Source organism: Saccoglossus kowalevskii, chromosome 15, assembly GCF_978046115.1.
Source record: "Saccoglossus kowalevskii chromosome 15, keSacKowa6.1, whole genome shotgun sequence".
Taxonomy (NCBI): Eukaryota; Metazoa; Hemichordata; class Enteropneusta; family Harrimaniidae; genus Saccoglossus; species Saccoglossus kowalevskii.
Window position 1 is genome coordinate 15,757,256 of NC_140655.1, and position 144,179 is coordinate 15,901,434.

The 144,179-nt window shown below is 36.1% G+C and overlaps 7 protein-coding genes across 8 annotated transcripts; 3 read left to right on the forward strand and 4 right to left on the reverse strand.

Annotated features, from left to right (window-relative positions):
- The first annotated feature begins 3,717 nt into the window (after positions 1–3,717).
- On the forward strand, positions 3,718–28,711 carry LOC144351982 (type-1 angiotensin II receptor-associated protein-like). Its single transcript, XM_085508305.1, has 4 exons — positions 3,718–3,841; positions 4,697–4,731; positions 25,584–25,707; positions 26,441–28,711. Exons 1-4 carry the CDS (start codon positions 3,812–3,814, stop codon positions 26,687–26,689), a joined length of 438 nt encoding a protein of 145 aa, XP_085364431.1. The 5' UTR covers positions 3,718–3,811; the 3' UTR covers positions 26,690–28,711.
- Positions 28,712–29,284: 573 nt separating this feature from the next.
- LOC100377472 (beta-lactamase domain-containing protein 2-like) lies at positions 29,285–40,786 on the reverse strand. The gene is made up of 7 exons (XM_002734762.4): positions 40,505–40,786; positions 37,947–38,238; positions 36,914–37,139; positions 36,639–36,829; positions 34,645–34,893; positions 32,963–33,155; positions 29,285–32,013 (listed from the first exon to the last, which is right to left on the reverse strand). The coding sequence occupies exons 1-6, from the start codon at positions 40,642–40,644 to the stop codon at positions 32,967–32,969; spliced, it is 1,287 nt and encodes a 428-aa protein (XP_002734808.1). The 5' UTR covers positions 40,645–40,786; the 3' UTR covers positions 29,285–32,013; positions 32,963–32,966.
- A 4,594-nt stretch (positions 40,787–45,380) lies between these two features.
- On the reverse strand, positions 45,381–50,562 carry LOC102805894 (beta-lactamase domain-containing protein 2-like). Its single transcript, XM_085508472.1, has 6 exons — positions 50,327–50,562; positions 49,713–50,004; positions 48,393–48,618; positions 46,923–47,110; positions 46,037–46,276; positions 45,381–45,739 (listed from the first exon to the last, which is right to left on the reverse strand). The coding sequence occupies exons 1-6, from the start codon at positions 50,560–50,562 to the stop codon at positions 45,539–45,541; spliced, it is 1,383 nt and encodes a 460-aa protein (XP_085364598.1). The 3' UTR covers positions 45,381–45,538.
- A 632-nt stretch (positions 50,563–51,194) lies between these two features.
- LOC102805763 (beta-lactamase domain-containing protein 2-like) lies at positions 51,195–54,440 on the forward strand. The gene is made up of 3 exons (XM_085508473.1): positions 51,195–51,337; positions 52,935–53,226; positions 54,192–54,440. The coding sequence occupies exons 1-3, from the start codon at positions 51,195–51,197 to the stop codon at positions 54,438–54,440; spliced, it is 684 nt and encodes a 227-aa protein (XP_085364599.1).
- A 3,608-nt stretch (positions 54,441–58,048) lies between these two features.
- Positions 58,049–96,722, reverse strand: LOC100377321 (phospholipid scramblase 2-like). 2 transcript variants are annotated; one of them, XM_002734761.4, is made up of 10 exons: positions 96,587–96,722; positions 93,134–93,396; positions 90,310–90,466; positions 80,956–81,033; positions 78,333–78,409; positions 76,677–76,807; positions 75,651–75,771; positions 73,848–73,950; positions 72,295–72,353; positions 58,049–59,483 (listed from the first exon to the last, which is right to left on the reverse strand). In XM_002734761.4, the coding sequence occupies exons 2-10, from the start codon at positions 93,332–93,334 to the stop codon at positions 59,433–59,435; spliced, it is 978 nt and encodes a 325-aa protein (XP_002734807.3). In that variant the 5' UTR covers positions 93,335–93,396; positions 96,587–96,722; the 3' UTR covers positions 58,049–59,432. The 2 variants fall into 2 exon arrangements, with proteins under 2 accessions (XP_002734807.3, XP_085346620.1); XM_085490494.1 differs by having other exon boundaries at positions 58,049–60,916.
- A 10,934-nt stretch (positions 96,723–107,656) lies between these two features.
- LOC102805651 (uncharacterized) lies at positions 107,657–113,456 on the forward strand. The gene is made up of 5 exons (XM_006816491.2): positions 107,657–108,464; positions 111,528–111,596; positions 112,578–112,630; positions 112,872–112,946; positions 113,118–113,456. Exons 1-5 carry the CDS (start codon positions 107,657–107,659, stop codon positions 113,454–113,456), a joined length of 1,344 nt encoding a protein of 447 aa, XP_006816554.2.
- Positions 113,457–120,305: 6,849 nt separating this feature from the next.
- Positions 120,306–124,916, reverse strand: LOC100377175 (sulfotransferase 1B1-like). Its single transcript, XM_085508474.1, has 7 exons — positions 124,649–124,916; positions 123,444–123,567; positions 122,179–122,389; positions 121,806–121,935; positions 121,422–121,522; positions 120,989–121,166; positions 120,306–120,556 (listed from the first exon to the last, which is right to left on the reverse strand). Exons 1-7 carry the CDS (start codon positions 124,794–124,796, stop codon positions 120,438–120,440), a joined length of 1,011 nt encoding a protein of 336 aa, XP_085364600.1. The 5' UTR covers positions 124,797–124,916; the 3' UTR covers positions 120,306–120,437.
- Positions 124,917–144,179: the final 19,263 nt, after the last annotated feature.

Consider the following 144,179-nt stretch of genomic DNA (forward strand, 5'->3'; position numbering starts at 1 on the left):
CAGTTTAAAGTTGCGGCTTTTCATTGTTGGGATGTAGACCCTAGAGCTCCAGTTCCGGTAATCAATTTTTGCCAAAAGAATCAAGGGAGTTTTGAGTTTTCTTTGTTATTTTTACTGGCGGTGCTGAATGCCAGTGATCAACTATTCAAATATGCTTCATTCTGAATCTGACTACCATTGCCATCATGTATGCTATCATAAAGTTGTGTTTATATCATTATAATTAGGCATGCAGCTGTTGGTTGATGCCCTTATCTGCAGTGGAATCTTACTTATGGCATGTACTTCATATATTAAACAACATTTCTGTATTCTGTAATACCTTTAAGTGAAGTTTAAATGAAATTGGCCAATGGCCAATGCATTGCCAAGAATAGGCAAAAAATTGTTTCCACCTTATTTTACTTTTAACCCAACAAAAAAAACATATTTTGACCCCAAAAGACACTCTCATTACTTCCAAAAAACAAGTTATAGGTCTCGTTTAGGATGTTTTCCTTAGTATTCGTTGACTTGAGCCAGGTCACGTTGGTTTATATGTGTCCTGAATGTCAGTTGACGTCGTTATATTAAATGATGGCGCTTTCAACTGATTGGAATAAATTTAAAATAAAAATTTCTATTACATGCTTTGTAATTCTATTACGGTTATCGAATTCGTTGCCGTAAATGTGTGAAACCTCTTAGAATATTTTCTGTATGTAACATTTCAACGAGTACATATATTTCGGCAGTTATGGGGGCCATACTATATGACTTGTATGTATTATTTCCCGGAAACACATATTTCAACTATTATGAGGCCACACTATGTGACTTACATGTGTCATGTCCAAATATTTTGTAATTATTAAACAAACATGTAATGAACTGTAATACGATTTAACATGTAGTCATACTCTGTTTGTAAATCTAATACTATCCCAATATTAATATTATTTTTTTATGGTTATACCTATCATCACATACCACATCTCGTTACTATACTCATCTGTGTGAGTCATCTTCGCCAAACCCTGGCATGAAGGTGAGTTCGGTGAGAATTTAAAATAATACTTTCGTATTGAAAACATAACATGTGTGACACAATCTGTTAAATTGGATATCACATAAACTACATGCTCCAATAGCCGTAAATGGTCAATGACGTCACCATTTAAAATGAGGACGTGATCTGAATTTGTCCAGTCTATAAATTATTGTGAAAAATCTGTTCACGTACCGTTCAGACATAGTTATACTAATCGGAAGAGGGTGTTATATTTGTGTCGCTGGTGACGTTATTGGTCACATGATATATTGGCATTTTTAGAAAAACGTACAGGATAGTCATTATGATTATAATCAGGATAATCAAATTCAAAATACGCTGAGAAAAATGAAAATTATAAAGTTTTTCATAGCATATGGTCCGTCTGAATTTGTTTGAATAATATAATTTGTATTCGTCACCGTGAGTTAAAACATTTGTGAAATTATATATACATTCTCGCTATATTGTTTTTTTTTTGTGTGCTTAATAATCGAAATACAGGAAGAAGATAAACTACCATAGAAACAATATAAAGAAAGCTGAGGTATGTGGCATGATCGTGTTGCCAAGCAGCGCGGTGTAAACACAACATTGAGATTTAACGACACACACGGATTGTCGCTTATGTATGCTTGGCAGAATATGAAAGATTTAAACTGCCATCCCAATTCCGTATTGTTCCGGAGTCTAGGGGTCATTCTAGTTCAACCCCTCTTACTGTATATTGGATTTTGTAACAACTGAAGCAAATTTTCTTTATTTAATTAAATAAAATAAAATAAAACTTTGACACTGCTACCTACAAGAAACTAGTTTCACTGTAGTATTTTATAGCAATGTCTGACAGTAATAAACTTCACAATTTCTTTGTGTAAGTTATTTGTTTGTAGTAACCATGGCAACATATATATGTATATAGATATATATAAATATATATATATACACCCAAACAACTTACGCGCATAATACCATGATTCAAACGGACAAAGCGTTAAATGATCTTTTCATGACCTTTCATCGTCTCAAGACTATGTTTATGGATAGAGCTTATGCTTGATTGGAGACCTGATTTTTTGTCTAACATTAACGCAACTAGTGTTGGGATATTGATGTAAATAAAATTAAACACACAAAGAGAAATTATTAAAGTTAGTGTGATTTACATCTGCCTTGAACACATGCACTTACAAACATTCTTCATAAACAATATTCAGTTTTGTACCAGTAACCCGGCAACGAGTGAATTAAGTAACTATCAGTCGATTTTGCCAAAGGGATCCGGCACGTAAATACATAATCATTGTCTTGGGTTGAATACAGAGTGTAGTGAATAACAGACCTGTTGTAACCAACAGCGGGCCAGGGAAAGTGAGATAATATCATGGTCATAAATAATCATGGTTATTTTTCATAGCGACGATTATTAGTTATCAGCAAGGAAATAAACTGGTAGAATTGCCCGATGTATGTTACACACGTGCACTTTCAATTTATAGTACGTACAGATAAATCAATGCGCATGTGTACATATTCAATTCGCTATTTCATCAAATAAACAGCCCCCCGTTTTCGATTCATAACCCATTTTGTACAGATTATGTCGAACAAAAAGTTCACAGTCGTATTTATTATTATTATTTTCAAAGTTGCATTCCTACATTGTTTCGTCTCCAGAAAACCCCTCAATAACCCATGAACACCATGACCCTAATGGTTTTAGATTTTGTACAGTTCATGGCAAAAGTGAAAACACCTGTTTAAATAAGTGAAATTGAGTGATTACACAAAATTAAACTTGTGTTTGATTTGATTTGAGCATTGAACACCGCCACATTCATATATTTGCTTCAGTTCTCCAATATTTGCCAAACGAACTGATTATATAATTTCTCATAGTAAACACAATAACAATGGGCGGTGTTCTGTTAATAACACAAAGAAGGACTACAAGTCTAAGGCAGTGACAGGGAGAGGAATAGTTAATTGCAATTAGGGCATTTCCACTAGTTACAAAGCTTGTAACAATGGTATATGTAGCGCTAGCCCTGCGTGCAGTGATGTGTGTACGGGAACGCGTTCGGTTGATAGTGGAGACATCTATCTACCGAACGCGTCCCCGTACACACAGCACTATACGCAGGGCTAATGTAGCGCATGCTTAGTATCGAATACCAAGGGTCAATTATGTGGAGTATATCCTCATTCATACACAGGCCACTTTTGTTATGTTTGAAGTCAATAAAACCAATTGTGCGATCTTGTGACTGATACGACAGCAAATTTTCATTAAGAAAGATGTTGCCATTTCATGTTATTTATGGGAGACAAAAGTGTGCAGTGTTTACGTAATTAAAAATTTGAATACTGTGTCTCAATAATGTTGCTGAATTTATACAGATAATATTAAATTGAATATTCCTGGTTGTCAGCTAAAATGTGCCCGTGTTATAAAGTTACGTTATGTTATACACTAGACGCAATTTCTAATTCTTCCAAATCAATTGTGTCATTATCTTGTGCATTCACTTGGTTATTTTCAATACCGACTGGGCATATAAGTGGAACAGTCAGTCACGATGTGTCCGGTACGTGGTGTTTCCATGGAAAGTCTTACATCATACCCAAACTAGTTGTGTCATGTTTGTTTTTATGTTGCCATGCCAAAATATACCATATAAAAAAGGCACGGGCCGCTGTGTTTACCACCTCTCATGGGCTTTGCGTTTCCAGAGACTTTCCATCCAACTTTTGCATATTACTGAATATATCATCATAAGCATGGCATGTGGGGGAAATATTCCACTTTGGGTAAGTTACTTCATCAATTCATTTAGTTGGTGAGCGAGCAACGCTATTTTAAATTCTTTTTGTCTTAACACGAACCAAAAAGTTACACAAAACTATTGGTGGATTTGGGATACAAAGTATCAAGAATATAGACACGTTTTGCAAAAACAAGTTTGTCTAATCATTCAATGGGATTTAGGTCGCTTGGGGAAACAATCATAGTATTGGAATCTCGCATACGATCTTTTCATTTTTTCAAGAGACATCCGAATGGAGAATGTAAGGGAACGACGGTAAGACAGCGCTACCGACTGATGACGTGGCAGTGTTTATATATATATATATATACCACTCTTCATTATTTCAGTTAACAAAAGTTGGGTCAAATTTGGACAAACATTCACGAAAATGCCGTTTTCTCCCTAAAAACAGCGCTTTCGTATTTCTTACACCAATATTCTCATTCAATGACGTACACTCGATTTTCAAGTTTTCGGAAATCAATCATGCATCCGGATAGTGCTGATAATATCTGTAATATAATCTAAAATTTTAACTATGACTCGTCATTAATTTTTAATAGCCGCCACTGCCGAAATTAACCGTTTCCCCATTAAATGAAAGCGAGTTATTCAATCGACAATTACGTTTGCAAAATAAAACGGAAGGACAAACGCACTTGAAGCGATTGATAGTAATCAGCAGACAATGCCTGCCGTATTGGGAGAATCCAGTTGTTGATTTGGTAAACAAGTAAAATCTTAAGCTAATAAGGGAACATACATCGACGTAGGATAATGCAACTACTGTCACTTTCTATTTGTACTATTTCTAATTATACTGCTGACAAAGTATAATATTCTTGTTGTGTTTCAGCCTTTCATCCTGGTTCATATATGGCTGTCAGTATGGTAAGTTTCAAACCTCACTCGTCTCAATTTTACGTCTGACATTTAAGATGTTGCACATAGCTACAGTGTAAGTCGCACATCAGCCCCCTCAGTTTAATAGAGATCGGTAAATATTTTCAATACATTGTCCCAAATCCCACGGTTACGTGCAGTCGACCTATCGACCTCCCTACCAGACCGTACGTCATAGGTCGCTGGTTCCCGGCGTCTCTTGCGAATGGCAAGTAGGACACAGGGTAACTAGTAATCGCTATACTGTTCCACTGAGCCAGGGTTCCGGCCCAAAGGCACGTGACCAAGTGACGTAATTTGAAAACATTCTAATATTCGCTTTCCGTAAATTACTTCATTACTGCAATAACGCCCTGCCCGTACAGTCAGTCTGCCAGCATGAACATAATATTGTTCTGGCATTTCTCACTTTTTCTGTATGATGAATTAATAACAAAATAAACGTTTTTTTTTTATTCGCCCAACTTTCGAAAGTAAAAGGAAAACCCTGAACGGTCACGAGCGTTAGTGCTAACGTCAGGTAACCAAGGGAAATAAAACAAGCAACTAAAAAGTAATGGACCAATCATAATGCTGGAACCATTACTAGTTACTTGGTGCGCCATGACACTTGAGGCGGGAACCAGCCAAACGTGATAGTATAGTTAAACGGGTGTTTATTAGAAACAATCTGATTGGAGCCACCTCCCCGAGACAAGACCAATCATGTTTCGAGTTTCAAATTTAGAGCTGCGTTTCGAAAATTACAGTTCTTACTATTCGGCACTTCCACGCTTGTGTTTAGAGTTGTGGTGGGGTTACATAACCCCAATATATTATTGAAAATTTGAAGAAAAAAAAAATGGAATTCAACTTCCGTATAGTGGATCGCAGTATACATATGGCTGGGTTCCGAATACAATCACGCAATTCACGCACCAAAACATCAACTAACTCGATTATTGGAGGTTTTTTGGTGATATTCTGCCGCTTTAGTGCCGAAAAATCAAATGTTATCGCTATCGAGCGACTTCGTCAATCGAAAGATCATTGGTGGCAGCGCTCTGATCTATGGATCAGCCTGAAACTTTATCGGTGAAATACCATTCTACAGTTCTTATAAGGGATTTAAACGACCTTTTCTTCAGTGTCTGGCTCTCATTATAGCGAGTCATGACGACCGCAGTGATAAATACAATCAGTATGACCCCTCGACCCCAGCCTTTTCATTCGGTGGGCGAACTTTGTCTGTCGGGGTGCATGTGCGTTTATCACAAGCGAGCAAACGCATGTTTTCTTTTAGAAGAAGAACCCGACATTGGAGACGGGTTGCTGGTGATGGTGTATTGAAGCCAAAATAGAACGAACAAAGTTACACACTTGCTATAACAGTTAACACTGAATATTTAGATAAAATTGACCCACATGTCAATATATTTGAGTGTTGCCTTTCCTGCCATTTCTTTGGCAATTTGTGTTACGTTGCAGCCCCAGAGCATTAATAATGTACATACTTTGTACATACTTACTCAGTGTTTGCCAGTCCTGTAATGATTTGGCATGTAAAATAAAAATCAGTGCATATGAGTATTCGTGTTTTTTTTTCATTTTCAACTAACAAATTGCACATATTAACCACATGTGTTTAAACGCCGCTGACAATAGCCCGTATTTGTTGGCAACTCGGCCCAATAATTGTCAGTTTTGCTTAGTGTACGAACAAAGAAAACACCTTTATAAGTTGGTAAAATAGACTTATAAAAATAAAATTAAAGGAAAAGGAATAACATATGTTTTCTCAATATATATTAGAGTAAATTAGGGAAAAATAAACGAACAGCTGGCCAATAACCACCGGGCGTGGACACATGGTCAAAGAGTATATCAAAGCACCCACACACACATAAAACATGTGTAGACGGGCGCAATAGACAAACAAATCAAAGAGTGTAGCAGTTTTAGAGAAATACTGGGCAGATTGTTAAATAATAAACCGGACGATGAAAATCAATACAAACTAATTATCTCAATTTATATAATATAATTACAAATAACATGTACTTAAATATAATACATTTAATTCGGCAACGTATACTACGCGAATGTGTCCACATGGCTGTAGCATAGGATCATCGACCTCTCCCAGAAAATCTCTGGAAAACGTGTGCAGAACAGGTCACGCGTTAGAAGTATTTATTCATTTATACCGACGGCTACAAAAAAGACAATTCATAAGCTGACTTAAATATGCAAATTGGGGTTTGTAACGCGACATCTGATTGAATTACATGTTACATTACAGAATTACACAGTTGCCCACTGATGGCGCTGTCGAAATATGTGGAGCTGTACATCGTTTACGTCATGAACGGTAGACTGCCGAGATCTCGTTGATAATGGGAGAGGCACGAGACTTGTGTTTGCCTTTCAAACAATGTTCTATTCTCTGACGTTTTAACGTCTATTTTTCTAAAGATCATTGTTACATAGGTCAAGGCAACAGTAAACGTAGACTGGCACAATCTGGGCGATTTCTTTCTTTTTAAGTTGAGGTTGAATAAAAATATCGCAAAACTATTTTTTACTATTTTTTTATTATTATGATTTAACTGAAAAAAAAAATCACTACAGCTGGGTCAGTCTACGGTTAACACGATGACGGAAAAACTGGAACACTATTCAAGATAGATACACACCTTGGCTCTTAAAAAATAGTTATCGTTCGATTATTGATGATTTTTGCCGTACTTACGTACATTTACGACTCTTTTCAAACCCATAAATAAATTAGATATTCAAAGATAAAAGGTCTGTAAACATGTATTGCCCAGTTATCAGTGGAATTCCGCACGAAGTTACGTGATCTACTGCTTAATTAAACCATAACTACCTTATGAAAGTGCAAAACATTGAAAAGACGTTTAAGCTCCTCAGCTCCTGTCGTATAAATAATTGATTACGAGCCTGTCGTTTACTAAGGCTGGTTTGAAAAACAAATTTGAAAGTATATATGGAATAAAATACGAAATTGAAATAGATTGAAAAAAAGGGTGTAATGAAATTAAGACATAAACTACGGTAGATGTATTTATTTGCATAAACCCAATAATTTCTATTGAAATATTACGTAACGCTGATTGTATATACTAGTATTCATAGTGTTTCCGCATAGTAAGGGGTTACACTGAGATAGCAATAGTTCGAACTTGGGTTGGCTAACCTTTTAACAACGCGGTTTCATGTCAATACCCCAAATCTTTATACCAATGTTGTTTAATCTTCCAAGCACCCGGCCAATCACTAATCCAAATGTGAATACCAAACTTAGTGGTTTATTAATCTAATATGTACATAATTTAAAACTGCGAGGTTTACTAGCATGAAAACCTAAACGGTCGTGGCGGTTTCTAAACTGCGTAAGATAATTAATGAAATAAAACCTCAGCCAAAATGACGCATTATCAACGGTGTGAGGTTAGACAATATGCGATGACAAATATGTCGCTTACGTAATCATTTCAATAAATTGCGCCCTCTAGTGACTGAGAGCTCATGTGTCATAAAAATGATGAGCATTCAAATCGACTGTTGTTGGATGTGTGGTCGTTTGTAGTCCACATTATAATTTTTTTTTCAAAAGCGACATCGACGCTTTGGACGGCTTTCGTGTTTCCCAGAGACCACTTTCCCCGAAGTCAAAGATACGCCGATTTGCATGCTTATGACTGTGTTCTGATTGTACTAATCGACTAGTCAGTGTCAAAAATCGAAAATTACCTTCTATCGACTCCTATCGGCTGTTTGAGTGTACGTCAAATAACATGTTTCCGCCATGGCACTGAAGGAGTACTTCTGTACCCCAGTCTCGCTACTTCCGGGAAAGTGATAGAGCGTCAATAAATTGCTTTGTTCATAGGGGGCGCTATTTATAGGAAAGATGAGTGACGCATTTCGAGAAGGGTTATGCGCACGCCACATTGGGTCGTATCTGGGAGCTCTCAAATATTAAATAGGACCTCACGAATACGACCTACTTTACATACTAGCCATATTGCATTATACAAAATGGCTGGTAGGTTAGTTGTTAGTTTTTTTCGGTTTCTTCGCAGTGTGTACTCGATGTTTTGCGTTTACCAGTAATCGTACGTTTTCCTGACGCAGTATTTGAACCAATATCGCCTCGCAAGATAGCGATTCAGTTTGCATGTTTATTCATGTTTATGAACGTAGGATTTATTGACATTTATTGGAATATTTATTGGCATCGGACTCGTTGCGTTGACCCGAATCTTCGACAGCTTGTTAAACGGAAGAATAACAAATAGATTTCCATACTCTTCAGGAGTAAAACAGAGCTGTAACTTAAGCCCAAAATTATTTAATCGTTTTTATTTTATAAATGCTCCCCAGACATTTTTGCTATGAACACTTGTGACCCTCCAACCAGTCGGAGCCCAGGAACTTTGATCAACTGTACGCAATCCCTATGAGCGGGGGGGGGGGGGTTATCGGCTGGTATCTAGTTTAAGAAATAAGGGATGAAGGCTCCAGCCAGCTCATATTTTTTAAACTCGAAAAAACAGTCAAACGGAATGAAAAAATAAAATCTAAAAAAAAATACCAGCTTGAAGAATATTGGTTGCTGTTTAAAATTTCAAATTTGATCATAGTTCCTGTGCTCCAACACGGGGGGGGGGGGCTCCTTTTACCAAAACCACCACCCCATACCACTCCTAGCCCAATTTAATTGCGTATGTCCCTTCTAAGAACGCCTATAGTTATCTAGAGGGGGTATAGGGAAGAAGGCTTATTACTGAAACAAACGTACACTAGTACAAGTTCGTACTAAAACAAACACTCAATTCTGTCTCAAACCTCAAAATAAGCATAGCTCTAAACCTATTTGATAAATTGATAGCACCCATCATTAGCTATGGGTGTGAAGTATGGGGAGAGGAAGTCACTAAAAATAGCGATATTATTGAAACTGTTAACTATTCTTTCTTCTGATTACTCCTGAGGGTTAAAAAGAATGCTACTAAGCTTGCAATCTTAGGGGAATTGGGAAGATACCCTCTTGCCATAAAAATTATCACACAAATAATTAAATTCTGGCTCAGATCAAAACTTCCATAGATGCCCAAGTTAATAAAAAGCACCTTTGATGAGGTCAATACAGTAAAAACTAGGTGGACAAGAAATGTCGACAAAATAATCAGTGACAACAATCTTGATAAGGCAATAAAACAACAAATAAAAAAATAAAAAAACCACACCAAACCAAGACTATCTCTGCTTTACTGAAAGAAAATTATAAAATAAAATGGAAAGAAGCTCTATTTGATGACAACAGAGCAAATGGTGGAACAAACAAATTGGCAAATTATAGAACATTCAAAACACAGTTTAAAATGGAAAAATGTTTAATAACAATGAGTAATATTAAACTGAGACACTCCCTATGCCAGTTCAGAATCTCTGATCACAAACTTCATATTGAAACTGGCAGGCATTGCAGAACTCCAAGAAATGAAAGGGTCTGTAAACACTGTGCTAAAAAGCAGATTGAAGATGAGATACATTTCCTTATGGACTGCAGTCTGTACAATACACACAGAATTGAATTATTCAAGTACTGTAAGGAAATTATACAAAATTTTAGGAAGTTAAATGAACTAGAAAAATTCAATGCAATCATGAAATATTGTTCAGGAATAAGAACTGCACAATACATACAAAAATGTATGCAAATGAGATGTGAGCAGCTCCACCAAAATTAAAAATATTCTTTCCACCATAATTATGACTCTAATGTGATTTTAATGTGATTTTGTTACCTCTTAATAATATTAGCTAGTGTATTGTATTGTACCGTATAAGTTTATTATGATCTTTTGTGTGTTTGTAATATTATTTAGCTTTATTTAGCATTCTGTGTAGTTGATTAACATTACTGTATCTTAGTGTAGTTTATTTTATTTTATCTTATCTATTTTTATTGTTATATGATCATAGAACAACTCACTGTAGTTCGTTTTAGTGTTGAATAAATAAATTATTTGACAAATTAATTTATTTTTTAATTCAGCTAATCCTTGTTTGAGGTAGTGATGTCTGGGGGCATTGAAGCATGTACTGTTCCAATGTACTATTTAACATCTAGTATGTTAGCTTGTAGCATTTAACTGGTACAATTGTATAAAACCAGTTTAATTCCTCTCCAGGAATTTGACATGTTTCAATAAATGTAAGGTTATCCTGATATTACTTGTTCTAGACCTGAGTGTTTTGGGGTAAATTTTTTTTCTAAGATTGGGGAACACAGCATTAAAGAACTGGGTAATATTCTTTCCACATTAGACGTAAACAAATTTCACTGGCTAACTCAGGTGACTGTGTATTATTGTTGTTGTTAAAACAACACTTCATACCTTTGTAATTTTTAAACATTATTATCTTGGTATAGTAGTGGTTTATACCCCGGTATAAGGAGCAGTATAAATTTGATATCTTAGAACATAACATGTTTCTGTTTTAGCATGTTTGGTCTTATATTGCTTCAGTGATCAAAACATTCAATCCCATTCCTATACACAGACAGAACCTATATTTCAAAACTGTGATTGGAATAAACATCTTTCATGATGTTGAATAGTTCCTTAAAATAAAAGAAAGACAGTGATTGGTGTGCTTACTACAGGCTAATTACTGCAATGTATTTTACAACAACTTTCTTTTGGTAACCATCAGGTGCTACAATTTTTTTCTCAATAATGATCAATGTATGTTTCTAATTTGTGTTTATTGAAAATCAAATTATTTTACTAATAGATGTCATCTCTATTACTTATAATAAATAAAATGTGGCTAATGATTTTTATCAAATTAACCGCTGCATGTACATAAATCAGATTAAATTATTACCAGTAGCTGATTTGGATGGCTGATAGACAGTATGAACCTAATAAAAAGGTCTATGATTTAACAGTAGAATGTATAGTTTCCTTTCTCAAACAAGTGAATTTTTAACCTAATGAATATTTCTATTTAGTATCCACTGGAATTCAAACCAGTGAATGTTTTTTAAATACACAGTGCCCTCTATGGGTTGCTTGGAGAAAGATACAAAATAATTTGAACTACCCCCGGTAATTGAAATTGAAGATTGCATAGCAATTATTAGTTTTATAGAAGTTCAAGAAAGATTAATGTCTGATAATTGTAAATGTAGTTCCACCTTGTTCAAATTCTACCATTTAAAATCATGAAGTGAAGAATATCATTTTTCAGGCATGCCTTAATATATTGTGTGCACCATAGTTTTGGAATCAGCTGTCCTGAAAATTCATTTATTTAATATTTTAATCATTCATATTGTGCAGCATTTGAATATTGCATATATAAATACAATACTGTATCTTATTGTTCACATTTGTCCAGCCATCCCTTTGTGCTAGGCAGCATTATTCAATTTTTGAGACTAATTGAATCCCACATCCCAAATGCCTGGGTTGAGATTTCTCATGGAAGGAATATTGTTTAGAAATAGAAAAGTGATTGTGTTTACAAATCATTAACATACCATTGTAGCTATATAAGGGGATTATTAGGTTTGGGCCAATTGATATTTAAGGTAGAGATGCAGTTTACCAGACAGGTATTTTAATTAGTTAATTAGGCAACCAAGATGACCTCCCTTGTCCACATAACTATATATTTTTAGAAAGCTTATTGTATGAATTTTAAAATTTTGTAAGTATTTTTTTTTATGGACATTGTAGTTTGAAATATGCACAAAAATGTTTTTTTTTTGGTCAAAAGTGATTTAAAACAAATTCGCTTCTAAACCATGTCTCTGTTTCCTGTCAAAATTGGTTTACGGGTACATCTGTTTACTATGAAGAAAGTTTCGTCTTGAAAACTGTCTACCTGGGCAGCAGCTCAAATTTCACTAATTCAAGTTTATGCATAAATTAACACCCAGGCTAGTTGTCTGTATGATTGTTGTAACACTGTTCAACCAAAAACAATGCCCCTGCGGTGTTTTGAAGATAAACACATTGTCAATCATTTGTGAAAATTTCAAAACAAAAGGTCAAAGCGTAAAGTTTATAAGAGACAATTGCTAATTTGTATATTTTATAGTTAAGTAAAAATATATGCTGATTTACATTGCTATTGGATTTAACAGAGTTCCACTAAAAAATGCTCGGCACCATCTAAAAAAAAATTGTTATATATATATATATATCTGTCAGATTTGTTAAATTCGTGTAAAAATATGGAAATTTAGATTTTAAGTGAATATTTTTGTCATTTTTGGTAAAAAATGTTCTTTTCGACAACTAGTTCGAAATCGTAAGTCCAAATGCTTTCATATTTCCAGCAATGATACGTTGGATGGTCAGATTTGTTAAACTGGTGTCAAAATAAGCAAATTTGGATTTTAAGTGAACATTTTTCTCATTTTTGGTAAAAAATGTTATTTTTGACAACTGGTTCAAAACCGTAAGCCCTATTTACAGAGAGCTTTCAACTAAATATAAAACATAATACAGCTTTAAAGTATACTTTGAATATGTAATAGCACAAGTGAGTTAAGTAACTGGTATTTTTGATGAAAAATGCGATGATTATTCTGCTTATATCAGGTCCCTTAAATTGCACACATAATAATTTGGACGGTCATTATAAATAGAACATTGATACAGTCATTAGAAACAACTTTTAGATCTTCTCAGCTTATTTCAGAAGCCACCACATATATGGCACAACAATTGATCTTGCATTCAGCAATGTCTTATGTAAAACTGGAGTACATTTGTAATTGACTCTTTTATACCTGATCATAAGATTATTACTGCACAGATTTATTGAACATTTGTTCTTGGGTGTAACAAAACAATTACATATATGTACAACGTATCAGGAAAGATAACATTTCAAAAACATGACCACAATTTTCAAACAAAAACATATTTTTTTTTCTCGACTATTTCTCAGGTTTTTGCACATCCATGATTTCTTAAGTTTAGCCTCAATGATGTTTGTCCAATGAAATGCACTATCCTTATGAACACTATAAAAGTTCATAATTGCAACTGCAAGAAACTGCAACTGCAATGTTTTCTAAATGACTGACTATGAATATTACAACCACAATGCCACGTCACTGATTCTTGTTCCATGATAATGAAGACAGCGGACCTATTTCGACCGTCAGGTCGCTTGGTTTTCAGTAGATTAATGATTTATTTCACAGCACAAATCATCACTGTGTACATGGTATGCTATCAAATCACATATGCAATCTATAAACGACAACCATTACAAGTTCTGAATATTAGGGTAACATCCATGTGAAATATAGGAATCTGAGTCTTTGATTTGCACAGAAGATCTGAAGTTTGTGGACTCCTAGTGATACGTCACTCAAAATAGGGAATACTATATAATAGCTTGTGTTGCATGCTCGTTGAATTATGTTTCTTTATTATTTTACCTTTTGATCTTAAAATTTACATTATGTTGTTCCTGATAATAAAATCAACGAAGATCCCATAAATTTGCATGCACAAAGTTTCTTAAAAGTGGGAATAAATATAACCACAGTTTGGCAGTGCCATATTTACAATTAAATAATTGTATTTAATGTATTCATGGTCATTAAAGCGTTGCTGCGCATTCCCTGTAAACAAATGTGTATTTTACACGTATTGTGTATGTCATGAGTTCCATATTGATTAGGACAAGTAGTAGTTTGACCAATCATTTTCATAAACAGATTAAACAGCAAATACAGTGTTTATGTTAGCAACATATTTCTTAAGAACATTTCCCATCATTTCCAATGCTACTACCAGTACTGCAGAATTTACAGTTGATGGAAAATGTTACTGATATTAAAATATACAATCAATACAGTTTTTTTCTATTGGTGCATTAAAATTGTTGTTCTCTATTTCTTTTCTCTAATTTTTTTGGTATTTTTTTTTTACAAAATTTACCATCACATTAAATGTTTGCAGTTTTCCCCATAGACCACCATGTAAACTGAAAAAGGGTGTATAGTAATGAAACATTTTATTTAGCCATTTCTGAATAGTCTTGAAAATGTATTGGTCACCCTTAATTTCTGTGCAAATGAATTTATTCACTGATTTCACCTCAAATTTGGTTGTTTTCCAGACTTTTACAAAATTGTTATATAGGCTTGTACATATGACTTACATATGAACATCCATTTGTGATACAGACTTATTTAACATGGACAAACAGTGGCAATTTTAGTGCTAAAAATACATCAAAATTCCCTGTTTTGGCCATTTCAGAAACAGATCTTGGTAATGCATAGACTGATTACATTCAAACTTGGTACAATGAAAACGAATGGGACCTTGATGCACGAGACATGCAGATATAATTAAAAATGGCTTACTGGTGGCCATTTTGTTTTACCAAATACAGTTCCAGGTCTCTATATTGGAAACACTGGAATGGTCAAGTTCAAACTTTATACAAACACCATACAACATGTGCTACTTCTTGATTCAAGATTTAGTACTAAAAATGCATTAAACTTATTTAAATTGGCCTTTCTGAACTAATATTGAACCTTGATGCGCGTCTTTTCCTTTTGATTTAACAAATATAATTCTGGTTCCATATCTTGAAAGTACTTGGATAGTTAACCTGAAACTTTAAACATGCACACAACTTGGGATACATATTTTTTATTCATATTTGTTTTTGATTTGTTTTTTATTTTTAGAATAGTGTGTTTTCTTTTTTGTTTTGTTTTTAAATTATAGTTTTTAAATTTCTTTTTGTAAGACCCTTTTTATTCTTCCCTGAGGATTTTATGCATCTAATAAATATTATTAAGATGACTGCAGAAGGCCCCATCTTGGATGGATTTTGTTTTTTATGCAATGACTTAAACTTCATAACCAATGAGGACTGTATAACTTGTTAATAGTATTTTTGGGCAGGCAATACAGTAAAACTTGGGTTTTATCTATTTATAGCAGTTTAATTGTACCACAATAAGTCAAAGGTGACATTGTACACTCTTTGCCCAAAAACAATGTTTCTGGCCAAATTATTTTTTCAAAATTGATGCATTTCTTTACTACCATGGCCAACTACAAAAAAAACATTTGACATGTAATCTTTGAGTGATGTGCATGGTGATCTGAAACATTATTTTGTTTTGTTGAGCTTAAACTATATATAAATCTTAAAAAACATGGCTAAGAAAACAGAAATTCTGTGGAACCACAGATAAATCATCCTTGTATATATCATGTGTGTTTGACATTCTGAGTGCATGCTTTTCTAGTTTGTATGTTACATTAGTATAGGAAAATGCAGAAAGTATTTGGTGTCCCTTGATGCCCTATTTTCACAGGTTCGTACAGAGTCCTGTCAGGAGCACTAGTGCATATAGAGATAGTCACACAGTGTTATAATGAAGACATTGCATACTAGACCTGATTAACCTATTTAACAAGTTTATAATTCCATAGTTTGTAATAAAATGTTGAGATGACGATGACATAAGTATCCACCACATTCCAGTATATTACTTACACGCACTGTAGGCAACTTTAATACAATTATGAGGGTATTAGTGACAACTGATTTTCATTGATGTCAGTTCAAATTTAAATAGCTAATTATTGCTACTGCAGAACTGACACTTGCCATATTAGTCATCTAGAAGGCAGCACATTTACAGTTTTCAATTTTTTTGGAAAATTATCTTTACCTACTTAAGATACTTGATGAAATTTGTGGTGCAAATTTTCACTGGCCCTTTAAATTAGTTGCTCATAATTGTGGATGTACAGTTATTTATATTTTGTGGACACAAATCTCAATTGTCAGTTTTGCGCCTAAAATGTCACACAAATCATATGGACATTCAGAACCAAGTTTATTTAGTATGGAATAACACTGCAACCATTTACAATTATTATAAAACAAATTGTGTTTTATTAGAGAACCTATATAATATAACTGAGGATGCTGATAAGAATGCCATATTTTTTCCTTTATATTCTTTAGAACAAGCTGTATGGAAACCAACATTACTGCACTGTATACTGGATATAATATAAATTAATGCTGGCTAACCTGGAATTATCAACATTGTATAGATGTGGGTGCAACGTCAGGACAGACATTTTGCCAGATTATTTCAGTTTATAATGAACATATTTTTTTGATAATCATCTTATAAGCTATTTTCATTTGTTAACTTGAGTCTCGAGTCCAGGAAATAATTCCCTTTCCTCGATGGGTTAAATAAAGTGACACTGAAACATTACAATGAAAAGAAATTGTTTCAGATGATATTTAAATGTTTTTCATATTAAAAGTGCTGATAATACCATGAACTAACAAACATTCATTGTCAGCTGGCTACACATGAAGCTCCATGCAATACATAACCCCCAAAATAGCTTACTGCGGAAGCACCCAACACTGTTCTGTACACTGTTCTAATACATTTGGAGTTATTGCTATATACCGGTACTGATAGAAAATTGCGTATTTCTAAATATGCAATACAGTACAATTTATTAACTCATAACAACCTACTGAAGGAGGTTAAAGGTTACAACAACAACAACAAAAATTACAGAAAAAAAATAATCAAATTACAATGGCTAATAGTTTAAAGACAACCAAAAACAGACTAAAAACAGAATAAAAGTTAGTAACGGAAATATATAATAAAGTAAAATAAAACACAAAAAAAAAACTATAAACTGAATATAAAAACAAAAACCCAATGAATAGGTGTAAAAAAAAAAGAAAAGAAAAAGTCAATGACTAAGTACCAGGGGTAGGTGCTGCTGTCTAATAGCAAAGCTGTATTTCAGATATTGTGCCAGAGGAATTGCTAAGTTATTATTTGACATTATTTTTATGAATTTATTTTCAGGTGTGAGATTAGTAAAGTCAGGAATAATCTTTTCAGCTTCATTGTATAAAACGACCCTCTCTTTACTATATACTGGGCATATTATGAGGAAGTGATGTTCATCCAGAATATCATTTTTATTACACAATTTGCAGATTCTGTCGCTACTTTTGATTCTGTTGTGTCTTTCTTTTTCAATTTCTAAACTGTGATTGCTCAGTCTGAATTTAGTTAGGGTACTTTTCAGTTCTTTATTTTTTAGCTTAATTAAGTAGTTTTCCAAAATGAAGTTTGTTTTAAATTTTTTGTAAGTCCTCAGTTTGTTTTTTGTATTAGTGTTTTGTCTGTTATCATCATTAATTGAGTTAATCCAATGCTTTATAAATACATTTTTTATTTTATCGTATATCCGTGACATTTGTGACGATTTTAGCTCATTATTGTCAATATCTGATAGTGTTGTATTTGTAGATTTAAATACAGTTATTATTATTATGCGTCTTATATCTACTTCAAACAAAAGTAGCCGCTATTCATGATGAGAACTGGAAAACCAACTGTAACTTGGGTAGCTGGTAAACTGACCTAGCTGATGACAAACCACTATCAAAAAAACGTTTCGACCCCATGTAGCCACGTACGGCCGTCAGCTATATGAACTGTACTCCGTCTACAAATGTTCATCTGCCGACACGTTATTGGACTTTCCCACCCACGATGACAACCAATAAATCATGTTTGTGACGTCTGGTCTGATTACACCCAGCAGCACAAGCTCTAAATCAGGGTAATATATTGCAGATTTGTATTTGAACAAATAATCGTGCATGGGCATCCTGTCTTCTAAGCTTTGTGAAAGCATAAGGTTTTGAAAGCATTGTGCATATTTACAACTTTCTAGCATTTCACACGTAATGCGCCATATACTGTAAAAGGATCAATTGTTCACCGGGTTTTAATTTGGCTTATTTCGCTGAATGAAAAATACGCTAAATTAAAACCCAGTGAATATGTAAAATTTAGCATAGAATACATTATCTAAATGACAAAACCGTGAATTTAAAACCCACTTAATATACCTGAAATGGTAAATCAGCGAAATTTAAACCAAGTGAAAATTAGTCATTTTACAGTATGTGTATCGATGTCGCCATGCCAACGTTTCGTTTCGTCCTAGTTGTGATATTTATCTGTAAATGTCAGACCATTGGTCTGAGGTTCATCGCAGACTCTATTTGAAAGGCTGCGGTTGAGGTTTCATGTTGATCCGTCGAAAATAGCAGTTACTTATCACACAACAAAAACTTATTAGTTACGACAATATTTTCTTAACATTTTATGGAAACAATTCGTAGTGTGCATAAACCTTAAAGAAACATAATAGACAAAACAGTAAATTTTAATATTACTTGTTCGTGCTGTTTTGCAGCACTGCGAAGGAAAATGAAAGATTACAACAATTAGCACATATGGCTGGAAGTTACATTTGCTCCGTTGTGTAGACAGGTTTCAACATTTCATCAGATAATACAATTTATATCCAATCATCTAGAACAAACTTTTCTAGAGAACACACGCGCACAAAGATTTTGTGGTCTCGTATTGGGGGGGGGGGTCACAGTAATATAAACAAGGATACATTTTGCCGAGATATCCAAATCAGTCGCTATTATGATTTACAGAGGCGGCGGCACGAAATATCCCATGGAGGGGCGAGATCTGCTCATCACCCCTCGCTTACTAGGAGGACCCAGGGGCATACTCCGCCTTGAATTTTGAAATCTAGACCCTCTACAACCTAAGCTATTTCCTTCATTTTGAGGGGCAAATTGTGCTGACACAAAAGGTTTCAGCTTGATTTTCGATTGGCGGCATATTTTACGTCCCCCTGAAGTGGTTCTCGTTTTTAGAATATTAGAAATAAGTATCGGTCTTATTTCTGATCAAGATAGGTATGAATATCGGTAGTATTTTCCCAATTTGGTGTATTTATGGTTCCGTATATGAGCGAATATCTCCACCTCAGATTCCGGCCTCATATCCCTAGGTAACTGTTTTATTCGAAATAAACAGTGAGGACAGAAATGGTACTTTGGTATAAATATGGGTATAGATTTTGCCACTATCCAGTTAAAAAATTGGCCACACTTTTGAGCACTCAGGGGCACTTCCCTACCCAGCTATGTATCAACTGCCCCCCCCCCCCGCGTGCATGCCCGTGAATGTGGTTATGCAATAGAAAGTAATGTCTACACGTAGGTAGGGTTATTAAAATCGAGAAAACAAAATACGGGTATATTTTTTCCGACATATAAGATAAACGGAAAAGAGGTTACTAATCAATCTTCAAGTTTTACATTTTTGTAATTTCTTCTGTGAATCTCTCCGGCGAACCTACCAGCGAATCTCCGGTAAGGTATACTTAGTAGTACGTGACGTTCAGAATTCCCCCGCCCCTGAATAATCGCGAAGAACAGACTGGCGTGTTAACTGCATAAATATGTATAATTTCCTTCCTGAATACAGAACTTAGTTGATCTAATCGTTAAGGCGTATGATACATTTTGATGTGAGTTAATTTGTAATGAATAGTTCAGCCAAACACTGTATTATATCATGATGGTGGTATGATGAATTATATTTTTTTCAAAATGATATTTCTGGATTTCATAGAAGTATATTTTCATTTTTTTGGCCGGCTAATGTTGGATGTGCAAACCTCATTCGGGAACATGTATATTCGGTGTTTAGAATAAAGATGGGCAAAATGCTAACAGGGCAATCGTTTTTATTGATGTGTTGAAATTACGCCAATAGGGTATGCTTTTGATGTTTTTGTTAATTGAATGTTTTTGTTGTTGTTGTTGTTGTTGTTTTTAAAAAAATTGTGTACGTATTTGAAATTTATTTAAAAAGCTGAAGAACCCTTGTATCATCAGAGGGACTGTGCATCATCATAAGAATAGCGGATTTTGCAAGGAATAATGTTTACTTGCTCTCTTGACTGAACACTTAAATCCCAGAGTAAAGAATTAACTTTATAAAATAGTCGGATGGTTGAGGTGATCTACTAGTATCACATGGATATGTGTAGTGTAGTCAGATGGTTGAGATCATATACTAGTATCACATGGATATGTGTAGTTGTAGTTGGATGGTTGAGATCATATACTAGTATCACATGTATATGTGTAGTTGTAGTTGGATGGTTGAGGTTATATACTAGTATCACATGGATATGTATAGTTGTAGTTGGATGGTTGAGATCATATACTAGTATCACATGGATATGTGTAGTTGTAGTCGGATGGTTGAGATCATATACTAGTATCACATGGATATGTGTAGTTGTAGTCGGATGGTTGGGTGATATACTAGTATCACATGGATATGTGTAGTATAGTCAGATGGTTGAGGTTATATACTAGTATCACATGGATATGTGTAGTTGTAGTCAGATGGTTGAGGTTATATACTAGTATCACATGGATATGTGTAGTTGTAGTCGGATGGTTGAGATCATATACTAGTATCACATGGATATGTGTAGTTGTAGTCGGATGGTTGAGATCATATACTAGTATCACATGGATATGTGTAGTATAGTCAGATGGTTGAGGTTATATACTAGTATCACATGGATATGTATAGTTGTAGTTGGATGGTTGAGATCATATACTAGTATCACATGGATATGTGTAGTTGTAGTCGGATGGTTGAGATCATATACTAGTATCACATGGATATGTGTAGTTGTAGTCGGATGGTTGGGTGATATACTAGTATCACATGGATATGTGTAGTATAGTCAGATGGTTGAGGTTATATACTAGTATCACATGGATATGTGTAGTTGTAGTCAGATGGTTGAGGTTATATACTAGTATCACATGGATATGTGTAGTTGTAGTCGGATGGTTGAGATCATATACTAGTATCACATGGATATGTGTAGTTGTAGTCGGATGGTTGAGATCATATACTAGTATCACATGGATATGTGTAGTATAGTCAGATGGTTGAGGTTATATACTAGTATCACATGGATATGTATAGTTGTAGTTGGATGGTTGAGATCATATACTAGTATCACATGGATATGTGTAGTTGTAGTCGGATGGTTGAGATCATATACTAGTATCACATGGATATGTGTAGTATAGTCAGATGGTTGAGGTTATATACTAGTATCACATGGATATGTGTAGTTGTAGTTGGATGGTTGAGGTTATATACTAGTATCACATGGATATGTGTAGTTGTAGTTGGATGGTTGAGGTTATATACTAGTATCACATGGATATGTGTAGTTGTAGTTGGATGGTTGAGGTTATATACTAGTATCACATGGATATGTATAGTTGTAGTTGGATGGTTGAGATCATATACTAGTATCACATGGATATGTGTAGTATAGTCAGATGGTTGAGGTGATATACTAGTATCACATGGATATGTGTAGTTGTAGTTGGATGGTTGAGATCATATACTAGTATCACATGGATATGTGTAGTTGTAGTCGGATGGTTGAGATCATATACTAGTATCACATGGATATGTGTAGTATAGTCAGATGGTTGAGGTTATATACTAGTATCACATGGATATGTGTAGTTGTAGTTGGATGGTTGAGATCATATACTAGTATCACATGGATATGTGTAGTTGTAGTTGGATGGTTGAGATCATATACTAGTATCACATGGATATGTGTAGTTGTAGTTGGATGGTTGGGTGATATACTAGTATCACATGGATATGTGTAGTTGGATGGTTGAGATCATATACTAGTATCACATGGATATGTGTAGTATAGTCAGATGGTTGAGGTGATATACTAGTATCACATGGATATGTGTAGTTGTAGTCGGGTGGTTGAGATGATATACTAGTATCACATAGATATGTGTAGTTGTAGTCGGATGGTTGAGATGATATACTAGTATCACATGGATGTATGTAGTTGTAGTCGGATGGTTGGTGATATACTATACTAGTATCACATGGATATGTGTAGTTGTAGTCGGATGGTTGAGATCATATACTAGTATCACATGGATATATGTAGTTGTAGTCGGAAGGTTGAGACGATATACTAGTATCACATGGATATGTGTAGTCGTAGTCGGATGGTTGAGGTGATATACTAGTATCACGTGGATATGTGTAGTTGTAGTCGGATGGTTGAGGTGATATACTGGTATCACATGATATGTGTAGTTGTAGTCGGATGGTTGAGGTGAAATACTAGTATCACGTGGATATGTGTAGTTGTAGTCGGATGGTTGAGGTGATATACTGGTATCACATGATATGTGTAGTTGTAGTCGGATGGTTGAGGTGAAATACTAGTATCACGTGGATATGTGTAGTTGTAGTCGGATGGTTGAGGTGATATACTGGTATCACATGAATATGTGTAGTTGTAGTCGAATGGTTGAGGTGATATACTGGTATCACATGAATATGTGTAGTTGTAGTCGAATGGTTGAGGTGAAATACTAGTATCACGTGGATATGTGTAGTTGTAGTCGGATGGTTGGGTGATATACTAGTATCACATGGATATGTGTAGTTGTAGTCGAATGGTTGAGGTTATATACTAGTATCACATGAATATGTGTAGTTGTAGTCGGATGGTTGGGTCATATACTAGTATCACATGGATATGTGTAGTTGTAGTCGGATGGTTGGGTCATATACTAGTATCACATGGATATGTATAGTGTAGTCGGATGGTTGGGTCATATACTAGTATCACATGGATATGTATAGTGTAGTCGGATGGTTGAGGTGATATACTAGTATCACATGGATATGTATAGTTGTAGTTGGATGGTTGAGATCATATACTAGTATCACATGGATATGTGTAGTTGTAGTCGGATGGTTGGGTCATATACTAGTATCACATGGATATGTATAGTGTAGTCGGATGGTTGGGTCATATACTAGTATCACATGGATATGTATAGTGTAGTCGGATGGTTGGGTCATATACTAGTATCACATGGATATGTGTATTATATGTACATGTCGGATATTTTGTCTTTTACGCCTTGATGAGTCTGTCACAGGGTTCACAAAGAATCACGTGTAACTGCCCCTTAAAAGAAAAATAACATTGCATACTCCGAGGTTAGTATTAAAGCCAATCGGCGAATTTTGCAGGGACTTATTGCCAGTAGCCCATATTCTCGAAACCGTGGCGAAATGAAACATTAAGCTCAGTGGTTAGTTTACGCATCTTTTAAATGTGTTTTGATTCACAGTGCATTCGGCAATCAACTGCAAGTCAGTTATGTGAATATGAATTGCATTCACTGGCAGCCGTACTAATGAACAAGTTGAAATCGCATTTAACGGTAGAAATATGATAATTCTTAAAACATCTACATTTCTATGAAAGGCCTCAGTACTCTATATTGTTTTAATTTGTATGTAGCTGTTGTTGTATTTTCTGATTTAGTAGTAAGTGCAATGTATATTTCATTAAATGAGTGAAACAAAGACGTGGAATTCATCACCTAAACTGAGTATAATAATTTGTCAAAATAGCAATAGAAAATAATATTTCTTTGGCATTACCCAATCTCATTTAATATACTTAGTAGACAACAGAAAGACAGACAATATGCAGGGTTACATCCTTAAATGACGATTCACCGTGAATGGAAGGGGTTCACTGCCAAGTTGAAGCTCTTTGTGTTGGAGAGTTATAGGTACATTCTGCGCTACGGAGTTCTCATTTCAAACTGTTTAAGCCCTCTTTTCAGTGTAATGTAGAACTATGTCTTATTATGACAACACATCTTCTTCAAAATGTCGAAATTTGAATATCCATTTTAGTACAATTTACCCAAAATGGAGCCTGAGTTTTCAGACCTTTCCTAATTTAAATAAGAAGTGGAGTTTAGAACACCTATTAAAACATACCATCTTACATATTTCGACATTGATTTTGCAAATAAAACATTCGCTTGAATGGTATCATCACACTGCTGTCATTTGAAATAAAATTTGCACTCTGAGAGAATTTATAAAGCGTTATTAGTGTACTGGAAAATGCCATTCTCTGTAATAGCACGGACTGTGACAAAACGTGAAACCGTGAGTTCTATATAAGTTTGTTGAACGTAAATAATTCCATTACAGCATTAAAACATGAAACTTAGTGCTGATGGTCAATTCAAATAATGGGTCAAATATTTTTTTAGTCTATGAAGACGAATCATGTATATTTTATGTAATAGATTGAGAGTTTCCTGTCACCCAGATTATTTGAAAATCTGTTTTTCAAAGCTAAATTTAGATAGCACCGCAGTTCTATTCAACCCACACATTTATAATTATAAGCAAACGCTGTTTTATTTTAGAATTATCTTGCGAGCATCATTGTTTGTTGTCATCAGAGTACTTCGCTAGGACCTACAGGACTCTATAGTAAACGTGTCGCTCTCCATGACCAACTTCTACAAAGTACCGAAAAATCTAATTGTTGAAAACATCACTACCGGTAAGTTGAAGATTATGAACTGGAACTCGAAGGCCTCAAAACACATTCTGTGCCCAGGAATATAACGGCACACGGCGTTTGAATCAGTCACAGTACCGACCGTTACATCGCGAGTCATCGAATAGTAGCACCGCAAACCAAGGGTCATTCAATAACCAAACACTCCCTTGCTCCCTTGCTCTGTCCGACTGTGTGCGACCCGAGTCCACGTCGCGAGCTCAGTTTCTATTTACGAAATACCAAATATATTGATACTAATGGGCCCGGCAACGTTAAATTATAATGTGCCACAACGCCATTGAACAATCAATACGTCACTTCCTGAGTCCTATTCGTGAGGTCGTATCTGTGAGGTTCTATTCGTGAGGTATATAGCGTGCGCATACATCAATTGCGCATTTCTTTCTTCTGCAGGGGATTCGAGGCAACAGTCGCATACACTCAGTGGGTAAGCCAATCATACGCCTGGATGAATTTCAGCATATGTGCTCTAGGATGTTGGACAATCGGACAGCAGAAAAAGGAGAATTGTCTGATGGTGAGAGCTCTACAATTGATTACTAGTATTCTTTTAATGAATTCATAATGTAAATCGTTTAATACCGGTAATAGAAATTCGCGCCTTAACGATGAAGCTCGTCCGCAACGTAAGCATGTGAAAATTCAAGTTCGCTCACAGCATTGTCAGTATTTAAAATTTAGATCTGTAGCAGTCCATGAATACAAATGTTTTAAATATGTTTACTGTATTATAATTGGCGATCGACTAGTACACAACTTAAAACGCGATAGTCGTCGCGCTGCGCATGTGCGACATTTGTGTTGATAAACATTGATTTTCCAACAATCCAATGCGCTCTTCAAATGGAAATCAAAAGTATGAGGTTCGACCTTGGCGCGACTTGCACTGATTGCCGCTGGCGACTCCTTCGATACCTTCCAATAACATGAAAATTACTCAATTAAAGCTTGGAAACACCTAAATTCGTACTCGTTGATCTGCTCAACAGTCAAAGTCGCCATCTTTGTTTATATGAGACTCATATATCTCGCACATGCCCAGCGCGACGACTACCGCGCTTTAACAACGTTGTCGCTTTAAAACGACACTGCTCGCAACCGTCATTTCGACGTCACAGAAAGAGGGCGCCATCATTCCACATCGTATAACGATTTTACCGTGCATTTGTTCTACGGTTCTTCCGTTATTCTGTAATGATTGTGTTTCACCCACACTGAGATATTAACTCGGATTTCTTTTTTTTTCACAGCTTATTATTTCACTCATTATTGGGTTCATTTTTGATATCGTCTTCTTATCACTCTACAAGGGCAACTTATACTGCGTCGACTTGTACGAGTCATGTAGCTCACCTGAGCGCAGTCATTTTTTTTGGAGTTACGTGACGGCCATCATTAATTGCCTCTTTAAGCTGGTTACGGTGGTTTTCGCTATCTGCGAATACAAGAGACGTGGAGGAAAAACTCCCAACATTGAAGCATCCGTGTCCGTTTCTTAAAGCGGGAGGATTGTCACCTGCGCACGCGCGGGAGTTTAGTCCCAAGCGACTATAACCACACACGCTAAAACGCAAAGGTTCATGGGTAGACTTGATGCTTGTTTGTAAACAATGACACGCTATGTCCATCTGACGCATGCGCAGGTGACGACTCCCCCCTGCTTTAAACCACTTGTTGTACATTTCCTCTCGCGACTAAGCGCAATTGTGGAGTGACAACGATTCAGATGGGAGTAAACTCAGTTTTATTGTCTCGTTGATTAGAATATAATATATCCCTCAAATAAAAATATTTTCATTGACGAACGACAATATAGATCGAAGAATTATCACTTGTATGACACATATGCGCTTCGTCTCTAGAGTGGTGGTGAAGCCCCGGCGCCAGTCTTTTGTTTTAGTGTAAATGATTATTGTCCAATTTTTAGTTCTAACATTTTTCATTTTGTTTATCGCACGATAATCCCGGGCACTGTGACACCATGATCCTCATTTCGGCGTACAATCAGTAATAGTGTACCAACTTTAGACGATGCTTTAGGATGAGACCCATGTTTTTTTACATTTATATTCAAATCTTTGATTTTGCTTACCTCCAATATGTTATTTTTTTTTTGAATTCTTTTCGAATGAAACCATGTTTTTGTTTGGTATATATATAAAAGAATTTCTGAATATAAAGCGGGTGCTTTCTATCAAAACGAACACTTCGGTAAAACTGTTTCTCAGAATATTTTGATTTTTCTTCGTTTTACAGTAATATTCATAAAAGTATATAAATTTTAGAAATGATGAATAAATTGTCGATGTTGTAATTAAAATTGCAATATCTTCATAACAGAATGATACTCAATAGTGAAGACACATTAGCTTATGTATAAAAGAAAATGTTGGACAAATCAGTCAATTTTCTTTATTAGTGGAAAATGTTAATTTACAGAACAAAACTTTCAGTGGATTGATATTCTGTGAAAATTTATATGTACAGACTGATGTTGAGTATTCCAAAAAGTGTGTGTACATTAATTGAATGACGTCATTAATTATGGAAAATGTATGCAACTGCATAGATTAGGTCATCAAAGAAATACCATAAGAGTATTACAAATTGTACACAATACTAAAAAAGACTGAATGTTGAGTCGACAAGGTGTAAAATGTAAATTCTGATCAAAAATGTCATACGAACATGCATCTCATCCTTTGTAGTGCAGATACAATTTAACAGAAGTGTCAGGTAGAAAAAATTGCAATTATGTTTAAAACTAACTTTAATCATCTCGTTGCTCTCCGTGTAGTCTTACTCGCGGTTCCACTTTGATCTCGTAACGCGAAGGCGATGTTGAACGAGCGAAAAGAGAACCCGAGTTTTAAATATTGGCGAGTACTTTGGCAATCTACATCTCCCAAATGTAGTCTTCCGAAATGCCGACCCTTATCTTTTTTGGTGACACATTAGTCGGTCGGTATTCAAATCTCGATTTCCTGCTGTCCTAACATTTATAAAAAACTGTATGTACAGTTCTGAGATAGAGTCCCGTGTGCTGGAAGATTGAAGGGAGAGTATTATATAACAGTGTTTATTTCACTTTCCATACGATAGCGTAGTGTGTAGTGTATACCAGGACGTGCAAGTCATAAGATGTAGGGGCTGACAACCAGCGAAGTCAATTTATATTATTTGATTGTAATTAGAGCGTGTGAAACTATGATATGTATTTTATATTTCCAAGCTTCTTGTTACATTTCTTATTTTTCTACTTTATTCAATTTATCACACATTTCTTTGAAATTATAGTTATACGCCATGGCATCGTTTTTTCACATGTTTTGATATAAAAGTTACTTGCTTATTTTGTGCTTAATTATTGAATGAGATTATGTATGCGATTATGTAATGAGAAAGTTTTAAAGCACGGCGAATATATGTACCTACCATGTTTCATTTCATGTTTATGTTAAATGATACTTGAAAAACAAGTGAAAATGCTAATCAATAAAATGTGCTAATCAATATGCAAATTAGGTCATTAATATGCGTAGATTTTAACCAAAAAACAATCAGGTCTACACAAGTTTTATTGAAATCTGTAGAATGGTACATATCAAGTCTTAATATGCAAATCAGTCTGCGCATTATCCTGTCTGCATCATCTACGTACCAAGTTTCATTGAAACATGAGAAACAGGTAAAAATGCTGGCTAATTAATACGCAAATTAGGTGATTATATGCACAGATGTTTACCCAAATTCAATTAGGTCTGCTCATTGTCCTATTGCATCTATGAAAAAGTGTCATTGTAGTGAGATATCAGTGAAAAGTCAAAAACTGACTAATCATTATGCAAAATAGATAATTAATATACACGGATTTTTACCAAAACCTAATCAGGTCTGTGCATTGTCCCAGAGCATCTATGCATCAGGTTTCATTAAAAACGTTACCAACATATGCTTCTTGAGATATCCGTGGACAGACAGACAGACAGACAGACAGACAGACAGACAGACAGACAGACAGACAGACAGACAGACAGACAGACACAGACACACACACACTAACTGCAAAGACTCCCATTGTGAGCATCGAACACTAAAGTAAAAAATCAAATAATTTTAATCGATATATTTTTGGCAATTTACAAATCAATGCAATGAGCAAAACAAGCAACAATGGTCACATCAGGTGTAACTTTCAAAATCATGTCGACTGGTTTGGAGTTAGTTGCATGGTTGGGTCAACTCAAAGAAAGACGTCACATTACTATTCGGAATTAAAAGTGGTGTAATTTACATTTAATGCATCAATAGATTCTGAACTACTTTTGTAAATAAACATCATTATAATGATTATGACTGCGGTATTGTTATCGAAAATAGTACAATGAGGCACGATCCGTGATTTTTATGAAAGACAAACAGACAGGCAGGCAGGCAGGCAGGCAGGCAGGCAGGCAGCACAGTTTTAGCTTAATCTCTTAGTAAATATACTGGCTGGTTTGAAATTAGAATAGAACACAACAGTGTCCCATACTGCCATTGTAATCACATGAATTGAGAGTTAAAAAAGCCGGCATATTGGATGCACACCATGTATATATATATCAAAGTAAACAGCTTTCTACGACATATCTTATAAATAAGATACTTTACTCATACTAGTATAACAAGACATGAATGTCACAGTCCCAGTTATTTAATTATAAAATACTCATGTTAAAATAATACAAGGAACATCTGCAAACAATTAAATTAATACGTCTTCTATGTGGGTACAACTCATCATAAAGTGATTTCCCTTAAAAATGTCATTGACCCGGGTTCATAAATCTGAGTAAACCTTGATGTACCTTTAATAACAACTTGACTTCTTTATTAATTCAGGTCTTTGTATATTACCAGAACCTGGGTTTGTTTCAGTGTCACCACTAAAATTCCCATCAAAATGTAGCCCTGACACCCCACTACATTTTTTTCTACTGAGATTAGTAATGGTACGACCCATCTGTTACTGATTCAGATCAAGGTCATGACCAGGTCATGACATAACTAAAAACCACTTCTTCGACTGCAAGCCCGATAGCCTATGAGCAGGCTAACTCACAATCGATTTCAGAATTCAAAATTACAGTGTTAGATATTCTGTATCGTTAACTAAACCCTACCATTGTAATGTACTGTGTATCGTAGGACTATGTTGATGTGTAGGATGCAGCGCCCTCAAGGACGATGCATTTATAATTCAAGCACAGTTTGTGCCCAAACTGTTTCACAGCCCCACCATACAGACAAACCGGGAGATGTGTAGCATCGACCGAGTGTTGTGAAATTTGTATGAAATAACAAACATTTGGGATTATTTATCGGTCAACATTTTGGAAAATTCAGCGTTTCATGAAAACTGTGCATTTCAATATTCCACACTCTCCACATGTATATACCCTCTCTAAAAACCCCACGACTTCAAGTTGGACTCTTGTTGCAAAAAACAGCTAAAGAACCATGATAAGGCAAAATAATATCCACCTAATCAAGTCTAGCAACAACACAATACAGCGTAGTGACGAACATATCAATTATTATCAAAGATTAAAGCCAGTGTACAAATAACCGTATTCAATAAGTTAAAAATACATTTAAAAAACAAACAAATTACAGCTGTTACCAAATCTGTTCAAATTCTTTTAGTGAGTTGTTGATGGAAAATCAAGATATGCGACTAGAATTATCAGCAATGATATACTCCATATCTGTGAGTCTGATTTGAAGAAAATGAAAATTGAAATGAAAAACTACTATAAAAGTGCACTTCAAGTTGAAAAAACACTAAGTTCATGTAAGTATTTTTACAAATGGCCGCCGAGATCTCATCGAGAGCGGGAGAACCACGAGACTTGCTTTTGCCCCTCATTAGAAACGATGGAATGGAACTCGTCTGGTGGCCCACTCGAATTATCAGCGACCATTTGCGAATAATTAGCCAGTCAGTATTTATATTTAAATAAATTAATAATTATTTCAAGACCTTAGTCTGTCGGTATAACCATTGTTGTCGTACAAAGCAAACTAGTATGAATCTTTATGGATGACACAGCTACTGTATCTAGACCAATGGGACCAATGTACTAAGTGTGGAAGATCAAAGGTTCGAACCTCACCCACTGATTATCATCGTTCTCATTAGATGAGCAAATGCTACGTGTCTGACGTGTGCAATTATATTATTTTCAGTATGTTCCCTATAAAGAGCTGAGCTGTCTGGAAAAATTAAAGGGCGGTGGTCGTCGCGCGCGTCGTGTTCGATGTGATCTATTACAATGTATACAACGCGTGCAAAATTATTATATCTCATTTGTTTGCATGAATTTCGATCACGCGTTGCCTGACGACCACTACCATTTAATGCAAGAAGACAGCAAAACCGCTGAATTTAAAACCACCAAAACAGCATAAAATAAAGCGTTATATTTTCTCCTGGAACATTATATTAGTTTCGAGACATGCGCCACGTAGCAATGCACATACATGATAATTAGTGGCGATGAGCAAAACTCCCAATTTCCAAATGACTTAACGCTATCGTGATTCATTAATTGTAATATAAATGTGTTCATGGAAGACTCGATAAATAAAATAAATATTTATAAAGTACAGTTGGTTAATAATGATTGCCTAACGAATTACCAAAGACAACTATCACACCTCAATCAAGGCGGTCATCGGTCGACTTGTAATGTGTAATGGTTCGTCCAGCTCAAGAATCAATAAATAACAATACTGTGTTCTTGAATATTTCCATGGTACCTGTTTCAGCGAACATGACCTATATATAAGAAACAACAGTAACAAACTATGATCACACATGAACTATTAGAGCCTAATTCTTTACACACTTAAAAACATTCAAAGTTAGCGTAAGATGGGGACAACCGACATCATTACGGGCAACAATTTATCGAATTCTCATCTCTGTTTTTTTATCGGTTTCCAAGATGCACGCATTTCATCGTATGGACATATTTTGCCAGGTTAAATTGCCTGAAATCGTCATATATTGTTATTCATAGTTTTCTAATACTGTTACAAATTTATAAAAATTTATAATAATCTAGTTTCGTATGTGATAGTCATGACCATGATGAAACAATTGCTGCCGGAATACGTAATGAATCTAGCTCAAACAGACCAAATGTTATGTACACACATTATATTGTGGACACAGCTTGATACAAACCAACGTGTTTCATTCTGAATGACGGCTAGACCGACACATTTTTCAATATCCTTGACTACTGTCTATTATAATATACGAAACACATAACGAATACTACACACAGAAAATTCATAAAATGATAGAGAATATTCTTTATAATTTTTCTTCGCATCATGTTTTACGTGCAACTAAATGACTCGAAAAGTTTTTTGAAAATGAAATGAGCATTCTCATGTTGTATGATATGCAGCAAACCTCTCGCTGTCTGTTCCAAACACCATAATTGTGTTAAACTCTTGACAGTTAACGAATAATTCAATCTCACAGAATGCCGACATCTAATTTAGCAGACCATTTCAAAATATGAGAAGTAGCCTGGAGTGATTACAATAATTACGTTTTGGCGTTGATTGCATCCTACGACGTAAAGTTGTCAAATCCATGCGAAAACAAAACATTAGCACATTGTTTGCTGAAAGCCTTCAAGGATAGCCAAAATAAATGTGGGTAAAAACGGCATGAGAAGGCGATGAGTTAATATATATATATACATATATACCTTCCTATGGAGACTTTAACTTCTCGATACTATTGTACGTTGCCCGTAATAAAGACACGTATCTCTTGTCTCTCCCGAAACCTGACGGTGATAACGTTGTTGTTGTGTATGCAAATGAAAGATCGTTGTCCAAATCGAAGTAGGCCCCTTGTCCACCAAATCCACTGTGGCCTATCAGGCGATTCATTGGTATCTATAACGCAATTACAGGAAAAGTGGTTTTAGACTTTATAGGGAAATTAAGGTGTCAGTTTAACTTACTTAATTTCTTCGGAATGTTTAGGGGAACTAATTATTTTTATCTTAAACCTACCATAACTGATAGTATTATACTATACTATTGGTTGCAGTAAGATTTTAGTGAATAAAATTTACTGATCACTAATACTTGCAGGGAGAATATTACTCTTAATTATTATCTTTTGTAGAATGGCATGGCCGCTATCATTATAAGAATCAATATAATGTAAGACAATTTGTTTTATTAGCTGTGGTTCCAAAATTATTGTAAGAACCAACAAGCAACAAATCAATTACTTAAAAACTATGTCGTATATATTGTCTTAAGGTACACTGTTAAATTATATGCTGCAACACAAGTACACAACAGAAGTAAAAATAACATGTTAATCTGTTCACCACAAATTCACAAAATAGTCCCGTTTATAGTCTGCACTTCCCTTCAGAAGATTGGCTTTTTTGAGTAAAAAACTGAAAAGTAACTCAAATTTTGTCTGTTGACTCCAAAATTAGAGTTGATTCCAAGACACATTTAGGGGATATAGGGAAAAATTGCTGAAGAATATGGGCGAAAAAAATGATGGTGAAAAGGTTAAGTCGTAGATCTGTAAAAAATGATTTACCTCACTTTTATTTGTCCTAGTTATAGTGGTTTAAGTTCACGCCGAGATAAAAATAAAATATATAGACATGCAGATTTGATTACAAACCAGAATAAGTATAGTATACTACGGCACATTTGCTTTCTAAACATTCAAAACATATCCGCGGAAATCTACGGTATTCTTTTATGCAAGTTGTATTATCAATTAACCTATTTGAAGTCTTTAATATATGCGTTGGCGAGCCTGAGTTAATTGTGTCAAAACCAATCTGATTAAATCAGATATAATCATTGGGCCTCTTTTATTACATATAAATTTAGTACGACTTAAGAAGTGGGTGTTCATGAAACAAATCCTCCGACATGCTTCTCATCGAATTTTGATCAATTCATTAGGCCGCATTTAAGAGGCATCTGTTTGCGTGCGATCTGATGGACGCCCTAAGATGCTGAAAACTTTACTCCCGCCGAATCTACATAAATATTCGGCAATGTTCGGCTGTTTGTTAATTGCTAACTCAGATATCTGTTGCATTTGGCATACGACACATACAACGTCATATGTGACATGCTACAACGAACATTTATCCGAAAATAAAGCTTTAACGTTATCAACTTTTGCATACTGTGCGCCTGACTGTGCGCTACGTAAAGCGCCGCAGTCTAGTTGTAAACGCCGCCGTATGGGACATATATAGAGAGCATACAAACTATAGAAACCGTGTCATGATTCAGTGTGATCGTAGGTTGACAGATCAACACTAAGTACACATATGCTTTCCTTAAAAATCACTTTGCTTACAATACAGTGAAAAAACAAATGCTCACTCTCACGTACCTCTTGTAGAACCGGATGTGACATCATACCATTGCACCATTTTGCTGTATCTAATATTATTTCATCAAAGGTTTCTTCGCCGCACGTCGTGAGATTAATTAATGTTTTCGGTGACACCAGTGTCTTTCCCTCGTATTGCCCACCGTTAACTAGTATATTGAAAAGTTTAGCTATCGATCTTGCTGAACCAATGCCATTGAAAGCAGGTATCTCTAATGATCTGTATTCCTCACCATTCATTTTGTATATCTGTATGTACAAAAATTGAAGATACAATATGGACGATAAATATGTATTTTTTTTTAAATTACGTAAAGCATGTAAAAAGTATAGTATAATGTATAGTATTTGTTCGTTGAAATATAGAAAACTCTACTACGCATGTGCAATGATTGTTATTGTACGTTTCAAAATAATCAGAGCACATGGCGGGTACACGCAAGTCCGAGTAGAATTGCTCATCAAATTAAATAAACAATCCTTATCGTAAAATGGTGAACAACATTTCCCCTTGATTTCAAATGGTCAACCCTTAATTTGTTTCAATGGAAATATAGCTCACAGTTTACAACAAGTATTTATTTTTCATCTGATTTGCTCACTAAATTGTGCTCACCACTTAACCAACCTCGAGTACATGTGTATTTGAAACTGTCATTGTTCATCGAACGATTACTCACTGTATGATGCAAACATGCCGATTTTAGGTCATGTTAAATTATATTATTATACATCTGTCACCGTAAAACCAAGTTACGCGTGCCCTAATTTTGCCGTATTGCACTGGATAATGCGAATGAAATAATTACATGCGTAAGCGTCCTCTATAATAAAAACAAACATAGCTGTCACCAGAGTTTGACCAGACTCTACACAAAGAAGTTCGCTGATTCTGTTCTAAACTTTTTGGATTAGAAGGAAAAGATGTATAATACTAGTACTAAGGTTATTACGAGGATACTCAGACAGTACGCCGTCGCATTGACCTCCGCTGCGCGTCGGTCAATACTTCCGCTGTACTGTCTTCGTGCATACTTTTCGATATCCTCGCAATAACCTTATAATCTTATGCACCTCGGCAGCACCCAACGACAGTAGTAGACATGCTTTGATCAATACTGCATTTGTTGAAAGATATATTGTCACTTGGAACATTACACTGTTAATTGGTAAACGCATGCCTTCAGCTCCAAGTCCTGGCGACATTTACATATTAGTAATAGGATCAAAATAATATCAACACGTATCATGTACGAATATAAATGGCATTGCACAGACAACCTTTGAACTTGACCGTGTGATTATGTTGATACATGTACAGATAAGATGTACATATATCAAATCAAGATTAGTTTCTTTCAGTTTACTGTAAGCGCGTGAATGAAAGGAGCACCTAATCACCAACATCGCCAGCAAACTTGCCAACGAATCGCCTGTGCTGATTCAAACTGGTGTCTGGAGATCGTTATCAGATTAGGCCATCCCATTTTTAATAGGAGGCCAAGATACTTTTACAAAGGAGCATGATCGGTATATGAATTTTCCATAATAATTTGTATCGTTGTTGTAATTGTACTTGTTTAATTTATAACTTTTAAAATAGCGCAAAATGAGAAAAAATACGAAAATGTAGCATAAAGTAAATACCATTGCCTCCTTTTGAGAATGGGGTGGCCCAATGTGTTTCAAATTGATAATGAATTCCAGACATCAACACAGGCGATTCGTTAGTAAGTTTGCTGACGATGTCGGCAATTGCGTGTTCCTTTCATTCACGCGTCCACAGTAAACGAATGTCTATCTTTGTATTCGTCACCAAAATTATTTACGTTTGGTAAAGTTGGCTATAAGTACAAACATTACTGGTATATTGCAGTTCAATCGAAGCATATATACAAACTAAGCAGAATTCCATAGGTCGAAAAACCCTGTCATCAAGAAAGCTGCTCTATGATTGGTCTGGAATAACATTATTTCCACATTTATAATCTTACCGTCCAAGTTATGTCGCCTCCTTTAATAATTGTTTGCGATGCCATATCCTCGTATCTCAGTGATTTCCACGTCCGTGACCATAGCGACTGAAGCAATGGATGCAAAGAAAACAGTTCGAAGGTGTTCGTACTCTGTAAGTCAGCGACGTGTTGATGGAGATTTACTGGCACACCTATATAAAAATCAATATCTGGCGGGAAGAAGAATAACCATATGAATAAGTAGATCAGAATATTGTTTGCATTACTTGAAACACAAGAACATTTATACTCACCAAACGGCTGTGCAATCTCTTGATGGAAGAACTGTCCAAGACTACGGTGCATTGGGTCCACGCGACGGATCACCTGGTCAACAAGCCAACCATAAGTAAGAAAATGGAACCCACTTGATGTGCCCGCAGGCCACATAGGTTTTGCTGTTTCCAATATATGTGCCAAGTGTGAATGGTCTTTAGCGATGTCAAAGGTCATACGTTCAGTCGTCATTGGAATTCCAGCCTATAAAAATAAAACGTATGAATCATATAAATAAAAACATATATAAATAATAAATTGTACATCACATTTGAGATCTATGAATGAATTCTGACGATAAAAACAATATGTTATGTACTCAAATTTCATGTACGGAGTGTCAAAATCCAGACCACTTCTCCCTTTTAACTATTTGATATTACACCCAAATTATAGATTTTAGGGTCGTGATATTAGTGAATGGTAGACTAAGTGCTGTCATATTTGACTTTGGCTTGATTATGTCAGCTTTTCTCAGTGTACAACATATCTATTCAATCAAAGACAATAGTTTCTTATATACAACGTCCGATGACCTTACTAAATTTTGAATTTTTTAAAAAGAAGCAAGTTTACCAACTTTACCATTTACTACCCTTATTAATCAACGATAATTCAATTATCAATAGAAAACTTTCGTAGCGTAATCAATTAAAAATATTCGCAATGGCTGACGAGATCTCGTTGAGAACTAGAGAACAACGAGACTTGTTTTTGACCCTCGACCCTCATCGGTCCACTGTTCCAAATGCCATGATTACATATGCCAGGGACTTTCGATGTATGATTCAAAAAATGGAACACGACTTGTGGAGGAAAAACAAGTTTCGTGGCTCTTTCGCACTCACCGACGGATGAGGTCACTTGCGTCATGTCCATTGATTCCCGCTTTTCCAGTGATAACGTACGTGTTGCTCTGATATGTGGCAATAAAATGGCCGCCAAATTGTGGAACTTCAATGGGGGGGGGCGTTAAACACCAAACTTTCTGCAATAAAAATATTAACATACCTCGTGATTGAGTACATGTTTTATAGTAATATTGCCTTTCCCTTGTTGCGAAAATTCCGGCCAGTAATGCGCCACTCTTTGATTGTAATCGGCATAGCCACGATCGACCGCTACGGCCATGCACAACGCAACCATAGCTTTGGTGACGGAGAATGTCATTGACATCGTGTTTTGCTTCCATTGTTTTCCAGTCTCTACATTTTCATATCCACCCCATAAGTCGACTACTTTATTGCCTTTGTAATACACAGCAAATGCTGATCCTGAATCTAGTCCTTCTTCGTGGATCTCCCTGAAATGGACAAACCAATTGTCATATATCTTTGCCAGGGCTAATGCGCCACAGTTGTTGTGGCGACTTCATTTTTGTTGACGTATAATAATTGCCGGGTTGCGAATGATTATTTTGATTGTTATTTTGGACTTTCGGGGTCAATCGGGTTACATCGGTCACATTAGTTTGTAGCTCCACCATTTAGTGCGTGGTACTTGCATGGATTCCTCTTTTTTGCCTCACGTTTGGAGGCGCAGTTTCACTTCGGAAGGAACGGGCGTGGCTACAACACGGAATCTTTTTTCATTTTTACTCAAATTATAATCTATTATTTTTTTTTTTTACAAATGTCCATCGCAGGGCAACAAAAACTCGGCCAATAGATTCACTGCGAACGTACAACTACAGCAGCAATAGCACCAAGATCATAGTATGCCAACCTATGAGAACAAAACAAGCAATTTCCCTTTCATATTGTTAACCCACATAACACCCCCTGATAAATGCGATATTTTTTTTTGAATGATACAGTACCAAATTTTAGTCGTCGCGCCACGCATGCGCGATATATTTTGGTCTAATATAAACAAAGACGGCGACTTTGACTGTTGAGCAGATCAACGAGTAAAAACTGAGACGTTACCAAGCTTTATTTAAATATTGTTTAGGCAATTGCAAGGTGTCGAAGGAGTCGCCGGCGGTAATAAGTGCAAGTCGCGCCAATATCAAACCTCATACTTGTGATTTCCATTAAAAGAGCGCATTGGATTGTGGGAAAATCAATGTTTATTAACACAAATGTCGCACAAATGTTAACTGATCCAACCATGCCAACATACTGACAATAGTATATATTATACGTATCTAGTTACAATGGTGTCGCAGATAGTAAACATCGACGCACGTACGTGACACACGGTGTTACGTATGTTTACAGAAATAATTGAGAAATCCCGGTCAATAATTACGTGCTTTGCTGAATGCGTTATGTTCAGACAATTATACCAAAGCCCAGGATGAACAGCTGAGATTAAAAAGATTAAAGGGCGGTGGTCGTTGCGCCATGCATGCGCGTGATATGGGACTCATATAAACAAAGACGGCGACTTTGACTGTTGCGCATATTACCGAGTCGAACTGAGACGTTACCAAGCTTTAACTGGATATATTTTTTTAGGCGATTAGGAAGTATTGAAATAGTCACCGACGGTATTTTGTACACGTCGAGCCCAGTTCAAAACTCATATTTTCTATTAGAAGAGCGCATTGAATTGCGGGAAAATTAAGGTTCATGAACACAAATGTCGCACATGCGCGGCGCGACGACCACCGCCCGTTATAAAATCTTTTGTTTTTGCTGATCACTTAATTGTCTTTCTTATCTGCTTAAACCACGTGTTTGACGCGATCGGTGGGAAATCCGAAAAGGTAATCACACATGGGCAGTGATCGTCATGTTTTCTAACCTCTCACTCGACTGGAAACTCTGTCTGTAGGCCCATGAATATATACAATTCACAAAATCAAAACAGTGTTGATTAACTTTGACCTTTTTGAGACACGTTTCACTTTTCTCAAGTAATGTAACATGAACGTGGTTCAATAATGGCAGGTGGCCTTTTATTAACCAAGATATACGATCGAATTTTATTGTTTACAGCGTTTGTCCGCGGTAAATATCTGATTGTTGGTTCCGCTTTATTGAGCGAGAAGAGTTGTAGAAATATTTGGTTGCCATGGAGATACCAAATTATACGTGTACACCTAGCTGCACGATGACTTGGAACATCAGCGTACGTTTAAAAGTGTGCGAGTTTAGTCCCATTTTTCACCACAATGTTTTGTCGCAGCTATGGTGTTGACAAAAGGTGCAGTGGCAATGAAACGGGTCATGACCACATACATTTAATGAAGTTCATACAGTCTGGGAGGTTGCGGCATGCACCAACAGTATAATATAGAACAGGGCAACAAGTGAGACCACGCACTGTTAACGACAATGCGTGGTTCTAGGGTCATTCAGCTATTTGTTTACACCCACCCAATTTGCATATAAGCCTGACCTGAACTCACATGAATGATTACGACAACAATCGCTCGGGCGTGTCTTTTTCATCCAAATCTATGTCGGATTGAACAGTACACCGAAGCACGGTTAAAAAAAAGCTCTTTTTTAGTAACCGCGACCGAAGTGAAAAAGGATTCCACCTTCAGGCGAGATCGAGTAGATGTATCGCCGGCGAAATGTGGCAGTGTCACGGTGTTTAGACCAATGGACACTCACCTAAATACCCGAGCAACCTCGTCGAACCATTTGTCGACCTTCCCATCTGTGCGGACAGGATACGTTGTTTGTAGCATATACGGGACTTCCAACGCAATAAACACGCACACTAATATAAAGCCAGCACTTGGTAAATGCATCTCTGTACACGAGTCAGTCGCTGTGGGGAAAACGTGTTGTGTACTATACCGCACACCAATCACGGAGACACACACGTTAACATTCCGTTCATATCACAGATAAGGGGTATTCGCTTAAACCAGACTGCCTAACTTCATTATTATTAAACCTCGACGCCCTACGAGCGCCTATGGCGTATTGATCATGTATTGATTGTTTATTCACACAGAATCAAATGAGAGCAACATCAAAGCTTGCCACTCGTAACGCATTCTCTGGTACGTTATTATGGCAATACTTTCAAACACACGCACTGATTGACTATATAATAAACGCGGTATGTGATATACATTTGAATACCGCAAGGGAAACACGACGACTATTTATTGCTTACTAAGGTTTCATGGTTGGCTATTTAAATCATTCCCATGGGCGTGACTGGAAGAGTGTAACCTGTGCATTTTTTTGGCACGACGTGTCTGTATATTTTAATTTTTCTCGAATGTGCCGACATTTTGTTTCTGCAATACATGTATTTCTTCCCTCTCGGAAATCTTTTTCTAGTACAATTTTTCAACCACCCCCATGAATTCAATGGTCAATCCCTTGCCGTGTTTTATCTGAATGTCACAGGGTACTGTATAGGTAAACTGTCAATGCACGATAACGATTAATTTCAAGAATTATGATTGTCGGTGACCTACATATTTTGCCCGTGCCTGTGAATCTGTAAAGAGCCATACGTTCACGCCCCACGTGACGCAGTGTTGACGTGTATGGATGACGTAGATATTTTCATTGTTTGGAAAATATATTGCAGCACCCATAATATTGTAAAACCATTTATTTTCACTGACATTTTAATTTCACTATTTTGGTATTTTTAGCATATTCACTGTGTTTTAATTTTACGAATTTGTCTAGAAAACAACGAGTTTTATTATTATTTTCCATGTTCATGTAGATTTAATTATCGGGTTTTACCTATCGGCGAAAATAGAGAAATTAAAACCCAGTGAATAATTAATGCATTTACAGTATGTAAATTTACCTGAAAGCACGTGACTCGTCAAAATCACGACGCGGTCAACTTCCCCATTGTGTATCTATTCTTACAATAGATAGTGAAAATGTCCCATGCTTAGAATGATATTAAATGAATCTGAACTCGTCTGTCAAAACATATTCACAGCATTCTCGATTTTTTATTGAATATAAATGTTTGAAATCTATGGAATTTTCACCAAAAACTATTAATTTTAACTTAAAATAAGTTTGCATAATTTTGTTTGACATTTTGAATTTGAATTGACGTATTGTTTTTATGTTCACTAACAACATAAATTCAAAACACCGACGTAGATGAGGGCGCTTCGCAGCGAATACACATGTATTTTCAACTTGAAAGCTCCAGCATAACGGTGCTACAAACATTGAAGATATTCTGAGCTGCAGAGAAATAAAAAATACCAGTTTTGTCTTAGCCAGAAATTACTTCCGAAATATGTTGTTTAATTCGTCCAGTGGAGAGGTCCATATTTATTTATAGAAATTACATAAACAATGCACGATTCTTTACTGGATTACGTTCGCATCATTGCGGTGGTTAGACTAGAATTGGAGAAAAAAATGTTTACAGCAAAATTATCAAAATCTGTATGAAAATACTAATGTTCATGTGGTAGATCAATGATCTTATTGCTCGGGCTGGGCGACTGGGTAAATCATATACTAATGGACATGGTAATTGTTAATACAGCGTCGCCACCTTATGCAAATATTGATCTAGCTGGCTCCCCCACCATATTAGGCCTGAACCTCAAGTATAATCACAGTCCCTGTGGTATAGTGTACGGTCTGGTATTCAGGTTATAAGTCACGCGATATGCACCAGTGGTAATTGGTGCAAGTCTCCCAGGTCAAACCTCACACTTGTGATTTTTATTAGAGGAGCGCATTGGATTGCGGGAAAATCGATGTTTATCAACACAAATGTCGCACATGCGCAGGGCGACGACCATCGCCCTTTAATCGATAGTAAGCTCTTATGCAAAGGGTGTCTTTTTTGTCGGCTGTGATTGTAATTCTACCATGGACAACAAATAACGTTCAATTATAACACAAACAGATCTAGCCAATAACTGAGAACGAAAGGTGACTAACATTACCGCGCGTGTGAGGCACATCTTTAGGCCCCAGTAGAATTTTGACCGATACAAATGTTGTCTCTCGCTAACAAGAATTTGTGCAGCCAACTAAGCCATGGTTATTAGAAGTGGGTGATTTAAGCGATGAATACACATGTACATTATATCTACATTTCTATTTTGAGCAGTATATGTAATCCGAGTACTAAATCTATTTTATAAGGACAGAATAGCATGGATAGATTTCTGACATGCGGAGTGGTTGTCAAATTATGACGTCAACAACCTCGTTCGGGGTCGGAGGGTTCATGGCGCACGCAGTAACCTGCGTCTACATATAAAATTGTAGCAAGAGAGGAGGGACGGATTCAGGGAAGATTTGTAAAGTTGTCAGTATTTCGCACTAATCAAATTTTTATTTGAGAAAATATGGTTGGATATAAGTGCTGGAGAAAACTTTCAGTGACGTTCACTTACACAGCCTGAGTGTCGGTATCGCCTCTGATAAAGCTATGAAAAATGTAATAACACAAATAAATGCATATTAACAAATTTATTGGAGGAGTGAAGTGAAGGGCCTTATTTATTTATTTATTTATTTGAATTATTATTGTTAGAATAACATGATGTATTTTTACTTTGATATCGGAACTCTGACATAGAGGGCGCAACCTTATAAAATCGAGGACGAGTCGTAATTAAAACCACAGTCCCTCCATAAACGGACGATACTGTCAGTTCCTTTCTGAAGTGGTGGGTAGCTGTTGTGTTGTGACTGCTAACTGACTAGTTACAATTACTGAAATAGGACCGTTGTATCGTGTTCTTATCTTCTCATGAATCGCATAGAAAGTTGATATGCAATGTAAATATAGTTGGGAAAACACTTCAGGTTATAAATGACAAGAGTAATTGGTAGCGCCCAAAAGCCGAATATGCCAAGAAACTCGAACGTATCACTTATACACTCATTATAACAGGCACAATAAATACACCGTCACTGCATTGCGTTAAACTGGCATTCTATTACATTTTGAGGGGCAAAATTTACCCGTCGTGTCGTGTGCCTTCTATATTCAGTATTCAAATTGCAGAGCATAAAGGGACTACTGATATTTTTTCTCCGAATTTTATTTTAAATAATACATTTCCTGTGTCATTGGTGTGGGTTTGTAACGGCTACCGCCGAATGTGGGCGCTATACCGTACATTAAATAAAAGTAAAACAAAATGGCCGCGGTTTTGCGTCCAGGTCTCCAGATGGCGCCATTGACATCAAGTTTTGTCAAGATCACATAAAGACAACTTACCGATAACCCTGGAAAAATGTCAAATACGTTGCCATCTTGAAAGGCTAAGCCTCTCTCTGAAAGATTCTTACTGACAATAATGTGTGTTATTTTTTCTTATAATTGTGTGCGTCCTGCGTTCCATTTTCTACGCTCTCTATCACGTGACCGATTTCAACAAAATAGCCACGACTCGATCATCAGAAATCTACAAAATCACAACTATTGCCGCTTTAAACCCACCCCATAGCGCATACGCTTGGATGGGCGGGGCGCATGACAACATCGACAACAATTCTAGTTTATTGCAACGAACTTGCGGCAGATATAACTTATTACACTAGTTTCGCACATAAACAAAACCAAAATGTAATGTTTTAGTTATGATTCTTTGCATTTCCTCAGGTGTTCGTTTCGAACGCTATGATGCAATGAATGTGCACGTTTATCACTGTCCTCACGTGTTCGTTTCGAACGCTATGCTGCAATGAATATGCACGTTTCTCACTGGGAGTTTTCTCGTCACATGCTATATATTACTATTATTTGGCAATAACAAATGAATAGTATTAGTTCTTGTACTAGGTTTCTCCATTTTTGATCAGTTGATCATAAACCCACAATCACTACGAACTGTGCTAACAGTCATGTGATCTCGATTCAGTTAGATATTTAAGGGACTTTATTCAGATTTGGGGCAAGATCACAGGTTTTCTAGTGCCAGATACAAGAACTTGCTCGAGCCAATCAGATGGCTGAATTCAGACTATCTACTTATAATAACATATATAAATTATTTTCAACAGTTATGATAGGTATTCAGTCAGTTGTACTGTAATCTATCACTTTTTTTTTTTTTTTTTTTTTTTACAAAATACTATCTTTAAATGAGGTGGCGGCGGCACGGGGGGGGGGTCGCCCCTAAAAAAAATGTTGGGGAGCGTCACCACTTCAAAATCAAGCTGAAACCCTTTGTGTCAGCAAAATTTGCCCCTCAAAATTCAGGAAATAGCGTTTCAGAGGGTCTAGATTTCAAAATTGTTAAGGGGGAGCATGGCCCTGACCCTTCTAGTGCCGTCGGCGCGAGGTTGGTGAGTAGATCTCGCCCCCATGCAATATTTCGTGCCGCCGCCTCTGAAATGCCCAGTATAAAACGGCCGAGAATTATATTTTTAAGTTGTAACTTACTAAGAAGTTCACATAAAAGCTTCTGATCTGAAATTCCGACATATAGGTACATAATAACATCATAATACTTTTTGATCCCAGACGGGTGAATGAAACCACCCTATAGCTCCGGGTATAGAAGCTAATCACGTGTTGGAATAAAAAAGTTTCAATTCATTTTTATTTCGCCACGGCCATTTCTGACCATCGACACGCATCTGTGGCGTAACGTATAGTTGCAGTTGACTGAAAGCGAGGCTTAGAATGCAAATTAGGGCAGCAATGGCCGCGGTTTGATAAAAGCGAATTAATTATTTTTTTATTTTCTCTTTTTCCATATTCTTAATGCTATCATATGTTGATTTCACAAGTGCTAAATATCGTGCATCATCACCCATACCATATGCGGATAGCTTTGTCGTGGTGTATGCTAATGATAAGTTTGTAAATGGATCGAAATAGGCTCCTTGACCTCCGTGACCTTCGTGCCCGAATACGCGGAATGACTCGTACTGCAAATAAGTAAATACAAATAAATAAATAAATCTTACGTTATAATAAGTTGAAAACTTTTGTTATTGAGTGAAATTCCCACAAACATAAATAAATAAATAAATAAATAAATAATTAAATAAATACATAAATAAATAAATAAATAAATAAATAAATAAATAAATAAATAAACAAACAAATAAATAAATAAATAAATAAATAAATAAATAAATAAATAAATAAATAAATAAATAAATAAATAAATAAATAAATAAATAAATAAAAGCTGAAACTGAACTACAAGAAAACATACTTACAGGTTGTTTACTTGTCATACCATGGCAGTAGTCCCTCTTAGTATGCAATATTTCATCTACCCTATACTCATTACATTCGGTGAATTTCTTGACGAGTTCACTTGATAGCAATCGTTTTCCTTCCCACTCACCTCCGTTATTCAATATAGCATATAATTTAGCCAATGCCCTGGCTGTACCAATACCTGTAGCTGATGGGATTTCTAATGACTGTAATGAGTACGTGTTTTGCCGTTCATCCTGCGAAACAAGAAAAGTGTTTGCAATATACGACAAACAATGTAGTACTGTCGAAACGACCAAATTCATTTCCTTGATTTTTATAAATATTTATAAACTGCACAATTCAAACTGAACAGACAGGTTTCTATTGGTCTATGGAATAATGTTAAATGACGTCATGGCGCACCACGCTCGCTGATTGGCTGGTTGGATTTAACTGCTATTGAAATTTATAACTATTTTTAAAACTTAAGGAAACTAGTTTGTTGTGTCGACAGTATTAAATAATTAGAAGGTATTATGAAATGTAATTTCTTAAATTGCTGCTAATCTTTCTCCTGTAGTAAATAAGTGATCGCGACACCGATTGGCTAATAGGCGTGGCATGCTGTTGATTTAAATTATATATGAGCCAGCTACGTGTTTCGTCACGTGGTATATCAAATGAGTTTCCATAGCGACGAAAATGCGACCCATCATTTTTCAGCTATAACAAACTCCAGTGAACAGTGTGGGTATCCCTTGAAACATAACCACACCTAATTAATTGTCGGTATTTCGAGCTACAATTACAACAACGGTCTAAATGTTATATCACGCGTGTAGTTGCAAAGTTGTTACACGATCCACTATATCTCGTAGGGAAGTCACGTCACATACTTACTGGTCCGAAGAGATCGGTGTATATGAACGCCCTATTACTCAGACTATTAGGTCTAAAGATGAGATCTTGCATTACGAGTCTATATTTTGAGTTGAATATTTGCTTCATAAACGCCGGCATACCGGGATGTTGCAATCTTGCTACTCTGTAATACTCCTCTTTGGGTAACCCGATGTAAAAATCAATACCTATATATAAAAAAAAAAAACAAGTGACATTGTGACTGGTGAATTGATCAAGTACGTTTACAAATCCAAATCATCAAGTTACCAATAGTCTGAACGAAAGCATGCCCACGTATTAGTTACATATCATTGGCAAACAATTATCGTAGAACTTTTAGACTGCCCAATCGCGGCTTCGAGTAAATCCACTGGGTTTTAAGTTCACGAACTTTGCAGGGAAACAATGAGTTCTATTGTTATTTTACATGTCCACGTGGATTTTATTTAGCGGATTTACATATCGAGGAAAATAGCGTAATTAAAAACCAGCGAATAATAATTGCCTTTACAGTTCCAACTCGACCCAGCGTGCACTTGACTTTGCACCAAGCGCAGTTAGCGGTAAATAGATTAGTGCTGCTAGAGCCGATACATATGTATGCATATTTAGAATACATTCTTAGGGTGATTACTAAATATTGCTCGCAATTCGGCATTAGTGACTTTCTGTGATTAGACGTACACGACAAGACAGCGCCCGTTGCTTTTATATTGAGTCACAATGAACTGCTATCAGGATATGTGTAGAATGGGAACGTTTTGTCATGTTGAAAATCACTTTTTAAATTTAGGATTAAGGTAGTAATCTTAAGGTAGTGACAAAATATTATTCAAATAATTTAGGCGGGGCATTTTCATGGAACACAATGTTAAAGCAAAATTGCATTTTTGTCACTTTTGAAAACCCTGCTTTGTTCAATAATTCCTGCTTTTTTAAATAATTCAGGATAACAAAAACTACTCCATTAGTCACGATATATAACTTTTTAACCAAATGTCACTACGGCATCATAACTCCATCATAGGAACCAATGGTAAAAACTCTTTAGTTCTGACAGAATGGCCGCCAGCCGCCACTACAATACAACCATCATTCTCCATGGAAATAGTCTAGTGAATAACTAAATATCCTTTTATTTATTGGGAGTTCAATATATTGCAAAATATACCAATTTTATAACAATGTAGGATCTTTTCAGCATATGTCACCAACTCCGTCGAAGACAAACTCTGAAATACAATGCAATACTTTCACCATAGAAAGGAGTGCAAAATAGAAAATTATATTATTTTCAATTGTCAAATTTCGAAGATACGATGGAGAAGTCCCAACTGACTTTCTTCCAAGAATTTAAAACATCATGTATGTGGTTCAATCGCTCTTAACACAATTTCGCCGATCATTTGGGCCTAAGTTTTTCTGAGTACATGCAAATCAACACTACAATGTTTAGTGTGTACTTGCCAAATACATCTGCCACTTCTTCCTTGAAAAACTGTCCAATAGTTCTATGTTTTGGGTCTGCATGTCGCAATACACCACTTAAAAACCAGCCATACGTGATGGCGTGGTAGCCATGTGCTGTTCCGGGCTCCCATGTAGGTGTTGTCTTAGCTAATAGTTTGAATAGTTTGTCAGTGTCTCTTACTGTTGTAATATCCGGGTGTACGTATGGAACTGCAAGTCCCGCCTACAATTTAAAATATTTAACGTGATACAATATATATTTCAATTTTCGAAGTTCAGCCAATTAATCAATCAATCAATCAATCGATCGATCAATCAATCATTGAATTGTGAAATAGTCAAAATTAAATTTTGGTTAATAATTCAAGAAATATTTCTAGTATATACTAGTAGTTTTTCTCTCCCGTCTTTAGATAGCCATTGCAGGGAACAGGTTAACATTCTTGCGTGTGGAAAGTGTTTGAGTGGCCTCCATCTTTATTTAACTGACAATTACACAATTGTATTGGAGATGGTAGATTTGTTTGCTAAAAACCTACTTATTAAGAAACACAAACAGTTAACAGCAACATCATGTTGATCAAAATATCATCACTGAGTGAAGAAAATAAATGTACAGTATTTCTACAATCAATTCTACCCATTCATCGTATCATGAATTATTTGTATAATTGATCATATTGATCAAAATATCATCACTGAGTGACGAAAATAAATGTACAGTATTTCTACAATCAATTCTACCCATTCATCGTATCATGAATTATTTGTATAATTGATCATATTGATCAAAATATCATCACTGAGTGAAGAAAATAAATGTACAGTATTTCTACAATCAATTCTACCCATTCATCGTATCATGAATTATTTGTATAATTGATCATATTGATCAAAATATCATCACTGAGTGACGAAAATAAATGTACAGTATTTCTACAATCAATTCTACCCATTCATCGTATCATGAATTATTTGTATAATTTAATTTCCTCACTCATATATTTCACAATGTCCAGTCGAAGTGACGGAAGAGCGAAATTATTTATACTTTTAAACTTATCATCATTCACAAACACTGCTGATACAGTTTATATAAATGATTGTATTAATTATACTTGATATGAGACTGATCAAAAAAAGTGATTGTAATAATGATGTGATCACGAAGAGTAGGAAGTAAAATGGGCGTGGACTGTTTGAAACCGTGAGTTCAAATTTCGAATGATTTTTCTCTCTCTCAACACAGTCACTGTACTAGGAAAGTGAGTGGCTGTGCTCTCAAATATATCACTGAAAACCGTTTACTGAGCTTACCTCGTGGTTAACAAGTTGTTTCAATGTTATATCTTCCTTTCCATTCTGTGCAAAATCTGGCCAATAGTGAGACACTTTCTGATCATAATCCAAATAGCCACGATCTACTGCCATAGCAACGCATATAGCCGCCACTGATTTAGTTGTTGAGTAAACTGTCGACATCGTGTCTTCAAGCCACGGATCACGTGCTTCATAATTTGCATATCCACCCCATAGGTCAACTACTTTTTCACCTTTGTAATATACAGCAAATGTCGACCCCGCTTCTAAACCATTTTCATGCAGGTCTCTGCGAATAAATTACTTACTTTTAAGGCTGTGGTATCGGTGATATTGTCACATTGGTCAAGAGAATGGAGTGAGGTTGATTGAAATTCAACAAATCGCCTAACCTGCGTGTCTCAGCTGGTCCCAGACAAGCTAATCATAACATCCGACTGGGTGCTTTTTACACGTTTAAATGTAATTTAAATGTGACGTCATTTCTAAAGGTCTTCCCATAGTCATCATTGTATAGCCACTGAACTCTAAGTCATACACACAACTGTTGACCCTTGTATGAGTGTTATAAATTTGATATGTTAATGCCGCTCATTTGGCACAAATGTTACCTGAAAACACGTCTCACTTCGTCAAAACCGGACGCTACATATCCGTTGATCAAAGCTGGATGTGGTTTACTCAGTAAACTCGGTAGATATTGTATGGATATAGAAATACAAATAGCGACCAATGCAGTCCACAAGTAACCCATGTCATTGGACGTTGCACTTATCCCATGGTGCTTTGCGATACATCTGCTTTGACGCGGATATGAGCGTAGTCGTAGTTCATATTTAGTCAACATTTTTATCTCAGATAAAAGATGTTACTATTTTGTAGATATAAATCTAAAACCAATTGTGTTAGATGTCTGTGAGGCAAAGCACTACCATAGATTGTCACATCTGCGGCCTTTAGCAAGAAACCTAATAATGTTTAGTGTGGGCAATGTCAATGCACTGAATATGTTATTGAATATAGTTTGTTTTACCCAAGAATCTAAAAAATAAAATTTATTTATTAAATAAGTCAATCAATCAATCAGTCAGTCAGTCAATTAGTCAGTCAGTCAGTCAGTCAGTCAGTCAGTCAGTCAGTCAGTCAGTCAGTCAATCAATCAATCAATCAATCAATCAATCAATCAATCAATAAATCATAATAGTGCAAGTATTATATATACATATAACTATACCACGAACAAATTAAGTCTATTAAATGTATTCGATTTGTTTTTGTATAATATAAAAAAATCATTAAATTAGTCTGGCAAAGTTTGGACCCCCCCCCCCCCATAAAAATAATCCTGTATCTGCCCCTGGTCCACGTGTATGCATTACATTAAAAAACATGGACTCGATGTAAATTGGACTATAAGTCCATTAAGTACAAAGTCGAGGTATCGCAAAGCACCATGGGATAATTGTAACGTCGGATGACATGGGTTACCAGCGGACTGTATTAGCAGTTATTGCTGTTTCTGTATTAATACAATATCTACCGAGTTTACTGAGTAAATCACCTCCTCCTTTAATCAACGGATATGTAGCGTCAGGTTTTGACGAAGTGAGGCGTGTTTTCAGGTAACATTCATGAACATGAGCCGCATTTATCGATAACAATCATACCAGGGTCAACAGTTAGTGTATATGGTTAGTTGGTTAATAATGAATATCCACACGGTCACTGTGAAAAGCAGTGACGTAACTTCATATATCGGGGGTTACGGATGATTCATTTCAATTTACGTTTAAAACCCTGTTGATGTTTTGGGTTATGTCTGTCTGTCAGTCTGTCTGGTGGATTTCTTAATAACGTGCCTGGACTGACAGTCAGCACAGATATTGAGATGAGGGCGCGACTTGTCACCCGAATCAACGGCTTTGCATATTGACAGAATACTACTTGTTGTACAATTTCAATCGTTGTTTGTCAATCTGGTCGTATATTGTAAGTTAACGAGGTGTGTTAATGTCTAAATAACATGTCTAAATTGCTATCGAGTTTTGTATGTCCGTGTCATTGACCCCCACAATAAGGAATGCCCGACCTCAATTTTGGTGAAACCTTCGAAGTTTTGTTGTTCTTTACAAAAATGGGTTGGTTAATGAAGATAGATCAACCCAAGTCGATATTATATTGCATTACGAGTTTTATTTACCAAGAAAAAAACAATAACTTGAAATACAAATATGATGCCCATTATTCAGTAATTATTCCAAATTAAGGTAAATTCACTTATTGTTTTAGTTAAATTCAATAGACAATTGGATTAACAGTTAAATTGACAGTAAATAGCGAAGACGACGGTGACATAGTTTGCATCTGTAGGTGCACGTGGTATTTGTGAAAGATTTTCTTCAAAACACAATCTAAAAAGACCATGAACTGCCGTATCAAAAGTAAATAATTACTGTACACTTTAATTATTAATCGTTATTGAAAACTAACATTATTTCATGCATGCGACGAACTGTGTTACACAGTCACCTGACAGTGTCGACGGGTAACTAGTTCTTAACCGACTTCAAGTAACGTTTCTTTTAACAGGCGACGTAGCCATACCCGTCTTCGCAATGCACTTGTATCATACACAAGAGACAAATCGAGAGGCAACGTGCTTTTCTTGGTGCGATGTCTCACAAATTGCTTCCTGCTCCGTAGTATTAATTTAATTTGTACTAGGCAAGATCAACATAATAATAAATGGCACTGACTAGTCAAAAACCATGCTCAAACCTGCTATACGACTCCACTCATTTAATAACACACTGGGGCTTTAGGCCAGCTACTTTTATGTTTGTAGTTGGGAATTTTGGCCAGATACACCACAACTTGCTACTCATTAATGCAAGAAATCACCCGCTCCAACGAAAGCGGTCGGTTGTTACTCGCGCTGTCAGCCTGAGTCACTTAGCCGATGTAAGAAATGTTTAAACCATAGTCTCTCGAGGTGTGGATGGACTGTGGTTAAACGTTACATCCACCACAATTCGCTCCAAATAGTTTGTTTATTAACTGTACTTTATAATTATTAGTGAACTCGATCCCGTGCGAATCCTAGCCCTCGATTATACCGTGGAGGTAAAAAATAAGTTTTAGCTGCATAATTATACTGACAGTAAATACCCTTCTCCGACAATGAACGACAATCTCTCTATAAATGTAATTTATCCACAGAGACCTACATGAAAATGGTTTAGACGCTGGGTCATCATTTGCTGTATACCACAAAGGTGAAAAAGTAGTTGACCTATGGGGTGGATATGCAAATTATGAAGCACGTGATCCATGGCTTGAAGACACGATAACGATAGTTTACTCAACAACTAAGGCAGTAGCGGCTATATGCGTTGCTATGGCAGTAGACCGTGGCTATTTGGATTATGATCAGAAAGTGTCTCACTATTGGCCAGATTTTGCACAGAATGGAAAGGAGAACATAACATTGAAACAACTTGTTCACCATGAGGTAAGCTCAGTAAAACGATTTTCTAAATTGTTCTTAATGTAAAGATTAATCATGCAATTTTACATATAATCTCGGGCCTAGTCTACAGTGGACTTGACACTTAGACTGGACTCATGAACTGGACTTAAACAACTTGTTTTGATTGTTAAATGAAGGACAGTACTGTCCCGTGGATTGAGGTAATGACGTAATGCTTTCGCTAACTTCAGTGAAAATACACGACTGATATCAAGTTTCATTACAGTCAACACATGCGTTTGTGATTTTTGCGTTCAGTTTTGAAAAACAATACACACTCATTCCGGAAATTGTATTTATTCAATGATACGACCTACCTTAGTTCTTAAAACCAGCATGACTTGTGACATATTCAGGGAAGTGGGTAGTATTACTACCATCAGTACCATCTCCTATTTAAAGTTAGCAGTGAATATAATATAGGTCATTAAAATGAGAATTCTAAAATGTATGTAAATTCACATTAAAATCAGTGCATACAAGATGCAGTGTCCAGCAACAAAAATGTTAAACAATTATCCAGACTGCCTGAAGAAACTACTACAGCTCCAAGAAGTCAAGTCCACGAGTTCAAGCCACTAGTCGAAATTGGCAGCGTATGATCTAAAAATCAACAAATGTACAATTCATGAGTACTGTCCTTATTATAAAACACGTTTTTTTAAAGCGGGAGGGTCGTCACCTGCGCACGCGCGGTAATCGTCCTAAGCGGCGATAACAACACAAGCTAAAAACGGAAAGGCTCATGGGTAGACCCTTGTTTGTAAACAATGACATGCTATGGCCATCTGACGCATGCGTAGGTGACCACCCTCCCGCTTTAAGTTCAGTCCATAAGTGCAGTCAATTCAGTCCACCAATCCAGTTCGACTATGCCAGAATTTTGAGGATTTGCCAATACTCATACCAGACATAACTACATGCTTGGTCTTGCATTTAAATTAAAGGCGGGACTTGCAGTTCCATACGTACACCCGGATATTACAACAGTAAGAGACACTGACAAATTATTTAAACTATTAGCTAAGACAACACCTACATGGGAGCCCGGAACAGCACATGGCTACCACGCCATCACGTATGGCTGGTTTTTAAGTGGTGTATTGCGACATGCAGACCCAAAACATAGAACTATTGGACAGTTTTTCAAGGAAGAAGTGGCAGATGTATTTGGCAAGTATTTGGCAGACTCTTAGTTAAGATTCTAACAGATCTTGAAAGCAAATGGCTGCCAAGATCTCGTTGATAGCGAGAGAGCCACGAGACTTGTTTTCTGCAACTCAAAAAGTGTTCAATTCTCTCCCGTCAACGCTTTTATTTTTCTACTGATATATGTAACCATGGTAACAGTGGAAGCGATGACGAGTGAGAATGAAATACTATTTGAAGACAAGTGACGTGGCTTCCTTGATCTCAACCGCAGTCAGTTGGCGTGCAAGAGATGATAAAATGAATGCGATTAATCTACCGGAAATTACTGTTAAAATACTGAGAACTGTTATAGTTTCTGATTTTACATTGGTTTCTATGATGGAAATATTTCATCACATTTTGAACAAATTATAGTGTTCTCTGTTATGGTGCCAACGTAATATTCCGAGGGGAACTCGTGTTAACGATAATATCTAATACACAGTATCACGCATTTGACCGGGGCTTTGAAAAACAAACATTTTCTTCGACACATTTGGACATAGCAACGCAGCTAGTACGCTGTCAGTCCCCGGCAATGTCATTATTTTTTGTGTATAGGTATTGACTTTCACATCGGCTTACCCAGGGAGGAGTATTACAGAGTAGCCAGAATACAACGTCCACATAAGCTGTCCTATATGAAGCACGTGTTCAATGCAAAATACAGACGGATAATACAGGATCTCATCTTTAGACCCGACGGTCTAACCCATAAAGCGTTAAACTTTCCCGATCTGCTTGCGCCAGTAAGTATGTAGTTGTATATCCCTTCTTATAATTAACGTTGTAACCCACATTTGTTTGGTAGAACAGTACAGCCCTGATACAAAACCTTCTAAGATGATTGTTCTAAAACTTGAAATGCTTATTTGTAAAATCGTAGTTTTGTGTCTGACCATTGCGAAAAATCATGTCATTAAAGGCTGGATTATTACGTGTATGAGAGTTTAAATTTGAGGGCAGATTATTTCATGTGTTATTCTTTTCACGGAAATGGACACTATTAATTATTTACCGCAGACGCTTTGTTCCACAATTTTTCTTTCCCGCAATATTGTAGCCAGATCAGAATACTCCATGTTCACCCCTTGTACGCCAATAAAATTTAAGTATCAAATTTACTGCGTGAAAATCTTCCTGAATTTTGCAGTGATACCCTACCATATTACAATTATTATTTTACTACCATTACTAGTGTCTGTCGAATGCAAACACTTTTCTCGTTTCGCAGGATGAACGGCAAAACACGTACTCATTACAGTCATTAGAAATCCCATCAGCTACAGGTATTGGTACAGCCAGGGCATTGGCTAAATTATATGCTATATTGAATAACGGAGGTGAGTGGGAAGGAAAACGATTGCTATCCAGTGAACTGATCAAGAAATTCACCGAATGTAATGAGCACAGAGTAGATGAAGTGTTGCTGTATAAGAGGGTATATTGTCATGGTATGCTCGGTAAACAACCAGTAAGTATTTTGTTAGTGTATGTACAAAAGTATTTGACCTTTGAGCGCATCGGCATTCTTTGGCCTGTTAGCTACCGCTCGCGTGAAAAAAGGAAGAGTGATTGGCGTTGATGCACTTCAAAGTTATGTGCATACATTTTACTGTTGCCAGCTCCAGTTTTGCGTTGATTTGTCGTTGTACGAACCAGGTTACCTCAACCATGTCACGGATTGACAGTGACATATAGATAATGTGTTTTTCGTTTACACAAGCACAATGAAAACAAAATAATTTACACATCTTTCTATCCGTACGCACATTGGAATATATTTCTGTGGGACAATATACAATAGTAATACTATGTTAATGGATATCTATAATATTGATCAAACTTATGAAAAACTGAGACAAACTGTACTACCAACTTGAAGAACTGATTATAAATTCGATCCTCTTACTGCGACGAGCGCAATAACCAGTCGATTGTTCCAAGTTGGGGACTGGTTCCGTCAACCGCTATTGACAACTCTCTATATCGGAAAATGTATCGTAATATCTACAGTTCTTAGTTTAAAGATACCAACAGAGTCAGGTAATCAACACTACATTTGTGGGATTACCCCATTGTAAAATTAGCGTTAAGCAACTATAATAGGTATCCGACTAATTGATTTAATTCTGGTACACGTGTTACTTTACATCAACACACAATAATTATGTTTTTGTTATCTTTTTCAGTACAAATCTCACCGCGTATTCGGTCACACGGGTTATGGAGGTCAAGGCGCATTTTTTGATCCATATACAAACACTACACTTGCATTTATCGCGTCGAAGCTGTCAATATATAGTATGGGCGATGATGAACGATATTTAGCGCTTGTGAAATCCACATATGATAGCATCACTAATTTGGAAAATTAAAAATAAACTCATTATTAAAAGAGAAATATTAGTGTTTATATAGTGAATGAGTGATAGCTACAAACTTGAACAATTAAAATGAATAACAGAGAAAGAACAGATAACTGCAATGACGAAATGGACAATAACTGCAATGATATTATTAAACCATGTGGCCAATCATGGTTATATCGCGTCGGGCATACCAAAAATGCATTACACTATAACTTAAGGTAAAGTGAATGAAATACAAAGTCATGGATATTGTCTCAGGAACCACGAACATTCAACACATACTAACTTAATATAAAAAACATAGTGGGTCAGTAAGCTTAACACCATCACATTAGATGAAACGCGTACCTTATACTGGAACCACTCAGTTTTTCCAAATGCACCATTCACCATCGTTATACATTTCACACTCCACATATGCTTAGCTATTGTATTGATTTCCTAGTTCTGGCAACTTCTTCAGGCATTGTGTGTATCACCTATTTAGTCTATCCTCCAATAGATAGCAACTATCAGTTTTATTGTTTCACGAATCATGGTACTGATCTTAAATACAGACTAACCATGCCCTCTAGTGTCAGAGCACTTCAGTGACGTCAACAAGACGTACATGGGCGAAGATTTTATCTTTCAATCGACCTTTGTTTGGTTGTGTACTATTTCGTCATATTAAATATAATAAAATTCCTCAAAAACACAAAGGCGTTATGTATGAGGCGCATTACATTGCTCATATTACACGAATCTATTGTGATATATTATGCATATATCATGAATTGATACACCATGCAAATTAGAGGTTCGTGACATATACAAGTAAATACAATGCATAACACATGTAGTGTTTAATGCATATGAATTATTGTTATTTGTAACCACCCGATTGACAGCTACTGGCGCCTAAATTTGGTATATGTTTAAACTACAATGAGCATCCGATTCAAATTATGGAGAATAGCTTTTAAAATAATTAATGCTCTTTAATCTTTGGTCATTACATTAACCATTTTTCGTTTGCTGCGAGATCCCGTTTTATGCATGAAATCGACGTAAACACATGTCATAGTGACGCCAACAGCCGTTCAGATTGTTTAGCTTTTGGTTTCTATGGTTTCTAAGAAGATACACTCAGAGTAGTTCACTATATATGCATAATTCGGATGAAATTAAAGCTTACCATCATAATATCATGGTGTTTTAATTTAGTACCATAAAACAATATTAATCACAGCTGACTAAAATTATTTAGGTACACCATATAAGATTTATTAAATTACGACTATTATTACTACATTAAGGTTAATCAAATAAAAACAAATATTTCATTTCACAGATTAAACCAATAAACTTGCACAATGCAATAACGCATGTAAGCATTTATATGTCCATTACAAGGTTATTTAACAATAAATACAAAATAATGAAGTCTCAGTTGATAAACAACAATATTAAAAACGTGCTTCAATATAAAGTTTAAAATACATCAGAGATAGCAATGCAAGAGCCCACACATGTGAACAAAATTCTAAAAATGAATTATATATAGTTAATTTTCTACAAGATATTTTAAAATATAGGACATACCATATAAGAAGGTTTAACTTTACGACATAATAAAAAAGCCAGAAAGTGGACACATGCATGGCCCACATTTTTCAGACAAGAATACATACAACTGTCACTGATGACACCTTAATGCCATGGACACTTTTTGGCTGTAAAATGTCGAGTTAAACTTATAAAAGCGAATTAATAGTTACCATCACCATCTGTAAATATTTGTAATGTCGATCTACTTCATTTATGTATGCTCTGTATTACCTTGAGATGTGTCAACATCTGGTTGACCCAGACTGATAAGTACATCAAAGGTAAAAGGTATACAACTATTTTATAAACTGAGAATGAGATTAAAAATAATAATAAGCTAGTTAAAAAAATATTTGAAATACATATATATGTGTGTAAACAAAATGTTTCCTTGAATAAAAGTTCAGAGCATGTAATATTAGTTTAGCTTCATATGACAATGTTGTATAGCAGTCGAGCCACTCATGTGTGCATTGCAACATTAGATATGATGTACATCAAAGATTTGTAATTTAAGGGAAAGCAACTGGTGTGATATGCGAAGGAGGAAGTTATGCAAATCAAGAGATGACAACTAGATAAGCTATTATAGAAACACTAATACCATAGCTCATGTTTTGGAAGACAATCTTTTCTTAGTTACCAACAAACTTCACCAATGCATCGCATAGATAAATGCTTGCACACACTTTGCTTTCTCTTGTTTGTAAATCCTTGCACAGAATAATGTTTGTAATATTTCATGAACAAAGGTCAGATGATACTGAAATGCAAGTGGCAAACCAACTTAAAAATAGATAGTACTCAAAATAATGTAAAAATAGAACAATTGACAAATCGAGTAGTTAGAATGAAGGAACATATGCCGAATTTATGACTTATTTAATTTGAATTTGCTGACAACCGTCCTTTCTTAAAACCGAATGATGCTAGATTTTTTGAAATTAGGCATGCGCCATATTTTTGAATTAATAATCTTTGAATGCACAATAAGTAAAAATGCCAGTTTAAGGAGCATTGATTATCCATTAAATGCTAATCTTTGTGATCTTTCTTTTTCTTTGGGTCTTCAAAGTACATGAAATCCTGTAATGAAAAGTTGCACTTCATAAGGAATCCATATTTAGCCATTAAAGCAACTCGTTGAATATAGTGAATAAAAGGTGCAAGCTCAGTTAGAATAACTGTATATTTAAGCTAGATAAAAGCAATATAGCGTATAAGAGAAGTAATGTGCAGTGAAGACACAATAGTTGAAACAATGTAAACTATGCTTAAAATTGTAGGAATGAGAAACATTTCACCTTTGCGTTATAATATTCATATAAAACAGGGTCATGAAAATAAATGGGTCCGGGTATTCATACAGTTTTTGTTTTGTTATCGGATAATGATGCAAGTAGTGTTAAATACTTGCACACTGTTGGAAGACAATATTACATGCTATCAAAAATACCAGACTATAAAAAAAAAACTAATATGAAACAAAAACTCTATGAGCTATTTAATTTTGAAATTCCCCAAATGTTAATAAAACTAAGTTGGGAGAACGACTCATTTGTACAGCCATCGACCCAGTGAATATACATATGCTAAACTGGTCATATTTCTGACATCCTTGCAAAGTGTGCAGAGATTATGAAGAGATTGCATTTTGGCACTTTTATCACAAACTTTAGTTTTGAGTATGTTGATGCCAGGACTGCCTAAATTGACAAAATGCAAGAACAATTATTTATAGGGCTCTGAGTGACCACAGGCCTACATCTATACCCCAAGTTGGTGATCAAGATTAAATTTAACAATACAATGTCACAAAATCAGTATTTATACATGTTTCAATGCCCGAAAAAAAAGTGAGGTTGAATATTTTACATACTCTACGTAACAATACGGATTAATAAATATATATAATTACTAAATACTACAGTGAACCCGCACTCTTGTAAAGACAAATTCAGAGACGCCAACATCAGTCTCTAAGTCGAAATGATATATTAAAATAGAATGACATTGATATATTTAAAAGAAAATTAAAATAGAATGACATTGATATTAGGCTTGTCACTTATACTAATATCATAATCTCCCCAACTTGGAATCCTAGCTAATAAACATCACATCCACAATTATCAAGGACGATATATATGCTACAACAAATATAATCTATATTAATGATGCTCTCATGCTGTTGATCCACAATCGTGTACAGCTTTTCTTTAAAACACTCTCATGTTCAGGTATAAAAAACGATTTGCAAATAAATCAAGTTTTAGGTGTCCCAGTAATTACACAGCTAGAAATGGTTTACTTATTATAACAGGTTAATTCACATTCATTTGCCAACATCAATGGTAAAAAGATCTAATTTAATTATCTTGATGTTGGTAATTGAACAGTGGTTCCCACATAAACAGTGATGGGTGTTAATGAAAATTCTAATCAAATTAATATGTTAATTTCTATGGAGTTTTCTGTTATTGATGATTGTTTTTTGGCTGCTCAAAGTACATAAAGTCCTGGAAAAATAAAAAAAATCTACAGTTACAAAGTGCAGAGCATCAACATGCTTTTTTTCTACTAAATTAGCTTTCAATGAAGGAATTCATATACAGTACTCATTTCGCCGAACCTCCCGCCCGCTTCCGGATTTCGATCGCTTTTTTTCCGCTCGCTTTGTTCAATTCGACCGCGCAATTTCCGTTTTTTTTTTTCGACCGCGCAAATCCGGAAGTATCCGCTCGCTCGCCTGACAGCGAAACCGCCCGCATTTACAGTTCATTACCTACTGTTTCATGTACAAGTGTATCATTTTTGTTTTTATGATGTTAAAATAAGAATAAATACAATCAGAAATTTATAGAACGACCGTTGAAAAAAATACGGTGGATCACACGGCCATATAAAATTGGTAATAATACATACGCGTGATAATAATGTCCACCATAAACAAGATCGAACCAAACATGTGAAATCAAATACGACACTGACACAGACACAACTAATATGAAATAAAACCATTATATTTTTGGTGGAGAGCGAAAAATGTCTACTGTAGAGTACGGTATTCGTTGAGTAACCGTGTGTAGGGTAACGGTTGTCATGCACGCATGGTTTGGGTTTAACACGGGTCAAGTTGTAGTTTAGCTGCGGTTCCGTAGCTCTTTGGTGCGACCTACAATCGAATTTCGCCCTAACAATTTCATTTGGACGTCTTTTTTTTAATTTTGTTGTTGTACGTCGAACATAGAGCTACGGGATCTATCACCGTTTAAAAACAGAAATCTGGCATACGTAAATTAAATCGCTTTTGCTTTCGATTACGATGGTGTGACATACCTTTATTGTGAATTGATAGCTGGATGAATAACATACAAACTTTTGTTTGCAATTTGTGTTTATAAATAAGCAATAATTTGTGATATTTTACAATTACCGCGGAAACCAAGCAAATTACGAGAAAACGACAGCCATTGACATCCCACACTCCCTAGCGCAGAATAAATGTAATCTCGTTTGACGGTCATGTGATACAGTGGTGGAAGAATAAAACTCACTCTTCCCGTTATTCTAATTGTTCCAACAAAGCAATCACATACAGTATTTATAATTGTATGATTTTTGTTTAATAATAGAAACTAGTTGCATAAACGCAATTTATCTACTGATTTCGGTCACGTGGTACAAAATTATAGGTCTCGCGTAATTTGCTATAGGTCTCGCGTAACTCTGTAGTCCAAAATGGCGTCTTTCGTCTTGTTATTTTTCTGCGACTCTGTGTACGGTAAATAAAGTCATTTTTTTATGACCACCGTCATCATTTCACAGCGCAAATAGGTTCTGGTCATTGTTTGGAAGTAAATAAACATAGTGAGTACTTTCGAAGGTCTTAAAATGTGATTTTCGCGACGACCAAATTTGGCATGTGGATTTTAACCGGTATTCAGTCGCACAAGGCCCCATAGCCCTATGGGCCGGCCAGAGTCAGTCACGTAAATAATGCGGTCGGCAACATAGGGCTATGATTCCACAGCTAGTTGTAGTTATGTTAAAATCCGTGCACTGAAGAATATCTGCAGGATTAGTAAGACTGTGAAAAAAACGATTGATCGATTGTTATAGAATGACCGTAGTGTACAATTTGTCAAACAAATACAATACTGTAGAGGGGGTAATTATTCACTAGGTTTTAATTTAGCTTATTTCGCTGACTGGAAAAATGCGCTAAATTAAAACACAGTGAATATGTAAAATTTAGCATAGAACACATTATCTAAATGACGAAACCGTGAATTTAAAACCCACTGAATATGCCCGAAATGGTAAATCAGTGAAATTTAAACCCAGTGAAAATTAGTCATTTTACAGTACTTGCAAATGTAATGTCGGCCAGCACCCATCTTACTTGTCCGAAGTTGTCGAAGCCGACATCACTGGAGATCGCGTTTTTTAACTAGGCGGCTGGCAAGCGGACTAACACGTTACATAAACCTGTTGAATTACAATTATGTTTTGTATGTTTGCGCCCAATGTCTCGTTATAAAATAAAGGATTCAAATTTTGCAGGGTATTCCGTTTTTTGCGAACTCTGGGCGAAATACTTGCATGAGCTGTACGTAGTTCACTTACAGCCAAAACAAAGTCAGCTTGGACATTAAGTTGTGAGACGCGACAAAACAAACGCTGCCAGTGATAGATTACGTGAATAAAAGAACAAAATAAACGCAATCAAAGGCGCCGACCACACGCTTTGAAAATAAATAGAACGCGTTGCTAAGAGGAATCGCACCTGCATCTCGACGACGTCTCCGGTCATGAGCAGGGTTTGCCGCGTCTTAGAAAAATTGAAAGTTAAAAAAGGAATCAGTGTCGGGGAACCATTCACAATGTTTGCATGAAAAATCCCACGCGAAAGCGTTTTTTTTTTTCCTGTTACAAACACTATGATACCTGAATCCCGATTAATTCATAAATATGAATCGGTAAGGGTCAATTTCCTGCAATCCTTCAAGATTAAATTTGCCTCCGAAAATCTTTCTAACGATGAGCTGGAAGATTGCCATAATTGAGTGCCACCATTTCTGTTCTAAGATTTATTCAGTATAATAATACAAATGTTCACCCCAACAGAGGTGGACATACAGTTTTAGCGACCCGAAGAGCTCATTGTCAACCAAGGCGAAGCTCTACGATAAAGACTTTCCGTTCCCAATAAATAATAATAAGAAAAAAACTTCTCGTTCCCGACATTATGAAATTCTTTCGTTTTGGGGGAAAAAACCTGGAAAAAAAAACCTGATTTTGACAAAATAATTTAGAAATTGATATTAAGAATAATTCATAACGAAATCTATTTCATATGTACCCATAATTTTTTTTTCATAATTACTGATTACACACGAATATTACAGAAAAAAATAATTTGCTATATTATCTATATTTGTGCCTTTTATTTGTCTTGAATCGTGACTGAAAGGAGCTAGATGAAATTACAAACTATGTAGTGTGTTCGACAACTCGTGTATGAACAACAATTTTAATAAATATGATTTTACTTGGAAAAATTACTGTATTTTTCTACATAAAAACAAAAGAATTTCACAATGTCTTTGTTATCATAGCGTTGTTGGTAATAGTTGAAAATGATACATCCACGTGAACCTGCTTATATGAGATCGAAGGAGTCTGTTTTCAACAGCCGTATACATCTAACTGCGTCATCGCTAAGTTTCCTTGTGAACCACGAGTTCTGTTCCTTGTTTGCACGTTATCATGTTCACACAATCGCAGACATTATTTGTAAGGGTGCCCTTTGAAATGGCACATTTTCTCGATGTTTTAGCGAGTACTCCGCGAGTATATGGCTTGTTCTCACATCAGCATAATTTTCCTCGAGTTCACTCATCGCTTTCCCACATGCACTTCTCGTTCTTTGCTGCTAACTTTTTTTGCACTCTAATATGGTGTTGTTTTTGTCTTTCTAAACATCGAGTTTATTTTTGACATTCAACGAGATCGCTTGAATTTTGAATTTGATGACGGTTCGAATTTATCCACTTTTATAGTGATCAACATTGCGTTCGAGTAGAGTTACTAGTAATTACAAGCCTGATTTACATTTTTCTTGCGGTGTTTTTCGTCAATGTATTAAATATAAGTGCTTTGGAAATAACATAATTATATTGCGCGAGTGAAAGAGTTTGGTGAGACTGTCACAACACGTTTTATTTATTGCCAACGCGCGTGGTCGGCGCCTCTGATTGCGTTTATTTTGTATTTTTGTTTTCAAAATGTATCACTGGCTGCGTTTGTTTTGTTTTCCTCAACAAATTAACTGTTCCGAGATCTCTTTCATTTTTCGTCCGGCTGCTGCCAATCCAATAATTCGTCGCCGCATGTACTCAGACAAGCGATTAATCGTCACAGTCATTATACTAGTAGTTTAAGTCCAATTGATTTGTAGAAATTCAGCTATGCGATATTTATATGTGCAGTTTTGTTTTGCGCACCCAGACACGAGCAAAAGTTAACCAATAGATTTTCTGAACTACAGCATTCGTATTACTTGTGCTAATTGACTAAGGGTCATAGTGAGAGTTGCGTTCGAAAATAACAAAGTGTCAAATTATTTTGAGCGCCGTTCGGAATAAATTTAGTCAAAATCACACACAGAAACACACACACAACACACAAATACTAGTACTCAATACATATCGCGATTGACCAGTTATATATCTGCTTGAACTACACACACAAGGGCGTAAATATGTAAATACAGGTCACAGTTCGACTTGCGTAGCAAACGTTACAATGTGTCAAGTGATTTGAAGGCGTCTTTGTTCCAAAACAGAGAAGCAATAGGCGTTGTGTTTTGAATCGTCATTAAAACCTAAATTTATTACGAATGAAAACGTAAGTTTATACATACAATGTACGATCATTGTTACTCCAGCGGTCGGCTGGCAAGCGGACGATGTTTCTGAAGCCAGCCATAGCAGGAGTGAGCGAGCGAACAAAAGCGAGCGAGCGAGCGAACAAAAGCGAACGCGAGCGAGCGGAAAAAAAGCGGTCGGTTTCCGGTCGGAAAACAGCGAGCGGTCGGAAATTAAGCGATAAGCGGTCGGAAAAAAAGCGATAAAAGGGGGAGGTTGGGCGGAATGAGTACTGTACATGTAGTATAATCTGCATGTAAGCAATGCATAGATTAAACCAAGTATGTTGCAGCAAGATATTATATATGTGCAAATTTCTGGGAAATTTTGGGGGAAATGAATATGTTAGAATCAGATGACCTGAATGTGTCTTCTGTATGTTAGAATCAGATGACCTGAATGTGTCTTCTGTATGTTAGAATCAGATGACCTGAGTGTGTCTTCTGTATGTTAGAATCAGATGACCTGAATGTGTCTTCTGTATGTTAGAATCAGATGACCTGAATGTGTCTTCTGTATGTTAGAATCAGATGACCTGAATGTGTCTTCTGTATGTTAGAATCAGATGACCTGAGTGTGTCTTCTGTATGTTAGAATCAGATGACTTGAATGCGTCTTCTGTATGTTAGAATCATATGACCTGACTGTGTCTTCTGTATGTTAGAATCAGATGACCTGAGTGTGTCTTCTGTATGTTAGAATCAGATGACCTGAATGTGTCTTCTGTTTGTTAGAATCAGATGACTTGAATGTGTCTTCTGTATGTTAGAATCAGATAACCTGAATGTGTCTTCTGTATGTTAGAATCAGATGACCTGAGTGTGTCTTCTGTATGTTAGAATCAGATGACCTGAATGTGTCTTCTGTATGTTAGAATCAGATGACCTGAGTGTGTCTTCTGTATGTTAGAATCATATGACCTGAATGTGTCTTCTGTATGTTAGAATCAGATGACCTGAGTGTGTCTTCTGTATGTTAGAATCATATGACCTGAATGTGTCTTCTGTATGTTAGAATCAGATAACCTGAGTGTGTCTTCTGTATGTTAGAATCAGATGACCTGAATGTGTCTTCTGTATGTTAGAATAAGATGACCTGAATGTGTCTTCTGTATGTTAGAATCAGATGACCTGAATGTGTCTTCTGTATGTTAGAATCAGATGACCTGAATGTGTCTTCTGTATGTTAGAATCAGATGACCTGAATGTGTCTTCTGTATGTTAGAATCAGATGACCTGAATGTGTCTTCTGTATGTTAGAATCAGATGACCTGAATGTGTCTTCTGTATGTTAGAATCAGATGACCTGAATGTGTCTTCTGTATGTTAGAATCAGATGACCTGCATGTGTCTTCTGTATGTTAGAATCAGATGACCTGAATGTGTCTTCTGTATGTTAGAATCAGATGACCTGAGTGTGTCTTCTGTATGTTAGAATCAGATGACCTGAATGTGTCTTCTGTATGTTAGAATCAGATGACCTGAGTGTGTCTTCTGTATGTTAGAATCAGATGACCTGAGTGTATCTTCTGTATGTTAGAATCAGATGACCTGAATGTGTCTTCTGTATGTTAGAATCAGATGACCTGAATGTGTCTTCTGTATGTTAGAATCAGATGACCTGAGTGTGTCTTCTGTATGTTAGAATCAGATGACCTGAGTGTGTCTTCTGTATGTAAGAATCAAATGACCTGAATGTGTCTTCTGTATGTTAGAATCAGATGACCTGAGTGTGTCTTCTGTATGTTAGAATCAGATGACCTGAATGTGTCTTCTGTATGTTAGAATCAGATGACCTGAGTGTGTCTTCTGTATGTTAGAATCAGATGACCTGAATGTGTCTTCTGTATGTTAGAATCAGATGACCTGAGTGTGTCTTCTGTATGTTAGAATCAGATGACCTGAGTATGTCTTCTGTATGTTAGAATCAGATTACCTGAGTATGTCTTTTGTATGTTAGAATCAGATGACCTGAATGTGTCTTCTGTATGTTAGAATCAGATGACCTGAATGTGTCTTCTGTATGTTAGAATCAGATGACCTGAGTGTGTCTTCTGTATGTTAGAATCAGATGACCTGAATGTGTCTTCTGTATGTTAGAATCAGATGACCTGAGTGTGTCTTCTGTATGTTAGAATCAGATGACCTGAATGTGTCTTCTGTATGTTAGAATCAGATGACCTGAGTGTGTCTTCTGTATGTTAGAATCAGATGACCTGAGTGTGTCTTCTGTATGTTAGAATCAGATGACCTGAGTGTGTCTTCTGTATGTTAGAATCAGATGACCTGAGTGTGTCTTCTGTATGTTAGAATCAGATGACCTGAGTGTGTCTTCTGTATGTTAGAATCAGATGACCTGAGTGTGTCTTCTGTATGTTAGAATCAGATGACCTGAGTGTGTCTTCTGTATGTTAGAATCAGATGACCTGAGTGTGTCTTCTGTATGTTAGAATCAGATGACCTGAGTGTGTCTTCTGTATGTTAGAATCAGATGACCTGAATGTGTCTTCTGTATGTTAGAATCAGATGACCTGAATGTGTCTTCTGTATGTTAGAATCAGATGACCTGAATGTGTCTTCTGTATGTTAGAATCAGATGACCTGAATGTGTCTTCTGTATGTTAGAATCAGATGACCTGAATGTGTCTTCTGTATGTTAGCATAAGATGACCTGAATGTGTCTTCTGTATGTTAGAATCAGATGACCTGAATGTGTCTTCTGTATGTTAGAATCAGATGACCTGAATGTGTCTTCTGTATGTTAGAATCAGATGACCTGAATGTGTCTTCTGTATGTTAGAATCAGATGACCTGAATGTGTCTTCTGTATGTTAGAATCAGATGACCTGAATGTGTCTTCTGTATGTTAGAATCAGATGACCTGAATGTGTCTTCTGTATGTTAGAATCAGATGACCTGAATGTGTCTTCTGTATGTTAGAATCAGATGACCTGAATGTGTCTTCTGTATGTTAGAATCAGATGACCTGAGTGTGTCTTCTGTATGTTAGAATCAGATGACCTGAATGTGTCTTCTGTATGTTAGAATCAGATGACCTGAGTGTGTCTTCTGTATGTTAGAATCAGATGACCTGAGTGTATCTTCTGTATGTTAGAATCAGATGACCTGAATGTGTCTTCTGTATGTTAGAATCAGATGACCTGAATGTGTCTTCTGTATGTTAGAATCAGATGACCTGAGTGTGTCTTCTGTATGTTAGAATCAGATGACCTGAGTGTGTCTTCTGTATGTAAGAATCAAATGACCTGAATGTGTCTTCTGTATGTTAGAATCAGATGACCTGAGTGTGTCTTCTGTATGTTAGAATCAGATGACCTGAATGTGTCTTCTGTATGTTAGAATCAGATGACCTGAGTGTGTCTTCTGTATGTTAGAATCAGATGACCTGAGTGTGTCTTCTGTATGTTAGAATCAGATGACCTGAATGTGTCTTCTGTATGTTAGAATCAGATGACCTGAATGTGTCTTCTGTATGTTAGAATCAGATGACCTGAATGTGTCTTCTGTATGTTAGAATCAGATGACCTGAATGTGTCTTCTGTATGTTAGAATCAGATGACCTGAGTGTGTCTTCTGTATGTTAGAATCAGATGACCTGAATGTGTCTTCTGTATGTTAGAATCAGATGACCTGAGTGTGTCTTCTGTATGTTAGAATCAGATGACCTGAATGTGTCTTCTGTATGTTAGAATCAGATGACCTGAGTGTGTCTTCTGTATGTTAGAATCAGATGACCTGAGTGTGTCTTCTGTATGTTAGAATCAGATGACCTGAGTGTGTCTTCTGTATGTTAGAATCAGATGACCTGAATGTGTCTTCTGTATGTTAGAATCAGATGACCTGAGTGTGTCTTCTGTATGTTAGAATCAGATGACCTGAGTGTGTCTTCTGTATGTTAGAATCAGATGACCTGAGTGTGTCTTCTGTATGTTAGAATCAGATGACCTGAGTGTGTCTTCTGTATGTTAGAATCAGATGACCTGAGTGTGTCTTCTGTATGTTAGAATCAGATGACCTGAATGTGTCTTCTGTATGTTAGAATCAGATGACCTGAGTGTCTTCTGTATGTTAGAATCAGATGACCTGAGTGTGTCTTCTGTATGTTAGAATCAGATAACCTGAATGTGTCTTCTGTATGTTAGAATCAGATGACCTGAGTGTATCTTCTGTATGTTAGAATCATATGACCTGAGTGTGTCTTCTGTATGTTAGAATCAGATGACCTGAATGTGTTTCTGTATGTTAGAATCAGATGACCTGAGTGTATCTTTTGTATGTTAGAATAAGATGACCTGAGTGTATCTTCTGTATGTTAGAATCAGATGACCTGAATGTGTCTTCTGTATGTTAGAATCAGATGACCTGAGTGTGTCTTCTGTATGTTAGAATCAGATGACCTGAGTGTGTCTTCTGTATGTTAGAATCAGATGACCTGAGTGTGTCTTCTGTATGTTAGAATCAGAGGACCTGAATGTGTCTTCTGTATGTTAGAATCAGATGACCTGAGTGTGTCTTCTGTATGTTAGAATCAGATGACCTGAATGTGTCTTCTGTATGTTAGAATCAGATGACCTGAATGTGTCTTCTGTATGTTAGAATCAGATGACCTGAATGTATCTTCTGTATGTTAGAATCAGATGACCTGAATGTGTCTTCTGTATGTTAGAATCATATGACCTGAATGTGTCTTCTGTATGTTAGAATCAGATGACCTGAGTGTGTCTTCTGTATGTTAGAATCAGATGACCTGAGTGTGTCTTCTGTATGTTAGAATCAGATGACTTGAATGTGTCTTCTGTATGTTAGAATCAAATGACTTGAATGTGTCTTCTGTATGTTAGAATCAGATGACCTGAATGTGTCTTCTGTATGTTAGAATCAGATGACCTGAATGTATCTTCTGTATGTTAGAATCAGATGACCTGAATGTGTCTTCTGTATCTTAGAATCAGATGACCTGAGTGTATCTTTTGTATGTTAGAATCAGATGACCTGAGTGTGTCTTCTGTATCTTAGAATCAGATGACCTGAATGTGTCTTCTGTATGTTAGAATCATATGACTTGAATATGTCTTCTGTATGTTAGAAACAGATGATCTGCGTATGTCTTCTGTATGTTAGAATCAGATGACCTGCGTATATCTTCTGTTTGTTAGAATCAAATGACCTGCGTATATCTTCTGTTTGTTAGAATCAGATGACCTGAGTGTGTCTTCAGTATGTTAGAATCAGATGACTTGAGTGTCTTCTGTATGTTAGAATCAGATGACCTGAGTGTGTCTTCTGTATGTTAGAATCAGATGATCTGAATGTGTCTTCTGTATGTTAGAACCAGATGACATGCGTATGTCTTCTGTATGTTAGAATCAGATGACCTGAATGTGTCTTCTGTATGTTAGAATCATATGACTTGAATGTGTCTTCTGTATGTTAGAATCAGATGACCTGAATGTGTCTTCTGTATGTTAGAATCAGATGACCTGAGTGTGTCTTCTGTATGTTAAAATCAGATGACCTGAATGTGTCTTCTGTATGTTAGAATCAGATGACTTGAATGTGTCTTCTATGTTAGAATCAGATGACCTGAGAGTGTCTTCTGTATGTTAGAATCAGATAACCTGAATGTGTCTTCTGTATGTTAGAATCAAATGACCTGAATGTGTCTTCTATGTTAGAATCAGATGACCTGAGTGCGTCTTCTGTATGTTAGAATCAGATAACCTGAATGTGTCTTCTGTATGTTAGAATCAGATGACCTGAGTATGTCTTCTGTATGTTAGAATCAGATGACCTGAGTATGTCTTCTGTATGTTAGAATCAGATTACCTGAGTATGTCTTTTGTATGTTAGAATCAGATGACCTGAATGTGTCTTCTGTATGTTAGAATCAGATGACCTGAGTGTGTCTTCTGTATGTTAGAATCAGATGACCTGAGTGTGTCTTCTGTATGTTAGAATCAGATGACCTGAATGTGTCTTCTATATGTTAGAATCAGATGACCTGATGGTGTCTTCTGTATGTTAGAATCAGATAACCTGAGTGTGTCTTCTGTATGTTCGAATCATATGACCCGAGTGTGTCTTCTGTATGTTAGAATCAGATGACCTGAGTGTGTCTTCTGTATGTTAGAATCACATGACCTGAATGTGTCTTCTGTATGTTAGAATCACATGACCTGAATGTGTCTTCTGTATGTTAGAATCAGATGACCTGAGTATGTCTTCTGTATGTTAGAATCAGATGACCTGAGTGTGTCTTCTGTATGTTAGAATCATATGACCTGAATGTGTCTTCTGTATGTTAGAATCAGATGACCTGAATGTGTCTTCTGTATGATAGAATCAGATGACCTGAATGAGTCTTCTGTATGTTAGAATCAGATGACCTGAATGAGTCTTCTGTATGTTAGAATCAGATGAACCAATTGTGTCTTCTGTATGTTAGAATCAGATGACCTGAGTGTATCTTCTGTATATTAGAATCAGATGACCTGATATCATTATATGCAGGTTTTTTATGGAAGATATGCAGGTTTTTATGGAAAATATATGTATAAAGGGTTATTACAGGAGATAAGCAGGGTTATTATGCAAGATATGCAGTGGTTTTATGAAAAATAAATAGTGATCTTTATTGAAGATATATTAGTTTTAAATGAGATATGAGACAGGCAGTGATTTGTAATATAGAAATGCAGAGTTTTATATAGATGCATCAGATAGGATTAAGGTATTGCTCATTTTTATGGTAAATCACCATGTATTAGTACTACTGTAATTATTCTTTTGTGATACACAAAATAACGAGATAATTAATACAAATATCTGATTCCTATTAATTGATCAAGATTATAGATTATTCTGAAATGCAAATAAAATCCAATCTAAGTGTACCAAAAGTGTCTGTAATATATTCCATGCAGAGTAATACGATGAGAAACTTACAATCAGGAATACAGCTGCCAGAAAGACGGCTTTCAGCTTTACATCTAAATCCATTGGGACTAAAAAAAACAAGTCATTGTCAATGACACGTCCCCGTTCCGTTCATATTTGAGTGACATATACATTCAAAGCAGATCATGACCGAAATGCACCTGCATATGTACAACACATTGTGCTAAATCTGAACAAAATCCATCCATTTTGATGCATTTTCGGCCTTAAAATGGCCATCATTCCGCTATTGTTAAGCAGATCATGAAACAAATGCACATATCTATTTGTGACATGATGTACCATGTGTGTGTGAAGTTTGAACTTGATCAATCCAGACATGTCTTGGATACGGATCCAGAACTGAATTCTTTAACAAAATGGCCACCAGTCGGCCATTTCGAACTTGATCCAAAAAAAAAAAGACGTGCATCAAGGTCCTATTATGTTTAATGTATGTACCAAATTTGAACAAAATCCATCCATGCATAACTGAGATACGGGTCCGGAATGGTGAAAATGTGCGATTTCAATGCATTTTCGGGCTTAAAGCAGCCCCCATTTGGCTATCGTTAATGAGACCATGAAACAAATGCACATACATATTTGTGACATGATGTACCTTGTGTGTGTGAAGTTTGAACTTGATCAATCCAGACATGTCTCGGATACGGATCCAGAACTGAATTCTTTAAAACAAAATGGCCGCCAGTCGGCCATTTCGAACCCGATCCAAAAAAAAAATGACGTGCATCAAGGTCCTATTATGTTTAATGTATGTACCAAATTTGAACAAAATCCGTCCATGCATAACTGAGATCCGGGTCCGGAATGGTGAAAATGTGCGATTTCAATGCATTTTCGGCCTTAAAGCGGCCGCCATTTGGCTATCGTTAATGAGATCATGAAACAAATGCATATACATATTTGTGACATGATGTACCTTGTGTGTGTGAAGTTTGAACTTGATCAATCCAAGCATGTCTCAGATACGGATCCAGAACTGAATTCTTTAAAACAAAATGGCCGCCAGTCGGCCATTTCGAACCCGATCCAAAAAAAAAATGACGTGCATCAAGGTCCTATTATGTTTAATGTATGTACCAAATTTGAACAAAATCTGTCCATGCATAACTGAGATCCGGGTCCGGAATGGTGAAAATGTGGGATTTTGATGCATTTTCGGCCTTAAAATGGCCGCTATTCGGCTATCGTTAATCGGATCATGAAAAAAATGCATGTGCATATGTCCCATATAATGTGTGATGTATGAGTGAAGTTTGAACTTAATCGGTCCATGCATGTTCGAGATACAGGTGATCACGGACGGACGGACGCACGGACGGACGCACACAGGGCAAAACATAAGTCCCCGTTTTCGGACTGCGTCCGAACGGGGACTAACAAAAGGAATGGAGAAACTGAACTTAGAGGGCAACATACACAAATTTTACCAACCAACCAACCAACCAACCACTAACTAATATAATTATATTCTACATTGTAAAAACACAAGTACAGAAAATTGAAGATTGTGAAGTAAAAACACTCCAGTTACTTACATTGAACAGAAAAGTTGTCAGCCTGTGTGTACATTTCTTTCAGAAATCCTGTCCACTGTTTGCTAATTTTACCAACCTCACTATCACCATCTTTATCATGTACCTATAAACAAGTCAACAGTAGATGTTTTAAAAAGGTTTGCATTCTACCTGCGCTACAAATTTAAAAGACGGTAGTCGTCATATGGGTCACTATATATGGGTCTCATATAAACAAAGATGGCAACTTTGACTGTTGCACAGATCAACGAGTACGAACTAAGATGTTTCCAAGCTTTAATTAGGTAATTTTCAGGTGATTGGATGGTATCGACGGAGTTGCCGGCGGTAATCAGTGCAAGTCATGCCCAGGTCAAAACTCATACTTGCGAATTCCATTTGAAGAGTGCATTGCAGGAAAATCAATGTTTATCAACACAACCACAGCGCTTTAATGGGCATTCTCTTGCCAAATTTGTTGATAGTTCTCAATAAAAACTTGAATATGCTTTTGGTTATAATTCATTCACTGTACTTTGCAAATTCGTAATGTTGTGACAACCGTGAAAATCCTATTACTAAAGTTTTTTGCCATAACTTCAAAAATTAGTTCAAGGCCACAAAGTACTGTACTACAAGTACTTGTTGTTTCCTATTTTCTTGTGATCTCTCGGCCACATCCAACTTAGCGATCCCTCAGAAATGCCCCAAATTAACCGATCAGGTCATGAAATTTAAATTAGGTGTAAACAGATAAACTGTAGTTAGACATGGCGGCCGTGAAAGGTGTTAAATTCACTCAGTTTACTTTTAAAATGTTGCGAATTACCATTTTTTAAAAAAAAAACCTCATTCCAAATCAGTGCCAATCAGATTGTATTAAAACATTGGTAATTCAAGGCACTGTAAAAAAGGCCATCAATATTCAGAAATTCCTAAACATACATGTAGCATCAGTACACCACTATATTTTGATTGGGTTAATAACAGACTTGACCAGTCAGGTCAAAGGTGTAGTTGCAGGTAATATATCATAAAATAGAAAGTTAGATACAATCGAAACATTCAACAAAAAGGATAACTCTGTTATTATTGTTATCATCAGTTATATGGTTTGTAAAAAAGAAATTACATACTGTATGTTTGTTGTGTCAAGTGAATGCAACTGTTGTCTATCCTGACTTTTTTTAAATTAAAAATTATTAATTTAAAAGTGCAAGTGTTGACATACATGTTGTAGTACATGTATATAGTGAGCTTGTTGAATGAAAAATTAAGTTTTGTAAATGACAAGTGAGTTTGATAAAAGATGAAGTAATGTAGAACTTCAAGAGATGTTGGATTATGGGAAATTTGTTATTTAATGACAAAGTGAGTTTTTAATTGACAAAGTTACATGTTAGTGTAGTGAATTAAATAGTGAGTTTCTTAAAGGATAAAGTAAAAGTGGATCTACAAACAAGTGATTTTGATGATGATTACAGGTAGTCAGACGAAATGAAATTGTTAAATGACATAATGTGTTTGTTAAATGATAGGACGTAATTGGTAAAAGACAACATGTGTTTTTTAAATGACAAAATAAGTTTGTTAAATGATTAAATGATTGGATGTATTTGGTAAAAGACAAAATGTGTTTGTTAAATGATAAAATGAGTTTGTTAAATGATAGGACGTAATTGGTAAAAGACAAAATGTGTTTGTTAAATGACAAAATAAGTTTGTTAAATGATAGGATGTAATTGGTAAATGACAAAATGTGTTTGTTGAATGATAAAGTAAGTTTCTCAACTCATGACATCATTTTAGCGCATCAATGCTTACCACAAACTCCTGATCCCAAGTACAGCATATGCCTTGGCACATGCAGCAAGGTCCCTTAATACAGAATACTGGTTCACGATTTGCATCAAGAATCTCATAGCGTGGAGCCCAAGCACTGCACCTATTAACAAATTGAGGATGTCAAATTAGAATAGCATTGGTTCTTAGCAAATAACTATCTGAACAGAATAACAGCGGTGTGACTATTTATATTCAGATTACTACATTTTCATTTCTGCCCAAAAATCTAACTAGGTTTTCAAGAAAATTATGAAATCATCATAAATTTGGCACACAATCAGTAATATAATATTTATACATTGTTCTAAATTTTTGAAAAAGGGATGAGGTTTCAATTTCTAACAGTGAAGTATGCAGGCTTACTAGATCTGAGGTGTTGCCATGGTGACAATGTAATTGCCTTGAATTTGTTCTAGGTTCATTATTTCAAAGGGTTTCAGGATGTTCAAGTAGAATCCAACTTGTGGAATTATTACTGTGGATGCTACTGATCCTGAAAAAGACTACATGCGTAGATGTGTAAATGGTTGAAAAATCAGGCAACAGAAACACTTCACCACAATCAACATTCAAATCAAACTCTGATTTCCTATATTCACCTTTTATACATGTAGTCAATTATTAAAGTTAAATCTGTGAGGTGCCAGCCCCTGACCAATATATAGACTATAGAGTATTGATAATATGGATAGATAATAACAAAAATTAACAGCAATAATTAACAATATACTGTTACTGAGTTACAATGTTGGTCTAAGGGACGAGAACCAGCAGTACTCTCAAAATAAAATTTGTAAAAATGTCAGGGAAGGTTATAAAAACTTTAGATATTGCAAATATTTTTTTAGCCAAAACAGCTGAATTTCTACACATTCTATGTTAGCTTGTACTAGATGTAATGTTACACATTTGAGTACTATTGTCCACTTTTGGCACGATCAAAAAAAAAAACAGTGTGACAAAGTCTTTTTAGTTATTTTCTGTGTCTTAAATGAATCAACTTACGATTGTTTGACATAGCCTACAACTGTATCGATAGGAGCTTCCACTGAAATCTCCATTGAACAACAGTCAACGCAAGCACAACAGCTACACCCAGCGCAACATTTGAATTCACGCTTCACTCTAATCACCTCCTAAAAAATAAGAAAAAAATTAAATTAAACATATGTAACATGTCAGTTTGAAACCTGCACAATTTTTTGGGGGAAATTTTGCATACAGGTAAAAGTGACCGTCATTATACAAATGTAGGTGTAATATACCAATGCTTGTTTTCTGTTGAACATGTTTGGGGTTTAGTTTTAGGGGGAAATAATACTTGAATAATCTGTCAAATCAATAAAACTCAGAGAACAAAGAATATATATTTAACAAGCAGCCTGTCGGCTGAGATAGCTCCGCTGTTAGCAATGCACATGGCAATTAAAGAACAGAAGATATCATTAGAAAATGAACAAATCTGAGAGAGGTCCACATGTAGTACCTATATGTATAATATATCAAAGCAATTGGACTTGCGGTTTTCAACAAGAAGTCGAAAATATCACTTTTTACCAAAAATTACAAAAATATTCATCAAAATTAGAGAATTAAAGATATCATCATGAAATGAATAAATCTGAGAGAGGTCCACATGTAGTACCTATATATGTAATATCAAAGCAATTGGACTTGCGGTTTTCAACAAGAAGTCAAAAATATCACTTTTTACCAAAAATTACAAAAATATTCACCAAAATTAGAAAATTAAAGATATTATTACAAAATGAACAAATCTGAGAGAGGTCCACATGTAGTACCTATATATGTAATATCAAAGCAATTGGACTTGCGGTTTTCAACAAGAAGTCGAAAATATCACTTTTTACCAAAAATGACAAAAATATTCACCAAAATTAGAGAATTAAAGATATCATTACAAAATGAACAAATCTGAGAGAGGTCCACATGTGGTACCTATACATGTTATATCAAAGCAATTGGATTTGCGGTTTTTAACAAGAAGTTGAAAATATCACTTTTTACTAAAAATGACAAAAATATTCACCAAAATTAGAGAATTGAAGATATCATCATGAAATGAACAAATCTGAGAGAGGTCTACCCAAGGTACATATACACCAAGTATCAAAGCATTCAGGCTTGTAGTTTTCAAGAAGAAGTCGAAAAAGTAAAACATTGACACGAACGACAACGGACAATCACTCATACGATAAGCTCCGCTCGACAAAGTCGACAGCGGAGCTAAAAATATAAAATGGCTACCATAGGGCCATCTTAAATTTCATCATTATATACATGTGATGTGTGTGGTTAAAACATGTCAAAGTGATGATGCACAGGGTAAACTTATTCCCATTTTCGGATTTCGTCCCCATAATATTTTACAAGAACAACGAGGGAAGTCTTTATTAAAAAAATAATTCTGCTTGTTTTTAAGTTAATATTGAATTAATTTATTTGGCAGTAAACTGCAACCTTGCTATAACAAACTCTTTGGGGGGACATACAATTAGTTTGTTATAGAGAAGTGTTCACTATAATGATGCACACTGTTATAATCGGGAGACATGCAATGTGTTCATTATATCAGGAAATTGATTATAAAGGTGTTCATTATAATGAGGGTACAGTGTACATGTTATAAAACTGGCATACCTGTGACATATTATCAGTAATGTGCATAGTGAAGGCTCTTTTATTACCGCAGCATTGTCGCATACAAGTCTCTGACTCTGAAACGCAATATAAACCACTAATGATATTGTAACCTGAATAATTTTAAAACTGTGGAAAAATCCTGCTTTTAAAGTGTGGTGGCCGTTGAACTGTGTTCTGTTCGATATGGGACTCAAAATACATTGTTCAAATGAAATTCAAATAAGCGCTGTGTGGTGACCACTGCCCTTTACTTGTTGCTATGGTTGTGGTTATTAGGAACATGCTCACCTAACGGCCATTATCAATGTTATCAATATTCATTTCTGAGCATATCTATATCAATAACATGAATTACATTTTAGCATACTGTGATCAAATGACACCATCTGCACCATAGTCAAATACTAAATAATTGTTTACTGGTCTGGATGAGAAGAAACCCCATATAAAAATATATAATCACAAAACTGTTTTTTGCCCAAAATATTTTTTTTTTAATTTTCTCACCATATCCCAAAATTTTGTTTGGTTACAAAAGGTGAAATACTTTTACATAGTTATAAGATGGGTAGTTATGGTTGTCAAGAATAGTACCGGATTCTGTCGTAAATTCGCCCATTCGAAAAATCGCCCTGGGCGGTTTTACGGCTGGTTGGCCCTTATTTGGGGTTCAAATTTTCAAAAAATATCATCAAATATTTTTAAGAGGCTTATATTTTCATCGAAAAATCCACCTACACCGACTTTCAACACCGGCAGTTGGACCAGCCAAAACGAAAGAAACTAAAATTGTATACATTTTTTTCTAGCTGGATTAATAAGTAGACAACACATCACATTAACGAACATCATGCGCCAAATACAATTATTTTGTTTCATTTTATTAGTAACAAAAGTATAATCTAAAAGAAGTTTCAAATAACAACAACACAACTGCTTTGCTTAGTAGCGAATGATCGTGGTAGCGCAATCCGGTCATGCTGCATTTTACATTTGTTGAATATTACCTAGTAATGATTATAATAACAGGCAAAAAATAAATTCGTTGAATTGTTATGAAATGCAAATAAATTTCAAATTATTTCATCGTAAGCGAATGATTTCGATTGCATTTTCAATGCTCGATGCTGTAGAAATGAATATCCGCCATGTTTTGACCTGACCTGACAGGTCAAATCGATAATTAACCAATGAAAACGATGGATGATAAAATTACCATAATACATTTAAATATGTTATGTTATTGAACCCAGCATGGAAAAGATTTGCCGATCTTTTGGCTTGGATTTTGATGGGAAAGCGGCATGATTTGTTTTTAAATAAAAAAAATTAGTTGTTTTCAAAAGATAAACTGAGCATTTAAAGAATAATTTAACGTTATTTACAGCAATAACAACTCATTGTTGAAATGAAGCTAACCCATTCATGCTGCAATAAATATCAATACTCTTGAATAGGCGCGACTACGGCGAAACTTTTAGGCATCAGAAAAGATTAAAATAACACCTTAAAAAAACTGCAGAAAAACCGCCCTGGGCAGTTTCTTGGTCCCAATTTTTTTTTTTTAATACCCGAACTGCCGTTTAACGGCCCCGGTCGAATTTACGGCAGAATTCGGTAATCATATTTTATGAAATAATGTTTTAAAATAGCTTCCTATGGAATTGTTTGAAAAGTGTCCATTTTCAGTCTTTCTCCAAAGAAAAAAATCGTACTGAAAAAAAAAAAAATGATAAAGTTGATGACATATTATGTGAAAATCAATAATTATTAGAGGGTCTATGGTTTGTCTGACTTGGAAGAACTTATTTACAGTGTACACATATCTAGTTAAATAAACTTAAATTCAATAGAATTTCAATAACTTAAACATATATTTAAATTTACTTTACTTACTTTTAAATTATTAATTTTATGTTAGCAAGGTTAGCAATAGTTTGGTATACTGTATACACTGTTTCACTTGTTAACATTTTGCATGTCTACATGTGTGCAGTGACTGGTTGGCGAGAACTGGTCGATCAGAAAATGAAATAATAGCACTGTGTGCAGCTGTCGTTTAGTATAACATAAGGGCAATATTGGCACAGCATATTGTGAACTAGTGCTGATCAGTGAGTGGAAATTGTTATCAGACGTATACATGCTGATTGGCAAATATGACGTCAGTGTGTGACAGCCCATATCAAACTAAACCCTAAAGCTAATGCCAAGACACAATTTTATTTAACCCTTTTAATGCCAAACTTTTATCACTATATATAAACTCATTTTTTTTCATTCACAAATTTTGATCAAAATGCATAGGCATTGGATGCAGATGACCATCTGGTTCAAATTTAATAAAAAATTACATATATTTACATAAATTAACATAAAATTAACAAATATGTCATTTAAAGGGTTAAATTGACTATAATGTAAGTTACTAGATAAATATTGTAACAAATTGCCTTTATTTTTATGATAGAGATACACTTGTATGGACATGAAATAACATAACTTTTCATGTAACTACTATGCACACACTAATACAGCGAATGATAATAGCGGTGTGCTGAAGTGTGCTCTGCGCTCCAGTAAGTATTGCAAATAGTGTTTAGAAAATTCTGTACATTACCTTCATGAGCAAAGTAAACTTGTTGGCCAAGAGAGTTCTTCACTTGATAACGATTAGCAGTCTCCCAGTTAGTCAATACTGCAGGCAAACAAAAAACAATTGTTATTCATTGAAATCAAATGACATCGTCCGCCTGCATCATGTTGTTCCGTTCAGACTCAGCACTAAGTATAGTTTGAATAGCTTTGGTCTGAATATCATGATGTATGGATATCATCGCTGTATTGCCTCGACATCCAAGACAACAGAGTTTCCACTGTGCGCAGTGACATTTATTCTCGGGTCAGGCATTTTCATCGCCCGGCAACCATCATGGTGAAAACAAAGACCAATAAATTCTCAGAAAACGGTATTATGGGATGGTTGTTGACATCCCCCTGAACAATGTAACACGATTACCCCTACATATGCAACATATTTATATCTGGTTGTGTAGGATTTCTTCAAACTTAAGTTTGTGCTGTTTTCTCGATTTTTTAACAAAGTAAAACATTACCAAATACTTCATAACATCACTTAAACAAGCAGCCTCTCGGCTGAGATAGCTCCGCTGTTAGCGATGCACATTTCAATTAAAGAACAGAAGATATCATTAGAAAATGAACAAGATGCATAATATCAATGCAATGGGACTTGCTGTTTTCAACAAGAATTCAAAAATATCATTTTTCAACATAAATGATTGTGGTTTTTAACAAGAAAAAAATATCACTTTTTACCAAAAATGACAAAATTATTCACCAAAATTAGAGAATTGACGATATCATTACAAAATGAACAAATCTGAGAAAGGTCTACATGTAGTATCTAAATATGTAATATCAAAGCAATTGAACTATTGGTTTTTAACAAGAAGTCGAAAATATCACTTTTTACCAAAAATTACAAAAATATTCACGAAAATTAGAGAATTGAAGATATGATCATGAAATGAACAAATCTGAGAGAGGTCCACATGTAGTACATGTACCTATATATGTAATATCAAAGCAATTGGACTTGCGGTTTTTAACAAGAAGTCGAAAATATCACTTTTTACCAAAAATGACAAAAATATTCACCAAAATTAGAGAATTGAAGATATCATCATGAAATGAACAAATCTGAGAGAGGTCTACCCAAGATACATATACACCAAGTATCAAAGCATTCAGGCTTGTAGTTTTCAAGTAGAAGTCGAAAAGTAAAACATTGACACGGACGACGACGGACAATCACTCATATGATAAGCTCCGCTCGACAAAGTCGACAGCGGAGCTAAAACATAGTTGAACTCTGGTGACCTTGCCCTTTGTTATATAATATAATTCCCTTTATCATAGTTTGTTTCAATATAAATATGCATTGTCATAATTAATTTTGAATACAACAAGTTTTGGGGTTGAACCAACAGTGGGGAATCAGTCTACCGAATGTCCTTAAAAGATGTAAATATCTTACAAAAACATTGGTGCCTTATTTGTTTAATTATTTTAAGGAACATAATTTCCAGCTTTATTCAAAGTAATTCAGATATTTTAGAATAAAAACAAATGTCTCATTGCAAAAAAAAAGTGCTGCATTTAGATGTGAATAGATTCATAAAACATGCAAGATAACAGAAAAATTTAGCTGGCTTTAGTCCAAGTATTTTGTACAGGTGTCTGCCAAAAATTAATGATTCACTGAGACAAATATGAACTGCCTCATTGTGTGACTACTGTATTATATGAAAAGTAAAAAAAAACACCCTTTATGAATAGCTATCATGTTGCAAGCTCTGCTTTGTATGCAAATCAACTTAAATAGTTGGTGTCCAGAGGAGGGAGAAGTCAACAGTACTGTTGCCTCCTGAGAATCTACATCTTCAAACACTGCAATCTTTGAAGTGCGTTTTTAAACTAGTATTATAACAAGCAGCCTATCGGCTGAGATAGCTCCGCTGTTAGAAATGCACATTTCAATTAAAGAACTGAAGACATCATCAGAAAATGAACAATATGTATAGTATCAAAGCAATCGGACTTACAGTTTTTAACAAGAAGTCGAAAATATCACTTTCTACCAAAAATGACCAAAATATTCACCAAAATTAGAGAATTGAAGATATCATCACGAAATGAACAAATCTGAGAAAGGTCTACATGTAGTATCTATATATGTAATATCAAAGCAATTGGACTTGCGGTTTTTAACAAGAAGTCGAAAATATCACTTTTTACCAAAAATGACAAAAATATTCACCAAAATTAGAGAATTGACGATATCATTACAAAATGAACAAATCTGAGAGAGGTCCACATGTAGTACCTATATATGTAATATCAAAGCAATTGGACTTGCGGTTTTTAACAAGAAGTCGAAAATATCACTTTTTACCAAAAATGACAAAAAAATATTCACCAAAATTAGAGAATTGAAGATATGATCATGAAATGAACAAATCTGAGAGAGGTCCACATGTAGTACATGTACCTATATATGTAATATCAAAGCAATTGGACTTGCGGTTTTTAACAAGAAGTCGAAAATATCACTTTTTACCAAAAATGACAAAAATATTCACCAAAATTAGAGAATTGAAGATATCATCATGAAATGAACAAATCTGAGAGAGGTCTACCCAAGGTACATATACACCAAGTATCAAAGCATTCAGGCTTGTAGTTTTCAAGTAGAAGTCGAAAAGTAAAACATTGACACGGACGACGACGGACAATCACTCATATGATAAGCTCCGCTCGACAAAGTCGACAGCGGAGCTAAAACATAGTTGAACTCTGGTGACCTTGCCCTTTGTTATATAATATAATTCCCTTTATCATAGTTTGTTTCAATATAAATATGCATTGTCATAATTAATTTTGAATACAACAAGTTTTGGGGTTGAACCAACAGTGGGGAATCAGTCTACCGAATGTCCTTAAAAGATGTAAATATCTTACAAAAACATTGGTGCCTTATTTGTTTAATTATTTTAAGGAACATAATTTCCAGCTTTATTCAAAGTAATTCAGATATTTTAGAATAAAAACAAATGTCTCATTGCAAAAAAAAAGTGCTGCATTTAGATGTGAATAGATTCATAAAACATGCAAGATAACAGAAAAATTTAGCTGGCTTTAGTCCAAGTATTTTGTACAGGTGTCTGCCAAAAATTAATGATTCACTGAGACAAATATGAACTGCCTCATTGTGTGACTACTGTATTATATGAAAAGTAAAAAAAAACACCCTTTATGAATAGCTATCATGTTGCAAGCTCTGCTTTGTATGCAAATCAACTTAAATAGTTGGTGTCCAGAGGAGGGAGAAGTCAACAGTACTGTTGCCTCCTGAGAATCTACATCTTCAAACACTGCAATCTTTGAAGTGCGTTTTTAAACTAGTATTATAACAAGAAGCCTATCGGCTGAGATAGCTCCGCTGTTAGAAATGCACATTTCAATTAAAGAACTGAAGACATCATCAGAAAATGAACAATATGTATAGTATCAAAGCAATCGGACTTACAGTTTTTAACAAGAAGTCGAAAATATCACTTTCTACCAAAAATGACCAAAATATTCACCAAAATTAGAGAATTGAAGATATCATCACGAAATGAACAAATCTGAGAAAGGTCTACATGTAGTATCTATATATGTAATATCAAAGCAATTGAACTTTTGGTTTTTAACAAGAAGTCGAAAATATCACTTTTTACCAAATATGACAAAAATATTCACCAAAATTATAGAATCCAAGATATCATCACGAAATGAACAAATCTGAGAGAGGTCCACATGTAGTACCTATATATGTAATATCAAAGCAATTGGACTTGCGGTTTTTAACAAGAAGTCGAAAATATCACTTTTTACCAAAAATGACAAAAATATTCACCAAAATTAGAGAATTGAAGATATGATCATGAAATGAACAAATCTGAGAGAGGTCCACATGTAGTACATGTACCTATATATGTAATATCAAAGCAATTGGACTTGCGGTTTTTAACAAGAAGTCGAAAATATCACTTTTTACCAAAAATGACAAAAATATTCACCAAAATTAGAGAATTGAAGATATCATCATGAAATGAACAAATCTGAGAGAGGTCTACCCAAGGTACATATACACCAAGTATCAAAGCATTCAGGCTTGTAGTTTTCAAGTAGAAGTCGAAAAGTAAAACATTGACACGGACGACGACGGACAATCACTCATATGATAAGCTCCGCTCGACAAAGTCGACAGCGGAGCTAAAACATAGTTGAACTCTGGTGACCTTGCCCTTTGTTATATAATATAATTCCCTTTATCATAGTTTGTTTCAATATAAATATGCATTGTCATAATTAATTTTGAATACAACAAGTTTTGGGGTTGAACCAACAGTGGGGAATCAGTCTACCGAATGTCCTTAAAAGATGTAAATATCTTACAAAAACATTGGTGCCTTATTTGTTTAATTATTTTAAGGAACATAATTTCCAGCTTTATTCAAAGTAATTCAGATATTTTAGAATAAAAACAAATGTCTCATTGCAAAAAAAAAGTGCTGCATTTAGATGTGAATAGATTCATAAAACATGCAAGATAACAGAAAAATTTAGCTGGCTTTAGTCCAAGTATTTTGTACAGGTGTCTGCCAAAAATTAATGATTCACTGAGACAAATATGAACTGCCTCATTGTGTGACTACTGTATTATATGAAAAGTAAAAAAAAACACCCTTTATGAATAGCTATCATGTTGCAAGCTCTGCTTTGTATGCAAATCAACTTAAATAGTTGGTGTCCAGAGGAGGGAGAAGTCAACAGTACTGTTGCCTCCTGAGAATCTACATCTTCAAACACTGCAATCTTTGAAGTGCGTTTTTAAACTAGTATTATAACAAGCAGCCTATCGGCTGAGATAGCTCCGCTGTTAGAAATGCACATTTCAATTAAAGAACTGAAGACATCATCAGAAAATGAACAATATGTATAGTATCAAAGCAATCGGACTTACAGTTTTTAACAAGAAGTCGAAAATATCACTTTCTACCAAAAATGACCAAAATATTCACCAAAATTAGAGAATTGAAGATATCATCACGAAATGAACAAATCTGAGAAAGGTCTACATGTAGTATCTATATATGTAATATCAAAGCAATTGAACTTTTGGTTTTTAACAAGAAGTCGAAAATATCACTTTTTACCAAATATGACAAAAATATTCACCAAAATTATAGAATCCAAGATATCATCACGAAATGAACAAATCTGAGAAAGGTCTACATGTAGTATCTAAATATGTAATATCAAAGCAATTGAACTATTGGTTTTTAACAAGAAGTCGAAAATATCACTTTTTACCAAAAATTACAAAAATATTCACGAAAATTAGAGAATTGAAGACATCATCACAAAATGAACAAATCTGAAAGAGGTCCACATGTAGTACCTATATATGTAATATCAAAGCAATCGGACTTGTGGTTTTTAACAAGAAGTTGAAAATATCACTTTTTACCAAAAATTACAAAAATATTCACCAAAATTAGAGAATTGAAGATATCATCACAAAATGAATAAATCTGAGAGAGGTCCACATGTAGTACCTATATATGTAGTATCAAAGCGGTTTTAACAAGAAGTCGAAAATATCACTTTTTACCAAAAATGATAAAAATATTCACCAAAATTAGAGAATTAAAGATATCATTACAAAATGAACAATTCTGAGAGAGGTCCACATGTAGTACCTATATATGTAATATCAAAGCAATTGGAATTGCGGTTTTTAACAAGAAGTCGAAAATATCACTTTTTACCAAAAATGACAAAAATATTCACCAAAATTAGAGAATTGAAGATATCATCATGAAATGAACAAATCTGAGAGAGGTCTACCCAAGGTACATATACACCAAGTATCAAAGCATTCAGGCTTGTAGTTTTCAAGTAGAAGTCGAAAAGTAAAACATTGACACGGACGACGACGGACAATCACTCATATGATAAGCTCCGCTCGACAAAGTCGACAGCGGAGCTAAAACATAGTTGAACTCTGGTGACCTTGCCCTTTGTTATATAATATAATTCCCTTTATCATAGTTTGTTTCAATATAAATATGCATTGTCATAATTAATTTTGAATACAACAAGTTTTGGGGTTGAACCAACAGTGGGGAATCAGTCTACTGAATGTCCTTAAAAGATGTAAATATCTTACAAAAACATTGGTGCCTTATTTGTTTAATTATTTTAAGGAACATAATTTCCAGCTTTATTCAAAGTAATTCAGATATTTTAGAATAAAAACAAATGTCTCATTGCAAAAAAAAAGTGCTGCATTTAGATGTGAATAGATTCATAAAACATGCAAGATAACAGAAAAATTTAGCTGGCTTTAGTCCAAGTATTTTGTACAGGTGTCTGCCAAAAATTAATGATTCACTGAGACAAATATGAACTGCCTCATTGTGTGACTACTGTATTATATGAAAAGTAAAAAAAAACACCCTTTATGAATAGCTATCATGTTGCAAGCTCTGCTTTGTATGCAAATCAACTTAAATAGTTGGTGTCCAGAGGAGGGAGAAGTCAACAGTACTGTTGCCTCCTGAGAATCTACATCTTCAAACACTGCAATCTTTGAAGTGCGTTTTTAAACTAGTATTATAACAAGCAGCCTATCGGCTGAGATAGCTCCGCTGTTAGAAATGCACATTTCAATTAAAGAACTGAAGACATCATCAGAAAATGAACAATATGTATAGTATCAAAGCAATCGGACTTACAGTTTTTAACAAGAAGTCGAAAATATCACTTTCTACCAAAAATGACCAAAATATTCACCAAAATTAGAGAATTGAAGATATCATCACGAAATTAACAAATCTGAGAAAGGTCTACATGTAGTATCTATATATGTAATATCAAAGCAATTGAACTTTTGGTTTTTAACAAGAAGTCGAAAATATCACTTTTTACCAAATATGACAAAAATATTCACCAAAATTATAGAATCCAAGATATCATCACGAAATGAACAAATCTGAGAAAGGTCTACATGTAGTATCTAAATATGTAATATCAAAGCAATTGAACTATTGGTTTTTAACAAGAAGTCGAAAATATCACTTTTTACCAAAAATTACAAAAATATTCACGAAAATTAGAGAATTGAAGACATCATCACAAAATGAACAAATCTGAAAGAGGTCCACATGTAGTACCTATATATGTAATATCAAAGCAATCGGACTTGTGGTTTTTAACAAGAAGTTGAAAATATCACTTTTTACCAAAAATTACAAAAATATTCACCAAAATTAGAGAATTGAAGATATCATCACAAAATGAATAAATCTGAGAGAGGTCCACATGTAGTACCTATATATGTAGTATCAAAGCGGTTTTAACAAGAAGTCGAAAATATCACTTTTTACCAAAAATGATAAAAATATTCACCAAAATTAGAGAATTAAAGATATCATTACAAAATGAACAATTCTGAGAGAGGTCCACATGTAGTACCTATATATGTAATATCAAAGCAATTGCACTTGCGGTTTTTAACAAGAAGTCGAAAATATCACTTTTTACCAAAAATGACAAAAATATTCACCAAAATTAGAGAATTGAAGATATCATTACAAAATGAACAAATCTGAGAGAGGTCCACATGTAGTACCTATATATGTAATATCAAAGCAATTGCACTTGCGGTTTTTAACAAGAAGTCGAAAATATCACTTTTTACCAAAAATTACAAAAATATTCACCAAAATTAGAGAATTGAAGATATCATCACAAAATGAATAAATCTGAGAGAGGTCCACATGTAGTACCTATATATGTAGTATCAAAGCGGTTTTAACAAGAAGTCGAAAATATCACTTTTTACCAAAAATGATAAAAATATTCACCAAAATTAGAGAATTAAAGATATCATTACAAAATGAACAATTCTGAGAGAGGTCCACATGTAGTACCTATATATGTAATATCAAAGCAATTGCACTTGCGGTTTTTAACAAGAAGTCGAAAATATCACTTTTTACCAAAAATGACAAAAATATTCACCAAAATTAGAGAATTGAAGATATCATTACAAAATGAACAAATCTGAGAGAGGTCCACATGTAGTACCTATATATGTAATATCAAAGCAATTGGACTTGCGGTTTTTAACAAGAAGTCGAAAATATCACTTTTTACCAAAAATGACAAAAATATTCACCAAAATTAGAGAATTAAAGATATCATTACAAAATGAACAAATCTGAGAGAGGTCCACATGTAGTACCTATATACGTAATATCAAAGCAATTGCACTTGCGGTTTTTAACAAGAAGTCGAAAATATCACTTTTTACCAAAAATGACAAAAATATTCACCAAAATTAGAGAATTGAAGATATCAACATGAAATGAACAAACCTAAGAGAGGTCTACCCAAGGTACATATACACCAAGTATCAAAGCATTCAGGCTTGTAGTTTTCAAGTAGAAGTCGAAAAGTAAAACATTGACACGGACGACGACGGACAATCACTCATATGATAAGCTCCGCTCGACAAAGTCGACAGCGGAGCTAAAAACTCTATCATTCTGTTCTAATAGCTGAAACATATTCCTGTGAGTTTTCATTTGTCGAATGAACTGTTTGTCAAATACAGAATACATATACATGTATTTTAGAATAATTTTCTTTTTAAAATGTGGATGAAATGTTTTGCTTTTAATGTATTTTTTATGTATTGTTTTTGATTTGATAACTTTGAACTAAACAGATTTTCTATTAGCTTCAGATCTTGATCAAAGTTAGGCACCCAGTTCATAGGAGTGCTTATATTGATTTTCTGACATCTTGTTTTCTGTAAAGATTTTATTGGTAGGTTTGCAAATGTGTATCAGACTGTGCAATCTCTCCATGAGTTGGTTTTGAAACCCAGTATGGGATTCTGAGATACATTACCAAGGATATTATTACAAGGTAAATCATTTGCTTCATTGAACACATACAACAATGCATATTTCCACTGAGATCAGTGACCTTTGATGTGTATCACCAGTGATCAGTCAAGTAGAAACAGTCAAAATATTTTATCAGATTTTCTCAATTTTTGCATGATACTTTCATACAGGACATCTGTTGTTCAAACTCAGGGAAGACTTTATACTGATGAATAAGGTGACCAAGTTTGATAAAGTTTGGAATAGAATTAGTAAAGTTATTATGCACACAATAACAATTATTAACGACGACGACGACAACGCCGGACAAAATTTTTCCCTTAATATACCTTTCCCTTCCATCTTTGATGGTATGGGCAAGGTAAAAAAGCCTAAAGGTCAAATTTCACATTTTACCCTCCATTATTTTGTTACTTTCTTACTTTCAAACACCTCCATCTGTTGATGAACTAACAATTGATCAATCTGTGTCAAATATTCCAATCCACGCGGACACCCAACGGTGCCAGTGGGCTGCTGCATCCACTGAATGGGTGCTCCGGGTGCTCCTGGTACTCCGGGTGCTCCAGGCTGGACCATCTATTGAAAAATAACATGAAAATCAGAATAAGTAAATATTTTGCTAAAAAAAATCAGTAAGAATGTATTTTTTTGCTTTATTTAGTGATTTTTACTGACCCTGTAAAAGGCTGTTTAAAAAAATTTCTGGTGGGGTTCATGTCACTCCTATTTTTTAGTGTTTTTGCCAAAATATTTACCACCTTGCCAATGATTTGTGAAATATACTGTGATTTTATGATTATATAAATGTCATAATGATAACAAACTCAATAATGTATAATTATCAAGGGTGGGGAATAAGGGTGTTAGTCTGATACACAGGACATTTAGTTTAGTTAAGATGTGTTGGCCAAAGACCGGACATCTTATCCCACTTTAGAACGACTTGTGATTTAGTGTAGCCCCCCCCCCCCCCCAAACTAAATTCCTGTATGCTATCTGTTAAATGTTGAACATGTTTAGGGCTTAGATTTAGGGAGAAATAATACTTGAATAATCTGTCAAATCAATAAAACTCTGAGAATAATTTATATAATTATTTATATAATTAAGAATTCTTCTTGTTTTTCAGTTTTTCAGTTAATAATAATGTTGAGTATTAATCTCACAGGGCCTAATAGAATACACAAATTGGATGGTCACTTCACAATAGTGCAACAATTATATCTCAGAAAATTTCATCCAAAAATGCTAATCAAAGTTTACTGAAAAAAAATGAATTTATACTATGTAATGAAAAATAGAGTGTGATTTTAAGAAAAAAATATAATTATTATTCATAATTATTTTTAATACTTAATTATGGTCAGGACAGAGGACAAACTCTGATTGTTGGGATGCGTTACATACGCTTCCAACCAGAATTATTTGGACAATGAAGGAGATCAGTCAGTACAAAAATAATGCATTTGAATACAATAGTGGCTTTCCTCTTAAAACTGTGCCACACCAAGAGGTGCTAGTTGATCAATCACCGGGATACAGTGTTAGTTTTTTTAAGTACAAAGTACAAGCTTTTGAATATAATTATTTATACAAATACTTCAACCTAAACAAATGTCAACACTCATGCATAATAATTCATGTCAATATGTCTGCACTACAATTCATGGGAATATTTATGCATAATATTAAATTCTATCGTTAAATTTTACTGTCATTCAAAATTTCTGATAAGAAAATACATTATCTAAATTTTACTCTATGAATGTCAAGTGTCGATAGCATCACTTGTCATAAAGTAACCCTGCAAACATCAATCAAAAATTTTTATAAAATTTGGATCAAAACCCAAAACCTAAAGCCATTGCAAAATTTGATTCGTTTGGTACATAATTACCAATATTAAAGAAATTATATAAAAAAAAACAAAAAACAAAAAGTATTTTGGAGGTAAACAAAATAGCAAGTTCAAAGAGCAAATTTAAAAGACAGCTATTTTTCATAACCTGTTGAATATAACTGAGTGAATTATAATAAGTACAGTCTGTTGTCAATATTTGCTTTATATTTCACAATCATGTCAACTGCTATGCTATTTCTTGTTGCTAGAATTGATGTACATGTACAATGATTTTCCATGACCTTAATTAATGTGACATGGTTCACAATGTTGAATGCATGCCATTCCATTAAAATCAAATTATTTTATTTCATTTCATTTTTATTTTATTTATTTATTTATTTATTTATTTATTTATTTATTTATTTATTTATTTATTTATTTATTTATTTATTTATTTATTTATTTATTTATTTATTTATTTATTTATTTATTTATTTATTTATTTATTTATTTATTTTATTTTATTTTATTTTGTTTTATTTTATTTTATTTTAGGATTATTTTAGGATAAGCAATGGCAAACAACACCTATACATGTATGCACAAAACAAATCACCTACACACGGACATGAATTGAGACCGAAGTGAGGATAACAACACACGCTAAAAACGCAAAGGCTAATGGGTAGACGCTTGTTTGTAAACATTGACATGCTATGGCCATCTGACACATATGCAGGTGATGACTCCCCCGCTTTAAACAATTGAATCTAGATGTAATAAATGCAATAATTGGTTTATGTACACTTCGAATAGTAGCAATATTTCCACTTTCACTCTGTCTTTGTGACATAGGAAAAAGTTAGGCTTAAAATCATCTAAAAATAATTTGAACAATAACTCAATTTTGTTTTAATTTGTCTCAATACCGCAATGATTCAGGACTTTTAGGGCCATCGATCATCTTTTATTTTATTTTTGTTTAGCACATAATAAATATGAATATCAAACCAAACTATTGTAAGATGGGACATATGCTTCGCAGCTAATGACGCCAAGCTCGCTATACTGACTGAAAATGTATAGATAACCAAAAAGGCCCCCTAGCGATTCAATAAAATGAAACATTCCAAAATGAAAATCTTATGTCCCCACCACAGGAATAACTTTACGAATCGCAGTTGAAATCTAAATTGCGATTACTTACCACCAATTCATCAAATGAAATTACGTCAAAAACCAAAATGTTGGAATCAAAAAAATATTAGAAATTCACTTGGCTGTCATCAGCCATGGACTGACATATATAGTGAAATCATGTTGCAGCATTTCAAATGAATAATCCCGTTAAAAATACAGAAACGTAGGAACAATATGAATTGTATACTGAACACACTCACCGGTGGTTGGCCATAAGGAGCTGGTGGCTGTCCTGGTGGTTGGGCATATGGTTGCTGTGGTTGTCCTGGCCCTGCATACTGGACTTGTGGCTGGCCAGCATAGCCAGGGTATTGTGGTTGCTGTCCGGGTACATTCTGCATGGGTATAGGCTGTTGCTGGACAGGCTGCGTGTCATCAACTTTATACTTCTGATCAGACATTGTAAAGGTTTGACGTACCAAACAAAAATTATAAACTTCTACTAAAATGTACTGATGTCAACCTATAACAGAAGCAAAAAAGTCAGTATTAGCTTTGTATACTGTATTTGTATTTTAGAAGTAAATCTCCAATAGAAGCACATACATTTGTAAAATGAATCATTAATATATTTTTTTCCCTTCATATTAACCATGCAACTACATGTGTATCTTCATAATTTTCATTACATGAATGCATGTGCTATTATAAATAAAGCAAATATGGTAATTCAGGGATCTCGACAGCCCAACGGGAGTGCCGGTCGGTCATGAATATTAATGAGCTATATGAATAATTGTAAATCATTTATTTGTTTTTGCATTTAAGAGACACCATAATATGATGTCATTTACATATTAGTACTATCTGTAATTACTATCAACTACTAGACAATAATATTACAAAATAGCCATTTCACACAGATTTCTCCTCAGATCAACAGACTGAGTTGTTATGAAGATAATCTGCAAAGTTATCAACAAAAATACTGGAGAAAAAATATCACTGAAATAACAAAACTGATGACAAATGAATAAATCTTTTTATTTTGAAATATAGTTGAATGCATTGAATTCTAAGTAAAAGATCTCAATACATGTAACTAACTAATCTAATCTAATCTATTTCATTTACAGTTTCATTAAAAATTATTAAAACATGTCAGTGTATAAGCAAATGTACAGAGGAATTGCAAATTTATATTTTGTACAAATATATTACTATAGAATTTATACAATACATTATGTATTTAGGTCTGTTTCAGATATCTACAATAACGCATTCATTCGGCATTCGGTCATTGAACACAAACACAGTCAGCTATTGATCGTTAATTTGACTGGTTCATTGAAAATGTACATATAGTATTTAAAGGGGCAATTTAACCTATTTTGCAGTGTTAAGCCATCCCCCACATGTGATACTTGAATAAATTAGTATGCCTAAAAGCTAAACTGCGGTGACCTCTGATAGCCTGTAATTGTAGAGGTCATGGTGATGACCTTTGACTGCCTGTAATTGTGGAGGTCATAGTGGTGACCTTTGACTGTAATTGTAGAGGTCATGGTGGCGACATCTAACTGTCTGTAATTGTAGAGGTCATGGTGGTGACCTTTGACTGTAATTGTAGAGGTCATATTGGTGACCTTTGCCTGTCTGTAATTGTAGAGGGCCTGGTGATGACCTCTGTACCTGTAGAGGTCATAGTGGTGACCTCTGACTGCCTGTAATTGTAGAGATCAGGGTGGTGACCTCTGATAGCCTGTAATTGTAGAGGTCATGGTGGTGACCTCTGACTGCTTGTAATTGTAGAGGTCATGGTGGTGACCTCTGATTGCGGGCAAAGTAATAATTAAAGACTTTCATTTCATGGGTTGCATTTTTAAAATCCTTCTGTACAGCAATCTGTAACGTTTTTATTTAAATTGATATGCCCCTAAAGAATACACACTTAATAATAATGCTGGTACGTACCGGTACACGCTACATATGAACAGAAAATAGCGTGAAATTGTTCATGCAAACAAATATTAGAACATGAAACACTATTTGAAGTCATGAACACGGGATTACTCCAAGTCAGACCTGGTACCCATGCTGAAGTATAGCTTTTCAAAAAAGCCTCTAAACACGTACTTATTTTTGTGAAATTATACCGCTTTTCAAGTGCAGAAACGTAAAATAGATACCCCATATACATACTAAAATCACACTGTTTCCAAGTTGAGGTATTATGAATTCATGAGATTCCTTTTTTCACACATTACAGTTTTTGCAAACGGTACACGCATATACGCATCAAATAACTAAACAACACCCCTTTTACACATTTTTTTTACTTCAGCTTGCGTACCATATTTTTCAGAGAACCTCCCTTGAGAAATGTCTAACTATTGCAGGTAGATGTACTACCTACCACACTACACTCAATGCGATTAACAATGCAGTTTGGAATGAGGTATAGTGAACATTACCACACAGAGACAGACTTATAGATGGTAATTATTGCACAAGTCAAATTAAGGTTCAAATATATATGTAATTTGCATTTTATAATGACTTATTTGGGAGGAAAAAATACATGTAAACAGCACTAAAAATAAAAACAGACAAATGTCCAGCACTCTGTAGTAGGGATAGAGTAATTGCCCATACATACATATGTATATGCATTTACTGTGTACATGCATTTTGGACTGCAGCTTAATAAATGATTTAAAACGATCCTTAAACTTAATTGCATGTATAAATCATGTGCAGCGTTTATCCAAATAAATGGTAGAATATCTATCACTAAATGAGGGTATAATAATGCAGAATAAAACAGTGACCTTTGAATGACCTCGCCTACCTGCATAGTCCATTATCTGATAATTACATTATTTTCAATAATGATAAAGTAAATGAAATGAAAGGGGCACTTCCAGTTAGTCAATCTCACAGATAATTTACTTAATAGATTAAAAACATAATTGAAAAACAAAAGACCGATTAACAACATAAACAATGATGTCCCATGATTCCCTGGTGTAATCCCTGTGATTGCCGAATTCCCCTTCAAAATTCTGCAAAAAATTAGAACATCTGCATTGCTATGATTGGAAGGTGCTGATACGGAACATCGATGTAATAATGGGGTTATAGAGGAGAATTATGAAATTAACAATTTACTATTATCCAAGCTGACGTACCCCGTTTTTTACATCGAATGGTCCAACCACTGAGCACCATATTCTGCACAGCACGAAAAGGTTGGATACCGATCACATAACAGAGTATACAATAAAAAAAATATTACTACACCGTCAAACAATATGGACAAAAACAATGCAAACGGGACCTTGGGACACGGGCCCTGTTACAAGGCCCCAGCCGGGCCCCTGACTAATGACCACGGTCACTATAACGGACAATGAATCTATCAACGGCGCCTGTAGTCTTCGAAAGTGGTACCACCATAATAATTTATATATATAAAGGTTTATGTTAACATGTCTTAACACATGTATATGTCGAATTCGTTCTCTAAAGCGATTCGGTCTCACAGACTACATAGAGCATGGAGCTCCATAGATATGTCAACATATTGGGCGTGTCACTGTAGTTATTCATTGAACTTGCGCGTTCCATCGTAGGGCCTACCACAGTCCCTCCAAAACACCGATCTCATATGCATATACGTGCTTTAACGTAATCATTTCTGATTTCCTTACCTGAATCTTCGCCTAAATACTGAGAACGTCACAGTTGTAGATGGGAAAGGGATGTGTAGACGTAAGAGACTATCAAAAGTGAATACACTATCACTTCCGGCGGTCATGAAACACTTTCGACACTCCTAGGTCATGTGACTTTCACGTGACGACCTTACTCGTATAGCTGTCGCTTTGTTTGCTTTCGAAACAATACTTGTTGATTGCATTCAAATTTAATCACTTCCCCATTTCCTCCGAGAACGTCGCTGAATAAATAATTTTGGGGTAATAATATCGATACTCTTTGGTCTGAAGGATAATAGACAACAATGGTTGTTGCAGAAAGAACGCACACCGATCATTCTTCCACTCAGGAATTAACTATTCATGAAACTCATACCGAGAGACAGATATAGCTTTGTTTTAACACAACATACGTTTATACGTAGTTTTTAGTTTAATCTTGTTTTTATTTGTTCTTAAATTGTTTTTCTTTTGTTTATACAAACCATAAAAAATAACTCCTGTAGTATGTGTTTCGTGTTGAATAAAATTATTATACGCCGTTTATTTTTATAACCTGGCAGCAACAGTTTTACGAGGCTGTAGACAAAACAATGACCCCGCCAATCCGGCCATTATTTGAAAATGATGATCCATTCCGTTTAAATTATAAGGCCTCACAACAACAACAACAACAACAACAACAACAACAACAACAACAACAACAACAACAACAACGAACGTCTCCTAATATACAATAACAATTATTAAATGTAAAGTAACAGGAAATTACATCATTCGCATCCTGCACTCTGAGTGCGGATTTCCTAACCCACTTTCTGATAACTTCACCCTTTCAACACTGCTCAAAGGTGTGGCAAGGGTAAAAGGCACTAAAATCCAACGTAAATTGCCAATTACCCCAGCCCTGCTCTTGGGCATTCGCTCCCAGCTTGATCTCTCAGACAAGCAGGACAAGGTTTTTTGGGCAGTTTGTCTAGTTATGTTTTTCGGGCTGCTGCGGAAGTCCAATGTCCTACCACCATCATTGCAGGGTTTTTCTTCTGACAAGCACCTGTCCCGTGGGGATTTTCTTGCATTCCCATGGGGGCTAGGCATTGTGGTTAGGTGGTCAAAGACTATCCAGACCAGACAATGAGAGTTGCTCTTGCCACTCCCCATCCTGCATGATCACCCACTATGTCCAGTGTCTGCTGTTATTTCTGCATTCCTGGGTACCCCCTCCCCACAGGAGGGCCCTGCCTTTGTCATCTCACCCTCCCGCCCACTTCTTTACCCAGCATTTTCTAAGCGCCTTGTGTCACTTTTACAACCGTTGGTTTGTAATGCAGCTGATTATTCATCTCATAGCTTTCGTAGAGGAGGGGCATCTTGGGCACTGCATTGTGGCATCCCTACGGAAATGATTAAGCTTTTAGGAGATTGGCAGAGTGACTCATTTAGGAAATATCTGCACCCCTCTCTCCCACTTCGCTTAAAGACCATGGCCCAGTTTGTGTCAACTACAACCTACCTAACTACGCATACCGATGTCTTGGGTCCTTTGGGATATAGTCTTTAGTTCTGGTTTGACTTATCATTTACCTGCTTTTAGATATAGGATGAACACTTAGTTTGTAGAAATAAACTACCCCCTACTGGACCCAAGACACTGTTGTGTACGAGTATTTTGTTTTGTTTGTGAGGGTGTTTTGCTCTGCTCTGGCGTTGCGCCCTCTGGCGGTGAACCATGATTTAAGGCAAAGTTAAGGGGGGAAGCTTGAGGGTGACTCCTCAACCCAAAGGTCTCATTTGCATATTTATATTTACCTGTTTCTTACTTAGGTCTCATTTGCCTTTTTTTTATAAACTACCATGTATAGGGCTAGTTAACTTAAAGGTCACTTTTGCATATTTGAGGGGGGGGGGGTGACAAATCATTCGGCGACTGCCTATGGATTAACGGAGGTGGCGCTTCGCGCCGTTATTTAAGCATGGGTTTTAACACTCTTAATTCAGTGTTCCTGCATTGCCTGCCTTTGCTGCCAATTTACCTCACCTGCTGCTGCTGCCGGTTTTCCCACCCTTGCCCACCCCTTTTTTGTAGTTTTTGTTTTTTCCTAGGGTTGGGGCTGGCGATTCCAAGTTTTTTACTTAGACTTGTTTTTTGCTCTTGTATGTTTGAAACATGTTATGTTTTTATTGCAATATTTGTGCTTGTACCTTTTCAAGTTTATGCTTTTCACAATTGTTTTCATGATTTTACCTGTTTGGTAGTTTTTGCTTTAATCTTATCTATTTTGTTATTTTCTATTCATTTGAATTTAGCTTGCTTTGAATTTTGTTTTTCCAGGGGGGATATAGTCTTTAGTTCTGGTTTGACTTATCATTTACCTGCTTTTAGATTTAGGATGAACACTTAGTTTGTAGAAATAAACTACCCCCTACTGGACCCAAGACACTGTTGTGTACGAGTATTTTGTTTTGTTTGTGAGGGTGTTTTGCTCTGCTCTGGCGTTGCGCCCTCTGGCGGTGAACCATGATTTAAACGCCGTTTAGTTTTTATGACCTGGCAGCAACAGTTTTACGAGGCTGTAGACAAAACAATGCCCCCGCCAATCCGGCCATTATTTGAAAATGATGATCCATTCCGTTTAAATTATAAGGCCTCACAACAACAACAACAACAACAACAACAACAACAACAACAACAACAACAACAACAACGAACGTCTCCTAATATACAATAACAATTATTAAATGTAAAGTAACAGGAAATTATATTTTCCTGATGACTCAACGGTGTCAACAGCTACACATATTTGCTTTAGTAAAACTTCAACAGTGTCGTAAATCATCTAGAGATTTGACTATCGACAGTTTCACAACAGGTCGTATAACTCTAGACTCGATTTCCAGTCTCTGAACTTTGCATACATTACAGCCTTAAAACAGTAGTTTTCTAGAATACAATAAACATTATTAAAAAAAGTAGCAGAGCATTATATTTTCCTCATAAGTATTTCAAGCGGGAGGGTCGTCACCTGCGCACGCGCGGTAATTGAGTCCCAAGCAACGATAACAACATACTAGTATGTTAAAACGCAAAGGCTCATGGGCTTGTTTGTAAAAAAATGACACGCTATGGCCATTTGACGCATGCGCAGGTGACGACTTCTCGCTTTAAGTAAATACTGTATGTGGAAAAATACCACAAAATAAGTCCTGTATATTTTTTCTTGTATTTTAGTGACCTATACGCGCGGGTACTAGATACTCTACACGATGTTTTTGAGTCATTTATATAATTAGATGGTTTGTATAATGACAAATCATCAAGGATGAAATAACACTTTTTGCTTAAAGTGGGAGGGTCGTCACCTGCGTACGCGCGGGAATTCAGTCCCAAGTAACACACTAAAAACGCAAAGGCTCATGGGTGGACGCATGGCCATCTGACGCATGCGTAGGTTACGACCCCCCCGCTTTAATTTATGTAATGTTTTTTTCTGAAGTTTTGAAAGTTGCGCCCTGTGACTGATTATTTGGAAGAGCAAGGAAATGAACTTGAATTACCCAAACTCATTTTTGAATTTTTGTTCAGTTGTAAGCATAGTTTAGTAGGGCTATGAGATTTCACAATTCATTTTTATGGAAACAATTTCGGATACCTCCTTTTTAATTCGTTCATTTACAATTATGTAACATCATTTTATCGTTTGAATATCAGTCATGTTTACTATCTACCCATATATTTGAGGATACACTCCAAGCTAAATAAGATATATAGTTGAATTGCTGCAGGTATTAGTGAGGAGCACGAGTAGAAAAATAAACAGATGGAACGCAAGGCAACCGACGCAAACATACAGAGATCCAAGAAAATACTATGTTCCAAACACAGCAATATAGCAGTCACCATTGGTCTCTGTTTTAATTATTCGACTGGTTGTATTTAACTTTATTTATTGCTCGCATTTGTTGTTAACAGGGGCGGATCTAGGATTCTGGAATAGGGGAGGGGGGCGATAAGTTGGCCGAAGGCAAAGTTTGCGAGCGCTGATGGCACGAAGCCCTATTGGTTGTTAAAAATAGAGGGGCCGCGGCCCCCTCGGCCCCCTCTAAATCCGCCAATGGTTAATGCTCATTTGGTCTCTATCAAGTCATTATGGTTACTGTTGTCATTTTGTGAGAGCAGTGGTTCCTTCTAAATTGAAATTCAGACCATATGTTTTTGTCGAGTTAATTAGTACAACAAATGCTCATTTCAGTGCAAGTATTCTCTGGTGGACATCTTTTGTACTAGATTACACGTATACAATACAATCAATTACCAAACATCTAGCCAGCGTAATGTTTGGGAAAAACAAAAATGGCAGGCTAAGAAAATAAGATTACCCTTCTCAATGACCAAGTAAGAAAATTACAGCCTCCTTTTGCCGTTTAGATTAAAGAGCGGTGGTTGTTACGCATCGTGTGTTCGAATTTCGTGTAAATAAGCATGCATTTTACACGCGTTGTATACGTCCCATAACGAACAGCATGAGGAGTGATGACCACCGCCCTCGGATTTTGTTGGTCTCGCAACCGGTCGTAAACACTGAACCATCTTAGTAATGTCTAGCATTATAATACCTTGAGCAAACAAACACTGTCATTCACTGCCAGGCCAGCAAGCTACCCAACACGTTTCTTTAGAGTCGTAAATAATGTATTTATAGTTCTTCTTACACTTCAACAGCAACCGTAAATTATTTCGAGATTTAACAAAAGAAAAGTTCACAGTAGGTCGTACAATCCTACACTCGATTTCCAGTCACGTGATTTCCAGTCGAGTCTCGGGCCGTTCCTGATTATTATACTGCCCTCAGCGGTATTTATTATATATAAGGACACTTGTTGGAGAAACATAGCCGCGCGCGGTGGGTTTTATTCAAGACACCAGAAAATATTTAGTATTTATATATATGTATTTTCCAGTGTCTTTGTCTGTACCAGCGCATGTTGATAATTAGCGGAATTTTGAATTGTACGAGTTAGTCTCTGTGCGAGCGTGTATGTGTGTGCCCGTGCGTGCGTGCGTCCAAAACTGGATCTCAGACATTCCTGACCGATTTTCTTCAAACCTTACACACACTTAACACCTAGTCCGATGCGATGTGCGCCGTATTCGTGATTGGGTAAAGGAAGGCCGACTGGCGGTCATTTATGTTGAAAAAATACACTAAATTCTACAAATAAGACAATCAACATTATTTTATAACACTCAAACGGTTACAGGTACAATATGGAGGGGAATATGTAATTTTTATCATTGTGATTTGACACAGCATGTTGATCAATACATTGGACTATGATTCACCATGAACTGAAAAAGTTGTTCTTGTAGCTCGCATCAGAGTAATAGACTAATCAATGAAATTCTCTAATAAGCATGCACACTGATTGTGTGCCTGTTCAAAAAGATGATGCAGTCTATTTTAGATACATTTATGGCTTTCATATTAGATAGGGGTCAATATATATATATATATATATATATATATAGCGCCCTCACTCAACAATATTTAGAATGAGTGGTTGGTCAAAAGTTTGATGAGTCAGGTGCATCTATTGGCTAAGCTTGTTGTACATAGATGCAACTGATATAGGAACCATTAATGCTGTAGGGTGTACCGGGAGGGGTAGAGGATTTCATGTTTGTAATGACTGGTTGTAATGCGGTATCTCGTTGTTTTATGCAGCCTGATATTTGTTGCTTTCTTGGTTGTTCAATTGTAGCTAAAATTTGTGTGGTGGGTGGAAGATGTGTTTATTGTTTGTTGAATCATTGTTTAGATACCCTGCAGCTTGAAATGGTATGGTCCAAATCCAAATTCGATATGGTAGTGTTGAATATCTGTGCGATATGGCAGTGTCGTCTAAAAACCACGCATCAAAATGATTTCTGTTTATTTATTTACTGTTGTAGATCATGAGAACTAGCCATTGAATATGATGTCGGGAAAAAATGGTTTTCTGAACAAGCTTTATTAATTAATGCTGGCAATATTCCAGTATGAATTGGGAGCAAACTGTGACACCAAATCTAGTCGTTGTATTGTTATGCTTCTAAAATATTTTTTTTTAAATAAAATAAATTAAATAGAAATATTATGTGTATTTTTGTATGTGGAAACATGGCTTGCCCACTAAAAATTATAAAGAAGTGTGGTCTGCAGTTCTTTTTTTTTAATTTTTTTATTTGTGAAAAAAACTGGAGTGTAAACAATAAAACACTCACAGTGCAAGGCTAGTTCACCAACATGTCTATTCTCTTGCTTGAGTGTGAAAGTACATGGTTTAGTGACTACCTCTTATATTTTTAAATTTTAGAATTTTTTTTATTTGGGAAGGTTCTTCTATAAAAATAGAACAGATGTAATGAATTATTTTTAATATTTTATTTTAATTTCAGAAGTAAAGCAAATTCAAAATCTGAGACGTATATCGTAGATGTATTCACTACGCCTAGGCTACCAAATCTATAGGAACAAGTTATAAGTCATCCCATAGTATGTTTTCAGGTGAGTGAATTGTATACCTTCTCTAATTAAAGCATATCTAGATACTCACTGCATGTAATATTAATGATTTAATTTAATATTTTCTTTTAATTTCAGAACTAAAGCAAATTTACTACCTGAGACGTATATCGTAGACGTATTCACTGCGCCTAGGCTACAAAATCTATAGGAACAAGTTAAAAGTCATGCCATAGTATGTTTACAGGTGAGTGAATTGTATACCTTCTCTAATTATAGCATAACTAGATACTCACTGCTTGTAATATTAATGAATTAATTTTAATATTTTATTTTAATTTCAGAACTAAAGCAAATTCAATATATGAGACGTATATCATAGATGTATTCACTGCGCCTAGGCAAAAAATCTATAGAAACAAGTTATAAGTCATGCAATAGTATGTTTACAGGTGAGTGAATTGTATACCTTCTCTAATTATAGCATAACTAGATACTCACTGTTTGTAATATTAGATCTGTTTAATTCGTTTAAAAGATTCCTCTCATTAGTAAATAGCGTTCTCACTCAACAATATTTAGAATGAGTGGTTGGTCAAAAGTTTGATGAGTCAGGTGCATCTATTGGCTAAGCTTGTTGTACATAGATGCAAATGATATAGGAACCATTAATGCTGTAGGGTGTACCGGGAGGGGTGGAGGATTTCATGTTTGTAATGACTGGTTGTAATGCGGTATCTCGTTGTTTTCAAGATGCTGCCTGATATTTGTTGCTTTCTTGGTTGTTCAATTGTGGCTATAATTTGTGTAGTGGGTGGAAGATGTGTTTATTGTTTGTTGAGTCATTGTTTAGACACCCTGCAGCTTGAAATGGTATGGTCCAAATCCAAATTCGATATGGTGGTGTTGAATATCTGTGCGATATGGCAGTGTTGTCTAAAAACCACGCATCAAAATGATTTCTGTTTATTTATTTACTGTTGTAGATCCTGAGAACTAGCCATTGAATATGATGTCGGGAATAAATGGTTTTCTGAACAAGCTTTATTAATTATTGCTGGCAATATTCCAGTATGAATTGAGAGCAAACTGTGACACCAAATCTAGTCGTTGTATTGTTATGCTTCTAAAATATTTTTTTTAAATAAAATAAATTAAATAGAAATATTATGTGTATTTTTGTATGTGGAAAACATGGCTTGCCCACTAAAAAATATAAAGAAGTATGGTCTGCAGTTCTTTCTTTTTAATTTTTTTTTATTTGTGAAAAAAACTGGAGTGTAAACAATAAAACACTCACAGTGCAAGGCTAGTTCACCAACATGTCTATTCTCTTGCTTGAGTGTGAAAGTACATGGTTTAGTGACTACCTCTTATATTTTTAAATTTTAGAATTTTTTTTATTTGCGAAGGTTCTTCTATAAAAATAGAACAGATATATATATATATATATATATCATACCAAACCAGAAAATACGGCCTACTACCATTACTGTAAAAACAATCTTATAATTAATCAAGCACGAGAATTACTTGGGCACAACAAGGATCTGTTTGAAGGGCTAGAGAGTTTGCAAAACCGTGAATATGCCATTGCAACCCTAGTGCAACCATCACCACGCCAGAACCCCGCCGATTGGAAGACATAGACACAAGAATGCCAAACGCAAAGGTATTTTCCAAATTTGATACAATCTCGGAGACCACTCAGGTGGAGGGAAAAGCGTTTTACGTTGATTACATTTAAAGGTCGGTAGTCGTCGCACCGCATCCTGTTCGATATGGGACTCATAGCGACGCATACAACGCGCGTGAAATACATTGTTTATTTACATGAAATTCGAACACGCGCTGCGCGACGACCACCGCGCTTTAACATCATGTAGGGGAGATACAATTTTAAATATATGCCATTTAGAGTTCTTGAAATTTGGCAATAATGCTGATAATCCGGGTTAAAACCTCCTACGGAAATAACTAAACCGCGAAACAAATCAGAAATTCAGACGTTTCTCCGTATACCTTGCTAAATTTCTTTAGAATGGACTTGGGAAGATAGCCATGATGCAGCCTATGATGTACCCACGGAAAAGAAAACCATCGCATTGTTTTTTATTGCAGCCGATTTCATTACTACTTATATTGAGCTTAAACTAAAACGCTGCACAAAATTACCTCCGTTCAAAATGCATACGCACGATACACCTTAATATGACATAGACATTATCTATAAACCAGTGCAACAAGTATTTGTATCTGATAAGTTTCTTCACCACAAGTCAATAATAACAACGATATTCAAAGTAACATAAGTGAAATATGAGACAGCGAGAGACCCCCCATCTTGTTAAAGTTTATTGACCCTTTCCCGTTCAGGATGGTCAAATTATAGGGCACATATCACTTATATCTTTCACATACAAATCGTGATGAAATCATCCATTCTAATGGGCTATTGTTTTGGAACAATCAAGTGATAATCCATTCAAATATGCGACCATGACCTATGAAAAAATACACGCACCCATCAAAGAGTAGGGAATTCAACTTGACAACAAAAGGCTCAATCAATCATTTTTGGTATAAATAACGAAATTGAAGAAATGAACCATTTAACATACTAATATAACACACCATGTGAGGAATAGTTTACTGCATCTAATATATTATTATACATTTGTCACCCTAACGCCATAAGTTACAGCGTGCCGTAATTTTGCGGTATTTTACGGGACATGTTCATCCTACCATATAAGGAAATGCGAATTCCAAACATGGAATGATTACACGCGTAAACGTCTTCTAATAATAACAACAAACATGGCTGCCACCAGAGTTTGACCGGACTCCACACGAAGAAGTTCGCTGATTCTGCTCTAAAGATTTCGGATTTCGGCATTCCCATGATGTATTCTTGCGCGTCGGTCGATACTCCAGCTGTACTGTCTTCGTGCATACTTTGAGGTATCCTCACATTATCAGCTTGTTCAAACAACAGTATGTTTAGGTATGTCTGAGTGTTTTTTAAAGATCAAAGGTATGCTTACATGTCACCAAATGTGGCATATATTTTCCCACAAATCTAACAAATTTTCATGTTAAAGTAAATCACGCCAGGCATGTCAATCATTAAAAAACAAAACAAATTAATAATATAATTTAACTGAACACAGACCACATTTGTACTTGGATCATGCATCTTTGTAAACTACTTGCATGTGGTTTACGAGAATATGTATGGAAGCATGTAGATTGTCGTCAATGTCACAATCACCCTGGATAAAATATCGTTTTGTGATTGGCAAACCGTCGTAAACACGCACGGAAACATCGTTTCACAGCCAAACGAACCATTGGGATTATATTAAGCTAACCGCTAACAATATTCTCCCGAATTGTCGTTTTTGTATGGAAAAATCCCTTGCATATGAACACCTAAAACACTTTCCCGGATGTTGTTGAAACCGAATTCGCCATTCAACTCAGGAGCCAATCAGCGACGGTCTTACAATTAGGTGACAATTTCCGTTTCACATACCCTGGTAAAGTGTTATATGTTCTTCGTTATTTCAAACTTCAAATCCCAAACTTGAGAAACTCTAATACTGCTTAGGACACCGAGTAAAAATGCACTAATAATGTCACCAAATAAATAAATAAACCCACATGTCAAATGAATAAACAGTCTGTGCATGTTTTTAGACAAGTAAACCAAAGTGTCATTTCCTGTTTCGCAGTATTTTACTTCTGTATAAAAAGGATGAGTTATAAATAATTTTGGCAAGATACCATACATATTTTGGTGTTAATTTGGTCTACAGTATTGAACAACAATATTGACAAAAATAGATGTTTTCGTGTATATTGCATTCTAGAAGATACCCGTTAAAGGAAACTGCAAATACGATATACTAGATTCTGCTTATTTACAATCTAGATTTTCAATTTTCATTGAATATTATATTTAAAGCGCGGTGGTCGTCGCGCAGCGCGTGTTCGAATTTCATGTAAATAAACAATGTGTTTTACAGGCGTTGTATACGTCGCTATGAGTCCCATATCGAACAGGATGTGGCGCGACGACTGCCACCCTTTAATCTCTTCTTAAATTCAGTAAGTGCAATCCATAGCTGTTACCATGTATGCGGGAGAAATTGCAGAAGTATAATTACCATATTATTTCAACATATTCTCTTCTTCTTCTCTAAAATGGGCAAGTAACACCGACACACCGTTGTTATGGAAACGAACACTTATTTTGTCACGTTCGTAAATTAAAATATGATCCCAAACTCCTAACGTTATCTAAATGGCAGTTGAATTCAACTGGGCGATCAACGAGCTCAGTGCCCCCAATTTTCGATGTTATTCCAACGCTTGATAGTAATCATTCGTTTCAATTTGAATTTCCAAATTATTTAACTATTCATAAAATAGCAGGGAATGAGTTGTGTCAACAACATATTAAAAAATGTCGTTTATTCATGTACTGTATTTACCCATCATTCATTGCAACATTGCATTTAACGTACAAAGTTCACCTGTCGGGCACATCGCAATCATGTCGACCTACGAGGAAGCTGTGAACGCCCAAGCTATTGTCTGGTCTGACGAACAATACTCTCTCGCTGAAATTGTTGAAAAGTTTGAGCATAATCTTCCACAGCTTGTCCGTGTCTACCAAGGTATTTATGGTTCGGAGTCATTCTCCACTGGTGACGTGTTCAAGGTACAGGGAATACGCCGTGAGCGTAAGATACTAGCGTCAGTTGGCCTTCAAAACATCCAAATTACGATTCCATTCTCATTTCGGGGAACGCTGCGTGTCCTATCAGACCAACGAAATTCGAGTATCCCTCGTAACAATGAATATAGAGTGGACGAGCTTCTCGAGGCATTCACGTTGCCAGTTAAGGCTAAGTTTATTGAATATGATCGACGTACGGCCGAAATGTTGTCGGACCTTGGCGGGGCCGAGCAGATATTCACATTTGAGAGAGAATTGACCGAGACTTATGTCATAGCTAGTACGAAAGTCGAGAACGTTCGACATATGTGTGTAATGACTGTGAATCTTGAAATCGAGTTCGAAATAGTAACAGATGATGAATCAGACGCCTCCGACTACCAACTCATCGTTGAGACGTTTCTGCCAAAAATTGAAGTCGGAAAAATGATTGACGTGCCTTATTTAGAGTACTACGAACGACCAACTGTTTATGTGCCAAAGAAGGACGATCTTTATTGGAATGCCGAAGTGGATGCTTACTTCAATACTGCCCCGGTCGCAAAACCTCGAAAAAGAACGCCACTTCCAACAGTCGCTCCAAAAGTGGACAGAAAGACGAAGCCCAAACAAGAACTACACTGTAGGTATTGTTTTAACTGGCGGGCCCTCAATAAGAAAGGTGGTTGGGGTGGGTGAAATTTTATCGTGGCTTGGTGTCCAAAATTGGTGGAAATACACTTGCTTCTTGCTTCTATGCTAGTAAGAAATTACGTTCATCATATTCTTATCCAGGAAACTTTCCCCGCCCGACGTACAATTGATGCGCCCCTGTTCTTGTGTCCAGTTATACATTGACACATACGCACAATGTAAACTAATCGAGCGTCGAACAAAGGTACATGGTACACGATGACGTTTGACCTTAGTTACACACATATACTATTCCCAGGGTTATTTCCTCGTAGAAGAGCCCATGCGAATCAACAGATGTGAATATATCTGCTTGTGAATATGAAATGCGATTAGTTCTAAAAACCTGAGTTGAATTACTATTTGCCATGTTCATTTTATGGTATCACTTTTTTATTATTATTACGCCATTCCTGGACCGAATTTAATCATTTCACCAAAACGCCACTATTTTATCATTATTAGGTCACTTTTACGTCGTTTTATAATTTGTATATATGCTGGTAAATTATTCATAGTACAGAGTTATTTGTTTTTTTGTGTGTTACTATTTGACCATGCTTGCATTATCTACAGATTATAATCTTTTATTTGAACAGTTCTCTTTGTTTCACCTTGATGCTACACGTCATGATTATTTGATTTTTAACACTGTTAGCAGCATGTTCATATTATTATTCGTGTGGATATATTTCACTGGACAGATGTGTATATTATTAAAAACATGATTAGTGACGTTTAATTAAGTTGTAATTATCGTTAGTCAATGCAATGTTGTAATGTTACTACTAAATACGAATCGACATTGTATTCAAAGCAAACAATGTGTTGACCCCCAATCAATTAGATCCAAGGCTCAGGAAGATGATTAGTCAAATAAAACCAAATTGGTAGTTTCATCTGCCGCTCAGCACCTCTAACCAAACGGTACTTTGCGCAAAGAACGACATTGTGCAATATTACCTTAGCAGTATGACACATTCAAACAAGGCAATGTGTTGACTCTTGGGCAAATAGATCTAACGCACATCTAGATGATTTAACAATTAACACCATATTTGTAATTCCATCTGGCGTTGATCACCCCTTACCGACTAGATAAACAAACAGTACTTAACGCTAAACGCTAAACATAACGATGACGTATACAATGTAGGCAATCAATTAGATCTGTCGCACACGAAGATTGTAAATAAAGTAAAACCAAATTGGTAATCGCATCTGCCGTCTAGCACCCTTAACGGACTAGATAAACAAAGATGTAATTTACTTTAAGTAAAGACACATCCTCGTTTGAATTTCGCATTGATTTAAATGTAGTGGTAATATTGTACGTTTCCAACTTTTCACAACGTACCGTATGTGCATCTAGTCCGTTAGGGATGCTGAACGGCAAATGTAATTACCGGTCAGGTCCTTCGTTGACAAACCATCACTCTGCGTGTGCGTCAGATCTGATCGATTGTGAGTCGACACATCGTTTGGGTCGAATATAACGTCGATTCATATTTATTAGATAGCATGTGTGTGGTTTATTCTGACGAGTGTGTTTTAAACGGTAACGGTTGGGGGACTCTAACGGTAATTACATCACAAATTAACATCTGCCGTTATGTGAGCTGCCCATAAGATACGTTCACGCCACTAAACTACCCAATATGTGAGTACAATGGTTTTCGGAAATTCTATAAAAAGTATATGAGAACGAATGTAGGTTCAATAATGAGGAAAAACGCAACTAAAACGGGTTATATTGAACTCTTTATCGCTGTAAAGTGTCAAGTTGTTTACTTTGTGCGCGCACAGCCGTTCACATTCGAAGGGAAATAAAGACGTTGTTCGCGGCTGTTGCTATTAAAACAACAACTTGCGTTAAATGTTATCACAGCAGATAGCTAGCTTGAGCTGATTAGGAATCGTCATTTGTATTGACACATTCATATGCTGGTTTGCAAAAATGAAAACATATGTGTTAAATCACAGTGTGGCGGCTTATACGCAGGTCAAATTTAATACAAATCCAATAACCATTATTATTAAAATATTTCCCAAACTAAAGTTCAATATATTTGCTGTGATGTCTGACTAATTACCATAACGATCTGTATCGAATTTAAATATCATACACATGTATCGTTAGGTTCAATACACACAGATTATTATATATTGTACATTATGACAATTTTTTTATTTTGTCTTTAAGTTGTGGCATTTTCATATGTTTCAAACCAGACTATGTGGCACTACAGTGCGCCACTGTTATTCTTGTCGTTTGTTTAGCTGATCTTTGTAAACAATCGTCACTGTTCCTAAGCAACGACGGAATGCATTTTATATGTTTCGGATAGGAGTCATCTCAGCGATAAAATGCTTGGTGTGATCGTGCCCGGCGCCACGCAGAATTGGCTTGACCCGACCACATGAACCGACGTGCGCTGACAATGATACTGATATCTAGGGTACGACATACATAATGCTAATCGAAAAAAAAAAAAAAAAAAAACAACCGCTGATTATCCAATAAAAACCTCATTGAAACAACGCTAACTATATTGACCTATCAGTGCTTTCTAAGAAGCCGTTGAAACAGACACTTTTTTTATTCTTTTATTATTTTTCCGAACATACATATAGGTTGATATACAGTATACCTACCTAACCTTTTAAAATAACCCCGATGACAATACAAACTGCGCCGATTGACCGAACCGTACATCTTTAGGGATTTTCCTACCGTGGAAACGGAGCATTTTACTCTGATTTGTTTTTTCCGGCCAAAATTACATGTCCACGACTTAGATGTATCAGACATGATGTCCCCATCTCTAGGCATTGATTACTTATACATCACAACAAATAAACATGTAACACTCAATTAGTACTCGCAACGCAGCAAATGTATTAGATACTATACTGCTAACAAAAATATAAGGAATGTACCCATCACTGTGCATTGATTAATGCAACTGTCAAGTCCCTCTGATGACATTTATTTAAATATAATTATTTGTAGTGGAGAATACATATGTTATCCGTGAAGAACTTTCCTATGGCCATGATCCAGATTTTGAAGAAATACCGGGTATGTATGAATAAGTATATACTCGCAGTATTTATTTTTTCTATTCCATCTTCTCTTCCATCTTTTATTCCACCCATCTTCCCTTCCTACATCATTTCATCCTTCAATTTATTTATTTCTTCATCATTTCGTCTTTCATTCCCTCCAACTCCACCCTTCATCATTCCACCTTTCCTTCCTTCATCATACCATCGTTTTATTCTTTTATTCTTTTTCTGTCTCTTCATCCTCCCCACCCCCTCCCTTCCTTCCTCCCTTTCTTCCGCCATCTTTCAATCAGTCCTCCCCCAGCATTCAACTTCCCCTTTTCAGAGTTCCATTTTCCATCATTTCATCCTTCTCCTTTCGTCATTCCATAATTTCTTTCTTCTTCCTTGGTCATTTCAACTACTGTTCTTCACCATTCCATCCATCCATTTATTCATCCATAAATTTACCCATCTATCCATACTCCCTCCCACCTACCCACCCACCCACAATAATTCATTCATTCATTCATTCGGTCGGTCGGTCTTTCATTCATTCATTCATTAATTCATTCATTCATTCGGTCGGTCGGTCGGTCTTTTGTTTGTTTATTTGTTCGTTCCTACCACATTTTGGAAACCATTTCATAAACTAGTAAGCCTGCCAAATGAGCATGACGTAATTTGTTATTGGTTTAAGTTTGGCATTTTTCAAAAGAAGTTGGATCAATATTAATACAATACATTATCTTGACCAAACACAGCTTTTGATATCAGTTAATTATGGCCTGTTTTGAAAAGATTATGTGGGAAATAAAAACAATTGAGTGATTTGACACAAGTTCAAATTTGTAATAAAAGACACAGATGGCAAACAGATGGCGTCCTATTGACTTTTCGTTAGCCACGATGAATTGCATCTATACTTTTTTATCAGACGATAGGGTGAGTTTTACTCAAAATATTGGTTGAAAAGATGAAGATTATTTTATATATTTCTTTCTCAATTTTTTAGAGGAAATTCGTATACGACGACAGCAGAAAATAGCGGAAATGACAGCCAAAGAGGTAAATGTAAATATTATACAATAATGTACAATCAAGAGGGAATAGTTTATAATAATAATAATAATAATAATAATAATAATAATAATAATAATAATAATAATAATAATAATAATAATAATAATAATACAAAAACACAACTCACAAAATAAGCAAACTTGCCAACAAGTTCACGGACAATTTAGTCAACCATGAAACAAAATAATACAAATCTAGTCACTGTAATAATTTTCTTTAATTTTAGACTGATACATCCACCACTGTTGCTGTGGTTACGCCAACTCCACGCCCTAAGTCAATTGTCGGTCGATTCCTCCCAGTGAGTAGACAAATGTTTATTTTTTTGGAATACAATATGGATGAAATAATATGCAAAATGACAATAATATCTTTAATCACTTTGATAATTTCGCATGACCAACTAGATATTTGTATTCATGTCATTTAACTTCGCTCTACTTAGATTTATTTACAATTTGTTTATTCACAGCAACGTAAAGAGCGACATCATCCCGGAAAACACCAACATAAACACCAACAGAAACAAGAACAACAACAACAACAACCTGATATATATGCGAATGGCGATGACATAAAGAGAAGTCAACTCGACATATCACAAATGAGTGTTAACGACGTGGCTGCATTTCTACGTAACGAAGTTCACGTTGACGAAAGCGTTGTTAAAATATTTGTGGAAAATGAAATAGATGGCGCCTTACTCCTCGATTTAAATGAGGACATTCTTCGTCAACAGTTTGATATTGCACATTTTGCTGCTCTTAAAATTATTAAATCTGCTCGGGGTTGGAGGCCAAAGGTTAAGTAGGTTACACATTTTGTGTGAAATCAAATTCGGGTGATGTTGAGACACGAGACTAACCAATCAATTAGCAATGGCAGTTGAATCCAACCAGCAAAGAAACGCCTTTAGCAAAGTGATACAATGAATAATCATTTCCAACGTTTTCAAAAGTGTTTATGAAAAATGTTTGTGACACAACAAACCCATTCTGTTAATTTTTTTAAATATGCATAAATGTCAATGGCAATTGAATCGAACAATCACAATGTCTAATGACGTCATATAGAAATGTTTCAATGCTATTTCATTTCTAATAGATACCTGTCGTATCAGATAGTAGTGTTCACTTAACTTTAACTTCAAAATGACAACCATTTTGAATGAAATTAGTGACAACTATGACTTCTATAAACTTTTAACTTGAAAATAAAATCAACCTTTAACTATTTGTTATGTAGCGTATGATTGTAGAATTTAATTTCAATAATTTCAATTTGGCATTGAAATTTAAAGGAGAAACAACAACGCTTACTGTAGAATAGAAAATGTTAATATCATAAGTATTTCCTCTTACCCTCTAACCCTCTATCAAACGTAATTGGATATTAGTAGCATTTTCATTTTGTGTGGTAGCATGAGAAAATGGCAAAATAATTTGGCTACATAGTAACATATTCAACTTATTTTCCCTAAGCAAATTAACTAAATAACATATTAGAAAAGTGTTTTCTTATCGAGTTTAAATAACGAGTAAATAGTAGCTTATTTAATTTACTATCCAATCTAATTGTTGCCTAGTAAAAAAATATACTATCCGATATCAGATTTCGTACTGTTCATTTTGTTACCAATAGTACGATAATTGTAGAATTTTAGTGAACGTTCGATAATTATAGCATTTTAGTGAACCTCACAAAAAATGGTGCCAAAACTCCTGCTTTCGAAGTTAAAATAATGCAAAATGTATTTGTTTTTTACATTAGCTGGGGTTTGACTTCAAAACCATGATTAGCTATCAGTATGATCCCATTTTGAACTCCGCTGATTGTATGGGATGACGAAGTTTGCATCTAATATTTCAATTAATCAAAACTATACACGCAGACCACAATTGAGATGACTCAATACAACGCAGTAGAACGGACGTGTACCAGCTACGTTTTTACCGTCACTTTGTTAAAGGGATATCCACATGAATGAATATATTTATAAACAATGTATTTGGTAATGCGACTTTATTAATTTTGCACGTATATCTAACTGCTAAATATTCTCCTTTTAATTAAATATTATCCATCTCATGATCATATTTGGATAAACTTATTAGTCACAAGATCTTCATTATGTGGATAATGGATTAGGTGGTTACAGTCAAGCCCATGGTGTATACATAGTAATTCACTCGAGAATTGAGATAATTAATTTTAATTAAAGTTAATTTTACAAGTTGAGATGTTGTACTCAATACGGTAGCATGCAAGTAGGCATACCGAGACACATGTACTGGCAAAGATCAGGAATAGGTAGCTTCCATTGAGTAGGTTCCATCATTGGATACAGAGCCATTTATAATATTTACAGTCTTTGCAGCATACAGTGACTGTGTATAACAGTACAACATTGGGTGTCATGCCACAATGTTTACTAGAGATTGGAAGTTTTAATTACTTTACCGGGTTTGCCTTTGAGAACATGTCATCATTGTGATATATGCAACAGTGCTTGAGTGAGATATTTTATTTATGCATAATAATGAGGTCAGATGACCCACTCCATTCAGATAACCGATCCACGTTACCTGGCCTATGTGATATTTGTAGGAAAAAAATGCATCTCCAGAGTGGGATGTACATGCAAAATGTCAGATCAATAAGACTAATAAAACACCCGCAATTGTAAAATTGCCGTTTTTCATAAAATTCAAGTTGGCGGCTAAACCATGTGACTGATCAAAATTACTTCTTTTTTATATATGCAATATGTGAAATATTATGTTAATCATTTAAAGTACTCACAAGAGACCAATGCTCAAATTTGTAGCATTTTTTTTCCAAAAATCCAAGTTGGCGGCAACACTGAGTGACTGTTCAGAATTATTTTATGCTATCTGAAAAGAATCAGTGTAAAGATACAACATGGCACATTTTAAAACAATAGGACATATGTGGCATCAGTATAAAATTACTGTATAAAAGAAATTCAAGATGGCGACCAACCAACGTGATTAATCATGAAAAACTGCTGATACTTTAAACATAGATGCTAATTTATCTCGTGGCTCAAAAGAGATGGTTTTGTAATTACTTTTAGTCATTTTTTGTGGACAAATCATAGCGGCAATCTCCATTTCTGGCTCAGAGTAAATCCAATATTGTGACCAAATTGGTACCTTTAATCGACTTCTTCTCAAAACCTGTTCGTCATCTAGTTTGATTCAAAACGGACTTAGTGAAAACAATTACGAATTTCAAAACAGTATAACTGCTAGACCAATAGACCGACCACCTTTTAAAAGTTATTTGCACCTCTTCCCATTTCCACGCACCAATGAATAAGAAAGAAAAAAACACACAATAAAAATCATAACAAGAGTGGCCAGTATACTGTACTGCTCACAGATGTAAACTAATATATGGAGTGGAACATATAAAACAAATGATTTATTGGAACACCAGCTAGAAGGCACACTCGCCAAGTGAAGCTTATCACTCGGCTACTATACTATTAGAAAATAACTTAGGGAACTTCCCTGACAGACGCCATTAGACACATTAAAAATATTTGAAACCACAGTAGTCCAACATACACAAAAAAAATAAAGATAAAAAATAGAACACTTCTACAAATTAGCCTATTAAATAATGTCCTGTGCTTCACCACTTATATTGCGTCCATAAAACATGTACAAAGTGGAGTCAGGTGACATTTATAAAATCGTTCTTTCAGGACGAAAATACACATGTCTGTTGAATGCTTTCTCGTAAAACAAAATGTATGACACCTTGTAAATATATACTTCTCAAGGTGTATTGGTAGTTGTATATATTCCACCGTGGTAAAGGCACGGAGCAGCGTATTCTAGATGGACTGCATCAGTCGTTTGTGATTTAATGATGTGCGTTTTCATAGCATTGACAAATAATCGGCGTTGAGTATTGAATACAATATCGATTGCCAGAAAGTATGCCAACGTGATCATAATGGGATACCGATGGATTAGTCTACTCGATCAGATAATTACAAAATTGGCAATTAATAGTAAATCACCACATACTTACAGAGCCTGGGATTACAAAAAAATAATTCTAACCTTTAGTGTTGTGATCCCAAACTTGCTCGCTCAGTTAATTTTCGTTACTCAGTACTCAGCATCATCATATGAATATTTTTAGAATTTGTATTGGTATTTAATCTTTTAAGCATTGCATCTCTTGTCTAGCCTAACGATTCAGGTAAAATTTGTTATACTCTGTAATCCAGTGTAAATAAAATATTTTGAGGTAAAAAATATGTTTTCTTCAAATATATATATTTTAATTTATTTTCACTATCAGTAAAATATGTGGTAGAACGTGAAATGACAAAGCTGAAAACTTTAACTTTGATTAAATTTCGATGAGGTTATTGGCTCTATCACTTATTACCAGCATAAGTGATTTGCTCTAATTTTGAATTGCGCTGAGTGCAACCAAACCATATTTATCACAGGGGTGTCAGCAGTCATCTCTAGGAAAGTTTTCAACATATTTTCATCATTTAGATCATTATATTTTGAAAGATTAAAACGAAGTAATTCAAACGAAGATTATTCAACAAAACATATTCCAGCGAGGTAATGAGCAAAACTTACTTTTCCCGTAAAAAGAAAAACCCTATTTGTATTAGTCAATATGTCGAATACTATCACCTAACAAAAAACAACAACAAAACATTTTGTGTTCCAATGTTTCAGTTAGTATGCAAAATATCCTGTTTCTGCCATGTATGACCAATACACACGACAAGACAACGTAGCACAACAATTTTTCTGATTGGACCTCTTTGTTTCTATAACTCAATTGAAACGTGTGGCAGAAATTAAAAAAAGTAATTTATTCGAATAACATGTTTTTGCCGTAGCGTCTCGGATATATCTGCCCTATACATTACTCTATAAAGATGCATTCAGTTTAAAATACAACGTTGCCAAATTGTGTTAGGTCAATTGCCAGTCACTACACGTTTTTACACATACATGTTTCTGAACAAAGGCAATACATGACACTTGAAGCAGGACACTCTATGAAGAATGTGATTAAAGTTAATTCTTAAAAGTCGATGAGCTGTGTAATTGATTTTCGCGTCCTTACTCTGATTGTAATCGCTCGTTTTGTTGGGGGATACCCATTAGTAAAAAGGTGGAAAATTGGAATCATCTCATTAGAACACACGATTATTTTCTGTGTAAATTGCATGTTAATTGCTAGTATTTGTATTGTACATCAGACACAATACATGATTATTTATGCAAGTATGCGTGAGTATACTTTTCGCCTGTACATATTATTAGTAATATTGACGTTATTGTGTCGTTTTGAAGTTACATTTGGTTCACGTCTATAATACTTGTTAATTACTTAAACGGGAATCGGCAGATTAATAACCATTTTCACAGGGACATAGGACATAAGTCATATAAACTGAATACATTATATAGTCGACACGATTTAAATCAAAACAACAATCAAATCACGCAAATGTTAACACATTTGAAGAGTTTCCTCTGCACGTCTGCGACCATCGCATGCAGTGACTTGATTCTGATTGGCTGAAATAGAGGGTGTGTTTATTGGCTCATATGATGTATACGTTGTTTAAAGATCGAGACTATATTGTTATAGGTTATTAAATTTCCGAGTACAAAACATTGCTGACACACTGAATGTCTGCCAGTGTATGAAATGTATAGATGGTTGGCGCAGCATACTTGAAGTCACGTCTCCTACTCGCATTTTTCAGATATAAAGCTTTCACTCCATTAAATATGAACATAACTACACTTAAAACACAATTATTGGTAGGTATTTTAATTCAATTTCATTACAGCCACACATATTGTCAACTTATTTTGTAAAACAAACCTATACATCACTGAGAAATATTGTAGTAGACTTGAGTCCATGCGTTTTAGCGTCTCTAAAACAATAAACAATATTTTGTCATATTCGAAACTGCTCACAATCCCATCAATGAAATAAACAACACGGCCACAACGAATACACGCGTTACCTACATTATAAATAGCACTGATACTGCAAAGAACGTTGCGATGGCAAATAAGCTGTATTCAGCATTAACAAAAAAACAGGCGACAACATTGTTTAAGCGATCAATTCATATGTATGTAATTATATAGTTGTTTGGGTATAACAGCCTGGACAGCATCAGTATTTGTTGTAACACAGACTTTAATAGAGATGCAGTTTATCTGACAGGTATTTTAATTAGTTAATTAGGAAGCCAAGATGACCTCCCTTGTCCACAAAACTGTATATTTTCGAAAAGCTTATTGTATGAATTTTAAAATGTTGTTAGTATTTTCATTTTATGAACACTTTTTATAAGAAAAATAGCTCCTAAACCATGCTTCTGTTTTCTGTCAAAATTGGTTGATGGGTACATCTGTTTACTATGAAGAAAGTGCCGTCTTGGAAACTGTCTACCAGTTGTCAATTTTGCGGGGTAGCAGCCCAAATTTCACTACTTCAAGTTTATGCATAAATTAACACCCATGCTAGTTGTCTGTGCGATTGTTGTAACACTGTTCAACCAAAAACAATGCCCCGACGGCGTTTTGAAGATAAACACATTGTCAATCATTTGTGAAAATTTCAAAACAAAAGGTCAAAGCGTCTAGGAGCTATTTTTTAAAGTTCTGGGATGTTCACTAAAAAGAAGATATTTGCTAATTTGCATAACAATTCACTCAGTAAGAAGTTTGCGAATGCTCATAATTGAAATGGCTGTAACAGTTTCAAATTTAAATGTATTATCGTTTTGTTAAAAGTTAAATATAATGCATAATATGGAGATCCCGTCTTTTCTTTTTTTCACCGTGTTTTTTTAATTATTTATGTACAGCCTTGCTAAATCTTGCTTAGCATTCAAAATAGAGAATGTTTGCACCTGTTATCTATATTTTTTGAATATGTTCCACTATTCACAATTCTACAAAATTTTAACAGTCTATAGCCAAGACTGTTTGGATAATAAAAAGCAAATGCCCACAACCTGCATCTCTACCTTAAATGTAACACTATATTCTTGGGAGAGGTATATTTGAAAGGCACACTAACTTTTTGATACCTTTTATTTTTGATATGTTCGAACAATAAAATTAAAATTCTAACAATAAATGGACCTACGTAATATGTCTTGTATACCCAACATCACCTATACATACACGACCTATTTGAATGAAGTCAGCGTATTTAACAACAGTGTGTTTAAACTAGTTTTTTGTGTAGATACCTAATATTATAAAATATCTATCAATCTACTATATAATATATTTGCATATATACTGTTTTTCATATATTTCTACAACTATCATTTTGGGTATCTTTAACTGTTGTCATTACATTGCTTGAGAGACATAATATACTTTGGAATGCTCATATCTAAAATGGTAACTGGAATACGTAGACGAGAAGATTATATAGTAGGATTTTAATGGAATGATTAACAGTTCATCGTTCTCCAAGATATCCACCACGCATGCGTAGATACTCTTTTCCACTAGTTACTAGTTACTATATATACTACTAGTTGATATATTTTCTTATGTATTCTGTCACCTTTCAAAACCTATTATATACTTTTGATTAAGCTTAACATGTTTGGCACTACACTATATGTATTGAAATGTACTGGAGTTTAGTGCATATATCTTATAATTGAATAATCCGATAATGTATTCTAATTTAGCCAGAGAACAAGCATGTTAATATGTATTTGTCATATTTCTTAATTCTCGCCGTCCCACTGAAATGATAGACCAGTGTCTTTCATCTTGTATTCGTAGAGTTTGTTGAATTCTTCATTTTGAGCCAATGTGAAGTGATTTCTCCAGTCTCCTATAATTCCTGTGAATAAACAAGACAGGGATTAACTGTGAACCTGTATCATGTATGGAATAAAGGATAACAGAATGAGGAGAATTTAGATAATTGATGTAACGTTTTTCATCCATGCATTTTCAGATCCTGAAGTCAACACCACATTTGAGTTGGTTATGTGAAGTCTACTTCTCATATTTAATTGACTTCGGTCCGATTATAATAAACGCATTACCTTAAATTAATGTTCTCATGTCGTCATCATCAGTACATGTTATGTAAAACGTGTCAAATCTAATGACCTAATTTAAATCTAAATGTAACACTTCAGGACAAATAAAAGGTCTGTTGCGACTAAAAGTTTGGCAAACAAAATATGGATATCTTTAATGGTAATGTTATGTTGCGATTGCTATAAAATGAATAATTCTATTCAAAACTTAGAGAAAGTTTCAATACCTTTTCTTATGAATTTTCCTCGTTTTGTATTCATAACATAAGATTCGCGTCCGAAGTTTACTCCGGCATTGTTTTGCATGCGATGAAAACAGCAGTGGTGAATAATTTCGTCAACTAGTCTATCATGAAGTTCTTTATTCAAAAACTTTGAAATCTGCATAATTGTACTTCGTGGATTCTGAAATAATTAAATTGCATTGGACTAGTAATATCAAGTCAATAAAGCCTGTATTCTAAGAATTTAAATATGCATGACCTGCGAATGATAAATAAAAAACTAAAACAACTACATAATAGTGTGTTAGTCTCCCTCCTGAGAATAACAGTATAATTTAGAGAGACGGGTATTATTTAAACAATGTTCACAATTCAAATACGCTCACACAATTATTTTGGTAAATTTGAAAAAAAAGATGAGATATTGTCATTATACCTTTTTTATATCTTCGTATTTTAGGAACAACACAGTATCGGTATTCTTTTGAGCATATTTCCACCAGCCTATCACGTGATCAAACCAATCACCATAACAAACTGTTTATATTATTGTAGAAAAGAACATCTTGTTAATGAATTTTTGATATGCCTAGCCACATGAAATTTGTATATACGTATCCTTGAATGTTTGAATTAAAAATGGCCCATTTTGGGAAATTATCAAGACATGTTTATATTAAATAATAATATATGTATCCCTACGAACAACTATTTTGTATTTCCACTTTCAGTTATTAAGCGCAATGTCCTGATCACGTGCACACTCTATGGAATTTGAGCTTATGTCGGTAAATATTATTCATGTGCTGGCAATACTTACGCTGTTTATTTATAAATTTGCGGAAGAACGCAGCCCAAGAGCCATCATAACAACCATGAACACGGCACATCTTATAAAAATAGTAATACGACACAAGCATATCTTTGGGATTTCTTGCAACATATATGAACTGAAATTACAATTATTTGATGAATTAATATTTTCTGTTCATATTATATGCTTTCTTTTTTGTTCAAGCTGTGTTGACTGTCTTTATTCCCGACAGAATACACCCTGGAATTTGTATAGACTCGGAGTTTGTATTGTACAATTACCATACCACTAGGTGCTGAGAAATAATTAATGGTCTAATGGTTTTAGCATTTGTATATGATGTATGACAAACGTTCGTGACATACGTTTTATTAATTACCTTGCATTTCCGTTTAATTGGCTCCTTTGCAAACAAATTATACTGGAGATGTGTCCTCATTAGTCGAGGAGAAGGAATAGACTTCGACCACTCAAACGCATCATTAAATGACCGAAAATCCTTTATCTTAGGGATAAGAGACATATATTGGTGTAGGAAAGTAGGCAACATCATTCTCATTATTATAAGTACTCGGAGGATCATATTGAATCTAGTAAGGAAATATAAACTCATTTAACGGACATGTGACTAAGTGTCGGGAAAATACCTCATATTTGCCCACACGTTCTATACTGATTCTATACGATAACATAGAAATGACATCATACAAAATGTAAACAACAAATATCAAGCAGAATATACAAAAGTGCAGTTACACAGAGTACATTCTGAACAACAAAACAGTCTACTCATAACAAGTTTTAATAATTGATGAAACCTGGTGGAAGTATATTTGATTGTACAAAGTAATAGCAAATGCTAATTTTTGTAATACCGACATCACCATGTCGTTTGAATGACGCCATCATGAAAATACCAGCCTCGCGAGAATCGTTCGTGCATGAGAACACTAACCGGATATGACCTCATTTCTCTGCGACGCTTTTATTGAATAATTTTAATGGGGGGATTGTTGATTGTTTTTGTTTTCTTGATTTTTGTGTGTGGAAATTCCTGCCCATGAAAATGTCGTTTATTTAATCGTGTATCAATTGCGCACACAGTACAGAATTACTGGCGTTGATAGTATGGAATTATTTACCCATTTTACCGATCTAAGTTTACCGATTAATCAGCGCCCCAAAATTTGACAGCGCCATATTAGATTCAAAGAGGTCAAGAAGCTATAAAGTTCCCGGCTTGGCATGACATATTTATTGTCTTGTAATATGCTCTTCTCATGCAAAATGGCGCTGTGAGAGATTCGGTATTGTTTGGAAGCAGAATAAGATCGTTGATTGGCACACTAATGGGTGAGACGTGGTCGAACGTATTATTTAAGCAAACAACCCAGTCTGAGCCCAGTTATCAGGCAATATTATTATCAGTCAATTATAAAATTACAGACTGTCAGACAAACAAAATTAAACACATGTGCAGTGGTAGATTGAGAAGCAATATCGACACTATGGTTACCGCGTCGTCTATGCTTGTATTTCAACCAACCCAAATTATTTATGTTTTCTGTGTTGTGGAAGATATCTACCATGCACATTTTCATCCCCCCAATACGTAAGTTGTGTAAGTAATGAGTCTATACTCGCATGATATTTGGCTTGTAGTTCACTTCAATCTGCGGTACTCTTGTATGTTGTATATCAGACATGTTGTATTCTGTATCACCACCATTCATTACCAAAGATACCATTTCAGTGGTCCACGTTGTACCTGAAATGTGAAATACAAAAATAACAGCAGATTCGCCTCTTCTCATTTAAGTTGTCTTTCCATTTAAATTCTGTTAAGATTTAAAAATAAACTTGAGTAATATATATAATACTTATTGTAATGTGCATATTTCTTCGTTAATTGTACTAAGTTATGCTATTAACAAGGGTGTTTGTGTTTATATAAAAACAGGCTTAGCTGTAGTTGAAACTGAGCTGTTGTTTAAGATGAGTTTGCTGTGAATGTATACATACATATATTAACACCAGTGTAAAAATAGGTGATCGACTGGATTCACTAGCATATCAATGTCTAGAAAAGTTAGCAAAATACACAGGATTTATGCTGACTGGACCAAAGGGACATTCAGTCATCATAAGCTGCTGAAAGTTTACTACTGTTCACCACTTGCAGTATTGTATTGATAAGACGAACACATTCATATGAAGTATCCAACGAGTGATATATGATTTATTTAAAGAGTATGATGTTCTTTCATATATTTTGTGCTTTTGTTGAACATCAAAGAATTTAATAAATCCGGAATAATGGGTCACGGAATTTAAATATTCATCCCACACTGCAATTGTTTGTGCAAACATAAACTAAAATCAGAAATGCTATTTTTGTACCCGTTTGTACGCATTGCAAAATCTTCTTAGTCCAGTCACAGTGGATAAGCTGCTAACGATTTATTTTTGGAACCGGCAATATATTCAGTTATATACACACATTGGCAGCAATTTTACTAAATTGTTGGCCAATTCTGTAAAATGATTCCCCTGTTTGAGAAGCTTGGGTCCAAAGTTTATATGCAATAGTTCTTTCGTAGACCGATTACGGCTATTTGCCTATTTTCGTATACATGTTTTTTTTATAAAATGTCGTTCTATTCCAAATTCCCACATAACTCCTAATATTTATTTTAAATGTTTAATATCAACAAGGTGATTCACTACTGCCAACATGCTGCATATAATACACACACATTAATGTTTTACCATCAAATGCACAAATATTCTGACGCCAATTTGATACTCCAATCAACATGATGTAGAATATACTATCAAATTATTCTCACCTGACCGTGGGTAGGAAACAATAAACACGTCGTCATCTCTGCATTCAAACTGTTCTTCAAATGCCCGTGCCAGATTTCTTCTGATATATCCAGGGAAAATAACACCTCGATAAACATACTCTCCTTGATAGTACACGTGGGTTGCCATGTAGTCAAATGAGTATGGTAAGAAGAGCAGGATGTATTCACAAAGCAAACGTACCCAACATCGATCGCACTGATGTATTTTGGTATAACTATACCCAGCAATAATGTCAATCAACGGTACCCTTTCCAATCATGTATTCATGCACATGTTGTATTTAAACACTTGCACATATAGTCCAGTCAATATATGGTTTGCTACATCACAAAGTGTAACAGAAATAATTTCTTCACAATATATTCCGGGGAGGTGCTCAGATTGACATATTAAAAATCTAGGAAAATCTAGGCTTCCGAAATATACCTAATTTGCATATATTCAAAATGGCCGTTTGGTGCAATTTACAACATGGAAAATATAACTATTAGAACATATTTTTAATTGTAGATGACATTTTTTAAATATTAAAGTTGCTGCGATATGATTTGGTGTGTGTGAATGTATGTGATTGTGAAACATTTGATTGAATAACAATCCCATTTGCATAAATACAATATGGCCATCAAAATAGTATCATTTAAATGTGCAACCTGGGCGGCCGCTCCTCTTAATGACTCTGTGAGCAACGCCGTTCGGTGAGGGGGGGGGCATCGATCCTAGTAACCCGATGTTCACCCCCACTCTCGATCCTGAGACAGTCACTCTCGGTAGGACTCTCACTTCCGATATACTAAGTCCTGCATTCAATATTGCTTTGGATCTCGCCGAGTGCTGGATGTAGGGGGAACGCACAGACGGTGTTGATGGGCGGACCTTGGTCCCCCTCGGGATAAGTCCTTAGGGTAGGTCAATTTTATGCTCAAACTTTTCCACTGGATCAAGCACTACCCAATCGAGCAGTGTTTGAGACCAGAGCCAGCAGAGTCTGTAGTCAAAGTTCGTGCTCAATCGAATCCTTCAGTTCCTCCCCCGACCCTGGTACCACAATTTTTTTGGTTCGGTGGAATACGCAAAGAGGGTGACCGCATTCATTGAATATTTTGACCAGTTAGTCGGAAACAATCCATGCACTGAAAGCAGAGTGGCGACCCTCAACCTTTGAGTTGTGGCCAGCCCACTGGAATGAATTGTTCTGTGTCGCCAGCACTCTGAAGTCTCAATGGAGAAACACACCAGCCTCGCTCCTAGACCAGCAGACACAATCATTGGTGGGATACCACACGGCTAAGCAGAATATCCTGCAGTGTCATCTAACTTTCGTGGCAGGGGCTGCCTTTGTACAAAAGAATGCGATTTGGGCCGTTTTCACTGGGCGCATCACCACCTCACTTACACAGGATGGACCTCCCCCGCCCTTTTTTTTGAGGATGGAAAAAGCAGTCTCATTGCTTCAGGATCCAATTGACCAGTTGGTTAGGTGATACCCGCAAGCCAGTTTGGCTTCTGCCAAGGGCAAGCAGTAAGGACCCCAAGTTGAGTAAACGTAACGACCAAAGTCGGCACCCACGTACCCAACATCGATCGCACTGATGTATTTTGGTATAACTACATCCAGCAAAAATGGCAATCAATGGTACCTTTTCCAATCATGTATTTTTGCACATATAGTCCAGTCAATATATGGTTTGCCCCATCACAAATTGTAACAGAAATAATTTCTTCACAATACATTCCGGGGAGGTGCCTAGATTGACATACTAAAAGTCTAGGAAAATCTAGGCTTCCAAAATATACCTTATTTGCATATATTCAAAATGGCCGTTTGGTGCAATTTTCCAACATAAACAATATAACTATTAGGACATATTTTTAATTCTAGATGACATTTTTTAGATATTAAAGATGCTACGATATGGTTTGGTGTGTGTGAATGTTTGTGATTGTGAAACATTTGATTGAATAACAATTCCATTTGCATAAATCCAATATGGCCATCAAAATAGTATCATTTAAATGTGCAACCTTAGGCGGCCCCTCAGAGTCTGTTCCTCTTAATGACTCTGTGAGCAACGCCGTTTGGTGAGGGGGGACATTGATCCTAGTGTCCCGATGTTCACCCCCCCCACCCTCGATCCTGAAACAGTCTCTCGGTAGGACTGTAACTTCCGGGATACAGAGTCCTGCATTCGGTATTGCTTTGGATCCCGTCGAGTGCTGGATGTAGGGGGAACGCACAGGCGGTGTTGATGGGCAGACCTTGGTCCCCCTCAGGATAGAGACCTAAGTCCTTAGAGTAGGTCAATTTTATGCTCAACCTTTTCCGCTGCATCAAGCGCTACCCAATCGAGCGGTGTTTGAGACCAGAGCCAGCAGAGTCTGAAGCCAAAGTTCGCGCTTGATCAAAGCCTTCAGTTCCTCCCCCGACCCTGGTACCACAATTTTTTTGGTTCGGTGGAACGGGCAAAAAGCGTGACCGAGCTCATTGAATATTTTGACCGGTTAGTCGGAAAAAATCCACGCACTGAAAGTAGAGTGGCGACCCTCAACTTTTGAGTTGTGGCCAGCCCACTAGAATGAATTTTTCTGTGTTGCCAGCACTCTGATGTCTCAATGGAGAAATGCACCAGCCTTGCTCCTAGACCAGCAGACACAGCCATTGGTGGGATACCACACGGCTAAGCAGAATATCTTGCAGTGTCATCTAACTTTCGTGGCAGGGGCTGCCTCCGTACAACAGAATGCGGTTTGGGCTGTTTTCACTGGGCGCACCACCGCCTCACTTACACAGGATGGACCTCCCCCACCCTCTTTTTTTGAGGATGGAAAAAGCAGTCTCATTGCTTCAGGATCCAATTGACCAGTTGGTACAGGTGATACCCGCGAGCCAGTTTGGCTTCTGCCAAGGGCAAGCGGTAAGTCCCCAAGCTGAGTAAACGTAGCGACCAAAGTCGGCACCCACTGGCCAGAAGTAGCCAGGAGGCAAGTGCTCGGCTATTCCTGAGAAGGGAAGAGTGGTGATGTGCCCCCAGAAAAAAGGAACCGATGGTGGTCCCCCCTCCTCATGGTTTGATGCTTCCACTTGCGACAAAGGGGATGGGCATACATTTGGCGGGAGGCAGAGTCGGAACCTATCAACTTCTACAGACTTCGTAGAGTCTCACCTCGGCAGAGGAGAAATCACCGTGATGTGGAACCGCTGAACCTGTACATCCTTGTCGTACTGATTACGCAGGTGTATTCCATTTTAGAGGCAGTGCGTAACCAATCCCTGGACTCTCCAGGTGGCAATACACGGGGCACTACCAGGAGACCCCAGCAAAGCAGGAGCAATCCAACAGGAGGTAGATACTTTGCTTACAAAGGGCGCTATACACAGGATAGGGATCTCGGCATTTGTTCCAAAGACTACAACTAAGACTACTGTGCTCCGTTCTGTACTTAATCAGACTAAATCAGTATGAGCTTCCTTGAAACACCGAGCACCATATTATTCCACGTGCTCTGTTTCTAATGGTTAGCCTCGCTATATTTGAGTGATACTTATCTGCACATACCGATACACCCAGTGAGTCAACGAATCCCTCGATTTGCCCAGTTGGGCCAAGTAGTCAAGTGAGGGGTGCTTCCTTTTGAGTTTTGCATGACTACATACATATTCACTAGAGTGTAGAAACAGGTGGTGCAACTGCTGCGCCGGTACACATTACATCGGTACACATCAATGTGTACCTAGATTGCTGGTTGCTAAACAACCCAACAAGAGGTGATTAGTCAAACAGTAAGGCTAACACCATATTTTCTAGACCAGTTGTGCTTCCTAGTAAATCGAGCAAGTCCCACCCTCAGCCAATAGAACAGTTGGTGTTCCTGGCCAGGGAGTTAACAGAACAGTTGGTGTTCCTGGCCAGGGATTTCAACATGGAGGTGGGGTTGGTACGGCACAGGCCCGTTGCCTAAATGACTTAGTCAAACGCCTAGTCAGTCCCTCTGTGTCCCTTTGAGAACTAATGTGGATCATCGGAATGATGTCAGCGGTTTGCAGGGTAGTTCTCCAGTCTTCGTTATGCAAGCGCCCATTACAGCATACATTTGTTGCAACACCGGGCTCTCTTACAGAAACTGGAGGGGTGAGTAACACTCTCGAACCAAGCAAGGGACGCCTTGCCCTGGTGGTCGGCAATTGCCAACCTCGGGCAGGGGGCCCCTTGGACCCACTCACCACGGCTATGAATATGGAAATGAATGCATCCCTCACATGTTGGGGAGCGCACCTATTAGACGAACAAGTCTAATGGAAAATATGGTCCCTGAATTCAGGACTGCCATATCAACTGGCACAAACTGAAAGAAGTGTGCTGAGCACTACTTCACTTTCTTGAGTCTTGCTTTGCACGGTTAATACAGCGGTGGTCTCCAATAGCTACAAGGAGGGGGAACCAGATCGCCATCGTTGTCAGTTCTAGCAAAGCAAATTCTCCTTTGGAACAATACAATGTGGAGCTAGCCGCACACCACCTTCCAGGGGCGGACGCCATCTCGTGGCGGCTCCATCTCCAAAACGTGGAGTGGCGGATAACCTCAATGGGTAACCTCCAGTTTGTTTCGGCGGTAGGATGGTCCAAGGACCTATTCACCACACCCCGAACGCCAAGCTTTCGCCATAGACGACACTCCTGCCGACCCCAGGAGAATCGGCCAGGGACACTTTTTTGTCAATCCCTATGTACTCACATGGACGTGTATGCCTTTCCTCCATTCCTGCTATTTACCGGGTACTGGAAAAACTGCATCTGCACTTTGACGTGGGTGGCGCCCAACAGGCCAATCAAGATCTGGTTTTCACTACTGTTTGAAATGCTAGTCGAAACACCAGGGTGCTTCCGGACTTCCAGATCGGCTGTCCCATCTGGATGGCGCTCTGCCTTCGAGCCCAGCACTCTACCACTTACATGCATCAATGCTCTCAGTTGACTCACTCAGATATTTTCTCAGTGGGTCGGCTGCCAACGTCCTGGCCAGGGCGAACAGGGATCCCACCAACACAGCCTACGCCTCGAATGACGTGCATACACTGATTGGTGTAGTGTAAAGGAGATCTATGCCATCCCTTTGTTGGCCAGACAGCTGACTTTTCGACCATCGTTTGAATAAAATGGACTTGTCCTTTCAGCAATTGTTGGCTATAGGTCAGCCTTGTCACCCACCATTGGGATTTTCTGGGGACAAGGCCAGCTGGTTGTCCTACCATTAGAAGACTGTTTACTGTTTAATCAGAGGCCTAGACCCCGGAGGAGGGAACCAACCAATTGGAGCTTGTCGGTTGTGTTGGCCACTCTAAGCAGACTTCTCTTTGAGCCTCTCCGATCAGCACCACTCATACAATTGATGTGGAAAACAGTATTCTATTTAATACAGTTTGTTAAATCAAAAATATAGTTTATAGAGTTGAAAATTTACGTTTAAATGATCTATTATGTTTATAGTATAGCATATTTGTAGATTCAACCAAGGTTTTTCTTTTAGATGTGACGGCCATGTTGGATTTATGCAGATGAAGCATCCGTCTACCCAGGAAACCATTTATTTATATCTTTTCTGTACTGTACGATTCTGTTTAAAATTGTATTCTAGCATCTTAAGGTAGAGATGCAATTTACCTGACAGGTATTTTAATTAGTTAATTAGGAAACCAAGATCACCTCCCTTGTCCTCAAAACTATATATTTTCGGAAAGCTTATTGTATGAATTTTAAAATGTTGTTAGTATTTTTTTTATGGACACTGTAGTTTGAAATATGCACAAACATGTGCTTTTTTGGTCAAAAGCTCCTAAACCATGCTTTTGTTTCCTGTCAAAATTGGTTTATGGGTAAACCTGTTTACTATGAAAAAAGTGCCGTGTTGAAAACTGTCTACAAGTTGTCAATTTTGCAGGGCAACTGCCCAAATTTCACTACTTTAAGTTTATGCATAAATTAACACCCAGGCTAGTTGTCTGTACGATTGTTGTAACACTGTTCAACCAAAAACAATGCCTCGATGGCGTTTTGAAGATAAACACATTGTCAATCATTTGTGAAAATTTCAAAACAAAGGGTCAAAGCGTCTAGGAGCTATTTTTTTTAAGTTCTGGGATGTGCACTAAAAAGAACCAGAGATAATTGCTAATTTGCATAACAATTCACTCAGTAAGAAGTTTGCTAATGCTCATAATTAAAATGGCTGTAACAGTTCCAAATTTAAATGTAGTATCGTTTTGTTAAAAGTATATATTGCATAATATTGAGATCCCGTCATTTTTTTCACCATGTTTCTTTTTTTATTATTTATGTACAGCCTTGCTAAATCTTGCTAAGCATTCAAAAGAGAGAAATGTTTGCACCTTTTATCTATATTTTAAAATCGTGTTTTGAGTATGTTCCACTATTTTAACAGTCTATAGCTAAGAATGTTTGGGTAATAAAAAGCAAAAATAAAAAAAAAATCCTCCCAAGTGCCCACGAACCTGCATCTCTACCTTAAACTTATTACTTATGTCACATAGAAGAGTGTCACACGCAACGTAATAGTACCGTAATTGGTATAGTACAGGTGTGATGGTTCAAATACCAAAATGGCAACAGTAACAGAAAGACTTCCCTGGCGGCGATGATAACATACGAACACGGAGCCAACAGATGAGGTTTCACCTGGTACTGGTATTATTATACTCTGCAAACATCAAGTATAATAACGCGGTAAAGCTCCACTACTCCAATAACTAGATACTTAAACTCCAATACAATTCAACGAGATCTCCGATCTGAACTCAGAGCTGAACAACTCCCCTATATATACCAACACTGTCTATAAATAGACCATTACATCAGCATACATAATGAGTCTGGAACTTACTACCAATTTCTAGAATGTTCCATTACCTTCTATTGCCTCCTACAGTGTTCTATTACCTATTCAACCAGTCTCTGAAAAAATTTTGAATATTCCAGTGACACGGAAGTAGTAAATAAGTCGTATGCGACAAAGAGAAGCCGGAAGAGAAATTACATTAAATAGTTATATTATCGTGGCCATATTGGATTTATGCTAATTTTCATCCACCCAATCAACACACACACTTTCATACCTTCTCCGACTCAAAACAGCACCATACATCATGAATTTTTAAAATACCTCATCTGGAATTAAAGATATGTTCAAATAGTTACATTTCTATGTTGTAAAAATGTGCAAAACGGCCATTTTTAATATATGCAAATTAGGTATATTTCGGAAGCCTAGATTTTTCTAGACTTTCCGTATGTCAATCTATATACCTTTCCAAAAAGCACTGTGAAGAAATTATTTCTGTTGCAATTTGTGACGGGGCAAACCATATATTGACTGGACTATATGTGCAAGAATACATGATTGGAAAAAGTACCATTGATTGGCATTTTTGCTGGATGTAGTTATACCAAAATACATCAGTGCGATCGATGTTGGGTACGTGGGTGCCGACTTTGGTCGTTATGTTTACTCAACTTGGGGTCCTTACCGCTTGCCCTTGGCAGAAGCCAAACTGGCTCGCGGGTATCACCTGTACCAACTGGTCAAGAAAGAATGGACTATTTAACTCTCGATTACGTAGATTATTGGTATGGAAACTCATCTTTGAAAAATAAACCCCCAGTAAGAGTCACTTTCTTGCACAACCTAGCGTATAAATAGTCATAACATAACTATGCAAATTAGTCACGTGTTTCAATATTTTTAGGTCAAATGCATATGATCTGCATTCTAGTCGAGGAACATACACCACAAAAATAGTCAAAGTGATGTACCTCTACACAGACCTAATTTGCGTTTGTTTTCTTCGGACATTTAGTAAAAAAATAAATTGTTGTTTATATTAGATCTGAAAATTAAAATCAAATCAATTAACTTTTAACATATCGAAAACTATGATCAAAAGCAAAGCAAAATCGCCAGATAATGTCACAATCCGTGGATGTTGAGTCTTGGTCGAAATGGAGGTGTCATCAAAGTCCCACATTTTCAAATGTCCTAATTTTTTTATATTTCCTGCATTTATGAATCGGCCATTTTTTAAACCAAGCCTGCTAATATGTGCATATTATAAAAATTAAATGTTCATTGGCACATGCCCACAGATGTACCGCATCAATTATGATATCACATCGATGTATTTTAGGAAAACTTGTCAGAAAAACGTTACAATCGAATAAATATATCAAAAGCAAGTTTTTTTTTTCATGCAAGTAATAAAATATGAAGAGAATGAAACATTTTTTGCAGGGATGATAAGATAAGAATAAGTTGTGTGACATAAATTGTAAGTTAAAAGTACAGAGCCCTGGCTGTGTGAATGAAAAGCGCACATGTTTGTATAATTTGCAACAACCCATTGCACATGTTTATTTTTAAGACTGCTGATACAGTCACTGGATTGTGTTGTCAGCAGAAATTGAGATACATACATCCTGTCTCTCCCTGTGGCATAATGGTATGTCTCAGACAGTGACATGGTGATTGTGAAATACCTTGGAATGTGCTGAGCCCAGTGTTGTTGGCAATGAAAATAGATATGACATCATTGACCCGAGTCTCCTACTATAAATTGGTAAAGCTTGGATTAAGAGTGGTTTATTCCACTACCAAAATTGGCATCCTCTGTACACTGATTTGTCGGCTATTTCGAGATAACCAATCATTTCGTTATATACATTTATTATTTGCATGGCCATAAATTAGCTCGGGTATTTAAGTTGAGACATAAGGGAAAATCTTTAGTCAGGAAGGTGACCTGACTTGATCCTGTAACATCTTGTGATGCTGATTCCTGACTCCAGTGAGCTGTACCCTATACAGGGGTACATATGCAGACGTGCTGTGCAGTGATCCCTGCTGATCAACAGGAACCACCGAAGCTCACTGCCTGAACTACTCCCGTTGTACCAGTGCTACCAGTAGCAGCAGATAGCAGTGCAGTTGCTGATACTCCCTGGACACAGAGCACGAGTTTAAATTGTAGTGCAGCTGCTGAGACAGTGTGCCAGATACGAAGGAACGCAACCAGGTACATTGCTGTTAACCGGAGAGTGGAGTGTTCCTTACAGCCTCGATCAAGTCTTTTTAATCCTATTTATGTACTGTATACCCCCACCCCCTGCTGTTATTTGTTCATTAAAGTACAGGAAACCGTATATATTGTGTTGTGTTAATTTGTTATAATCGTTACTGGTATATTTCTTTCTCTGCACAGTCTCAGTTGTGGTGATATACATTCACCAAACGATCCCCACCCCGTGACAGCGGATGAGCTGAGAGGGAGGAAACTTATAAGATAAGCACGCTACCAAAGACAAAGACTATTAGACCGGTATTAAAGACAAGCTCCCCGATCCTGAATACGGTGTAGCCCCATAAAGGCCCCCCCCGCATTTAACGTCACATTGGTGGCAGCGGTGGGATACAACTGGTGCAGAGGAGGTGAACCAGAGAAAGCAGATCAAGGCGACTCCTGTTACAGATCCAGAAATGGCAAAGCCGATTCCAGTAGAGAGTATCCAGATTGAACCAGTAGCTGATGCAGAGCAAAGAAATGATCAGCAAATTTTTGTTGATACATTAAGAGAAATACAGTTTGCACAGGCAGCAGCTGGTGATACTGCAGAGCTTAAAGATCCAGTGGAGACTGAAAAAGAGGGGTTTGTGCAGCCAGAAGGTAAAGCAGAGGAGCTGCCCCCACAGGTGACACCAACCTCTGGCTATGGGACCCAAGAAATGAGTAAAGCTGACCTGTTGACTGGCAGTAGAGTTACAGCGGAAAAGCGGAGTGAATCAGCATTAGCAGAGAAAACAGATATACCATGGAGGCTGGATACAGCCACACCACGGTATCGATCAGCATTGAGAGGGAGACCAGCTGACAGAGCAGATGACTTATGGCTTGGGTACACCTGGGCACAATCAACTGGCAGATGGCTGACAAACCCCACCTCAGATTTATTTGAGGAGGTAAAAGAGAATCCAGAGCTGGTAGTTAGACCAAAGTTGTACAGAGAAAAAGCACTGAAAGGAGAGGAGGCTTTCCATTAGAGGGGCATGTATCCTGTGACAAAGCCTAGCATAATTCCAGAAAAATTTAAAGGTGAAACGCCATGGAGATATTACAAAGACTATTTTGAGCAATGTGCAATTGTAAATAATTGGTATATGGTACACAAGTCCAGGTATTTAGCAGTGAGTTTGTCCAGTTTGGCGCAGAAAGTGCTGACCCGAGAAACAGATGGTGGAGAAATACCACACCAAGAGTTAGTCGCAAGATTGGACAAGAGATTTAGTCCCAGTGGGCAAGCAGATACCTATGCGGCAGAACTATGGTTTAGGCAGCGCAAGAAAGATGAAAGTTTGCAAGAATTGGGTGAAGCTATACGTGATTTAACAGAGATGACCTACACAGGTATGGATCCTGCTTCCCAGGAAAGGCTAGGCAGGCAGTATTTTAAGAATGCCATCCCTGAAAAGGAAATAAGAGACGGTATATTCAGAGCAAATCCAAAAACATTTGACCAGGCGATACAGGCTGCATTGGAGACTGAATCACACGTGATGTCAGAGAAAAGGAGACTGGCTGAGCGGTGCCCCAAATTTGGCAGGGTGCTGAATGCTGAAGGTGACTCGGAGATGGTAGAACTAAATGAAGGAATAAAAGAAATGGGGGTCGGAAAATTCCAACCAACCCAGATAGGAGAGCAGTCATTCGGTGGAGGGAAAGATAAAAGACCAAGAAGGTGGGGTCAGATGGGAATTGAGTGTTACAGATGCGGAGGACGAGGGCATATTAAGAGAAACTGCGCAACTCCACCAAACCGGTATGCGGGAAACGAATCACGACCAACCCCAGGGGCCAGGGCTGTGTCGGGAATGCAGACAGGCCCAGGCAACCCCAACAAGCAGTAAAAATGGTGCAGGGACGGAGGGGACATGGTACGCAGGCAGGGGAGACAAAACTAGAGGAATCAGATACAGCGACCCCCCCCCCAGCAACTGAAAGTAGACCCCTGCCTACCGTACATGACTATACAAGGGCAACAAGTGGTATATTTGTGGCAGGCAGAATAGGTGGATTACAGGGATGTTTTTTAATAGATACAGAGGCATCAGGAACCCTGTTGTCAAGAAAACATTATGAGCGTATACCTGAGATGCAGAGACCTGCATTGGAAGCCATGACGACTCGGATCCGGCAAGCAGACGGTACCTTGATGAAACAGCATGGTGGAGCTAATATGGAGGTACGCATAAGTAAATACAAAACCACAGCCGATGTGATTGTAGTGGATATGGAGACTGATGCAATATTGGGGATGGAATTGCTGATTACCTGAGGCTGTGTAGTGGACATAAAGAATCTACAGCTGAAATTTCTTGATGAAATAGTCCCATGTTATGACTGGAAGGCCCGTACTCTTTGTGCCAGAGTGGTGCTGAGAAAAGCAGTTGATATCCCTCCTGGCAGTGAAATGTTAGTACGATGTGATGCTAACAGAAAGATCCCAGGCACTCGGCAGGGAATGGTGATACCGACAGATAGAAACCCGATTGCGGAAAGAGGAATAATGGTGGCAAGAGCATTAGTATCAGATTGTAATGGGGTAATACCAGTACGGTTGTTGAATGTAACCCCACACCCGATACATGTAAAACAAGGCACTGCGGTGGGGATGTTGGAGCCGCTATCAGAGGGGGAAGGTGTGGTTACAGCAGAGAGGGATAAAGAAAATGAGGTACCACTGAAAGAAAAGCAACTGCCAGAATATTTGCATGATATATGGAGGCGGAGTACAACAGAGCTGGATGACGGTGAAGCAGAAAAGGTAGCGGCATTGCTGATGAAGTATGCAGATGTATTTTCCAGGGGTGATAATGATATGGGGTGTACCAATCTGGTTAAACACTCCATTAATACAGGTGAGGCAGCTCCTATTAGGCAACCCTCAAGAAGACTACCAATTTGGCAGAGAGAGGAAGCGGGGAAGCAGGTGGAAAAGATGCTGAAAGCCGGTATTATTGAACCAAGTTGTAGTCCCTGGGCTTCACCAATTGTGTTAGTAAAGAAAAAAGATGGTGGGACAAGGTTTTGTGTTGACTACAGGAAGCTGAATGATGTAACAATTAAAGATGCGTATCCAATTCCCAGAATAGATGACTCTCTGGACAGTCTGTCAGGCGCTTGCTGGTTTTCTACCTTAGATTTGGCTAGCGGTTATTGGCAAGTCCAGTTAGATGAAGAGGCACAACAGAAAGCTGCTTTTGTGACCCGTAGTGGTCTGTATAGTTGGAAAGTGATGCCCTTCGGCCTTTGCAATGCGCCCTCTACGTTTGAGCGGCTTATGGAGCGAATAATGGCTGGATTGCAGTGGGAAATACTCCTGTTATATTTAGACGATATTATTGTATACGGCAGAGATATTGATGAGGAGTTAGAGCGTCTGGAAATAGTGTTAGGCAGATTGCGGGCAGCCGGACTAAAACTCAAGCCAAAGAAATATGACCTGTGCAGAACCAGTGTAATGTATTCGGGTCATATAGTGTCAAAAGATGGTGTAGCGACCGATCCAGACAAAGAGAGAGAACCATAAAGGAGTGGCCAATGCCAAAAAGTGTGAAGAATGTAAGAAGTTTCTTGGGGATGGCGTCCTACTACTGCCGGTATGTACAAGGATTTGCCAAAATAGCAGTACCTTTGCATAGATTACCGGAGAAAAATGAAGTGTTTAATTGGGATACAGAATGTGAGATTGCTTTCCAGGTATTAAAGGAGTGTCTGATGTCTGCCCAGTACTAGTATATCCACAGGAAACGGGGGAATATGTGCTGGATACAGACGCAAGTGAAACAGGTATTGGTGCTGTCTTATCACAGGTCCAGGATGAAAAGGAAAGGGTGATAAGGTATGGCAGCAGGACGCTGAGTAAAGCGGAAAGGAATTATTGCGTCACAAGGAAAGAATTACTGGTATTGGTGAATTTCGTGAGATACTACAGGCAGTACTTGTACGGTAGGAAATTCACCATCAGGACTGATCATGCAGCTCTAAGGTGGTTGTTGAGTTTTAAGTGTCCAGGAGGAAAACTCGCCAGGTGGATCGAAGTCCTTGGGGAATTCGAGTATAAGGTTATAGGCCAGGGAAAATCCACGGGAAAACTGACGGGTTATAAGGAGACCATGCGGGAAATGTGGTTGGCAGGGGAAACATAGCGCTGTGATTTCCAGGGCCGGAGAGTATAGCAGTTCATTGCAGGATACTCCCACTTGCATGAGGGACACAGAAAAGGTGAATATGGGAAAAGGAATAGTGGACACCAGGATGGTGGAAGCGGAAATGGAGACCCAGGTATGGGCTGTCAGAATTCAACCTAAGGTGAGCGGTGATCAGATAAAGGAAGCCCAGACGGCTGATGCAGAAATAGGTCCAGTAAAGAGGGCGAAGGAATGCGGAATCAGACCAAAATGGAAAGAGATGTCACGGTTGGCGCCCGCCGTGAGAGTTAATTGAGGAAGCTGGAAGCAACTCGGAATAAAGAAAGGTGGAAAGTATGCGACGGTTGTGATAAAGACATTAGAAGAGATCGGATGAAAGCGAAAATTATGAACCAGTCAAAGTGCATTTTTGTGGAATCAGATGAGGAAGACATGAAATAGAACTGAACTATAAACTGTGAGTGAATAACCCTGTATGGGAAATTTGCACTGCCGTGAAAAATGTATTTACCTTTATTTGGGTGGCATATATATATTTCCATTTGGATTTAGTGTAACTAGAAATTTAAAAGTAGAAAACCCGCACTTGTGCGTGAAGAATAAACTACTCCATATTTAATTATTTTTGACGTATTCATGAAAACTAGTTTTTATTTTATTTGTGGCCAGAAAGATCTCAAACCACATTCCTACTGCTGGGCTGCAGACCAGCATTGGGAGTTTGGGGAGAGAGGTTAAATTGACAAACAAAATGGCAGTCAAAAGTCGACTTGAGCTGTGACTTGATTTTGATTTTGTGTACTATTTCAATTGAGAGGATAGACTTCAGATATTAATTACCATAACCAATTTCAATTTTTCAAGATAATTTATGTCTGTGAAAAAATGCTATGAAATCAACCCCGGTGTGTTGAACTCAGGGGGGAATAATGTGACATAAATTGTAAGTTAAAAGTACAGAGCCCTGGCTGTGTGAATGAAAAGCGCACATGTTTGTATAATTTGCAACAACCCATTGCACATGTTTATTTTTAAGACTGCTGATACAGTCACTGGATTGTGTTGTCAGCAGAAATTGAGATACATACATCCTGTCTCTCCCTGTGGCATAATGGTATGTCTCAGACAGTGACATGGTGATTGTGAAATACCTTGGAATGTGCTGAGCCCAGTGTTGTTGGCAATGAAAATAGATATGACATCATTGACCCGAGTCTCCTACTATAAATTGGTAAAGCTTGGATTAAGAGTGGTTTATTCCACTACCAAAATTGGCATCCTCTGTACACTGATTTGTCGGCTATTTCGAGATAACCAATCATTTCGTTATATACATTTATTATTTGCATGGCCATAAATTAGCTCGGGTATTTAAGTTGAGACATAAGGGAAAATCTTTAGTCAGGAAGGTGACCTGACTTGATCCTGTAACATCTTGTGATGCTGATTCCTGACTCCAGTGAGCTGTACCCTATACAGGGGTACATATGCAGACGTGCTGTGCAGTGATCCCTGCTGATCAACAGGAACCACCGAAGCTCACTGCCTGAACTACTCCCGTTGTACCAGTGCTACCAGTAGCAGCAGATAGCAGTGCAGTTGCTGATACTCCCTGGACACAGAGCACGAGTTTAAATTGTAGTGCAGCTGCTGAGACAGTGTGCCAGATACGAAGAAACGCAACCAGGTACATTGCTGTTAACCGGAGAGTGGAGTGTTCCTTACAGCCTCGATCAAGTCTTTTTAATCCTATTTATGTACTGTATACCCCCACCCCCTGCTGTTATTTGTTCATTAAAGTACAGGAAACCGTATATATTGTGTTGTGTTAATTTGTTATAATCGTTACTGGTATATTTCTTTCTCTGCACAGTCTCAGTTGTGGTGATATACATTCACCAAACGATCCCCACCCCGTGACAGCGGATGAGCTGAGAGGGAGGAAACTTATAAGATAAGCACGCTACCAAAGACAAAGACTATTAGACCGGTATTAAAGACAAGCTCCCCGATCCTGAATACGGTGTAGCCCCATAAAGGCCCCCCCCGCATTTAACGTCACAGTTGTGTTGGAAATGCTCCCTATAGCAATTACTATCCCAGCTTCGCCAATAACTGTCCCATTTAACATGGATTTAAAGACAATTAAACCTAGCACAGTACTAAAATATTAAAGAACCAGTTTCCAGACCGACTCATATTTACCATGTCGGTTTTCAGAAGAGAGAAACGTCGGGTGTTTCAAATGTTTCGAGAATCTGAATAAAGTTTTGTTAGAGACTCAATAGTTTGTGTTATGTAAGACGTAGTAAGGCCGTGACACGAAAACTTCTGCGATTGTCTTGCAATTTGATCTGCGTAATAAGTGGACTGTCAATATTTTGCGATCAAGTAATTAATGTGATTTCGTCATTATAACAGTCCCGCTAACCCGAATAACACTCTGAATATTTGCTGTTTCTTTTAATTATTTTGTTATCCAATCAAATGCCGCCATTCACGCACTTGTCCTCTTTGAGATCCGGCGCTTTCACCCATTTCAACGGAATGTCAATTCCATCGCTCGGGCTATCATTTAGTAACAAATATTTACGAATATTTGTTGAATATTTCTCAATTTCATTGATCGCTACAGTTCAATGTTTAGTATGTTTTCTCTTTTTATTATAATCGTTTTTTTAGATGCTCGATAGAACACATCACTGTATAAACATACCCAGTAAGCTGACAAATAACTAGAAGACAAGCCAGACGTCAAACTCGATTTTTACAAACTTGGAATACATCGACATAGAGATCGTGGAGACTTTCGTGGCAATATATGTCGGCATTTCAACAGACTTCATCGACCACCATACAAGTCAGTGATTGTGCGGCATCAGCTGAACCAGCTACATAACACATTTTGTATCTAACTCAACCCTATACGACAAACGTGAATAATAATATGTGTTCTTTATGATCCACTCTTCTTGCAGATACAAGAACATGAGTGGCAATTGAGTCGAAAGTTTCCCTACATACATCACCAGGGTATATGAATATGTTAATGAGGAGCCTTGTTTTAAAATACATAAAATAAAATCGGCGCAGATAACTCAACCCATGTGTTCACTTTAATTATTAATTACAAAATATTTTTTTTAAACTTTAGGCCAGGATTGCGTGATAACTAGCACATCCAGATTTTCGATTATGAAATCACAGATATAAGTGGTTTTATTGATTATAATCTATAGGCGATAAGTTAATACCATGATTTATTCGTTCCAGTGGAGCAAAACTTAGTATGACTTTTGTAATCTCAAGTTTCCCCCTAATAAATGTCATTGACTATTGTTTGAAGTGATACGATATTTTATTTACCTTGTGCAATACACTTAATTTTGTTCCAAGCACCGTGTGGCTGGCAGTAGCTTCTGCAATTCAGATTGAAACTTGCTTAAAAAGCCACGGTTTAAGATATGACATAGTACTACTCATTTGTGCGTTAGTACTCAACAATTGTGCGTCACATAATACCCATCGATGTTCGTGTGGTCATCTATTGTCCCAGAGGATGGTGACAAAATGCAAATCTGGATAACAAGTCTGGTATGTGCTGGTAGTGACTAGTTGAGTTACTGTGATGCTTGTTGTTAACTCATAATTTCTCACATGCCAACAATCTGTTTCGATTCGCCCCAGATGCGAGTTCTTTAGACAGCTTTTTGTTCTTTTGCAAACTACACACATGTTGATTTTCAGTAGATGTTCGTGATCTGAGTTGCTAGTCGACTCGTCAATTTTTTTCTGCAACTGCAGATTTTAGTTTCGTGGCTGAGACAAAGATATCCCTTTGCTGTTTCGGCAAATCCAGATTTACTCTTATGAGCTAGAAAAGTACTGATCAATCTGGTTGTAATATGACCAGCAATCCCTGTCGCACAATTTTGCTTTTACACTTTCTGGAATTTCATCCGATGTTGTGTTCTTTTTCCTAACTTCTGCTTATTTTCACTTCGTGTGGCATGTTGGAAGTATCTCTGTATTATCTGTTGTTTGTATTGTAATATATTTGCATATATCAACAATGACCTCGATCAAAGGGCTATTATTAGGAATCATTGCATTTTATGATGACATAAAATTTTACTGAGCATGTTCAGTTGCATAATATTTATGAACATGCCCGGAGATACGTTTACTCTTTTACCATAAGTGACCATAGATTTAAGATATTTCGATGACTTGAGGGAATTGTAAAGTTAGATGTGAACTAAAATATTTAAGTTTAGAGAAAGGATTGCTCACTTCCTCAAAGCTCAAAGATGTTATGACAAATGTATATTTTATACATCACACTGTGTAAATCAGGTCAGATTGAACAAATCTATATTGACAAATGATGTTAAAAAGCTAAAGATGACAGCATCAGAAATTCATACTTTTGCTGTAAATCTTACTTTTATGGTTGGTCATTATATTCCAACAAATCATTGAAATTGACCTTGCTTTAACTACAAATGATGATAATGTGGCTTCATTAAAGCATCATATTATTGCCATAATATAGCTTTTACATAATTATATTTCAGCCAAAAAAGCCTTTATAAAATTCATTATATGATACTTTTGCACAGTTACATGCGATTTGATGGAAAGTGGTCGTTTTAAGACCATTAAAATTAGTGTTTGATAGTATTTTCTACAAACCAGGAAGTGCTGTTATGATGTCGTTATACTTAATTATTGTTTTCAATGACGGAAAATATTCGATTTAAAACATTCAGACATAATTGAATCTGACTACCATTCCAATTGTGCTAATTTACAAGGTGTCACAAATATTCTAGACCTTTAGAGAGCGCCTGAGAAGATACCACATGCCGCATAGATTTCCTCGTTTATGAAAGTGTTTCACCTGTTTTCTGTTTTTGGCCTCACGTTTGCGTTATGCAAGTCTATGGGAAGAACCATAGCTCTTCTGTGTCAATACAATTCTAGTATATAACAACAAATTTACATCACAACGACTAAAAACCGTCATAAGAATAACTAGGCTTTTGAGTATCTAGGGGAATAGGGATAGTTCAGCCTACGTGGTATGAATGTTAAGATGTTAGATAGTGATGGCTATCTCCGTAATCTTGTAGATCCTCTTCCCATTCCTGTCTGGATGGTTCAACATGAACTCGGCAACATCTACATACTCACCACCTTGATCAGCCCTCATGCGTGACGGAAGACCATAATTTTTTAGTGCAAGTAAGAGGCAGTCAAATACAAATGAAGCTCTGTTGTTATCGTTACATGAGAGATACACAACAAAACTAGAGTAACCATCGATACCGTCTAGGTGAAACAAAATCAAGTTCATGACTATGTGATTACATCAGCACTTAGTAGATGTAATAAAAGCTAACACACAAAAAAAAATTGACAAGCCAATATTATGAAATATACTACAGGCTTAACTAACAGTCAATATGAATAGAAGGATAATTTAACTAAATGTATATGATACAGTTCATATTTCAGCCCATTTAAACTAAAATGAATAATAATTGAAAGATTTTGCCACGAAAAATTGTCAGTGCTATATGATCACCTGTCAAACAAGAATATCATTCTGTCTTAAATTGCGATATCCATACAAGACTTGACTACTCCCCTCTTTGCATGTACATTTGAGATTACAAGCCTCCAAGGACCCGTTTACTCCTGATAGTGCCATATAACACCGACTGACCCAAAACCTGACTCGTTTTTAGTATAATATTAATATATATATTATGATATTATATGTTTTAACCCTTGTGCGTCCGTGCATCCGTGCGTGCGTGCGTGTGTACATCCGTAACTGTATCTTAGACATGCCTGGACCAATCACAAACAAATCAAACTTCACACATGCATCATACATAATATTATACATATGCACATCAATTTGTTTCACGATCTGATTCAAGATGGTCGAATGACGGCCATTTTTGTACTGAAAAATCATCAAAATCAAGCATTTCTCCGATGTTTGCAGATGGATTGTGTTCAAACATTATGAGACCTTGATGCAAATCATTTTTTTTTCAGATAAAATTCAAAATGGCCGACTGACGGCCATATTGTTTTAATGAATGTGGTTCTAGTGCCATATTTCTGACTTGGTTTGACTGATTATGTTCAAATTTTAAATATTCAATATACATCATGTCATAGATATACAGATATATTGCCAGAATAGTGGCCAAAATTCCC

Coding starts and splice junctions, on each gene's coding strand:
- LOC102805763 (XM_085508473.1), top strand. CDS start 51,195: ATGGGTTACCAGCGGACTGTATTAGCAGTTATTGCTGTTTCTGTATTA. Junction 51,338..52,934: donor GAAGTGAGGCGTGTTTTCAG/GTAACATTCATG, acceptor ATTTATCCACAG/AGACCTACATGAAAATGGTT. Junction 53,227..54,191: donor AACAACTTGTTCACCATGAG/GTAAGCTCAGTA, acceptor TTTAAATTAAAG/GCGGGACTTGCAGTTCCATA.
- LOC102805651 (XM_006816491.2), top strand. CDS start 107,657: ATGTCGACCTACGAGGAAGCTGTGAACGCCCAAGCTATTGTCTGGTCT. Junction 108,465..111,527: donor GCCCAAACAAGAACTACACT/GTAGGTATTGTT, acceptor AATTATTTGTAG/TGGAGAATACATATGTTATC. Junction 111,597..112,577: donor AGATTTTGAAGAAATACCGG/GTATGTATGAAT, acceptor TCAATTTTTTAG/AGGAAATTCGTATACGACGA.
- LOC102805894 (XM_085508472.1), bottom strand. CDS start 50,562: ATGTTGACTAAATATGAACTACGACTACGCTCATATCCGCGTCAAAGC. Junction 50,005..50,326: donor GAAGTGAGACGTGTTTTCAG/GTAACATTTGTG, acceptor ATTTATTCGCAG/AGACCTGCATGAAAATGGTT. Junction 46,277..46,922: donor ACACCGATCTCTTCGGACCA/GTAAGTATGTGA, acceptor CTTGTTTCGCAG/GATGAACGGCAAAACACGTA.
- LOC100377321 (XM_002734761.4), bottom strand. CDS start 93,334: ATGTCTGATCAGAAGTATAAAGTTGATGACACGCAGCCTGTCCAGCAA. Junction 90,467..93,133: donor CTCCTTATGGCCAACCACCG/GTGAGTGTGTTC, acceptor ATTTTTCAATAG/ATGGTCCAGCCTGGAGCACC. Junction 73,951..75,650: donor CTTGGGATCAGGAGTTTGTG/GTAAGCATTGAT, acceptor ACTTGTTTATAG/GTACATGATAAAGATGGTGA.
- LOC100377472 (XM_002734762.4), bottom strand. CDS start 40,644: ATGCATTTACCAAGTGCTGGCTTTATATTAGTGTGCGTGTTTATTGCG. Junction 36,830..36,913: donor AGAGATTGCACAGCCGTTTG/GTGAGTATAAAT, acceptor TCTTCCCGCCAG/ATATTGATTTTTATATAGGT. Junction 33,156..34,644: donor CACATCCGGTTCTACAAGAG/GTACGTGAGAGT, acceptor ATTGCGTTATAG/ATACCAATGAATCGCCTGAT.
- LOC144351982 (XM_085508305.1), top strand. CDS start 3,812: ATGGCATGTGGGGGAAATATTCCACTTTGG. Junction 3,842..4,696: donor GGGGAAATATTCCACTTTGG/GTAAGTTACTTC, acceptor GTTGTGTTTCAG/CCTTTCATCCTGGTTCATAT. Junction 25,708..26,440: donor AAAAGGAGAATTGTCTGATG/GTGAGAGCTCTA, acceptor TTTTTTTCACAG/CTTATTATTTCACTCATTAT.
- LOC100377175 (XM_085508474.1), bottom strand. CDS start 124,796: ATGGCAACCCACGTGTACTATCAAGGAGAGTATGTTTATCGAGGTGTT. Junction 121,523..121,805: donor CAAATTTATAAATAAACAGC/GTAAGTATTGCC, acceptor TAATATAAACAG/TTTGTTATGGTGATTGGTTT. Junction 120,557..120,988: donor AGGAAAATTCATAAGAAAAG/GTATTGAAACTT, acceptor GTTTATTCACAG/GAATTATAGGAGACTGGAGA.